General features: G+C 41.4%; 1 protein-coding gene across 21 annotated transcripts; it reads left to right on the top strand.

The window, feature by feature from the left end:
* The first annotated feature begins 773 nt into the window (after window positions 1-773).
* Window positions 774-78,657, top strand: ZNF644 (zinc finger protein 644). 21 transcript variants are annotated; one of them, XM_021526396.3, is made up of 9 exons: window positions 30,219-30,266; window positions 46,723-46,778; window positions 58,606-58,678; window positions 59,927-61,973; window positions 62,403-62,958; window positions 63,120-63,725; window positions 66,243-66,365; window positions 73,656-73,758; window positions 74,251-78,657. In XM_021526396.3, exons 4-9 carry the CDS (start codon window positions 59,958-59,960, stop codon window positions 74,441-74,443), a joined length of 3,597 nt encoding a protein of 1,198 aa, XP_021382071.2. In that variant the 5' UTR covers window positions 30,219-30,266; window positions 46,723-46,778; window positions 58,606-58,678; window positions 59,927-59,957; the 3' UTR covers window positions 74,444-78,657. The 21 variants fall into 21 exon arrangements, with proteins under 21 accessions (XP_085442544.1, XP_085442558.1, XP_085442548.1 ...); XM_085586429.1 differs by having other exon boundaries at window positions 58,606-58,711; XM_085586418.1 differs by lacking the exon at window positions 30,219-30,266 and adding an exon at window positions 774-971 and having other exon boundaries at window positions 59,927-62,958.
* Window positions 78,658-102,508: the final 23,851 nt, after the last annotated feature.

Below are 102,508 nucleotides of genomic sequence, written 5' to 3'. Positions count from 1 at the left end.
TTCACTCATCCTTGAACTGGAAAGTAGCCTTTGTTTCATGTATGTGGCAAGCGAACTACATAACATTAGTGAAACAGAGATCCTAAATCCTGTTTAGAATTGTCATTAGCAGCTACGTATATATTTTCAATTGTATTTTTTATTTGGAGTTTAGTCATAAGTCACCAAGATGTAGTTCTGCTTGTTAGCTATAGAGGTAGTTGACAGGGCTTGGAATAATCCAAGATTTCATCCCAGTTTCATAGCATTCCTCATTGCCTTGAAACTGTACTAGGCTTTGTATCTGTAGTGAAAGAACTAAATAAAGAGCATTAAATTGACGTTTCCACTCCTTCTGCAGATGGAATGGGAAATGAGGAGCTCTTTGTCACCAACTGGAATGGGTAACATAATTCCAAGTACCATTTGTAAACAGCTGTGTCTTTCCTGCAGACCCTGACAAGAGATTTCAGACTGTGTTTCTTTAAAAAGGTCTTTGAGGAATACAACCCCCAGGATGCACCGCACACAAAGTGTTTTGATGTCTTTCACATGGGGCTCACATCGGACATTTCCCCTCCATTACTGCGCTCACAATCGCCGGCCTGAGGCGCGTGGAGGAATTGCCCATCCGCCGTGCAGGAACCGTGCGCGGAACGAGCCCTCGTTCACTGCGCACCGGCACAGCGCGGGGCTCAGTGCGGGGCCGCTGGCGCCGCGCCCGCTCCGCGCAGCCCGCGGGCCGGGCGGGCCGGAGGCCACGGCCCCGCCGGCCGTGCGCAGGGGCGGCCCGGGACGGCCGGGGTGCCGCCCTCGGGGCGCCGCCCTCCGGGGGCTTGAGCGCTGGCACTCGCGTGTCACCGTGCGCTCCCCCTCGGTGCTGGCACCAGGCGCAGGGGGAGACCGAGGTATGGCACAGCTTGTGCTGCAGGCACCCCATGGCGTGTTCCACGGTGCTTGTCCAGAGGGCTCTCGCGTCTCGGCGCTGCTGGGTAGGTGACACACAGACCCGCGGGCAGGGACCAAGGGAGGGACCCGGCCGCCACCGCCGCGCAGCCGCGCCCCGGAGGGACCTGGTGGCCCGGCTGCAGCTGGCCTTGCCTCGGCCAGGTGTTTCCGGACTTAAAGGGAGGCCAAAATACTGAACACCCATGCAAAAATGGAAGTTAAAAGCAAAGGCGCCGACTATACCGTAACACCGGCAAGAACTGTAACTTTAAATGGAGAGAGGCCTACGTAAGATGGCCAGTTCTGTGGGCTTGTACCAGATTGATAAAACGGTTAACAAGGGACTGATGTGCTGCAGAGGGAAGGTGACGTACCATCCTTTCGGGATTTTTCCAGACGAGTTCCCTTCTGACTCTTAATTTGTCCCTCTTGGGTGACAGCTGGGCCAGCTAGGGCGGCCAGCCGAGCTGGGGTACCATTTCCAGCCACTGCTGCCTGGAGCACCTGGGTGTGCAGTTCCTCTGCACCGAGCCCATCCGCGTCTGCCCGCCCCAGGCAGCCCATCACCCTTCCTGTGGGAAAGAAGGGAAACAAAAGAGCCTTTTGTTTCTGCCTTTAATGCAGAAATAGGTTATAGGATAGTTTTTGTCTCAGAATTTATTTTCTCCTGAAAGTGTGTGCCCAAAGCAGCTGTTGTGCTGACCTCCCTGCCCTGTGTGCGAGGTCCCGGTTGCATGCCGGTAGGAGAAGGGAGAGGTGGCAAGATCTGGCTTGGGGTCGTGGCTGCGACCTTGCTGGGTTTGGCTCTGCAAATGGGACCCAAGAGGCCGGCGGTGGCTCTGGGGCTGGGCAAGGCTTGGGTGTGCCTGCGGTCGGAGTGGGGCTGCGCATAGATCCTTCCCTACAGAACAGTTTTGTCAGCACATGGACTGGTACTGGCTTCACATTCCTTCCCAGAGTTCTCGAGATGTTAACTTTCAAAAGGGCGGTCTCCCTTGTGGATTTATGTCAGTGATTTTGGGTTTTAAACTATTCATGCATGAAAAATGACTTAGGAGCTGTATACTCCCATGTATGAATAATGACTACATGGGAACACAGATTACAGCAGTTTTGAACTGAGACTGCTGCAGTTTACATGCTCGCTTTGGGAACATTATGAAGCGTTTTTAAATGCTGGTTCATGTTAATGCATTGATTTCAATCAGTCTCTTTTTGTCCCTTTTGGATTTGTTCAACTTAACAGCTAGCTTGTTTCATGTTTGCTCTAAGATATGCTTAGCAAATTAGGCAAATAAAAAAATGCATGCAAAAATATGGTGCTATGCACATGTATCAGGTTTTTTATTTATTAATAGACTCCAATTTCCATACGATAGTCTGCCTTTTTTTTAAACTTTGGCTCAATGGATAGTTTATGCCAATTACACATAGTTTAACAGCTTTGAAATCTGTTTTTGCTTTTCTAATTCATGAAGACATTGATTCTGTTTCAGGTTTTAATTAAACTCTACACTGACTTTAAATTCTATTGTCCTTTTCATTTAAATAGGATTTTTGTTAGATCTTTAACAAGACCTCAGTGGGGTAATAAATCTAAGCAATTGTCCTTATTAGGAGTAGATTATCCTCAAGAGATGGAAAGTCACAGAAGTAACTAAAACCATTTGCAGAGACTGAAGTAAGGCTTTTTCTTCCTAAACATTAAACAGACTTGAAAATTACTTGCTTGGGCACTCAAATTAAATTAAATGATATTTTGTTTATTTTTCACATTTTTAGTATAGGCTATTTGCATTTACTTAAAATTTGAGTTTCATTGAGTAGAATTCACTCCTGAATAAGGATCCTTACTTTCAGTATACAAGCTGTAACTGAAACTCAGTATATCCTGACATTTCTTTTGTTAACCCTTGCAGTGCTTCTGTCAGGACCTGCTGACACAGTGAGTGTATTCTTAGTTCGTTGTTTTTGCCATAGAGATGAGTCTTGGTTGAAGAATTGGTTTTGTGTTTATCCCACAAAACCTTCTCCAGCAAAGAAGAACTGTGGAGTATGCAGGAGTGTGGAGCTTGAGAAAGATCTCACATGCTGGATTTGAAACACAGGTTCTTGGAGAAAACTTGTCACACACTCAACAGTTCTGTCTAGGTTTGACCTTACCGTATTTACATACTGTTGAGAAGTGGAAGGGGATATAACTCTAATGGTTCTCTTTTTTTCAGTTGTTCATTCGGAGGTATTCTCTGTTCTGCAGGTGCTCCAGGTTTGCTTTGTTCCTGGCTTTAGTCATTGGTTGACTTCTGATGGGACAAGGCCTCCTGGCAAGTCAAATCCTGACTATTTCCCCAATATTTAATTCCCAACTTCATCATACACATTGTGGTGCATTTTCTATAAACATTCCGTTGTATGGAAGCTCCATTTTGGGGGACACTATTTACTAGGACTTCGTTCTACAAACCAACGGGCAAAGGCAGGGATGTTGTTCAGGGACATTGTCCCCGTGAGCCCTGCCGAGCCAGCGCCAACTCCCCCGCTGGCCAAGCCGCTGCCCTCCGCGGGAAGCAGGGCTGAGGGGACACGGCTGAGGGGACATGACACGGCTTGAGGGGACATGACACGGCTGAGGGGACACGGCCGAGGGGACATGTCCGCAGGGCCACGGCTGAGGGGACATGGCCGAGGGGACATGGCCGCAGGAAGCCGGGCTGAGGGGACATGGCTGAGGGGACATAACTGCAGGGCCACGGCCGCAGGAAGCGGGGCTGCGGGGACACGGCTGAGGGGACATGGCTGCGGAGCCACGGCCGCAGGAGGAAGCCGGGCTGCGGGAACACGGCTGAGGGGACACGGCTGAGGGGACACGGCTGAGGGGACATGGCCGCGGGGCCACGGCCGCAGGAGGAAGCCGGGCTGCGGGAACGTGGCTGCGGGGACACGGCTGAGGGGACATGGCTGCGGAGCCAGGGCCGCAGGAGGAAGCCGGGCTGCGGGAACGTGGCTGAGGGGACACGGCTGAGGGGACACGGCTGAGGGGACATGGCCGCGGGGCCAGGGCCGCAGGAGGAAGCCGGGCTGCGGGAACGTGGCTGAGGGGACACGGCTGAGGGGACATGGCCGCGGGGCCACGGCCGCAGGAGGAAGCCGGGCTGCGGGAACGTGGCTGAGGGGACACGGCTGAGGGGACATGGCCGCGGGGCCAGGGCCGCAGGAGGAAGCCGGGCTGCGGGAACACGGCTGAGGGGACACGGCTGAGGGGACACGGCTGAGGGGACATGGCTGCGGAGCCACGGCCGCAGGAGGAAGCCGGGCTGCGGGAACGTGGCTGAGGGGACACGGCTGAGGGGACATGGCCGCGGGGCCAGGGCCGCAGGAGGAAGCCGGGCTGCGGGAACACGGCCGCACGTGACGCGCCCGCGTCCGCCTCCGCCGGGAAGGAGCCCGCGGCTCTGCACGGCCCGTGAGGACCAGCCCCTCTCGGTTGTTGCAGCGCTCCCGGCTCTCAGCCAGCAGGTATTTAATGTCTCGGAGTCCTCCTGTCCGTGGGCTCCTCTGCCCCTGTCGGGCAGGCCGGCGTCTCTGCAGAGCCAGGTCCTGTCAGCCTCCCCACATGGCATTTGCTGTGCTTCTCTACTGAGGGACTTCACCTCAAACCTTCTTGCCTTCTACGTGATACTCTAGTGATACTCTGCGGCAGTACGAATTATGTTAGAGGAACATAGCTAATAAATATTAATTTCTAATTAGACTCTATTTGCTGCATATTCTAGGCAGCATTACAGATTTTGAGCCTTCATCTGCCACTTTCCATATCACTCAAATGGCAGAGATTTTGGTATGGTAAATCACAGAGGAAGGTGGAAAATCTGATGCAAAGTGAGATAATGTAGTTCTTCATTTTTATGGCTCTTCTGTGCCCTGATAGAAAAATTTAAAACATAGGAGGTGCTGACAGCAGGTAAGTCACCTAGATCCTGCTCTGCTTTCAATATAAAGCCCGGGGAAAGTGGAGGAAGGGAATACATACCCTGGTTTTTAGGCTCGGATTGCAACTCACCCCTCCTTCTAAAGCAGTGTACTGGAGGAAGCGTGGCAAAACTAGGCTGAGTTCTGCAACTTATTTAATATGACTCAATGCACAAGATTATGAGTGCTAAGAGTGTTCAGCCTTTGGGACAGAGGCTGGGGAATTAAGAGGTTCTTCATCCTATCTTGCATGGCAATTAGACCTGATTTAGGCAATGCCATACCTTGGACAAATTCCACAGGGCATAGTTTTGCTCTGGATTCTTATCAGGATGTGAGATTTTCCCTCTGTTTTCCCCAGCAGCAGGGCCAAGAGTTTGTGGCACTGCAGGGTGAGATTGAGAGGGCCCAGCTCATTCCCTTACTAAGAGATTTGTCTTATCTCTCCGTCTCCCCTCCACCCGTTTTTGGGGATGTATGCTGTAGTCAGAGGCAAGTGCTGTGACTCTGCCTGCAGTATGAAAGTGATGTGTCCATAAGAAATGCACGGCTAGCTAAATGAATTTCCACTGCTTGCTGATGTGCAGTGAAAAGAATCCCATCTTGCCTTGCACTCTGCAGCAATGTGTGTTGCTTTCCAGTGCCAAGGACATAGCACAGCATCAGATGTGGGGAGCTGCTGTTTGCACGTGTGCCATGCGGTGAGCTAGCGGCATTCCCCCTGTTCCAGCGGCCTCCCTGGAGGGCAGCAGGCTGCTTAAAAGGTCAGCGGGGTACCTGTGCATCACAGGCGAGAAAAGCTGCCCTCTTTAGGCCCTGAGGCAGCAACCTGCTTTCACTTTGTGAAGCCGAGCAGAAAAGCTGGGGTCCGACAGTGGCAGGTATCCTGAGCACAAGACAAGGCAGCATGAGGGTAGACGAAGTTTGGGTGGGAAAGTAATAGGAATACTAAATGTTTACTGCTAACATTTACAAAAATGACAGCAACTCCCGTCTGTATTAATGTTTAGCTTTTGAGACACAGTGGAATTTTACTTTGTTAAAGAAAGTAGGAAGCCCAGAAGTAGCTCTTTAATCTTCATCTGGAAAACACAATTTTTAAATGCCTTCTCGGGAATAATCAAACAGTGATAATGGATGTTAAACCTACTCTGAATGTTATTTAAAGGATTTCTCAGATGGAAACAAAAGTTGATAGGATGGTGTTAAGTTCAAATGGACATCACCTTTACTTACACAGTTGTCCACATGAAGAAGAGGTTGATCAGCATGTTGTCCACATGAAGAGGTTGATCAGCATGTATTGTCTGGTTATGTGATTGTTTAGGAATTACCAAAAGTCATTATGTGATTCTTAAATACATCAATTTGCTCTTTGTTCCAACAAAAGGCTGTTGGAACTGTATCCACGTGTTTTTACAAGCACAACTCTATGCATGAGGTCTTCACCACGAAGGGTATCCAGTGTCCTTCATCTGCAGGAGTCTTCAGCATTGAGGAGAAAAAAACTTAGTCTTTCCCCTCCTAATGGCTCCTCTTGGCGCATTTTTGATCTCCCATGGTTAGTTTGTGCCTGATACCATGTATACAGGTCTTGTTGTTCCCCGTACTGTAATGCTCTTCTGTTTTCCCCAAATGTTACATTTCCTTTCTCCTTCCTCTATTTTTCATTTCTCTTTCCCATTTGTAATGCATCTGCTGTCTCTGTTGTTTTTCACTTCTAATTTAATGCCACCAGTGAATTTGTGTCTCTCTGCAGATCATTAAAAAGGGGCTATGTGGGACTACTTGTAAAAGAAAACACTGCATTCCCAAGATAGGTTACAAACCGGTGTGTGTCAATACTCTGTTTTGGAACTTTTAGCTTTGTTTAGTTCTTTATCAAATGCAGAGTGATCTCTGGATCTCGTTTGCAGCTTCAGTGTGAGAATATGAAGAACAAATTCAAGAGTTGCAGGACTTGAAAGGACCTGAGCAGCCTCAGGAAAAGGGCAGTTTCCTGTGTAAAGCAGAGCAAAAAATCAAATCAACAAAAAAATCAAATTAACAAAAAATCAAATGAACAAAATCCCCATCCCACAAAACGAATCTTCCTTAGCCTATGGGCAGATTATGGGAGTCCTTTCCTCCTTCCTACCCTCTGTACAGGCTGTTTCAACCCACCATTGTGATCAGTGGCTGGTAAGCTGGTGGAAATGGATGTGTGCCTGAAATACAACCATGTAGTGAAGGGCCACACCTGTGGTGACTGGGAAGCCAGGAGTCATGTGGTTGCTTTAATCCAGCACAGATCTCTGTGGCTGATGCAGCCAAAAGGAGCATTTGTTTTCTGTGGTGGGTGGCAGAGTTGGATGAGGGAACAAATCCAACTGTGAGCTACCAGGGTGCCCCATGGGGCCACCCTGAATGCCGGTATTGACACCAAGGAGCGAGTTGTTGGGGGAGGTATGAAGACAAGCAGTGTCACCACATGGTCAGTGGAGAGGGAGGCTCTTGGAGCATGAGTCTCTTCCCAGTGCCTGGTTTTTGGATGTGGCTGGCACTGCTGTGCCTGTGAGGTCTGTATGTGTCAGCTGAGATGTCCAGGGTAAATCTGTGCCCGGGTGTTAAAACAGCATTGGACAGACCTATTCCTTCATTTTGCTTGTGCTCCCTGCTGGAGTGTTCCACTAGGAAAACTCACATTCTCAGCCCTGTTAGGGGGGACAAGATGGGCTCATAGCTGAGCTCTGAGTGGGTTAAAGGATGGCCTCGGGCAGCAGCAGGATTTCTGAAAGCTGCTGTAGGCTGCATCTCCTGGCACAGACTCCCTGCTGCCTTTGATCCTCCTCGGCCCAGTGCAGGAGGCAGCCAGCATTGCCCGGGTGGTAGTTTTAACTCTTTGTTACCTAAAATTCAGACAGTTTCAAAGTAACATAGCAGTAAATAAACCAGTGGCCCCTTTGTACAGAGACATCCCTCATGTTGCCCTTGCCGCAGTGTTAATAACGTTGTGTGTAATTTCCCAAGCTCAGACTGGGGTTGGGGAGTGTGAGGTGTGCCTTAAGGGGCTGGTAGCAGCAGTGAGTGTTTGAGGCTGGACAATACCCACTGGTGTGCATGAACTTGCTGTCAGGAAACTGTTTAGATAGCGCTTAGCATTGGTCAGTGGTAGGACTGTAAACAGAAGCAGATAGCTTGGTCCTGATTACATTTTCTAGAGGGGATGATGCAGAAGAAAATTGTTAAAAATTAGCTTTTAAGTGAGCTGGAAGTTTTTTACCAACCCCCAGGACTTTGAAACATCTGACATTAACAAAATAACCTATTTGAAGCAATAGTAAACTGCCATCTGCTGGTAGAAAAATAATGCACATAATGAACATGCAAACTCAGGAAGTGATAATTCTTTTGTGTTTGACGTGCTTGCAGTCAAATATGTACATGACATGGAAGCTGCATATATTTATTTAATGGGTGGTTTTCGTCTCTATTTGCATTTTCATATAGAATATGCTAAACAGATGCCTATAATATAACTAACTTTAACGACAAGCACAGAAAACAAGACAATAAGAATAAAGAATGAGGTCTAATAAAAGCAGATGAGCGATCACGATGATGACAGGCTCCAAATGTGTCCTATTTACATTGCTAATAATGAATCACAAGCACTTCCTTTTATTGTTTCCCCCCATCTTAGACCCTCCTGTATGACCAGAATTTAGCACTGAGAAACATTTCCTGGCATCTTCATTTTGATTTGTGTTTGTGTGTGTGTGTGTGTGTGATTCCTTGCACAAGCCTGTAAATAGGAACTGGGTCTTTAATTGTTCCTGATTTAAGTAGGTCATCTTCTCAATACACAAATCTCTTGTCTTCTGGTAAGCCAGGTCAGCTGTTGAAAAGGATATAGAAAATACTTAGTACACGAATATGACCAGAGAAAATGATTTCACAAAGGACCACTCCCAAATTATATGGCATTACAGAACCATAAATCACCAGCATGATGAGCACACTGCAGGGGAGAGACTATCAGATTTCATGTTGGTATAGTGTGTACCAAGTGGGTGTGCTGAGCATGGCTGTGTCCCTAAGGTGCTGCTGCACTATAAATAGTGGTGTTAGTGTGAATTACCTCCAGTGCAAACATCAGGCCACTTGCCCTTTTCGTATGCATGTAGTTTTGTTTTATGATTGGGATTATTCCAAACACAGCCTATTGTTTTAGTAAACTGATCTTCTCATAGGAAATATTTTAAGTGGGCAAAGAAAAAATAGGTCAGTTCTTCCTTTGAAATCAGAGAGAAGTGTGTATTTGTAATATTTCCCAGGCTTATTTCCTTGGAACAGGTTTGGCAGGCATGAGAGGAAGTTAAAGATTTATTTTTGGTGCTATGTACCAGATGTCATACCTGCTCTTCTGAGACAGTTGCTTTTATCTCCAGCAGTACCTGCTCTAGTAGCAATGAAAAAGTGACTTGAATCCCATTTAAAGCATGTAGTGTGCACTGTTTTTATGCCACTAAAGCAAAGGGAAGGCTTGTTTGGGAGACTCCAGGCAGAGTCCTTATGCGTCATTATAAAGCAAACATGTTTGCATCCCTCTCAGCAGTGTTTTTGTCTCCTTGAAGATGTGGTGAATTAATATGCCCAACTCCAGGGCTTGTGACCCCAGCGACACTGAAGGGCTACAAAGATATCCAATTTGAAGTGCTGTTATATTTATGAGATCACCACATTTATGGCTCATTTTGTAGCATCCGGGTGGTTCTTTCTAAAGGACCATTTCTGGGGAATTTGTGGTGCTGTGCACACTCCACTCACATTGGCCTTAATCAAATGCTGTTCAGTGTCTCACCTGAAAAGAGCCATGCTTGGTGGCAGAATAACATGAATACTGTAGGGCCAAATCCTCAGTTCAGGAAAACACCACGGCTTTTTTTGACTTGTTATCTGTGGAGGATTTAGCCTTGGTCCATGGTCACAGAGGCAGACACCCTGCTCTGGGTCCTGTTTACTGAAATGCCCCAGTAGCAACACAGCACGATCAGCTGGGAACAGCCAGGGGAATAGTGGTGCCCATGGATACCTGTTAACAGGTGGGAGCTGAAGTACACAGTTACCATCAAAGACATCACTGTCCTCTGCTCTGCTCTGGAGTCTCCCTGCCAGCAGGAGTCTGCCTTCCAGCTGAAGAGTGACTGATGGTTGAAATAACAGTCCCAGTTTATTTCAGGTATGCCACTGACCCACATGACCCATAGGAAGGATAAGGTGAAGGCAATCAAAGCAGCATGTTCCTGTAGCCTCTAAGGGCTATAAAAATGGAAACATGGGAAACAAGCTCATAGATATATTAAATGAGGATAAGGGTTCACTGTTACCTGCTATAGGCTAAATCAGGAGTTCAGTGAGACTGAGATTTGAGCCAGCAAGAGAAAGGAGGTGAGTAAGAAATGATCAAAAGATAAAGCAGAATTTCCTTAATGTTATGCTAAAATCACTCTGTTCAAAAAGGTTCCCAGACCATGGAGAGCTGGGGCAGGCAAGGGTAAAGAGGTGGGTTATGGTGATGGAAGGGTATTGTCATTACATAAATTGGAGCATTTCAAATCTGTTTAACTGTTTGGTGCCATATCCTGTTAGTCTTTTCTGAGCTTATTTTGCAGTGGAATGGGGGAAACTGTGCTGATTGCACAGCTGGTTGTTTGGTTGTTTCTTTTCTCTGTGTTTCCAGCAAATTAAGCACTGTGTCCTGCCTATGCTATGTTCAAGGTTTGGCAAAGGGCTTTTGATAGGTTTACCATCCTTTTGCCCAGCACTTAATCCTGCTTCCTTTGACTAGTATGGCTTCTGTACCAAAATGCAGTGATCAGACTTAGTAACAATAAAGCTGCTAGTGATTTACCAAGGAGCAGGAAAATCCTTAGTCAGGGGGCAGTTTCTAGCAAAGTGTAGTTCTCAAGATAAATTGAGGTCCTTGTCTTTGCAAGGATTACTGCATGGTGGATGCAGAAATGATAACCTAGCAGTTAAGTGCTGTTCAGAAAGCAATAAAACACTCATTTTAAAAATCAAGAAGCATGAAATAGATATTATTTTACTGGGGCAGCATGGGGGGAACACTAGAAGAATCATTAAATGGCTGCATATTGTTAATTTCTGTGGATATAGTGACATTTGGAGACCTCTGGTATATATTTGAAATAAGCAATGAAATAAGGCTCATGTGCTGTATGCTTGTCAAAGCCAGGCACAGGGATCAGCTAATATGCTTATCAGGCAGGCAGTGTACATGGAGATGCTCTGCTTTCACTCTGTCTGCTGATTGGAATTGGGCCCATGAAGAAGCCAGGTGATTAATCTGCAGGGGTTTATTTTTTCTGAACTGTTAATGTCCTCTGTTTCAGAGCAACAGCCCATGGCTCATTAAGCAGGAAAGATTTGATTGCAAGTGTGAAGGGTAGCACACAAAGATTCTCCACACGTCTTGTTTGAGCCTTAGAGGGTAGGAAAATGAAATATTGGAGAACTTTGTCCTGTGCTGGGGCAGAACCAGTGCTTCATGAAAAGCTGTGCTACTGGTAGAAAATATGTATGTGGTGGAGTCAACCAGGATAAAATTTAAAGCCACAATGTTCTTGTAAGGTGGTAGCAGGCACTTGGTACTAGCCCAGAAAAGCACAGCTGCCAATTCAGCTGACCTGCTGTGAGAATCATGCTCTTCTTAAATCTGTTGCTCCATTTCTTTGGTGATGACACCACGCTCTTGCTGTGTTCTTTCCACCCATACTGTTGTGTACTCTGGCATCTAATGCTGAGAAAACAAATGGGGCTGCTGAGTCCAACTGCCTCAACAGAAATGCAACAGGAGAATTGAATACTCAGTCTGAAAGATTTTGCAATATTAGAAGAATCTTAAGGGGATTATTTTGAGATTATTACCCACCATTTATGGTCTGTGTTGTACCTGTTTGTAAAATTAATTTCATCAATTGAAATATTTGATAACATGTTGATTTAGGAAAAATATTTTTCTGACAATACAATGTTATGTGAGCATTGATTTATTAACCCTAGTAACTTTCTTGAGAAATAGGGAAGTATTTCAACATTGTTTCTAGAGACTGGGATATGTAAGGCTCAGATGTATAGATTTAGATCTGTATGTTCTAGTGTCTGCTAACTAGCATTTGGCCCTGCTTACTTTCACTGAAGTCTTTCCTCACCTGAACTCCTGGTCATGGAGCAGCTGTGTGCTGTACAGCTCCTGGCACCTCTCTGGTTGCAGCCTGTGAGCAAGTCCATGCTGGCAGGAAGGTTAGCAGGGAGGATGGGTTATTGTGGAAAAGGGGCAAGGAAGATAAGTGAATTACTGTCTTGCTTCAGGCTTTAAGAATGATGTACCAAGCTCCCATCTTGAACATGGGAACCAGGGAAGGAGAGCGGCTGCATGGGTGGGAGCAGACTGAGGCTCTATGTTTCTATTCTCAGATGTCCAGATCTGACAAGAGAAGACAATGAACCAATATTGGGAATATGGACAAAATCATGGGCCCTTAATAATTTACTGGGTCCAGGAACAGGAGAGTGTTGTAAACTGTAATTATGTCAGAAAACAAGGTCATTTGAAACACGAGTACCCAGGATAACAAAACAAAACAAGCCTCCCAAAAAGACTTCTTAGTCCTATGGTGCAATATTTCCATGCTCAATGGGCTTCTCTAAATGTAACTGTTATATTATTAGATATTTACCAATGATCTGGACTGAAACTGTGCTGTGGAATGCAGTGACAATGGGGAAGGATTGAGAATACTTGTTAGAAGGGGCAGCAAGCAAGTTTCAAGGGTTTGTGGGCTTAACTTTCTCCTGAACCTCTTTTGGTTTTGGTTTGGTTTTTTCCCCCCCCTTTATTTTTCTTATATTTTTTGCATTTGGAGGCTAGGAAAGTAAGAATACATTCTACATCACTGTTTTCCTTTGTTTGTCTTTTTTGTCTTGTTTATCTTTGATCAGCTGCAGATGAAATAACCAGCTAACTGATTTCTCATACAGGGCTGCCACTCTTGCTGATGAAACTGTGCTGACATGGGAGTATGCTCTGTAGCAGTCTAGCAGTATCCATTTCTTATTCGAATACACTGACAGGTCATTCAGAGAGACAAAAGACACTATTGTAAAGTGGAAAAGAAACTGCAATTTCAATTTTGTTTAGATTTGAAATTTTCTAGCTACCTATCAAGACCAAATCCTTGAACTATTTACTTAGAGTAACTGAAATACCACTATTTGAAATAGTGGATATGCAAGATTTAGCCATTAAAGAGTTGGGGTAAAATTAAAATCCCCTTCAATAATAACTAAAGTCAGAGAAAATCTTTCAAGAAAATTAAACACTTGATCAAAAAGAGAGAAGGGTTATTGTCGAGAGCATAAAGATTTAAACAGGAGAGTTGTCTCAGAGAATAACCATCAATGGTAAGTAGCAGGCAGTTAATAATATCCCCTCAGGGATCTTCTTTTACTCATGTAGGTTTTTGGACAAATACAATATTACATTTCTTATAGTTAAAGTGTGAGGGAGCTTCATGTCATTCTAGAGTAGCAATAAAGCTTCAGTGGAATAAGGACAACTGAAGTGGTAGGGAAGGGGTGGAAGGGGTGTCCCAGAAGCTGAAACAACAGGAAATCAGGGACAGCTTTTCCACGTAACTTTCCTTTTTGACCTGCAAATTCAGAGATCTCTTCTCAGTCTCCCTGACATGCCTGTTTTTTCATATCCACAGCACTGTATTAGTGCTGAGATTTTATGTGGTACTGACCCTTAGTATGGAAAAGAAGAAGAGACCAAGTAAATGAAGAGTGTGATTCCATGTTGTAATTAAGAGCTGGTTTAAAGCTTGATCATGCAGATAGTTGAATTGGCAGAATTAAAGGCATGATGATCTGCAGACAGGGGAAGGCACACAGGGTAGAAAGGGTGGGGGCAGATGGGTCTGGAGAACCTCTGAAACCAGCTCTGCAGCTGGAGAAACTGTAATGTGAAACAACTCCCTTGATCTCTCATTTTTCTTCCCTTATTCTCTCCGTCTATGTAATTGCAATAATAAATCTTTTTTGTTCCTTAACCATCTTGTGGCCATTGCAAACATTTAAGAATTAGTGCAGTTCTCACACATGATGCACATGTTCTTCATGTCCCCTTGTGTCCTTCCATTTATTCATTTATCATGTACACACAAAACTCCCATAAAATATTAATCTGAAATACAAATCTCTCTTTGCATCCTGGGAGCATTTGCATATAGTAATGTTAACGAGAGTATTAATTCTGCATGCACAGTCTGTGGACTGCACAGAGGGCCAAATCTCTCTCAGCAACTGTGCTGAAATCAGTGACAAATTAAGAAACATTATTTTCTTATTAAAAATGCTGAGCAGAAAATGGAAGTTTCCTAGAACTGAAATGTTGTCCTTAAAAGTCAAACAATAATATTTGAAGCCTTATTTTCAATTTTTCCTTCTAAGAATTCCTTTATTAAAGGAATTTTATAATGCTCCATGTTTCTACCCAATGGCTCCAGTCTAGAAAAGAAAGGATTTCATTTTTTTAACAGTGCTGTAATTAATGGGGAATCTCAACATTTATTTTGCTTTTCTTCCCTGTTGGGAACATCAGGAGTAGCTACACTTCTTCCAGTTGGGGAAGGACATGCTGTTGCAGATGAAGCAAAAGTAATTCAGTTAGGCTGGAAAGGGGATCATTTGCTCTGGGGTAACAAAGAGAGAAAATTGTCCGAGCAGGCATTTGATGAAACGGAAATAGCAGGAAGATCTGCAGTGGAAGAAATCTTTGCACCTCACTCCTGGCTGTGAGCACAGGTGGGGTTGTCCTGCCTTTGACAGTGGTGAGAGCCCTAGGGCATCTTGGAGGCTCTTGGGAGCCATGGCAATGCGTCTGGGACAAGGACACATTTCATGGCCTGGGTTTTATTCTGGAAAGAGGGAGGGAGGGAGCAAACTTGTCTGATCCTTCACTGTCCAAGGCAGGCTTAAGACAAAATTAGTACCAACAATGAAAGATGGATTCTTGTCTGCACCCACATCCCAATAGACACACAAATAGAGTGGCACTGTTACATACACCCCTTGCTCAGGTTCAGTGCGTCCCTGCAAGTAATTTTTTTCTCAGTGGTGGATTGTTAAAGGGTTTAATTTCCCTCAGTAAAATTCGCATCACTGAAGGTGTACAAAAGATTTTTTAAGGAAAAGGCCCTGCAGCTGAAATTGGACCTTTCTTTCTGCAGGAACAGTCTCTGGTGAGAGGCAGTTGCCAAAGCAGATCAGATCCCTGCTGCCAGGACCTGCACCCCTTAGGGGGAAGGCTGGAGCTCTCAGCATATCCCTGGCTGCTGGTTATGGATCTTGCAATTCTCTCTCTGTGCTGCAAAAAATTAAAGCACTCATGTTTCAGGAACACTGTATTTTGAGTTTGACTTTATTTCTATTCTAATACTCAAATTCTGATGTCTGCAGTTCATGAAAACAGTGTCTTACTGTCTTCAGGAACAATGCCATTGATCCCTCAACTCCTTACTGTAAAGCATTCATTTGACTATACAGCTTTTAAAAGTATTATAAATGAATCATGTGAGACAACCTCCACAGCTGGAGTTAAGCACTTCCATGTGCCTGCTGAGTCAGGGACCAAGTTGTTAAGAAGATCTTTCAGGACTCACTGGAGATCCGTAAGAAGTTGTCTTGACTTAACCAAGCCATGGTATTTCTCTTAATCTTGCACTTCCTTCTTATTCATGCTTAAATGAGACACATCTGTTTCCATTTTTCACATTGTTCTGTTACGTGAGTAACGATATCAAGCTTTTCCCCCTCCCCCCCACACACTGTGAAATAATAAATTAGTGTTAAGTTTTGTGAAGTGCTTTAAAACACTAAAGCAAAACATCTGTTTCAGCTGCAGGTCATTAAGATAAAAAACCCTAGTCTGTGTGCAGTGCAAAACTGCCGAAAAATTTATCAGCTCAAACACATTTCTTTACCTGTCTTTTACTATAACAAGTGAAGATGGTGAAAGGACAGTAAATCTTTGTCAGGGATGGAACAGTTAAAAGTATTCAGTGTAGTAATCCACAGAAGTACTTTGTAGTAGTTAATGTGATCTGGAGATGCCTGGGGATTGCTGCAGTGTTGCAGACTTCAAGCTGAGAGTCTCCTTTACCTCCACATCTTCCAGCCAGGCACAACACTGTGTAGGGTTGCCTTATCTGCTGTACATGTTTGTGTTACTGAACTTCAGCTGTGAATCCTTGCACCCGCCCCCAGTAATTTAATTGTTTCCAGGGCAGGTGGCCAGAGTAAAGCTGAGCTGGCAAATCTGCTTTACAGGTGAACTGTGACACTTTCCATGCCAAAGCTCAAATGTAGATGTCTGCATTCCTTTGTTGGTAATGATCTCCTTTATAAAGCATTTTGAGGTATAGAGATGAAAAACCTGAGAGTTTGACTGTTGATAAATAATCAATATTAATAAAGAGTGCATTCCCTAGATTCTATAGGAAATGCCAAACCTTGCAGGCAGGTCCTGGCAGGCGGGTAATAACTTAGTCCTACAAGAGGCAGTGTCCACCTATGTCTCCCTCTGTCTTTAATTAAAAGATCTAGCACCTTCCTTAGTGTAAAGGAGGTGTTGTGTATCATGAATGTGCTCCAAAACTGGATGTGGCTGTTTTGGCATCTTAAGAGGAAGTACTTATTTGTTCTTCCAATCTGCCAAAGCAGCAGCCAGTGAAGTCTTGAGCAATTCTGCTCCACTATGCTCACTGCTCACACCCTCTCTGGAGCAAATGAATGGGATGTTTGGGATCTTTTGCAGTCCTGTGCACTTTTTTAAAGCAGCACTGTGGCTCCCCTTTCATTTAGGCCCTCAGTTTCTGAGACAGGAGAGTGTATACAGATTGCTGCACTGAATCTGTTCACCTGCAGCTCTCCCCACCCCCAGTTTATGAGCATGATTTCCTTTTATGCACTGCTCTGTCACAGCTTGGCAGGTTTCCCAAGACAATCCATACCAGTAAGAAGAATATGGCTGCTGAGCAGAGTAGACAGGAGAAATGCCTTATGTAACAGATTCATTTAAATACTATGAAATGCTGGGACAGGCGAGACAACTGAAAGCAAAATGCAGCCCTTAATCTCTAGCACCAGTTCTGCTTGCCCTCACCATCATCAGCATCTAATAGTCACTGCCTGTCTCCATTCACATCTCCATCTTTTTCAAGAAACTGCCTGCGGCAGAATGTACAAACAGCTTGGCAAGTGGTTTTAGGAGAAGGGGTTTTATTATATTTTTTTCTCCTAATTCTTCATGAGTCTCATGAGCATTTCCCCACTAATATGCCTGTGGCATCATTAGGTGTTTAATGAGAGTGATGTTGCTTGAATATTATTGTTTTTATAGCTCATTTTGTTTTGACAAGTCTTCAGTTCTGTGGCAGTTTATAGTGTGCAGACTTCCCCTTCCTATATCTTACAGATTTTGCAGAAATATTTCCACAGAGGTGTTGTCATAAAAGCTGATTGTCAATATTCAGTATGTTTGAGTGCAATATGTGTTCAGTGCCACAGCAGTTTAATGACATCAATTAATTATTTTAGTGTATTTTTTTTATAATACTGAAGCACCAGGAATACTCCAATTAACAGCCATGTCTCGGACAGCAGTTCAGTCCAATTCTGCACAAAAAATTCTGTTTGGAATCTCCTTCCCCAAAAGACCAACTTGTACTCCAGTGGATAGTGGATCAGAGTAATGTTCCTTACATCCAGAATCTGGATCATTATAGGTTGTGCTCAGATTCTACCAGCATTTACCTGTAGAAAACAAGTCTGCTGAAATTGTAGGTATTGAATAGACCCCTACAATGTCAGTTTACCCCCTGCATTTTGTCTACATGTTCATGGCACTGCATCCATTTCTTTACTAGTTAAATTAAATGGATACAGGTTTTGCATCAATGCAAGAAAAATGGCTGTATTTTTAACATACTAATTAATACCCATTGAGTTCTCACTGTTATGTTATTTTCCAAGTACTTTTACCTGGTTTAGGCTGCCAGTACTTTCTTGCTACCACAGTGGCAGAGCCTTTAAAACAACTAGCTGCTGTCATGAATTTGTCTTGCTGGCCTTTTACTAAGATGAGGGGAGTTACTGGGGAGAAGGACTTCTTGCTGCTTTCTTGTGCAATGTGTCCTGCCTGACAGTAAAGGGGAAGAAGCTGCACCTCTCTGCAGTCCCTGTTCTCCTCCCACCACTCCACAGTGTGGCTGCACGGATATTTTGCTCTTGGGATTCCTGCTGCAGGTTCCAAAGGTCTGTGCCTGTGTTCCCAGCACAGGCAGTGGATGCTCAGCTCGAGTACATAATGTTAACAAAGCAGTAATTGTATACATAGTTACTGTTTCAAACATTCATATACTGGCTTCCAAGGACCCTACTTTTATGCCTTTGTTTATATTTAATAGCAGTTAAGGTGGTTAACTGACTTTATTTTGGAAACCTTGATGCTTCTCTTGCCAGTACTGGCGCTGTGAGGATCAGAAACAAAGATGTGCCTTTTTACTCTGTGTCTTCTGATAGGTTTTGTCATTTGGCAACTGTTGTTCTGTTAGATTTTGCAGAATTTGGACAGGATTCTGATCTCCTACAAAGTGACAGAAACACTTATTAGAATGCAGGAACAGGTTTGGGGCCTTTTTTCTGATTATACCATGCTGAGTGCCATGCATGAGGAATTAGAGGCTGTCTGTTATTATGCGGCCAAACAGCTGCAGGAACTTCTAGTGAGTGATTTTAAATACTAGTAAAATAAAAATCAAAATAATATTCCCATGAAGCAGAATGTAAAGCACAGGCACTCCTGCAAGTCTCCCAGGCTTTGGAAAGAATTATCAAATCTGGACCAGGCCAGTCTTCTTACACTTAAAGTTCCATTGAAGTAAAATATAAAATAAAAATTTTAGGGTCTTCTACAAGTTCTTTTATGGTAGCTCCATTTTCTAGTCTCTTTTCAAACCCAGCCCAGTGTAAGAAAAAAAAGTCAAAAATTTAATTTCTAAATTAAATGAAACTCAGGGCTTGAGTTCGTGGGGGTTTTTTGGGATCCCATAGCTAGGAGGCATTTTAAATTAAGTTTAAAATGTAGTTGATACATACTACATTTTATATTAGGTTATTTTTCCTTTTAGGTGCACAGATAATCACACACATGACATTTCCAGTGGGGTATTCCCCAAGCCATTTAATTTTCCTGCTTCTGCTGATAAATGGGACCTGTTCAGTCAGCCTCCCCTCCTTGCAAGTAAAATATCCTCATCTTCTCAGAACAAAAGAACTGCCAGATGTAAGCAGGCCAAATAGTTTTGTCCTTCTGTCCAGTAAAAGTGCTCCTGTTACCATTAAGACTGTGTTGCCTGAGCATCATGTGCCCTCTGGGACTCCCTGGGAGTGCTGCAGCTGGGATGCTACAGGAAAATTACTCAGAAACCTTCTCAGTTTCCCCCCAACGTGCATAGAATCTGGATTATCTCCACTAAGTGACTTTCCCTGAAGCACCCCATACCTGTCCAACAGAGCCATGTGGCTTAATTTTTACACTGCAGCTCTGCACCTGTGTCTGTGCCACACCTACCCACACTTGTTCAGCACCAGCTGGCCATGGGCCCTCTGCTTGACAGTGGTGTGTTTTTCATCACCCCTCCACCTGGCCCTGGGCTGCCATCTGCAAACACTTTGGGCTTCTCACAGACTTCTACTTTTGGGAGGCCACACCTACAAGCCAAGCCTTTTCTGCATCTGTCAACCCAGAGGAGGATCAGCTATCTTCCTTCTTGGAAGGAAGAGTGACCCCTGCTCTAAATTGATTGCAAAGCAAAAGGACAGAGCACTCCAGGCATGGACTGAGGGACCACAGAGGTGCTCACCATCCCAGGGAGGGCAGCAACTGGCTACTGCAGCAGGATCAGAAGGCTGGTCATGGATGAGGTTTTTAACATAAAGGTGGGGTGTGTAGGTTGTGGGTTGTACGTGGTATGTGAGTACTGGAAAGGCTTCAAGTGATATCCTGCTGCTATGGGATAGAGGTGCCTATAACCCAGCCCCTGGGCACATGTTGTGGTTGCCCTACCTTGATTCCCAACCTCTCTGCATTTAGGAGCTCCCCAAATTGCTGCTGCCCCAGGCTGTACTTCACAGTGACCCTTTGTGGCCCAAGAAGTACAAAGGAGCCTGAGTTCACATACTCCTGGGGTTAGAATGGTGGCTCTGTGTCCTGAATGCTCACCTTTGTTTCCATCTTGTTAACACCAGGTATCAGCTCCCTGCACTGCTATGAAGCTCTATGATCTCCTGTTTCTGGGTCCTGTGCAGCACAAGCACGATGTGTTCTCACAGGGCGTTTTCAGCCTCTCTGCAGAGCTGTTTGATCAACACAAGCTTTGACAGTGAGGCATCATTAATTTTCCACAACCTACTACTTCAAACTCCTGAAAGGATGGGCTGTCACTGTTCCTTGTAGCCCTTGCTGGCCTGAACTGCCCTCTGCACTGTCCTGCTGCAGCACAGGAGGGCTGTGTGCCTCGAGCCACTCTCTCCTCCCTTGGGCCTGAGATTTAAATCTGTCAGCTCTGTCAGGGAAAAAAAGGAATTCTCAATATAGAATTATTTCTTTTTAAAGGATGAGATAAACTGCATTAATGGTGGAAGTGATCATATACAATTCAGGCTTAGTGAGTTCCCATTGTCTTAAATTAATCCTAATAAGCACTGTTTTCCCCAGCAATGTGCCATTTTAACAGTCACTGTGGAGAGCTCTGCTTCCTAAAACTATCAAATGAGATGACACCCTCCTCTTTTGGAAAGCATAATTGAAGAAATGTGACAAAACATGGTTATTGCTTATTTGTAAATGGGATCTTTTTAAAAGTACTCTCCTACATGGATTGGGTTAAATGACTTGCTGATTAAGACATGTACATGAAATATTAAACTGCCATTATCTGCCTTCTGTTAAAATTAAAAATCAGGATTCTCTTTTGTGCAGATTAAGTAAAAACTTCTATGCTGTTTTAGAGTACAATATAAATGTAGTAAGTAAAAGCTAGAGGTATATTTGAATGACAATTCACACATAATGTCTTAAGAAGAAATTCTAATATACTTGGAATGGAATTAGAGGGACACACATCTGGATGTTTCCTGAGTGTTCAGATACAGCTTCTTCTGCTGAAATTCCCAAAATTGCACTACTCTGCTGACGATTTCTGCTTTTACAGATACCCCATTTTTACTCTATGAATTATCTGCACAATCTACTTAAAAATACACTTCCAAAGCTTTATCCAAGTCCCTTTCCACACCCTTTATTGGAACCCAGAGCCAAGGCCTGTGAAACTGGGACAAATTCTAAAACTGAACATGACTGTTCTTTTAGGTTTCCTCACTCATTCCTTTGTCTGAGAAACTACTACTCAGCATGCATTCCAAGATACTGAAATAACTATTTTACAGTTATTTTAAATACTTTGATTTTTGTTAGTAGGAAAATTAGTGCTAGAATTTCAACCAGAGCCTGGTTGAAAGTTTATTAAAGTCTTTGCAGTAATTTCAATGAGCTTATAATGAGACACTTCATGTTCATATGAGCTTCACACTAAAACCAGTATATTATAAACCCAGTAATTATTAAAACCAGTATGATACCAGTAGTATAGTACAAGATCTGCCTGCAAATCCCAAACCTGAGTGTGTTTCCTGGATGAGATAATGGCACATGAACTGCTGTTCAAAATAATTCACCTGAGAGTTTAAGTGGGATGTGATATGGAAATACTGGATGGACAAGAGAGAAGCAAAAGTTTTAATATAGCTTTTGATCATTTCACTGAAGGTACTTTTTTAGCAGATGAGTGGTAATGGATGTGGGTCAAAGTGAGGAGCTAAGCGATGTTCCTCTTCCTTTGGCATACAAAGGGATTGGCAGGGAGGTTGGAAAGGAAAAAGTCACTGGGTAACAATGCTGACATTAAAATGACCCTAGGCTGTACCTTGGTCTCGTCTTTTTTGTTAAAAACCCATGCCATATACTGATTCTGTACAGCCATAAAATTCAATAAGTAATTTTTCAAAATTGCATATTAACTCTGAGACTGTATAGAACTATCACAATTCTATGTAGTTTTTTTTTTTCCCTCTTCAGGATTCAATTACAAATTGTATTTTATGCCCTGAAGATATATATTTATCTGTACACTACAGTATAGTCTAAAAAAGCTTTTGTAGTTTTTTTAAAGTTTTATCCCTCATGTTAGAAAACTCAGGTATATTCATAATTAATTGTCTTGATCAAAACGAAACTCCTTACAATTAAGAAACAAACAGAAAGTATGGCATATCAAACAGACTTTCTACTGTTGTGATCCTACCTAAACACAAAATAAGATCCACAGTACTTCCACATTAATAGTAGTAAAATGATTTTTTTGCTTTCTTTACTTCTTTAAAAGCGATTGCTGTGTCTTTCCATGCACAAATCTCTGGCACTTTACAATAATAAAGCTTTTTGTAATTGTGTCTGGCATAAGGACAGGAAGGTGTGTATGTCCATGGAGTGGTGAAAGAAATCAAAATTGCTGATGTAGCAATATCATACCAGGAAGAGGAGTAGGAAATTGCAGGGAAAAGAAGGCAGTTTGAAATCCTGCCTGGCAATGATTTTGATGACCGAGAGACACTGTTCATTTTTCAAGTGCTGCTAAAACATATGGAACTTACTTCTTAAGGCAAAGGGTTTTGGTGAAGATGTCTTCACTTGGATCTTTGTCCTGGGTTCCATCTGGCCAGCTGACTTTGAAGTACGGAAGTGGTGGGGGTTGGAGAGCAAAGCCTTTTCTTTTTGGGGAGGGTGTTGAAATAGTCACCTCCCTTTGTCTGAGAGAGGTGGCTTCCCTATGTTGTGCCACCTGTGTCCCTCACTGGACATAGAAAAATCACAGCTTTAGAGATGGAGTGTGCCTGAAAGGATTCTTGTCACTAATTCTCCACATTGACATTGCTCTGGTCTCTAATATGTGCTGCAGTCGCTGGTGTGACCCTGATGCTAGTCACAGAGGTGGATTTGGGAAGTGAGGTGACACACCTTGAAGGAGACAGAAGGTGACACTTTAGTCCTAGTGCAGTTTCCCTCTGGTCACTAGCACTCTGCCAGTGTAGCACAGTTGTGGCAAAGGTCTGGCATGTGGCCCGTAGATGTAGGGGCTGGATTAATTAGTGCTGTGACCTCTGCAGGGGGACGTTAAGGCTACCAGTGTGACACTTGAAACAAGGATCTTAAAATTATTATTTCTCTCTTCTCCCTGTGTATCCTTTTGGCACTAATATGAACTGAATCATCAGTTAAGCAGAGCTATGATAATTTATACCTATAAGATATAGTCCTTTTCCATCATCTATTGAAGGCCAGTTTATTGCCACTGCTTTCACTGCTTTCTTCCTCTCACACTAAATTATAATTAACAGATTCAGGAAGCAACCTGTTATGGTTTCATTGCTCATAGCATATTTTCATATATTAATGCTTCCTGTGTGTGATGCAAATGGCAACTCTCCAAGGCAATGCATAGTTTTTAAGAAGGTCAGTGTTATAATGTATGGTGGTATTTTCCTACACTAATCTGCTTTCTTGTGAATTACTTTCTTTGAATTCTGTGAGACTTGAGCTCAGTAACTCAGATATGAGAAGAGAGATGGCAGATCCTCCTGAAAGGAACACAGATGTAGGCTTAGCTATTGTCTTTTTAATGGAGGATGAATTAGAATACCCCCTGATGAAATAAATGAGCATAAGGGCTAAGGTTAATTAATGACTATTGATAATTAATCCAGGATTTGTAATTGATAATGTTTACCTGTGGAACAGCTAAGAATGGAGCCTGGTGTGCCAGGCAGGCAGTGCTGCCCCAGCAGCTGCTCCCCTGTGATCAGTGGCAGATGACAGGAACACTGCATGGTGGTGAGACTGAGAACAGGAGATGACTGTGGGAAGCTGGGAAGGAGCTGCTGTCCCGACAAAAGCTGGTTTGTAATTGCAGGCACAGGCCTAGCCAAGGGGAGCAGGTCTGAGAACAGACACGGAAATTTTCGTACCATTGCCTGTGGACAGAAGCTGAGCAGTGAGAAAACAGTGGCAGTTGTCTTTATTATGTAATCTGAGCAATCTTCTCGAGATTCCAAACATACACAACAGTAGGACAGTTCTGAAGGCAATCCACAGTGCCAAGCAGTAATGTTTCCCTAGGCACACTGTCTAAACACCCTTCTGCTGCAAAATGCTTTATTTCAGCACTAACCTTATCTTGGGATCATTGTTAAGAGAGACATAGGGTTAATGGTTTTAATTTTACCTGTATGCTCTTTCCGCTCTCTTGTTATTTTACTGGTAATTTTAAAAGTTTAATTCATATTGACAAAAATCACTAGAATATTTTTAATTATGGCAGAGATGAAATTTATAAATAAAATACATTTTTTGTTCTGTCTGAAAAATAAACGAGACTATCCTCTTTCATTAACATTGACAACTGTATCTCAAAAGGGCCTGTGAAACAAGCCAGCAAGACATGAATCAACAGCTCAAGCAGCAAAAAAAATATTAGGAAAAGTCACCTTCCCCCTTTCTCTTTTCACAATGTTGAAATAAATCAAACTGCTCCAAATAATTCTTTTATTAGTTCTTCTAATATTTAAATTGAAATAATATTGATTACTGTTTGTTGAAGCAACCAGTACATTGAGTTCCTAAATTTGTGGATATTAGTGAAATCAGCATCATTTCATTTTAAGAAAGGCAAGAAAAACAAAAGCATCTCTGAAGAGTGTAAAGAAAAACTCTGTGGCGAGTTGAGCAATGAAACACAGACATCTTTCATATCTTGTTTCTGTGTGCTTGTTTTTGTAGTTACAAAGGTCTAAAGGCAAAGACAAGACAAACTTTATACATAAAGATAAGGGATTTTATTAGTACAACCGTCTCACCTTAAAAAAAATCCCATCACTATATCTCAGGTACTCAAAAACTACTTTTTCTGACTGTAGTAGTGTATTTCATAAAAATGTTACTTTTCCTATAGAGACCATTTTTGTCTGAAATTCAGACATCAAGAATAATTTTAATTTTGAAAATATTATGGAAGACAAAATTTTCTACCAAGGGCTAAAGATGAGATTGAAATAGTAAATGGAGAAGGAAAATTAATGGGCTAAATGTGATTTATCCATTACATGATAGCATTTTGTAAACCGTACAGCCTTAAAATGTTCTATAACTCAAAATTATATAGCTTAATATTTTATCTGCTGTTGTTTTGTTTGCTGTACACAGGATAACCAGAATATATGTCAACTGAATATGAAATTTTCAAGGAATGATGCATATAGTGGCTATATTTCCATGGTGAAGCTTTTTGCATAGAGTTAATGAAGTGCTTGGGGTCCTAGGGAATTAAAGGTGCTATATAAATGTAAGAAATTATCATTAAAAAGTTTTTCCCTCCAGGCATTTGGGATTTTGCTATGTGTTACAAGGAGGCATTTGCAGTCTTTTTTCATTCAAAATGCTTCAGCTTAAACATTTTCCAACTCTCCCTCTGCAGCTTCAGCTACAAAAATGTTTATATGAAGAAACAGTTTCTAAATTGGTTCCAGTTAATCATACTTTGCTGCTAACTTGAAAGAACCTGCCTTGGTTTAAGCTTTTTATAGCCACGTTGAAGATCAGGAGGAACTAGGAGCATCAGTCTCTCAAGAGATTTTCAAATGCTGTTTTAACCATTGTTAGGCCTTGTCTGCATTGATGGAGAAATAATACAGGACACAGCCAGCATTCCTGCAAACAGAAAGCCAGCTGTGCAGTATCTGGCTTGATTTTCAAGGATCCTATTGTGTGGCTCTTTACTGGCCATACATGTTCTTTTACTGACATTAGAATGCTTCACTGGTCCTAAAGTTTCTATTTTGTGCAGACATGCAATCCCAATTTTGTGTCATTTTGTGTCTATTTCTCAAATCTTCTTAATCCATCATGCAGCCTTTAAGATAATCTACTGCTTTTCACATACTATAAATGGCAAGAGAAGTGGAATTAAAAATAAATAAAGACTTCTGACACCACTGGACATAATCTTTTACCACAGTGCCATTTGAATGAAATATTGCATTTATGTTCTTTATTCATTCACACCAAATGTGGATTTTTTTGATCCACTGATTATGTGAATCATAAGCATTTTTTAAAATTCGCTAGTGCTAATGGAATTTGGCCTCTTAGTAAAAGAATTAGGTTGAGAGATTAAAAAATTGCTAGATATCTTTAAACTATTAATAAATCGTGGGATTTGGCAGCATTAGAACTGAAGTTCAGGTTTTCTTAAGCTAAGCATTTTATTTGTTCACAAATAGATGTAAAATGTAATAAGATACTGCATTTTCTGTAAGTTAATATTTTTATGGAATTTGATGACTTCCTTCAGTTATTAATTGCAGAATTGAGGCAATAATTGCTGTTCCTTAAATCTTACCTTCTATGGGAAAAAAATATATTTAAATTAAGTGTGATGACCTAAAAATTATTGCGTGCAATAAAATAGATGAGTTTCAGACAGAAGCATAGTAGTATTAATATTTGCTTTTTCAACTTTTATTGTTTGTATTTTGGTTAGCATGGAGCACATATGATACAAGAATCTTAGAAGGAATCTGTGGATTGTACAAGATGATAATGTTTCTTTTGCTTAAGAGCAGTGGAAAAACTGTCCTTACAAGCTCCAAAATAATTAGAACTCGATTTTATAAATGTATATTTTCAGAAAATAAGCTTAATTCTCAGAAGAATAATATTAGCACTCATTAGGGGACTGAATGCTTTGGGGTACTGTTAATGAAATTCATAGCCTTTTGCCTGTGGGCTATCAGTTTGAATTCAGTCTAACTCAGTGGAGATTGAAAATTGGCCTATTTAATGGCCTTTTAGTCATCTCTAATGAGTTGAGTTTGGTGGGTCTCAGTCCCGCAACATAAACCACTCACACTGCCTTCTCCTGACTGGCATGCTCCAGAGAAACCCCTGAATTTAATGGATTTTGGGGAAAATTAGCCTCTGGTACCATGGAGAAAAAGCAAAGAAAGTGATAGATGATGGTTAAATGTGCACTAACACACACATTATTTTTAAATGTGGAATTTATAGTGATATATAAAGTTTATAAATTAGCTGAGCATGTGACATATGTTGCTACACAGCTATACTGATTGTAACATGACGAAGACTCCCAAAGGGGATATCTACACCTGTGCGTAAGATCATGACAACATATTAAATGTTTAAATGCCCCTGGGATTCACTTTTGTCAGAAAAAAATAGCATCAGAACAGATATCTAGATAGCTGGATGGCAACTGCAGCTACAGAAAATGATGCTGAAAACAATTATTAGCTAGTGTGCCTCCATTACTTCACAGCAGTAAAATGCTTCTATACTTCCTTACAGATATTTAACTTAATATTAAAAACCATATTAATACCATTTTCAGGATCCTGTTGAGAATATATGCCAGTTTTATTTATCTGTATCGCATTAGAACTGTTCCTAATGTCTAACTAAAATTTCTCAGTACAATTTAAAGCTGTTATGTTTAGCCTTGTCTGCAGTGGACTCAGTGAACAATGGATTTTTCTTCCTGTGGTCTTTTATTCTCTATACTAAAAAATCTCACACATTCCTATTTTCAATTAGGGTCACATCTTTTAAAATGGTGACTTCCCCCACCCCCCCCCTTCCTTGTACTGTCTTCTACTGGAAGTTTTTGAAAGAAATTTTTCTTCAAATGCAGAGGCCAAATCTGAACACACAGATGAGGCTTCACCAGTATTAAAGATGAGGGATTCTTCCTATGTCCTAGATATGACAGTTCTGTTTATGCATTTCTCTGTACTGCAGCTTTTTTCACAACGGTGTGACATTGTTGATGCATGTTCAGTTTGTGATTTACTCTGATTCCCCGCCCCTTTTCTGTAAACCTGGTGTTTATTCATCTGTTCCCAGTCTTGCAATTGTGCAATTGTTATTTTCCTGCTTAAATGTTGAAGTTGGCACTTGTATTTATTCAATTGCACCATATTTCTGCAATTATTTTTTCAGGAAGGTTTTGAATTCTTTTCTTGTGCTGTAACTTGTTTCCAGCTCTGCCAGTTTGGCATTGTTGGTCAGTCCAATCCATGTAAACTGTATTCTGTCACATATGTAATGAGACTTGGGACCACAGTCATGGCATACCCGCCTCCAGGGAACCATATATGCTGTCCTGCTACTTGTCACAGTGAAATGTTGCTGATGTAATTTTGCACCAGTGCAGTAATTTCATTATGTCTTTTGCTTGCTCAATTAAGACTTCTCTGAGATGGTGTCCAAAACCTGACTTAAGTGAAGCCATAACTGACCGAGCACTACTCACATCCAAGGCCTGTTATTGTCACAGCTTGGGATGAGTTTGGCTCGATGTGATTTGACAAATCTATGCTGGCTGTAACTTATCACTTCATTAGCTATCATGTACTTAAAGATGTATGATTATTTGCTTTTGTACTTTTCTGGGAATAGAGGCTGGAATGATTGACAGTGCTTGGCTCCATCTCTCACCCCTTTTGAATTACTTGTGCCGTGTTTTACCTCTTCCTCTCTCCTGACATCTATTGTGTCCCTGAGCACTCTGACCACCGCTCACACCTCTAACATTGCCTTTATCAGCTTCTCACTCGAGTGTGAAATTCCCTGGGTCAAGCAAGTCTGAGGGGAAAAAACTAACTAATTTAAGCAGTCTCTACACACTTGGCATTCCCCCCCGACTCCGGGAGAATTCCCTCTGTGAGCCGGGGTTCACTTCAGCAGCATTAGTCTGAGGAGAGGATGGCACCGAACGTGTTTGTGTCACCTCGTGGTGTCCGCGCCCCAGGCAGTGCCCGCTGCGCTCAGGTTCCCCGCGCCCCGTCCGCAGCAGCCTGAGCGAGAGCCTGAACCTGAGAGCCTGATCCTGAGCCCGAGAGCCTGAACCTGAGAGCCTGATCCTGAGCCCGAGAGCCTGATCCTGAGAGCCTGATCCTGAGCCCGAGAGCCTGATCCTGAGCCCGAGAGCCCGAGAGCCCGATCCTGAGAGCCTGATCCTGAGCCCGAGAGCCCGATCCTGAGCCCGAGAGCCCGATCCTGAGAGCCTGAACCTGAGCCCGAGAGCCTGATCCTGAGCCTGATCCTGAGCCCGATCCTGAGCTCGAGAGCCTGATCCTGAGCCCGAGAGCCCGATCCTGAGAGCCCGATCCTGAGCCCGAGAGCCTGAACCTGAGCCCGAGAGCCCGATCCTGAGCCCGAGAGCCTGAGCCTGATCCTGAGAGCCCGATCCTGAGAGCCTGATCCTGAGCCCGAGAGCCCGATCCTGAGCCCGAGAGCCTGATCCTGAGAGCCTGATCCTGATCCTGAGAGCCCGATCCTGAGAGCCTGATCCTGAGCCCGAGAGCCTGATCCTGAGAGCCTGATCCTGAGAGCCCGATCCTGAGAGCCTGAACCTGAGCCCGAGAGCCTGATCCTGAGCCTGATCCTGAGCCCGAGAGCCCGATCCTGAGAGCCTGATCCTGAGCCTGAGAGCCTGATCCTGAGAGCCCGATCCTGAGAGCCTGAACCTGAGCCCGAGAGCCCGATCCTGAGCCCGAGAGCCTGATCCTGATCCTGAGAGCCTGATCCTGAGAGCCCGATCCTGAGAGCCCGATCCTGAGCCCGAGAGCCTGATCCTGAGCCCGAGAGCCCGATCCTGAGAGCCCGATCCTGAGCCCGAGAGCCCGATCTTGAGCCCGAGCCTGAGGCGGCCTCTGCGCTCCGCCGCCTCGGGAGCGCCCGGCGCAGATCTGCCGCACCTCAGCCGCCCTCAGGGCCTGTGGGAAGCGCAGCCCGCAGGCCGGGCGGCGGCCGTGCCCACAGCCAGCGCTGAGCGCCCGCCGCGTTGGGGAGCCGCCGGCGGGGACTCTCCCTCCGAGCCCGGGGAGGGGAACACTCCCTCCGAGCGCGCGGGAGCGGGAGGGGCGCGCGCTCCGTGCGGGGGAATGGAGGGGAGGCCGTGCGCGTGCGCCCTTCGCCAGCCGCGGCGCGCGTGTGTGCGTGTGCGTGCAGCTGCGCGCGGAGCGGCGGGGCGGTCGGTAGACTTGCGCGATGACGTCACGGCGGCGCGCGCAGGACGTAACCCCGGCGTGACGCACAGTCCGGAGAGCCCGTGAGTTTCCCGTTACGATTTAGTTTTTTGTATCGCACCCCCGCCGCCCCCGCCCGGCCGCAGGGTGAGGGGGGAGAGCGGGAGGCGCAGGGCCCCGCGGGCCGGGGGGCGCAGGCCGGTGCCGAGCGGAGCCCGCCCAATCGGGCCGGGGCCGGCCGGGCGCCCGCCCTAGCGGCGGCTGGCGGAGCGGGCGGCTCTGCCCCATCCTGCCGCATCGGGAACATGGCGGCCGCCTCCGACCTGGTGCGGCTCCGCGGCTCGGCCGCAGCCACCCGCGCCGCGGTAAGTGGCCGGGGCGGGCCGGGGCGGCGGCTTGGCGGAGGCCGAGCGGCCGCGATAGGCGCTGCCCTCCCGGGCCCTTCCTTCCTCACTCCGCCTTGTCGCGTCTCTCCGTCCCCACAAGCGCCTCTGGCCACCTCCCCGAGCCGACGAGCGGCGTTCCCGGTGCCCCGGCCGGGCGGGACACAAAGGGCTGTGTCGAGGAGGGTTTTGTTCGGTCACATGAAGCGGCGCAGCCAGTGAGCGCGGAGCGGGAGGGGGAGCGGGGCCGCCGCCATTGCCAGGCGCGGAGGAGCCGGGCAGCCCGGGGCCGCCGCTCGGGGCCCGGGGCCGGGCGGGCGGCAGCGGGATCCAGGTAATGCCCGCGGGCGGGTTGGCCGGGCGGGACGATGCCGGCGCGGGCGGGTGGCCGGGATCACCGTGGGGGGCCTGCAGGAGCCCGGGGCCTGTCGCCGCCCGCCCCGGCGGGTCCCGCCAGGCCGCCCGTGCTCCGCCGCGCGTCTCCTGGTGCGGGTCCCGCCCGCGCTGCCCCCCTGTGCTGGCGGCCGGCCCGGGAAAGGCTGTGCTGCCGTCCTGGGACAGGGGGAGCCTGCGCTCCTCACCCTCCCCTTCGCTGCCTTCCTTCCTGGCGTGAGGCAGGCAGGCTCCGAAACGCCTGGTGTCGGTACAAAGGGCTGGCGAGTGCCGCGGCGCTGGCCGGTGTGCCCTCCGGGAGCGGTGGCAGAGCTCCCGGCGCAAAGGTGGTTCACAACAGCGAGGGAAAAGTCACCCGTTCGGGTACCAAAGTCGTGTGTTCGGGCTCCCAACAGCTTCGGGATCTGGTGGTTTCTCTGACAAAGTCTGTGTTATGAGCTTGCAGTGATGGGCATCATCTTGGCAAATGGAACATGTGTGAAATCTAGAAAGTTTTTCTTCTTCTTATAGCTTGTGTGTAACCTTCAGCCTATTGGCAATACCTCTGTCGTGGTAGTGTGGTCTGTAAACTGACAAATCAAGTGGTCATGGAAAACAAGTATGATATATCAAAATAGGTTTCCATCAGTGCTGTACAGCTCTAGCCCTTTAATCAAAACCTCATTTGTGGTGATATTCTGATTCTTGCCTCTCTTTCCAGCTCATAATTTAATTATGAAGATTGTGTCATGGAACTTTCAAACATATATGAAGAATGAATGTGCACCAGATTTTAGAGTGAGAAGTCATTTCATGTTGTATAGAGTAATGAATTAACACATTAATTAATTGCCAGGGTTTTTAATACAAGTTGCAACATAATTTTTGATGCAAGTTGTAAAACAAATTTTAAAGAGAAGATTCTTCACAATGGAGGGCAAAGTGCTTCAGAGTTTTGGTAACTTAATGTGATTCTTCTGTGTAGAATTCTTTCCTACCTGACTTGTGCAATGTTGGTGATTCAAGGACAGAATAAATGGGCTGATTAGACAATGCAGGATAAATCTGGGGAAGCTTTTAGTGGGTCACTTAGGAGCAGAGAAACTGCAGCAATTTTCTTATTGGAGAGGAGTTTGAGCAGGGTGCTTCAAAGAGCAGTGCAGTGTGATAATCCTGTTACACTGACTTAGAGCTGATGTTGCAAACCTGTAAAATGTAACTGCAGAGGGATATGGCGCAGAGTTATACAATAATTACAGTGAGACTTGAAATTAATAATCTTCAGAATATCTTCTTTGAATAGTTTCTTCTGATGTCTAGTATTCATTCCAACAGATTTCATTTTTACTAAAAAGACCTATCCAAGGAAGAGGAATTTTATAGAGGAAAACACCCATAATGCCACCAAAGAGATTTGACATGTCTTTTTATACATTTTTTTCTTTTGTTCAGTCTGCATGATTTTTTTTTTTAATTAAAACAAATCCCTGTGGGGGGAAAAAAAAAACAAAACAAAAACAAACCCAAAAAACCAAACAACCAAGGGTATACTACTCGGACTTTTTTTGAAGTTCCATGATGTCCAGTGTCTGATTTATGCTTAGTAGCACTAGGAGGAATATGCCTAGGAAAGTATGCAAGTTCTTAATGCAGAAAGGTAGTTGAACTCTCAACAGGTGACATGACATGGCTGATAGGAAAAGAAGTCACTGACCACTTGGAGCATCTTTGTGAGGTTATTTAATACAGAAAAGATTGAAATAGGAGTATCAGCGGAATAAACAGGATATTAAACAATAATGGCAATGCCTTTAACTGAATTTCATATGGACATTGAAGTCAAGGGTTGTTAATGGAGTTTCTTGAGCAATAGTTTGTGCTTAAGCAGTTCTGCAGCTGGCTTCTTGCAGTTCTCTCCCACACTGAAGTGAGTTCACTGCCCTCTTTTGCTTCCTTTTTCATAACATACTTAATAACATATTGAAATCACCTGATCTTTTGTGTTCTTGGGCAAAACTTTGAAACTGAGAATCTCTGGCATGTAATGAAAATAACTGCAATGTGTATGTGTTGTGGTGAATATTCTGAAATTACTTTTAAAACAATTTCTCAACTTGTAGAAAGCTGGGAACAAAATAGCAGTTAGAACTCCCTAAACAGGTAGTTATTAACAAAAAAATACTATATTTTGACAGGTTTTTTTCTGGGGTAGAAGGGGGAAGATAAGTTGGGGAGACATGTGATGGTGAATTAACTTAGATAAGCTGAAGTGAAAAAACTTGAAGGGTTTGGAGCAATTACAAAATGGGAGGGAGTAGAACTTGAATGTCTGGAATGCAAGCTGAGCTGAAATGCTGCAGAAACTGAGGTGGAAAGGTTGCTTGTGTTGTTCCATAACCAATACTGTCCATGGTCTTTCCAGATCTTTGTTTTGGGGAAACTGTTGAACAGTTGTTTTATTTAACTTTTTTCCTTACAGAAGTGGTTTAGGGTAGTGATTGTCTTTTTCTGTGTTCTTGTAAAGCCTTGACTGTTGGACAGTAGTGACTCAGGTGATAAAAAGGAGTAGACTTGTTGGTGAGCTGCTTTAGCATGGATTCTTAGAGACCTTTCCTTTTGTTAGTGTTCTGGAGTAAGGTGAGTACATCACTAGTGTTCCATCCATGTCCCCCTAAATGCCCGTCCCTTGTTCCCAGACTTTGGAGGTGGTGAGACTTGCTGAGGATGTTCAGTGTGATTCTCACTGCTGTACATGTGGCTGAAAGAGCTGCTGGATGAGAGAGATTGTTTCTTCCCTGGCATATGTGCGATTTGGAGAGGAAGAACAGCTTGTCCTGAAAAAAATTGTTCTCCAGGTATCTCTCTACCACAGTGGTATTGCTTTTCAATGTTTCACCAGCAGTAATGAGCACTAAAAGGTATAATGTATTTTTGCACAAAGGAGAGAGCAAAAAATAGAAATGATGTTTGGGAGAAACTGTCCAGGTTCCTATATAACTGAAACGTCACAGTATTTCTAAAAATACCATACAGGTATTATGATAATTCATTTTTAGAAATGTCTTTTAGACACTAAAAACAACTTTGGAATTTGCCTTCCATTTTTTAGTCCAGTGAAGTGTTGCCAGAGGTGAGCAGAGATGATGCCTTGTCTAGTAAGGAGTTATGTCAAGAAAAAAGAAACAGTTGTGTTTCTTTATCTTTATATCTTTACAGATATTTATTAACATTTCTATATAGGCAATTAAAAGTTGGAATATTGTGTTTTGTAACATCATACAAAGTTCTAAATGAAGGTAATATTTAGGACAATGTACTTACATTCAGTAAAACTGAAGACATCCAGGTTCTGTAGTCTTTTCAGAAGTTCAGCTATGTCCATTAGAAAATTTGAGAGATGAGTTGATAGTATTGCAAAAGAAATACTGCAGTATCACAGCAGGACTTATTTTGGAGCTGTAATGATGAGTTAGTTTTTGGGTTTTGGTTGTTCTGGGTTTTTTTTCTTGTGGAGCCATTTAGAGAAAAGTAGGTTTGTTTGACTTCTGCAAGGTGATTGCTTTGATCTCTAGGATACTGAGTAGTGTTATAAGTTCTATTTAATAATTTCTAGGAACTTGGCTTTAGGTCCATCTAGTAAGCTGCTCCTGAAGCATGCTGATGCATACTGTTTTCAAAGGATGGAAATATAAAGGAGGGAGGATTAATTAGTGATCACCTGTGTTGTGATCTTTGATCAAAGTTTTCTTCCAACTTAGTGATACTAATACTAGGAGTTAGGGTGCTTTTTGTCCAAAGAAATATATCTGTGATTTCACTTTTGCTGTGACAGATAGTTTTACCTTAATTTTCCTTCCATTTTTTAAAGTAATTTTCCAGAATGCCATTTTCAGCAGGGAAGAGTGCTCTGGTTTTTACTTGCTTGAGGCTGTTCTTTTTCTTCATGTTTTCTGTCACTGTAGATTCATTAGCATTTCTTTCTGTCCTTAAAGGAGATTCAGAAATAAAAACCAAACCTGTATGATGTTAAATCAGCACCTATTTGAAAGAATGCAAAACTGTTAAAGTTACCAGTACTTTTCCACAGGCCAATCCTATTCGTGTAAAAAACCCACCTCGCTTCTCAACCCTCCCCCCCTCCAAAAAAAACCCCTGACCAGAAAACAACAAAAAAATCTCCACCCAAAATCCTCTTGGCTTTTCAAGACCAAAGTACCAATCTTGAGTGGTTTGTGGATGCCTATACCTCATTAAAAAATCAAGGATACAAATATCACTGTTTCCGTCTAAATATCGTAAATTCCAAAGAGTTTTCTGGTTCAAGGAGGAGCTTTGGTTAGGATATTCTGAAGGCTTTATTTTGGAGAAGCTGACCTGTTCTGTGCTGTAACTTCTTTGTTTTTGGTTTTATTTGTTCTTGGAATTTCATTAGTTTTGTGAATCTGAGGATAAAGACAGGTTATTCCTTCAATTTTTAACAATCCCTTATGTATATCTGTACTTTTATCAGAGTTCTGCAGTATCATTCATGGCAGTTGTTTTCTCTGAAGCTGTTTAAAGTAGGTATTAAGTTCTGAACCTTTATATCAGAATTCCTTTAATTTAGTATGCTTCCATATGTTGGCTTTGAACTTGAGGAAAAGTTACTCTTGCTCCTTTTATCCATTTAAACTAGATTTCATATTCATTCATATTCTCTCAACATTTAAGTGTTGGTTATATTTTCTTCAGTGTTCCAGCGGAAAACAAACAAGAGGTCTTGAAATCTAACTTGTATGCTTACAAAATTCCCAGTAATGAGGAAACATCATAGCTCTGGGGCCAATAAGTAGACAAATTGATGGGCCCAAAAGAAGGCACAGAACCTCTGTTGATGTAGAACACCAAGCTTTAGGGACATTAGTCATTCTGAATTGATGAAGCTTTTGAACAAGGTATTCAGAGGTTTTTTATTTTAATTGTGAATGTCCAAGACAAAGTTTCCTTTATCTTTGGTGCTGACTTTGGTTTAAGAAGCTTTGTTACTACTGCAAATAACATAAGCTGTGTACTTGCTAGAAGAAAATATTTTGTCTTTGGGGTTATGTCCTTTTTGGGGTGGGAAACGTACAGGTTTCTTTGCTTCAATTAAAAAACTGTGTATATTCTGAAACAGAGTAATGATGTGAATGACTTGTGCCATTTATACTCTTGAATTTTATGCAGTCTTAGGCCATGCAGATCCAGTTCTTTTGTGCTATCCTAGTTATCCAGTGTAAAGCATATGAAATAGGCATAGAGTAACTGTCTTGTCTGTCCTGTTTCTTAAGCTACTTCTGCAAGTTTGGTTGGGAAACATGCTCTGGTTAGAAAAACTGACAAATCAAGGACAGCCAATGGGCTGGGTATGCACAGGTGAGGATAACTAGTGTGGCATGCTGGAAATACCAAGTTTTTCAATTTGCCTTTGTGTAGTTGGAAGAACTAATTAAAATAGCAAAAGAAGCAAAGATTTTATGTTTTTGTCTGAAATGAAGTGAATCAAGTCCACAATCATTTAAAGGGTTCAATGCTGAAAAGAGAAAGATTCATTAAACCCTGATCTTGAAGTGAAACCTGCATAGAACTGCTGCATCTTCTTGCAGTCTCGCATGGAGACTCCATAGATGTTTATTAAACAGTTCAGAAAGTAGTCCTCAAGGTAGTGCATCACTTGAGTAGAGTCCTTGGGGTAGGTCTTGAAAACACCTGCTTCATAGGAAATTGCTTTTCATGGACTAATTTTGTAGCAAAGACAGTAACTTTAGTAAACTCTGTGAAATTTCACTAAAGGAAACACTCCTGTATGATGACTATGTTAGTAATAAAGCTTGTGGACCCCGTCCAATTGAACACAGGGACCATGAATAGGAGCTTACTAACGAGATGTGGATGCTGTGCCAGACCTGAACTGTGGTTGTGGTGCTGGTGGTGTGTGACTGGCTCAAATGAGTGTTCATGGCAGTAACAAACTATATTTCAAAGAGGGATGTGGAAGCATTTGCTCCAGTTTGCTTGCCAGGTGTGGTAGAATAACCTCAGTTGTAAAATGACTGTTGTTCCTATTCAGAGAACACTAATGCACCTATCTGGCATGAAAATGTAAAATAAAACACAATTGGCTTAATTATGTTACATTGCTACAGCTTATCTAAGGTAGGAAGTAGTTTTTACCTATTTATGTAGGCCATGGACAATGGTGGAAACTTACAGTGTCATCAGACCAAAAGTGAACACTGAGCAGCTCAGCAAGGAATGGATTTTTTCTGTTTTCAAGGTCTATTAAGGTGATCATGTTGACAGCATATTATAACTTTCCTTCTTCACCAAAACCATTCCTCTGTTACCAAAAAGCAGGCTCCAAAGGGAAGTCCTTATGTTACTGGCTAAGTATATGTGGCTCCCCAGAGTGCTCTTTTGTAGACTGTAAAGGTTATAGCTTATATATCAACCCAATTATTAAAGCTTTTTGTAGCTTCACTTCAAATCTGATAAACAGTGGCTGAATCTTATTGTATGAAATATATGTATATTTTATTTGTAAATAGATTTTGCTATAAGAATGGCAGTGTTGGAATTTATGTTTTTAGGTGATTGGTTTGGAGTTAGTGTTTTTTGGGGATTGTTTTACATGGGTATTTTCTTCATCTTGGGACGTTCATTGTAGTCACAGCTTAGTCCTCTGATAAGGAATAAGGCTATTTGAGAGTTAGCAGTGCTGTTTACAGGGAGTAATACTCAGTGTCTACTCTGTCCTTCTGTCATAGGGATATCAGAATAAAATCTCTGTTGCACCAATTCAGAGTTCACTGTAAGCCTTCCTTCATTTTAAGTGTAAGCCCTTAATTATTTCTTAGCACTTAATGAGCAAAGCTTTGCAAATATTTATGAAAATCATGCATGAAATCTCTAGGAAATTTTTGTTAGGTTTATCATTTTCATGGGCACAGAAAATATACTTCCTCTGAGGCTAGGAACAGGAGATTCCCTTTCCTGCTATGGTCAGGAAATGTCAGAAACGCTGTCTAGACAGACAGCAGGCATGAGAGCTCGTGATCCCAGCATAGCTATCCTTTCAACTGGAACAAGCTTGTGAGGAACTGAATTTGGGCTTAGGATCCTGTTTTGTAGGGAGTACTTATGTGCTAATACCAGTTCACTATTTCCTGCCATTGCTCTTACAAATGTTCATGTAATTCACTTTCTGTTATCTACTGGTTTTTTTCAAACTGTCATGATATCAAGAAGGAGAGATTTTTTTTTTATTATTTTTTTTTTAAATAAGAAAAGAAGAAAATAGTCGTTTATCATTAATTTGGAGCCATAGGATTTTAGGCTCAACCTTTTTTTGAAATCTGCATTGCAGTCTTAATTCAAGAAAGTGTTTCAAGTTTTGTCATTTTTAAGACTTTAGAAACACAGAGAAGACTTGGAAGTGCATGTGTACACTAGTCTGCCTTATAATGTAGAAAATGCAGAGATAGTCACAACAAGTCTATTAAGAACTGGTTTTTGGCTGCAGCACTGGCTTGGTGCTGAAGTGTGTGATCTGCGGAGGCTGCCTGCGGCTTGGTGATCTGTGCTGGGCTCTGCGTCCTTAGCTCCTGCAGGTGAAAAGAACCAACTGCAGCTCTCTCCCCTTAAAGTGTCCTTCAGTCGCAAACTGTTCGTTTCCTAAATGTGGGGGTTGGGTCGTTGGGGGTTTTTTAAAAAGGGAACTGCCATGCTGGCATATTTCCATTAATGTGAACTGCAATTGAGTGGAGTGCAGCGCTAGAGAATACTGATAGGTGAGTACATTGGACTGGAGAGGGTCTGGAGGGAGACAGCTGAAGAGTGTAGCCAGAGAAAACTGCAGAGCAGTTGGCTGCCTTTGGGTTTGTACAGAGGTTGCAGGAAACAGTTGCTTTGAAACAGTGTTAAAACTGGAAAGAAAATGGCTACCAGAAATTATTGTTGCTACAGTAAGAACTTGGCATGATTATTAATGTGCTGCTTTAACTACTGTTTGAAATGTTGTGAGATACTGCCTTGAAGTAAGACTGTTATTAAAGGGAACAGATATTTTAATCCATTTAGATATAATGGATATCATCAGGCAGTCTTGTTTTAGAATGCCAGTCTGCTTAGTGGAGAAACTAATTTCTAGTAAATATCTTTTTAAGCCTCATTACTGCCTTCTCTACACTAAAAAAAATGCTTAATGGTTTTAAATTTTAATAATAAACATAATGTCCCTATAAAAAAAACTTGCAGGGAAAAAAACAGTAATGAGATACTATTTCACAAAATATGTTGTATATGGTAACATAATTCTGGCTTTCTAAAATTAAGTCCTGAATGTTTTTTCTTCATGCAGCAAAGCTTTTTTATTAAGATTTTTTTATATTTTGAGTTTGAAATAAATATGCCCAACCTAAATTCTATTTGAAGATTTATAAATAAGGTTTGAGATATATAAATAAGGGTCAGATTTTAGAGTGGAATCTACTTGGGAAACAGTTGTACTTCATTTGATAAGGACATAAGTGTATGCATTGTGTCGTAAACTTCTTGCAGGTTTTTGATTAATAGGTTGCAGTTACATTGAGAATTTTCAGGGTTATTTTATGCATTGCATCAGGTAAGGGATATGTCAAGTTCAGTGAATGTGTGAAGAGTAATTTCTTTCTCTATCAGGATTCCACAGGTGGCAGATTGAGGACAGGTATGGTCTGATAGTAAACTGTGTCTGCTCTTCTTCAAAAGTCCCATATGTGTGATGTGTTTTATACTGTCCCAGTTTAGGGCAAATTTGGGGAAGACCCTCTGGAAGGAGCCCTCAGAAAACAATCCCCCACGGCCCCTCCCCACCCACCTGGTTCGGGAACAAATTTTCTCTGAGAGAAGTGGAAAAGAACCTGTTTATTTAACAAACAAAGCACCCCCCAGCACCAAAAAGAAAATTAACAACACCAGATGACAACAAAACTCTTTCACCACTCTGAAGAGATGAACAGATCCAGAAAGTCTTTCCTGGGGGTGGTTGCCCGGGTCTGGACGCCGGGGATTGCTCTGGGCACTGGGGATGGCTGCTGCAGATCACAGAGCGCAGGATCTCGGTGTTCCTCGGTGCTTCCCAGGTCCCAGTCCGGAGTAGGTTGGAGGGTATCAGAAAAAGGAAAGGAAAAGAAACAGTCCAGGGAAAGAATTGGACTGCTTAGCTAAACTAACTGGGAAGCAAAGGCAAAAGCAGAAGCAAGCAAGCCAAGCAAGCAAAAGCCAGCCAGCCAGCACTGGCCTCTTCTAGACAGCAGACCATGGGGGGAGGTGAACCGGCTGATAACAAGGCAAAACAAACCTTTGCTTACAGAGTCAGTTCTGAAAGCACAGAACATAATATCAAACATAAACAGAACACACGATTGGCATGATCACCCTAGGACATATACCTAGAGAACATCCCATTTTTCTGTACTTTTTTCGTCTTCCGGGGTTTTTTCTCTGTCAGATTTCCTTGACTGGAAAAACACTGGATTCGTTCAGTAAGAGGTGTGGCTGATAAACTGTTTACAGTAATGTGTGCCAAATATGCATAAGATAAAACTTGAAAGTTGTAGAAAAATGAGTAGTATGTGAAGACAGCTCTTTGAACTATTGAATGGTGTTGTTTAATAGTACACTAAAGGGGATGCACTCATTTGATGGACACAATCTTAACTTAAACTTTTTTTATTTTTATGCTTAACTTTAATATAAACTTAATGATTTTATGAAAATTCTGTAGTTCTGGAGAAAGGAGAGGAAAATACTACAAATGTGTAACATCACTGTACAGTTTAGTATTTTAAAAAACCTTGAAATGTAAGAGGTTGCCTCAGATGTTTCTAAAAGCTTGCTTTTTTGGTTTAAGGTACAAAATCCATATTTTTTTACTTAAGGGTGTTAGTTCCTTAGCACTTCAGTGATCAAGCTTTCCTGGTTTGCATTTTCAGTTACTTTTCAGCTGAGAAATGGGAGGTGCAAACTTGGACTAAAAATTTTTAAGGAACCGTAATCAAATTTCTTACAAAGTAGGGAAGATTTTGTGTAAATATTTTCTGGAATGCTTTTTTGCAGTGCTTATAGTCATAGGGTATGCCACTGTATTTTGAGGTGCTCTGTGTAAAGCTTACATGATAATGTATGGCGAAGGAAAAAAATATATATAACTGGGTACAGAGTGATTGTATAACCAGAAGAGTAGAGGCAATTAATGTACAGGTAATGTATTGGGGAAAAAAAAAAAAAAAAAAAAAAGAGATGTGTTCAAAGTCAGGGATGATGCCAGGGATGTGCCATTAGTAGTTTGGAGTGAAATGGAGAGGTTATGTCATTCTGGTCTTTAAGCTTTCCCTATTTAAGAAAAGCTATTATATTTAAGGTATATAAGTGCAGTAAATGAAGAGCTAGTTCATGTGGTCCAAATGAATAGGCTGAAGGGTAACTGAAAATGTATGGATGTTTATTATGTAAGTGGTAGACTCATCTGTAGCTTAAACAACAGAGAAATTGTAAAGACAGTGAATTATTTCCCTGTAGCTTATTGCTTATGGTAAATCTCATTGTGAAGAATGCCATTCAATGTAGTAGGGTATGGATGGACTGTAAACTTTTTAATATCAATGATACTTAGGATGTTGTATCCATCTTAGCTGAGGGGAGAAACTGCATTGATAAGTAACCTTCAGAAACAGTGTGGTAGTATTTTCTCTTAAGGTCTTGAAATTCTAAATGTTTTCAGGACTCCCATCTTCAAACTGATGCTTCACTTTAGTGCTTTTACAGTGCTTTCATTTGTGTGTTAATTGTTACATATTTGCTTACTGGATAATGTATGCTCAAAGTAAATAGTTCTCAAATTGTTTCCCCTTGCTTCTCTTTAGACATCTTCGCATCTTTATTTTGTGTCTGTTGTGTGCATCCTTGAATGTTTGCATATGATTTGTTTACTGATACAGAGGAAAAATAACCTTTTCAAACAATATGTTTTGGTAGTCCAAACTCCTTCCTACCTAGAATACTTTTTGCTGTGATGACTTTTCAGGTTTTTTTTATTTATGGTTTGCACATTTTTTAAATAATTAAATCTCTGGTTTGGCCTAATTGATGATACAAACAGAGGTTCCTTTTTTTTCCATTCAAGCTACTCTATGAGACTACTTTTTTCCCTACTGTGATACTCATATTAATGTTGCATTCAACTTGTAATCTTGATAGGACTGAAAGAGCTTCCCAGTCTGAGGTATGATCAGTTGTGTTCATTTCCTATGCTGTCACACGTTTCCTTGAAGTGCTTCAATGTCCCATATGGAGTGTTGTCAAAAAGCAAAACTTTCTAGGAGTAGAAAAATGAGAGATTTCAACATTTCCACGTGAAAGCCCTACCACAGCTTTGGGAACTGTGTGCATGTGGCTTTTACTGTGATGAACAGACAAAGGAAGAACTGTAACTTCTTTGAACTGTTTTTCACATTACTCAAAATCTAGCAGGAGATTCAAAATGCAAGAGGCAGTTTTCTGTCTTGCAGTCCCTTGCTTGCTTTTGTTCACTCACTGCAGATTCTTTGAAGTCAGGAGTATCTCCAGTAAAGACTTAAATTTTGTCTCTTCATGTTATAAAGTGTTAAGCTTTTGCTTAATTTGACTTCTGGGTAATTCAGACTCCAGTATAGTGCCTGTTCTTAAGCATTGCTCTTCATTAACTATTTTAAGAGTGATCATTATTTTTTCTTTACAAATTTAATTTTGGTAAATTGGATTGTGGCATGTATAATTAAGTTGGTTAAACTAAAGTTGGAATAGCATAGAATGAGAGGTTCTACAAATTCTTGAAAGGGATTAATTTTGTGGTTTTAGAAAACCCCATGTTTAAATTCAAATGATTATTTAATCTACACTGGATGTTAGTTCTAGATATTTGTGGGTACAGAATGTAGATTAAATTGTTTTTATATTTTTAAAACAGAAATCAAAGACAATAAAATCTCCTTCTGCAAATAGAAACCAGGAAACTATGTTTTGTACAGACAAGGTCATTGCTGGCGACTTGTTTGGAAAATGGCAGTATAAGTTTGTACTTAAAGAGCTTTTCAGCTGTATCACTTGATGTAGGACTCCCGGCAGCTAAGTTTTTGCCTTTTCAGTTGTCTTCTGAAATTACTTTTTCTGTGATACTGCGTGTAAAATTTTGGCAGGAACTTTGGGCTTCCTTTATAGCCTTTTCTTAATAATCTCTGCTTTCTGCTGGGTATTCTTTCCTGCACTGATATTTAGGATTCTTAGATTTTTGTAAGATTATAGATTTTTTTCTAGAGCTGCAACAGATACTAGAATGAAGTTTATTCCACATCCTGCATTTGACTTTAATGCTGAGATGGTCATACCCTAATAAATGTAGCTGCCACTTCTGACTAACTAATCAAATTTTCTAAGCCATGAAGTCAAGTCTACAGTTGCAGGCCTTTTTGATACGTTATGTCAAGCTGGTGGATTTGACTGTTTAGCCACAGTTGTTATCAACAAAAGTAATTTATATAGTATAGTTATTTTAGTCTTTGTTACTTCTTCTTTATTTCTTCCCACACAGACATAATCAGCTATAGGGGCAAAACTGGTTTTGTGTTAAACAACAACACACGGTAAAACAGAACTCGAACAAACCACCTAAAAAGCTTCTGTATGAGTTACATTCCTAGCTGCAGTCATTCCAGGAGAATGTGGAGTTAAAGGTGATGGTGTCTTTTCCCAGATGGATGTGGAAATGTCAGTTACAATACAGATCTGTTGTGAAATAAGGGCTGCATAGTAAATAAATGGGTCAAAACTCTTGTGATTACAACAAACTTTACTTAGTCATTGTACACCTTTGCCTTCTACTGCTTCTTAAACTTTTGCCTCAGAGAGGAAGGGGATGTGCTGTTAGGAGATACTTCATTATAGCAAGTGTTTTCAGTCCATCTTTTCTTTTTTTTTTTTTTGTGTCATTGGGGGTGCATTTGTGGTCTCTTTCATCTCTACCATTTCAGTTTTCTTCCATTTCCTGTTCACTGGCCATATCAGAACAGGAAGCTGCTAATCAGAAACCTGACCATTTTACAGCAGTCATTTTCCCCTGCTGCGGTCCCCCTTCTTACTCTTTGAATATCAAGGCCTTCAGGTGAATGCCGTGTAACTACATTTCTTACTCAGTTCTGTCTCCCTTTTCATGCCCTTTTTTATTACCTGGTATGGGAGAATATCTTTCATTCCCACGTCTTTTCCTGATAATGAGAATTAAGACAGGCAAATTGAAGCAAAAGCATTTATGATGTTGAAATCTTTGCCTTTCCCTAAGGAAATTTTTGGAGAGATACCTTTCTCAATCTGCTGGTAAAGAATGTCAGGTTATTTCAAATGTCATCACCCTTGAAATTAATAGTAGGTGTTAGAGTTTGATTGTAGTGGAGTAAGAGAAATCTTACTTGACAGCAAAAAGACCTTTAAGAGGAGATGTGAGTGTTAGTTAAGCACTGTAAGTGGGTGGCTTTAAACAGTCTCAAGTCTATCAATAGTTTGGGGTAAGATCTGGTGTCCACAATCTGGTGGATTGTGTTTGCCTTCATGAAGATGTTTGCATGACACTGCAACTATCATCTCACATTGGATGGAGCTTTGTACATCAGAGGGTTTGAAATCCCAAAAAGGGGGAGTTAATTCTGTAGGGCCCTTTGAAGTTTTTGATGCAGGGCTACAGTGACCAGCCATTTGGTTGTTCATCAGTTTACTTGCTGGTGATCTCTTTGTGAAACTTATCTCCTCTCCTTCAGCTGGACAATATCTAAATTATGATGTCCCATGTTCTCTTTTTCCTTCTCTTTCCCTCTGTGCCAGATGTAGAATAACCCCAGATTAATCCCCAGCATGGTTTGTGAGCTCCCTGTGATCCAAAGAATACTGAAATGCAAGAGTACTTTCATTAAAAGTTTTCTGCAAAGTGTACTTTCAATGAGTATGAGAGTTTCCTCTCGATACATTCTTCACATGAAGTGGGAAGTTTTACCCTATAATAAGTCGATTGATCCAAAGTGTTCTATTGAAGGGCTGTTACAGAGAGTAGTGTGTGGTGTGACCCTGTACTGCTGTATCACCCCAGTGATCTGCAGTGGTCTGGGCTCAATCCTTTGGCAGAAAGATTCTGTCTGCACTTGAGTCACAAGCCATGAAATCTTTGTTTAGAACAGTTACTGCTAATGTTTAGTTCATTGCAAAGCTTAGAAGATGTAGGTGTTGAGGCCATTTTGCACAGGGGCAGTCATTGTAATTCTGAATTAAAGAAGTGTTAGACTGGGGTTGTCACTTCCCAGCCAAAGTGCACAGGCTTACTGAGATGTCTGGCTCATCATAATGTTTGATCATGTAAAGCCATGACCATTGACTTTTTTTTTCTCATTTTTTGAAAGGTGTTTTGGCTCTTTGTATATGGAGGCTGTTATTTTTGTGGGCATATAACTGTAGCTTTACATTTACTTTCTGTAACATACAGTAGAGCTCCACTGCTGTTTTAAAGTACCACTTCTATTTCTCTAGGTGAATTAATGTTACTTTAAAATCTGACCAAAGAATTGTATTTTTTTGTGTAACAAATCTTACTTGAGAAATGAGTATGTATATTGAGTAACATTCATGGATAAAGCTACAGTTTAATATGATACTTGGGACACAATCCTGGAGCAAGGAAGAGGAGCTCAAATACTTATCTTCTGTTGCTTTATATTACCCAGTCAGACTTTTTTTGAAAGGTCTGTCTTCCCTTACTATCTGTCTTTGTAATTTAGGCAAGGGGCTTTAAGACAGTTGCAGATTGATTAGGAAACTGAATCAAAAAGTGTGTGAATAAAACGAGAGAAGGATAGTGCATGATGATAGTTACTTCATTCAGAGTCAATTCTGATGATGGCTAAACATTCAGTCTAGATAAGAACAACCTACCCTTTCTGTAAAGCTCTGTACTAGTAGTTTTCTCTTGTTTCTTAGACCCAGTTCTGTAGAGATACCATACCCAAATCCATTCTTGATTTTGTGCAGCTTCAGTTGCTTTTGGAGTCTTTTCCAAATTTCCAAATAGGAAGTAAAAAATGACCTTGTATAGTTAGTTCTAAAGATACATGAGCAAAACAAGATTTATCTGACATTGATCAGCTTTCATGCAGACAAATAAATTATAATTTTTAAGTGGGCCAGCTAACCTTAGAATCATAAATGCAACTTTGCCTTAGAAAAGATGAGAAATGAGAATAGCCCAGGCTTCAAGTCCTCCAACACATAATCTCAGATACGTCGATAATTTTTGCTAAAAATATTTTTTAACGTGTTCATTTGTAACAATTTCCTTTCTGTGCATCATTCCCTGTTCAGGGACCTTGAGATAGCTGACTTTGGAGGCACTAGCAACAAAAGCAGAAACTTTTCTTGCCGTGCAACTTCTTTTCCCCTGTTCTTCCCACTTAATTTAATAACGTGTATATTTGATAGAACTTCTTGGTAGATTTTTAAAATTAAAATGCCAATAGCTATGTTATTTGGAAATTACATGTGTTTGAGAGATGACCACTGGAATGTTGATACTTTTACCCCGAGATCAAAAAGATAGAATATTTTTTTGGCTGGGGATTTCTTACCTCTCTGCTTTGCCTGTCTTGTGTGATAGTCTAGGATACAACCAGAAAACAATGACAGCTGTACAGTAAGTTCTTTTTTTATTTTGCAGGTTTTTTTTAATGTGGAAGTGGATCTTACAGCATAATGTAAATCAAACAAGCAGAGGTGAGTAGGAGTTTTGTGTTGGTGGAGGTTTTTTCCCAAAAAATGTCATTTGCATATACTTCTAAACCTGCAGAAAAGTGGTTGGTGAAAATTCTCTTGAAATTTGTATCCTGATGACTGTAATGTACACAGTCTATGTACTCTAATGGTGCAGCGTTACTTCTACAAAACCAAAAGAGGAACAAAATATATTTCCCCCATTATTTAATTTTATGATGATAATAATGTTTTTCTTCCATAAATCGTTATAGTTTAAAAGCTATAATGTTCTGCTAGCTGTTGAGAGACAAAATTATGAGCATTTTAAATAATTTTGTTCTCTGCACATTATCCACCTGGTTTCAAAGTACTGAAAGTGTACTTTGCATGGTAAAAGCAGCATGTTAAACTTGCACTTAATGTATTAATAAATAACTTCGTAGGAAATTTAATCAACTATCAAAATAGCATTTCAAGTTTTAAACAACGAAATTCTGTTGGAATTTTCTCCTCTCTTCCTGTCTTTAGGTACCCATTTGCAAGCTATTTGAAAGACAAAGTTTATGGAGATTTACTGCTGGTAGAACTTAAGTGTCCATTTGCAATTGCAAAGTGCCCATCTAGGAAGAATTTTCTGTAACTGGCATTTTCCTCCTTCACCCCAACCCCCTTCTCTGTTACTTTGAGAAAAAGAATTAGGAAGCTTATCTTTTTCTCTTCCATTTACTTGCTACTCCAGGAATAATTTGACCTATAAAATTAATCTTGTCTCCATATAATTGTGTGAAACATAACAGTGAGCTTTAATCCATTTTAACTTGAGTCTTTCAAGAGAATCTTTAGGTAAGGCCCCACAGTTGAGTAAATTCTCTACTTTGGAGACATGGGATGAAGGACTCCACTACAGAGACCTCTGTAACAAACGGAAGATGTCTCCTCGAGTTTCCTGCTTGCTTTTTGACTTACGTGCCATCTCAGAACGTAGCTGCTTGCAGTGACTTGATATTTTGAAGAGATGAGAGGGAGATCCCATTTGCTTAGAAGAGTTTGTTCCTCAATTCAAAGCTGCAATTAATATGTAGGCTTAATATTGCCTTGAAATTGTAGTATGTACATATTAAAATAGACATGAACTGCTTTGTTCATATCTTCTGTTCCACTAAGACTTCTTCAGAGCTGTTGCTGTCAACTTTAAAATACTGATTATAGAAGAGTGCTTTGTGGGGAATTTAAAATAACTTTTCTATTGAGTGTTGATATTTTGTATAATGTGTAACTGATTCAGGACTTTGATTATTAATTGTCTTCTGAACTATGAACAATTAAAAATAAGCTCTACCACTGTGTTACGCATATACGTATGTGTAGAAGATGTTTCCTGCCTTAGCCTGACTTTGCTGGTTTCTGAAACACGTTGCTTTGAGAAAACAACTGAACATAACTCTGCAAAAGGAAATACTTCATTTAAGGATGAGTGTAAAGCAAGAATTATGACTAGAAAAGGGAGTTGAATTGACAGTAAAATTCAAACTGTGCCTTGTGACTTCTAATGGTTTAAGTACTTAAAGTTTGCCATTTATGCTGTGTTTCTTTTTAATTTATGTGGTTATCTAATTACTCATTTAAATACAGAAAATTAGTTGAAAAGTCTGATGTATAAATAACTGAGTGTGTATTTTAAGTATGAAGTCATCTGAATGAAACTCTGAAGACCTGTGTTTAATATGAAAAAGCTGGTCTCTGAGAAGAATGCCTGTAGGATTGCATTCACAGCAAGAGGACAGAAAAATGTGTAAAAGAATAAGTGGAAACAGTGTAATGATGTTTGATCAATATTGCTATTGCTTGGAGGAGATCTTGAGGTTCCCAGAGTTCAGTAAAAGTAGAGTTTGCAGAGTTCAGTAAATCAGTGAAGTTACTGTGCTTTATTAGGAAACAAAACAAAACCCAGATCCAGTTCTACAAATTTGTAGCGTACTGTAGCTGTATTGCATTGCAACATGTATTGCTTTATTAGTTAGGTCACTGAAAAACAACATGGAAAAGCTGAAGAAGGTTCAGAGAGGAGCAGCAAGGATGACTGAGAGTTTCTTTTCAAGAACAACATGCATTTCCTAGCTGCCTCTGTTTTCAGTCTCCTCTAATGAGTGTAGTAGCTGCAGCATTTCAGAGGCTTCTAAACAGTAATTTTCACTCTCACAGCTCAGTGCAGATTTGCACTTTTTTAAAGTGTAAGTTTGTCTTTTAAAGCAATAGCTGAAAATGTGATTTAGTTATTTGCTGAGACATTTTTCTTATTCACTTGACCATAATGCATTTCCTGATGACTCTGCTAGTGTGCTTTCCATGTAGGGTTTGTTGGTTTGGTTTTTTTGTAAAGGGTTTGGAGTTTTGTTCTTGCTGTTTCAAATCATTCATGTTCCTAAGGCAAATATAAAATATATCATATCCTGACTTTTGTAAATAAATAAAGAAATCTGTTGCTACTTAAAAACACACAGGTATAAGACACTGTTTTCAAAAAGTGAATGTACTTTATTAGGGTGACCTTAGAATTTGTTCTTAAAATGTCTGATTTACAGACTGCATTTCTAAACTCCACGGGAGAATCTGTCTTGTTTTAAGTACAGGGGAAAGTTACGAAAAAATAAACTTGGCCTCAGTGTGTTAAAATGCAACGGGCCACACTTCTGTGTAGCAGGATAGGTTGCAGAAGTTACATTCTTGTGCTGAATTTCCCTGTAATAAAGTGTGTACATTGAAGTGAGGTCATATTTTAAGCATTTTACATAACAGGTAAAACAAACTTGCTTCCAGAAACTGCCTTGAATTTATTTAGTATTGCTTTACCTGAAAGTAGAAGGATGTAATTAATGAATAGTACCATGAATACTGAAGAATGATAGGTTATATACAGAATTCTGCACAATCTAAATTTTAGCATGTGGAATTTTTGTTTCTTTGGGTCAGAGAGGATGTAGTATAATTTTATCTTGTTCATATTATCCTGGTAACATGAAGTTGAGTTTTCTGCTGCTAATCACTTTTGGTGATGACTTTTTTGTTTTAAACTAAAAAAATAAAGAAAAACTTCAAGTATTAGTAGGCTGACTTGAGCTTTTCTCCTCCGAGTCAACATATTTTTTTTATTCTTAATCTGAAAAGGTACAAAATAGCTTTTTTTGCCTTACCTGATACTGATACTTGGAATCTTACTAGCTTTTTAATCCTTGATAACTGAAAGAATGTAGGGTGAGAGCCAGTTTGCTGATAAGTGAATACCACTAATGTGTTTCGTTACTCTAAGGTTCTGAATTAAATTAGTAAAAGCAGAGTGTTTGTTTCAGATAATGTTTTTATAATTGGGAAAGATACCATGCTTTAAAAGTTAAAATATCTGTTTACATTAGCAGGAGATACAGTCTGAAATGTGATTACATTTGTACGGCTAATGGTTATCAGCCAAAAAAGCAAGAATCATGAGAAACTGCTAGATGTGTTTCAGGTCATGCTGGATAAAAAGAATGACAACTTTTATTTAATATAACAGTAAATAAGGTCAGAGTTGTTCTGAAGTTGGAAGAGGTGTTGTGTTAATTGGGTTAAAGTGTTCTTAATATCATGTTTAAGAAAAGCACTCTGTAAATCCATTATGCAGCAGCATCATGTCATTCAAGTTGTCATGTGTGATCTGTTGGATTGACACTTCAGTACTAGTTCATGTGGGTAACCAACAATATTGTTTAATTAACTTGGGAAATATTCCTATAAAAACAGTCAAATATATCTGATTTCTAAAAATCCCTCTCAGTCTGATTGTGATCTTTACGTACTAATGAATGTAAATTGAGTGGGTGGCTTATCCAGAAAACAAGCTGGATATTTATACCTTAAGAGGTGTTTTATTTCAGTTACAGAATTTTCTTTTTCCTAAAATCATGAAAATAAGACCTCTGTGGTAATATAGTTGTAAGCATTGGGAATTTTCATAAAGTTATATAAAACACCTAATTGTTTTATTGGTATATATTGGATTTGTATTGGGGAAAAGGGGTTTTTACCCAACTGCTTACAAGCAGTGTCTGAACAAAAGGACCGAATTGTTGGAAAAACCTTTGTTTTACATTGAAGATCAGTTTTAGATTTGGATATCTGGACTCTCCTTTGATGAATTTTTAAATGTCTTGTGTTAGCAGAGCAGTGCTCATATTTGGCAGCTGCAGGAATGTTTTTCAGTTCTGTATGCTGTATGCGTGGAGAATAACTGGATTTGCAAATCCGAATTTCATCACCACTTGGTGGCAGTACCTGGCTTCAAAAGGACTTGTCTCTGAGCAGATAAGGTGGCTGATCCTATAAAACTATAGGTTAAGGAGGAGTAGATTAGTTTTTAAATTTCTGAAAGTTAGTTATGTGTTTTAGAAACGAAAATACTTTTTATTTAACTCACCAGAAGGGTTTGCATTTGTATGTCTCTATGGAAAATCTAGCTATCATGTCTAATACGCAGTTTAAGAGTATTGCTTGTGTTAATAGTATTCTCAGAAGATGTATTTAATGTTCCCCAGTTGAATTATTTTAGCATTTACTTCTAGCATTTTGCTTCAGTTGAGTAGTTTAGTTCAAGTAATTTTAGAACATAAAATTTGCTTCATGGTAGAATTCTTTATAGTGCTGCATTCTTCAGTTTAATAGAGGACTGTCAAAGCTTCTTTTTTGCTTTATGAAATGTTTTCTACATTTTTACTTTTTTATTTATTCATGTGGATTTTAGGAAAAGATTCCCCAGTGGATTTTTCTGTCAATAAAGCTAGTAAAGTTTGTGCCCCTACCCGTAGTTGTCGCCTCTTGACTGTGCCAATTCAGTGGTGTTTGGGTCCAAGCCTTTAAACTGGATCATGAAATGGTTGATAAAGTGTGAAAGGAGGAACTTCAGAGAGTGGAAGAAGGCAGCAATTATTTAAACTGGCTTTGCTTCAAAGAAAAGCATAATTCCAATGAATAGCACAGTAATTTGACAGTACATGATGCCATGTTGAAAATACTTCCTCTTCTCGGCAATCCAAAATCTTCTGTAATGGTCAGCAGGTTATTTTAATTAATTTTAGTGTAATGCCACATGTAAGGACTGCAGTGGTGAATTTAAGGTCTGGAAGAGTGCAGATGCTTTCCTAAACATGGTCTTTTTGTGAAATGTCTCACTTAGTGTGACTGGATGGAACATTGCTGGTGGCAGTGGGTTCTGTAGGGGGGAAGTACTTTTACCTTGTTGCCTGTAGAACTGACACTGAGATGTCTCTCTTGAGATGTGATACATCAGGGAGGTGTTTAAGTATATGATGGTGAAGAAGAGGGATTCATCCTGTGTAAAATCTAAAACTGTAGAAATACAACTAGAAAATGAGGTGGGACTTGGGAAATGCATGTTTATAAATTTGAGTGTGGTAATAGTACTCTACTTACTGATAATGTTATTTAGTGAGAGAACTCTGGAAAACAGGATCCCTAGAAAAGAGGTAGAAAGGAGAAGAGCATTAAATGATAGTTTTGCTGTCAATATATTCTGCATAACTTGGGAGAGGGAGAACATGCTTTTACCGTATGCCTAATAATTTTTGTGTAATTTTCTTCAGCTGTCAGAATGATAAATTCAGAGTTGGTTGTTGGAAGCCATTTTAAAAATACTTTTGTACTTATATTGTTATATTGAAATTGAAAAATTGTGGATAGTCTGAGCTATTGCGGAGCACTCTAAAGAGGACTGAAGTAAGCAAGAACTGAGATACTCTGTGGCAAAGTGTACTAAAACAGAATCACAGCATAGTTGAGCTTGGGAGGAACCTGTAGCCATCTTGTCGAATCCCATTGTCCGTGCTGTTGAGGTCCCTTTCAATGGCATCACAGCCTGTTGGTGTATCAGTCTTGCATGGTCAGCAGCCTTGCCAAGTGTACCTTCTGCCCCAGCATCCATGTGGTTAATGCAGGTGTTGAAAGTTGAACAGCGTGGGAGCTGGTACCAGCCCCAGGGTACAGATTTAGTTCATGGCCATGCACACTTCATACCACTGATCACAACCCTTAATTTTTTGGCAGTGTGATAAAGATAGCTTACAGCAAGGATAGGAGCAGGACTTCTATTTGTAGACTGTAATGAAGAAAAGCTTTCTGTTTTTAATAATGGTGCTGGTTAATAAAATTATTTACTGTGTTATGTCTAGACAAAAACAAATTTTTGTACCATACTGGTAGCTTTTCACTGAAAATTGCAGGTAATGGTGCAAAAGAGACTAACAGTTTCTTTAGACAGAAAGTGTGTGGGCATGTGAGATGGCATAAAGGAAGAGAATTTACGCATGTAAAAGTAAGGGAACAGTTTAAAAGATAAATAGTGTGTATTTTCACAGAGCATTAATTTTGTATTTTTAATACTTCTGTGTCTTTATTTAATACCATGTATGTCTGCATGTAGGACAATTCAATACTTGATTGTAGTTCTCATCTCTAGTAGAGCTAATGACAGTACAATTCAAACTACATTGCACTACTAAAAATCCAAACTAGAGAGCTGCAGGAACATGAAGACAAGTACCTGCCTGTACTGTGTGAACGGGGCTGTGGAATTCTGGGCAGGAATTACAAAACCTGTGGAGTTGCCAGACAGTGTGTGACTGTTCTTAAGTTATCAGAGTCAACACATTGGTTTTGTGTTCTGGCTAGTCATCTTTTGGAAATACCTAGTTCACTTTGAAAAGCACCTGCCAATGAAATTGTCTTAAACTGCTGCAGTTTAAACCAGAGGAGTATTTTTTATAGTGATACATGTGGTTCTTGTCACACTTAAATTGTACTGTCATTTATTATTATTGATTTCAGTATTGAATTTTAGCATGAAGCCCCCCATTGTGACAAACTGGTTATTTCCCCAAGCAAATCAATACTAGAGGAATAAGATTAAGAATGGTTGGTGGCAATAATGGAATTCTCTTTTCTGATTTCTAATTGTTGTATTATGGTTATTCTTAAGTTTTGTTCCTTTTCCTTTCACATGAAGTGTTAACATAACATTCTTAGATGTTATAGACCAGAAACTGATTTTCTAAAATTTTGGTGGTTTTAAGCAATTTTTTATTTCCTTACTGTTCCTGACTGAGAGCTTTTGAAGACATTTTTGCATTAGGAACTAAGTTTAAGGAAAATAACTTTCTGAAAAAATGTGCTTTGAGTTTGATCTTCCCAATTATAATCTTACTGAAAAGATGAGCTTCTTTTGTCATGGCTGCTCTGTAGGGGAGAATTTCTCTATGATCACCTTTTTCTGCAGATATTTGACAACTTGGTGAACTTTTTAACAGTATTTTAAAAAGTTATATTCTGGCAGTAACTTTGTATTTATTTAGGTATAATACAAATCCTGTATTGTTAATATTTCATACTGCTTTAAGAAAGTTTAATATGGCAGTCTAGTTAGCTGTGAGAATTTTGCAGTGTTGGTATTGTTATGTGAACAGCTGTGGATTTGAATTGAAGATAACTAGTTTTGAATTGAACTCTTCATGTTTTATTTAGATTAATAACTGTGGACTGTGTGTAAAGTAGTTGTGGGGGGGCAGTAGTCATGGTGTTAGGCATGTTAAACAAGCTGTCTCTTCAACTACAGAAGTCTGAAAAAATGCAGAAGTGTTCATTTGTAGAATTCAAAGCTAAGTAAGGGTCTACAAATAGTGTTTTTCTGCTGTGCAGAAGGAATGTATTTTCAACAGCTTAATTTGAAAACAGAAATAGAAGCTGAGGGAAGGCAAGGTGAGTCACTGACTCACCTCTAGTTGTCAGGCTTTATGGTTTTATTTCCATCTGAAGAATGGGGTGGGATAGCTTTTTTAAAAATGCTAAACTGGCAAACAAGTAATAGGTATTCTTCTAATGATCAAAGTATTGTGAGTTTATTGATTTGGGCCATTAATATTGCTAGATAACACCCAAATCTCCAGAGGCATAAACTCTGTGTGTTACGATATGGAGGAGGCAAAAATATTGCACAGCTGTATTCTGAGGTTGTTTTTTTTTCTCAAGATGTGGCTTATACACTACCAGTTCCTCTGTCAAAACCTTCATTTTCCACAGGTTCTTAAACCTTTCTATTTTGGCAGAAGTTCTGTGCTTGATGTTTGCCATGATTAAGGTTTTAAAGCATAGACTGGGCATAGACGGGGCAAATGGAAGGAGATGCTTTTTTAGTCCTGTACTTAAACTCTCTCTGGTCTTCTCTTTGTTGCTTAAAAATATGTGACTTTGGTTCCATCACCTTTAATACAATCTGTCACTTAAGAAAGCTTTATTACAGGAACACTTGTGGAAAAATGGTAGGTTTTGTTCGTTTTCTCTATTTACATAAGGAAGTCTCGAAGAAAAATCTAAATGGGAGCAGTGCAAACCTGAAAGCACCTTTCCTATGTCTTGAATATTTGAACAATCCCTTGAGTGTCCTGCTTATTCACATACCTGCTTGAAGAACTTGACTTACGAGGAGTTATTTAGCACAGGACTAGTACGTTTTTGCCTTTGTTACAGCACTGCTGAAAGACACTGTATTTCTTCAGTTTCTTTAACAAGGCTGATTAAATTCAAGCCATTTAGAAGATGGCTTCTAAGTTTTTGTGCTGCTTAATAGTTGCTCTGTGCTTTTACTCATTGGCTCATATTTAGGAATTTAGTGAGAAACTTGATATCAGAACACATAAAGGCACTTCGTGCTTTTCACAAACTCAGCCAAATTCTCCTGTCTTAATTTTTCAGTTCTAATGTGCTTTTAGATTTATTGTAAATCCCTATTAAATGACACTGGGCTTGCAACAGAGGCTGACAGAAAACTTGTCTGCAACTACTAGTAGGCAACAGCATGGTATGCTTGCTACTGAGGTGTAAGCTTTACTGAACTAGCATTCCATGAAGGCAGTGCTCCTGATTTGGTGTGTGACGCTACTGCACAGTAAAAGTTGTCATTATGAAATAAGAACTTGGAACCATCATAAACCTACTGGTAATAAATGCAATTAATAATGTACATAGAACAATGGATTTAAGTACATTCCTAACAAAAAGAATTATTAATGAACAGAAAGTGGACAGCATAGATCTGATGACAGGAAGGTTGCATCTAATCTGAATTACTGAGTGACCTAGGAAGCTTGCTTGGAGGGATTACGAAATAATTATGTTAATATGCAATTATCACCTCATTTCTTCTGTAGTAACCTCAAGATGTAGTGTAGTAAGGGTGTTATAGCAAGTGCTGATAGTTTGCAAAAATACTTACGTTCAAGATTTTTTAAGACAGTAAGATTAGCTTAAGGCATTTAAATTATGATCTGTCAGCTTGAAGATAGATCTGACCTTACACTTTTTTAATGCTGAGACTGCCTGGCCACAGGCAATCCTATCTGCAGAACACATTATGATTTTTAAAACTGATAGTTTATTAATAAAAACAGTACTTAAAATTGGGTAGATTTTAAATCAATTAATAGAGAGTGGAGTGTGGCTTAGCTGAATAAATAATTGGTTTCTTTCTACTTTTGAATATGAAACAATTTCTGTATAGTAAATAGCATGGGATGTAAACCAAGAATAACACTTTTAAGTGCATTGCAGTTATTCTAGGCTTAACTGAAATAATGGAAATTGACCTAGCCTTTAAATAAAGTGTGTTTAAAAGGTAGGAGCTGGGATTGTATATGCTTGTGTAGGCTTTTCCAGACACTTTCCATCACCACTTTTACCTGTATATATCTCCTAGGTATATTGCACTAGATGCTTAAATAAAAATTATCTGGTATAGTCCTGGTAGTGGATATGATAAGAAATGCTTTCAAAAAATTGGAAGTTTTGTCTCAATTTTTAAAATATGCCAAGTTTTAAATGCTACATATTTTGACAGAATTAATAATTTTGTATTCCTCATATGGTATAGAGAAGATAATTTTAAAACTCTGATGAAAACATCTGAAGAATATTACCTAGCCTTGGTTACATCTTAGTTATAATGATTTTTTCTTTTTTTCCCAAGAGACAAGTTAGATGGTAACATTTCCTCAAAAAATATGGCATTGTGTCTTTAGTTGTACCTGTCATTGTTACTGCACAAATTCTGACACGTGGAGTAGATAATGTAACTGAACTATTGCATCTTGGTTCGGTATTATCACAAGACTAAATTATTGTATTTTAAAAATACATTTTCTGTTTTCTTTAATGCCACACTGTTAAAACTATTAACCTTTTTGTTGTTGTCCTGCACAAAAAGTAGTGAATTGTACCACCTTGATAGCTTTAAACATACTAATATATGATGATAAGAATAAAAGTGATAATTAGCTGAAAATTATTAAAATGTAGTAGTGATATTATTGATACAGTAAGCATTTCAGGCTTGATTCAAAGACTGAAATCTTTAGGAATACTTGTCTTACCATAGAAGACTTCTAATCATACCCGTATGGAATAGTTGACAATCTCCATAAATACACAGTACAGAGAGGAGTCTCTTACAAGATTGCATAGGGTAATGCTTTAGATGTCTTTCATAACTCTGAAGAGTGTGACCACAGGGTGTCCTAGCCACTTTCTTAACTTCAGCTTTAATACTAATGTTCATTAGCAGTATGATTTTGTATGTAGAGCAACATAATTTTGTCTTCATCTTGTAAGCCTGTGAGAAGTTATGAGGAGCCATTCTGATAATGAGGATTGCAATCTCCAAGCAGCACAATATTCTCACTCTGCCTCCCCGCTGTTCAGGGGTACCAGTGAAGTTGCTTTAAATGGGAAGCGTCTGTTCTTCCTCTGAACCCCTCACACCAGAACAGATGGGTGGGATGGAAGGTTTTACCTCCGAGGTGGTAACAGTGAAGCCACTCATTAACACTGAATTTACCACTTCGTTAGCAACATTGCTTCCTGTTGAGATAAGCTAATACCGGCTCTCAGATTGACTGAGCACGCTTTTGTCTGCTTCTGCAGCAATAAACTTAGGAAAATGCACATCTTCCAGGCAAAATTGTCTTACTCAATTTCTTACTAATGTTTTGTGAACAGTTTTATACTTTGTTGTCTGATACTATATGAAGTCTACATTATTGAGTTGTAAAATTCCTGGTGCTGTTGTGCATCATTGTAGGCTTCGCTTTTAATTGACTTTTGCATTGCTGATTCTTAGCGCGTGTTTGCACTGCCCATTTCTAACTTCTGTAGGTGATGTAAAGACTCCTGCTGGGTGGTGCATTATCACCGTTTTAGGGTGATAGCTTTGGATGTGATCTTATTGGAAGTCGTTATTATAGTGGAAAATGACCCATCTCAAAACAGCAAAGGAAAGCAAAAATCTAAGAAATGGCAAAATGAGGAACTGGGTGTCTAGTAGAACATTTACGTAAAGGTATGTAATAGACAATAATACAATAAAATATTTCACACGCAGTAAACATTTATTATGGCTCTGATGTGAGCATTGCTATATTTCTAAATCGACTCGTTCAGTAATGGAGTAGCAAAGGAAATACGTTTTTAATGACTTAATTTTTCATTGTATTTCTACTCCAAATAGAATTACTTTTATCTGCAAAAGTAAGTTATCTTACATTAGGGTTTGTTTTATACAAACTCAGAAGAGGTTAAATAATTGTTTTGTCCTTTTGCAAGTGCAACAAAAGACAATTTCCGTGAAGCTGTAGTTAGCTTTGAGTTGTGTGGATAGCTGTCATTCTGTTGAGTTTAAAATACTGGACATATTTTTAAATGTTATGTTATGAAGTTGAGACTGGTGTTGTTTAACTAGATTGTTTTCTCTCCTTAGGAGAAAAGGATGTCCAAAGTGGTCTTCCTGGATTTCGATAAAGGACCATTGCAGGAAGCCATGGATATTAGTTGTGAGTTATAACATCTTAATTCAAAGAGTCTAGGTAATAACTTATTTTAACTGAGTTCCATTCAAAATGTTAATTAGTAACTGAAGCTATGTGATTGTAGGAATCAAATCCCACAAAAGATCAAAGTGAGTAGTCTATAAGGGTAAAATACATGATTTCTGTATAATACAGATGTCCTGACTCCTAGATGAATGTTTTAATGCCTTATACTCACTGTGTTCAGAGGACACGTATAAAAAGTGAATGCCAGAGTGGACTAAGTTTACATTTCTGTTGGTCGCACTTTGATTTTCATGTGTAGGCAGCTCCTTTGTGCTCCCTAAGCACTGAATAGATGATTTGATATATGAGTAAGAGTCACTTGTAGAAAGACAAGGCCACCCACAGGGAATTAATATGCAGTAGTTTTCTGTACTGGAAGATATTTTTAGTGTCATGCTCTGGATTCAACACAGTGACTTCAACTGGTAGGTAAATCCTAATGAAGTGTTTTGTTCTTACAGTATTTTTTCCCCACCACGTTTCATAAGATGTTGTTTAATTTGCTTATCATTTAAAATAGCCTTATAAGCAAATGGGATTTATTTGTTTTAAAGCAAGGAGGGTTATTTTGTAAGAAGGGAATAAAAAGACATCTCGTCTCCTCAGTGAGTTTGATCATTCGCTGTGTCTCTGTCACTAATCAGATGCTCAAAATTAGCTTCATTGTGTTTTTCCCTTCTGCAGGCTTCCATGTAGCATTAGGTCAGTTGTATGGAAGTATTTTGAAAAAAGTGCTGCCTTGAGAAATATAAAGACTGTTTAAGTTTCCTTAAGAAAGTACGTTTAAAAAAAAACCAGAATTGCTAGTAGATGTCTGGGTTGCCTTTACTCGTTACTTTTACTTCAGGAGAACAACTGAAGATAACCTGTATTTATGTACATATAGAATGTATTTGCTTTTGTTTTGACAATCTAATTTTCCCCATCTTGCTCGTGTGTAGGTCTCGGGTTTCTTTGAGCTGGGATATTTGGCAGTGACTAGTTTGATGTATGGTTATTAATACTGCATACCAAAAAATAGTATTTTTTATTGCTTCAGTGATTTGCTATAAATGTCTTGGATATCCTAAATGATAAGTAGATTTTGACAAGTTCAAAACATCTTTTTAGATTAGAGTGTGAAGTGATCCTGAAGAAAAGCTGTAAATTAAAGTTGTCATTATTTATTTCTGCAATTGCCTGATTTTTTTCTTGTTTGTTTTTTAGTATAAAAGTACTTAATGGACAGACCAGCAATATGGATGATTTAGAGACAAATACTGGAGTCACTGGTGCTAAAGAAGAAGAAATCCTATGTGATGATAATTTTATATCTGAGGAAGAAGGTGGCATTCCCAAACCAGAAGAGAGTGACACGTCATTTCAGAAGAACAACACATTGACTCTTAATGAGGAGCTATCAAGGGACAGATCTGAAATAGCCTTAAGTGGAGGCCAGGCTTCTCTGTTTATACACACTGGTGCTCCTACTGTTTCTAGTGAAAACTTTATGTTGTCTAGAGGAACTGCTGTTAATGGACCAGTTTCACACTCCACCTCAACAAAGACTTCCATCATGAATACAGGCAGCGTTTCATTAACCGCTGGACAACCTGGAGGTCATCCTGCAGATTCCTGCTCAACTTTGACAGTGGTTCAAGATCTTCAGCTGCCTGTGAAGAGTACAACACAGAAATCCAATCAGCACCAAGTTTTATTTTTGTTACCTGATGTAGCACATGCTAAGAACCTGACTCATTCCATTAAAAATCTACCTACCTCTGCTTCAGTTGGTGGTGATTCACAGAAAACAGTAGGAAATAGTGTAGATAGCACTTTAGTAGACCAAGTAGAAGTTTGTGAGGATGATAAAAATTTGCTATTAAAAGATGATTGTGTCGATACTTTAACAAGCATTTCCTCAGGTACAGGTGACTTCAGATCAGGATGTGATCCCAGCTGGGATCCACAGAAAGAGTTTATACAGTTTCTTATGACTAATGAAGAAACAATAGAGAAGTCTCCCATTCACTGTAAGGTAGGGATAGAAAAGAAACGAAAAAGGAAAATGGATGTTAGTAAAATAACACGCTATACTGAAGACTGTTTTGATGATACCAGTTGTATTCCTAGTAAATCAAAACTATTAAATGTTGAATTCTTAGAGCAGAATGAGGAGCTACAAATAGTAGAACCACAGAAATATTCATTGAGTAAAGTAAAGCCTGAATCTACAGATGAAGAGCTGGAAGCTGTTGATGGTATCCAGCAGCTGATTTATAGTCCTACTAGTAACTGTGCAGAAGATACTTCTCCTGTTCACACTAGCACTTTTCTATCCAATACTTTAAAAAACAAATGTGAAGAGAATGATTCTGAACCACCATCTACTTTCAGTACTGATGAACCATCATTTTATCCCTGTACAAAGTGCAATGTGAATTTTAGAGAGAAGAAACATCTGCATAGGCATATGATGTACCATTTAGATGGGAACAGTCATTTCCGGCATCTCAATGTCCCCAGGCCCTATGCATGTAGGGAATGTGGAAGGACATTTCGAGATCGTAATTCACTTCTTAAACATATGATAATTCACCAGGAAAGAAGGCAGAAACTGATGGAAGAAATCCGTGAGCTGAAAGAACTTCAGGATGAGGGTAGGAGTGCACGGTTACAGTGCCCACAGTGTGTATTTGGTACCAATTGCCCCAAAACATTTGTGCAGCATGCAAAGACCCATGAAAAAGATAAAAGATACTACTGTTGTGAGGAATGCAATTTCATGGCTGTGACAGAAAATGAACTGGAATGCCATCGAGGGATCGCTCATGGAGCAGTAGTCAAATGTTCAATTATTGGTAGTGACTTGTCCCATAGAAAATCTCAGAAAAAGGCATCCTTGAAAGATCCTTATTTAGGATCCTCAAGAAAGTCATCGACATATATGTGTAAGCTGTGTCCGTTTGCTACTTCAGCTAGAAGCATTTTAAAAAAACATATGGCATATTTGCATTCAGCATCATGCCTTGATCCCTTTGGTAGCCATCTTAGACTAGAGAAAAGAAAAGGCAGTATAATAGAAGAATCTTTAGATTTTCGTAGCAGGACAAAACAGTTGATCAAACATTCTTCTACTTTTCCAAAGAATTCTGCTTTAAAACAGGATGTAAAAAGATCATTTGGCTCTACTTCACAATCCAGTAACTTCGCAAAACTTCACAAGAGACCCTACAGGATACAGAAGGCTCGGAAAAGCGTTTCACAGTCATCTGTAAGTGTGTGCAATCTAAATTCTACAAACAAGAACTTTTTTATTAGAAATAGCATTGACCAAAAACGTAAATGTTTTCATCAAGCAGCAAAGCAGAAAGCTAGTACCAGAAAGAGTAATTATTTATATAGACACAAATATGAAAACTACAGGATTATTAAAAAATCTAGTGACTCTTACCCTTTGCATTTAAAAAAGGAAGAGTCCAAATCTGTCAGTGCTTTGCATTTATTTTCTTCATCAAGTAATAATTGTTTTGTCATGGATTCAAATAGCCTTGATTGCAAAAGGGCAGAAGGCTGTAAAGATCATAGGCATGTAGCTGTAAAAAGAGTGGTTAAAGAATCCAAGAGGGAAGGCTCTGTTACAGGAGATGATTTGGATTGCTGTCCAGATTTTCTGCATAAAATGACTGTTGTTGTTTTACAGAAACTAAACTCTGCTGAAAAAAAAGACAGCTATGAAACGGAGGATGAAAGTTCATGGGATAATGTTGAACTATGTGATTACACTACACAGTCTGTGGAGGATGAATCTTACAGTGATATTAATCAGGAGCATGTAAACCTATTCCCCATATTCAAAGGTAAAATGGAAGATAATGAAGCTGGTGATAAATCTTCACTTGGTTACGAGCAGAATGATGGCTTTTATTTTGAGTATTATGAAGATGCTGAGGGTAGTAACTTCTTGCATGACTTGCATGATCCTCAGAATTTAGAAAATGTAGGATCAGCATTGCCAAAGCATAATTCAGTTTTCCACTGGACTGATTTGTCGCTTGAAAAAAAATCGTGCCCATACTGTCCAGCAACCTTTGAAACAGGTGTTGGCTTGTCCAATCATGTCAGAGGACATCTTCACAGAGCTGGACTAAGCTATGAAGCCCGTCATGTTGTTTCACCAGAACAGATAGCAACAAGTGACAAAATGCAGCATTTTAAAAGAGCTGGAACAGGGACTCCAGTTAAACGTGTCAGAAAAGGTAAGATTTGGTTTTTTATTTGGGTACAAAGTTGGGTGGACAAAGGGATTTATTGAGCACTGAGCAGTAGTTTCTTGTAAAGCCTCTCTTCTTGTGATTTGCAGTTGTCATGTTTAACTGTATATAATTGTCAAAAAACATTATAATTATTTTCTTTGTAGCAATTGAGAAATCTGAAACTTCCTCTGAGCATACATGTCAGCTCTGTGGTGGCTGGTTCGATACTAAAATTGGATTGTCTAATCATGTGCGAGGACACCTGAAGAGGCTTGGCAAAACCAAGTGGGATGCACACAAGTCTCCCATCTGTGTTCTGAATGAGATGATGCAAAATGAAGAGAAGTATGAAAAAATCTTAAAGGCTTTGAACAGTCGCCGTATTATTCCCAGACCATTTGTTGCTCAGAAATTTGCATCAAATGATGACTTTTTATCTCAGAACGTTATACCTCTTGAAGCATACCATAATGGCTTAAAGACTGAAGATATATCTGTGTCTGCATCGGAGGAAGAAGGGCTGAGTTTCCTAAATGAATGTGATGAAACAAAAGCAGTACTACATGATGAAAAAAGAAATCAGTCACTTACACTGATAGAACTCCTAAAAAACAAGAGGTTAGGAGAAGAAAGGAATCCTGATATTTCCCCTCAAAAGATTCATAATCAAACTGCAAGAAAGAGGTTTGTTCAGAAATGTGTTCTTCCATTAAATGAAGACAGTCCATTGATGTATCAGCCACAAAAAATGGACTTGACTATGCAGTCAGGTAAGAAGGTGTTTCTTGACAACATTTCCAAAGAATCATATAATTCATAGAAAATGTTCAAGTGCAGAGTATTTTACTTGGGATTCTGTTCATTTAATTCTTGTTTCATTTCCAGAGGACACTTGACTGCGAGAGGTAGCACAGCAAATTTTTCTGACACGTTTTTCCTAAAGTGAAAAAACCCTTCAGTAGCACTGAAGGGTTTTTGCATGGAGTATAGTTCCTGTTCTGCATATGACTGGGCATGCAAATTGAAAGTGGACACAAAGTGAGCCTCAGTAAGGAAGAAGACACATCCTGCAGTAAACAAGTTGAAGTGTCTATGCGTATTTGGTAGACTAACAGTTCTGAAATGTTTGGGCTTGCAACCCAGTTTTCGGGCATTAAAACAGCTGGTTTAGGAATACTGCATTTAAGTCTCCAAGGTTTGTGCAAGGCAGCATTTGCTCAAACTAACAGAACTGTTGATACCATTATAAATGCGTAATACTGCAAATTGGTGAATCACTGTCAACTAATTTTGATGGTTTTAGGCAAACATACTCTTACAACATAGATTAATTCTTGTTTGTTGCAAGTTGTGGCTACCGTGAGAAACTCATGCTTGCTTAGGGCCTGTCTGTCCTGAGTGACAACCTGTGCTGGTTCAAGCTTTGTTGGCATACAGTTGTAGCCAGCAGGTTTCTAATGCATGGCCTCTGTCTGACCAATAAAGACCTAGATTGTCCCTCCACTGAGAATTGTGCTAATGAAACAATTCTACATTCAACTTCCTAGCTACTCTGTATACTAATAGAGCAGGCTTTTAGGGTGATGTTTTTAACTTACTTGTCATATGAGAATTATTTCTAGTCTTGGGGAACTCTTACAACATCCTTTTTAATGTGTATGTAGAGCTTGCATTTGCCGGTTTCTTGGTTGGACACCACCAATGCTGCAGGATTCTCTAGACTGAAGAGCAGGATCTTATTTTTATTCCCCTGACTTTTTTTTGTGCTGTTTCTTTTCTTGTTATTAACCAGGTTAGTAAAACTGGCAGTGCCTAGTACTTTTTCACTTGTATTCTTTTCTTTCTTTAAACAAAAAACCCCAACAATCTGATGTGCTCAGAAGTTCTTTTAGGGGCTATAAAAGTGTGGCAATAAATCTCTTAAGAAAGGTGGCTTTCTAAAATGGCATAGTAGAAGTGGAAGAGAATTGCATTTTATGTCTTCTGTATGTCTGTGGTTGTCTCTTAAGACAGGAGATTGCTTAATAAAGGAAGTGTATCTTTGACAGGTTTAATGATTTGAAAAACAATGCTCAAGGAATAGCTTGCCAAACCTGACACTGTGTTTTGCTTTCTGTGTAATATTTACTGCTCAACACAAGGTAGAACTTGTCTAGTTTTGATGAACAACCAAGTAAAAATAAACATACGCTCGCATAGTACTAACAGTTCTGAATGGGGCCCAATAATTTTCTGTGGCTGAGGTAACAGAATTTGATAACTAACGCACTGTGCCAGTTGAGTTAATAAGAAAATATTTAACATCAAGTTGAAAATCTTATTTTTTTCCTGAAAAAGGCAAATATTCCTAATTTTGGATTTACTTTTATTAAGGCTTTTACCAACCAGGTGTTCTTCTGTAACTTGCCTGAAAAAACAGCATGTCTTCTGTGGGCTGCTGGAGAATAGCATTCTTTCTTTCCTGCAGAGACTTTTTGGCTGTGTAGTTTTTTCATTTATTCTTCTAATAATTTATTAGTAGAGAACCCTCACCAAAACAATGTATCTTTGGTAAAATGCAGGGAGAAATATGGCGAAGTTGAGCAGGAGATAAGTTATAATGGTTTCTTTGTCTGTAAGTGAGGAGTTCAGTATTGTTTCATTGTTTTGGTGTGATAAATAGCATGTTGCTTTGTTGATATTTATTTAGCTCAAAGATTTTAGTAAAAAACTTCAAATAATTTACTTTCATTATCAATTGTGCATCTATAGTAATGAATAGAAAATGCACTGAACAAAATGTTTTGTCTAATAGCTGTTCAATGGTGTGTGTTTTACCACGTTTTTCTCTGAGCCTAATTTTAGTATTGAGTGCTGTAGTCTTATGGGTAAAACACTTTTAATTACCACTTTGTGAATTTGACTTTTCAAATTCTCTTTATCGGAAATTCTGAAAGCTCTGAAATTTCTCAACAGAACTGTGCTATTCAAATTGAGGATTGTATTTTGGAATTAGAGCTTCATTATGTGGAGATCTGTAGGAGCTTGGTAGTAGGTATTAAATGCAGAGTAGTCTACTGGGCTCAAGATGCCTCCTTTCTGTTCTTTTTCAAATAATATGGTTTGGCTTAAAGCACTAGGTGGAAAACTAATAACGGTTAACTTGGATCCTTCTAATATACTAAACAATTGCGTCAATGCAGTGAATATATTTTAAACCATCTTTATTGCAGAAAACTTTTTACAACGCTTTGAGAATTTCATTTTTTGAAGAGAGAACTGGATTATAGTTTTCTTTTGAATGATAGGTATGCCTGTGAAGCTTAGAACGTGTGTGCATTGCAATACGACGTTTACAAGTGCTGTTAGCCTGTCCAACCACTTACGCGCTTATGCACGAAAGAAGAGTGCTGGACTTTTGACTGGGACAGGTATGTTTTGTTACAGATGTAAAAGCAAGTCTGTCTATGATGCATTTCCTTCATCAGACTGGACAAAAGCATATGTTAATTCAAAATAATTTTGAAGCTTCTGCTGGTAAACAATTTATTTGCCATAAAACTTCAGCAACTTGTAAGAAAACCTATGTTGCTGTTGTCCACTCTCATGTCTGATTTTCATTCTTAGTCTTTGATTTCGGATCCAACACTTAAGGTATGTAAGCAAAACTAAAGAGATGGTTGCTTAAATTCATTCTCCTATGATATCACAACTTCCCAGCCAGATAGTTGGCCTTCTAATGAAGTGTTTTAAAGCATCTCGGAAATGAGAGCGGTGGGAGGAAAAAAAGGCAACGATACAACCAGTAATTTTTACTGTCTAGTACATACAGTTACAAAGAATACTCCAGTAAAATAGGAAGAGCAGGTCATATTACACTCTGTGTATTTCTAACAACATATGTTGATTTCATATCTTGTTTGGCTCACAACCCAAAAACTACCTGCTCTGACATTGAGTGAGGGTAGTACAACATTTGGCACCGCTATTAATGTTTTTAATTAAAACACACTTAATTTTGAAATTCTTCTAACATGACATATTTTGACTTGTTCTCAGAGACCTGCAACTTGCTTGGCTGTAGGCAGTTTCTGAGTTTACTTGGATTATTGCTGAGATTAGTGGGACTTCACATGATCAACAGCAAATTGAGGAGTAGAGATACAATATAATGAGGAAAATTTGGAGATAGGAAGCCTGAAATATTCAGTAATTAAGAAGGGCAACCATCAGTTTTCTGTGTCAACAAACACAGGCTTTTACATAATGCTCTTAGAAAATGCATAATCCTTTTTTCATCCGCAAATGTAATTCATTATGCTAAGAATGACAAACTGAGTAGCAGGCTTTCTCTGTAGAAGGCTGAAAGTAATATTTTTATAATATGGGCCTGTGGCTGCTAGGTCTTAGGTTGCTTTACATTAGTGCTGTAACAAAGCAGATTTGGAAGGAAGTCAGCAGATGCAATAATACCTAACATGTAGAAGAATATGCCATTAGTCAGTGATTCTGAAAAATTTAATATTTATTCAGTAGAAGGGTGATGGTAGTGAACTTCATTTACCACTGCTGTCACTTGATATTAGCCCTGTGGTAAATTCCTTTTCATATATACCTACTGAGGAAATATTTTTCAATAGCTATATATTTAAATTGCACATGTATAACTTAACAGTAATTCAGTGAAGGAGACACTGACAAATAGCATAGTACAGAGCTTGAATCCTGGACAAGCACTTTGTACCTAATTTCCCTTTTGCTAAATGGGAAAAGTGAAGGAAGCTTATTTAGGTACTTCCAGGGAGTTTTGTTTGTTTTCTCTAAGAAATGTATTTTGCTAGTGAAGTAGTTTCATAGTCATCAGAACAGGTACCTCTTTTCTTAAAAGAATGGAAAGAAAGCTCAAGAGTCATGTATCATGGGACCTAGAAGTTGGTTTTGAATTAGGTTGGAAACAAAATGGGGTTAGAAACAAACTTTAAATAAAAGGTTAGAAACAAACGTTTGGAAAAAAAAATCTTCTGCTCTCAGAAGCTGGAGCGAAGCCAGATAAATAACTTACAGCATGGATAAAGGCCTGTTGCTGAAACCATTGCCTTAAGGAGTCAGTGTTGAGTTCTAGCTATAAGATCTTGCAACCTATTTATATTTGTAGCAACTTAGTCATTACCCCGCTGCAACTCTGTGAAGGTTATAAACTTTGCTCATTGATTTCTCATTCAACCAGCTTAATGCGAGGCTTGTAGACCAAAAAACATGCTTTTAAACAGTTATTCAGTTTGATATTCCACTTTATAATAAAAGTTTTGTGAAGAGAATTATTTTAATGGAAGATTTCACTAGCACACACTAGTTTTAAAGTACACTCTTCTTATGAGTGTTACTCTTGAGTAGATCTTGAGTTTTCTTATTAAAAGATGGGTGCAGTTGAGAGCGATTTTGAGATGTCTTCAGTTGGGCCTCAGCCATAGCTAAACCTTCAGTGGTCTTCAACCATTATATGGAGACATGTTTATACCTTTTATTATATGAGAACATATATTTATACATATATTATATGAGAACATGTTTATACATGTTGCTTCTCATTAAGCTTTTCTTATGTCTTCTAAAGCAAACATAACTACCAAAATAAATCACATCAGATAATTATTCAATTATCTCAATTTCTTGCTGTAATAAAATCATGGTATATAAACATGAATGCTGTTATTCTTTTATCTGGCAGTTGTTACGGGACCTCTCTAGGCACTACTATTTATTAGGAGAAGTAACATGAGAAATACATGATCTCCGCATGCCACCAAAGTGAGACCTTTCCAAGCATTACATTAGCTTATGTACTAGTCTCAGATTTTCCATTTGTCTGCACGTGTTTTTGATAGTGACTGTTACCATATTGCTCTTCTAGCAGGTGTCCTGCTTCTTCAGTCAGTGATGTCATCATATTTAGTTTAATCTTAGCCTATTTTTCTTTTCAAATGCAACTTGACAGTTTTAGCAGTATAGTAGACATAGTTAAGCATAATGGTAGCTTTGGAGAATGGACTCAAGAAAAATATCCTAGAAATGAAAGTTCCTAGGCTATTGGCTGTTTGAGGTTAATCTTTATTAAACTTTATTTGTGCCTATACCAATGCATTATAGATCCACTATAGAGCAAATACCTGTGTCCTCAGATGTCTGGCTGGAATTTTTTGTTGTTGTTGTTATTCAGTCCAATTTTTAACAATGTAATCACTCCTCTTGAGTAGATATTAATCTCCTTTTATACCTGTTTTGATGTATAGCAACACATTGGTGTTTCTCAGAGCAGGTGGTCGACTTGCTTCTTTCTTCTGAGTATCTTTAGAGCATTGGACAAACCTACACAAAATCTTCAAAATGCATCTCACTCTTCTTCATTATAGTTGTATATTCAGCTTCAGTTCTTTTTTTCTCTCTGGGCTTCTCTTGCCTCCCTTCTGCCCTGGCTCTCCCCCAAGTCTCTTGATTATTTCTTGCACCCTGGCTTTTTACATCTTCTCTTTGTTGACCCTTTTCACATACTCAGTCTGTTCTTACTGGCTTTCATCTTCTGGGAATCACCACTTTCTTCTTTGGTCTCTACTTCTGTAGGTGGAGTTTGCTTTGTCAGAAGTTTGGGAGGGAACAATAAAGTACAGATCAAGAAGTCTGGCCTTCAAGCCAACAGTGTGACTGAGGTAGTGGTTCATGAGGGCTACTGTGTGTTCAAATAATTTCAAATGTAGTTTTGTCAAACTTGTAGCTTTGGGATGTTTGTGGTGGAAGCATATCAGGTGTGCAGAAATCTGAGATCCGCTGGCTTTGTGTGTCATTGTTCTCTGCTGTTACAGCCATAACAAATCAACTGGCATGATGAGCTCATTTTCAGCATCCTTTAAAATCCTACAGAGAGCAAATGGTAGGGGTTTATTTAATGTACTTCGCTGTGCAGTAGTCATAAAGATAGATAGCAAGTGATTTAATTTGAAAAATTAGTGACTAAATGTACACGAAAGATCATTATTTTTTACTTGGCAGTCCTTTCAGATGGTTAATTAGTTCCTTTTTGTGTGTCCAATTACTCAATTTTTTTAGCTTATGTACACTTTGACAAAAGTAATGAAGTCCGAATAAAAGACACAGCTTCAGTTTTCCTGAAATAAGGAGCACTTTATGTTGGGGGACATCAGGAAGCAGAACATTTAAATTTGGAACTGCAGACCAAATGTCATGGCATGAAAGGGGATCTAATTATGACCTGTATAATTTACTTAGGCATGCTCATTGAAACCTCCTATGTCCATCTGCTTGTAGTCTTTCTTGAGAAGTCATCACAGAGGCTTTTGTATGCAGTGTTTTTACCTAGCATATATTTTTCAAAGTAGTGTGCTCTGAAATTGTACATAAGTACCTCAAGTAGAATCCAATAAAGTTTGATAGTCTTTTGTTTTAAATGGGTTGTTTCTCCATCATGTTGTATCATCAGTTTGAGCATGGGATGTGACTGGTTTTTTACTGAAAAGTTTTTCAGTTATCAACTAGGAAACACCAGATGGCCAAACTTGAAAGAAAGAGAGTTCTTCCAAAAGAAGTAGGCCTTTATGAAGAATGAGGAATGATATTTTGGAAGCTGTTACAACTACAAAGAAGCTGTTAATGAGAGGTAATTCCTACCTCTCTCTAACAATTTGCTGCAGTTTCTGTGCAGCTTACTAGAGCTAAAATATCCTTGGTCTCTTCCCAGACATGATAAAAGACTTTCTGAGGAGGTCATGTTTTGTTATAGTAAAGGCATAGAAAAAGCAGGAACTGAGTTTTGTTCAGAACATGGCTACTTTATTGGGGAGGCAATGGCTGAGGCAATTGTGTGATTTAGTTGATGTAACGCTTGTAAGCATTGTATCAACAAAGTACTCAAGTGTGTGCATGTGACTTTATTTAAACTTATTGCTCTCTGGATAGACAAATTGAAATTTATGTGATGTTTACTGGTACACATGCCTCATAACTGCTGTTTGAATTGTAGTTTTCAATGAGCTTTACTCAGCTATTCCTCCTTCACTCACTTTCCATCTTCACTGGAGTAACTTCAAAACATACTGGTGCTGCTTTGAGCTCCCTAGTATGTGAAAGAATATGTTCACTATCTCAAAAGACAAAGGGAACAAAAAAATGACCCTTGCAGAACACGGGATTTGTGTTCTTATTGTTTTCTGTCTTTTATAACAGCTTCTTGCTTGGGCAAATCTACTTTCAAATTTAGCTAAGTTGCTCTGAGAATTTGTAGTGTAATCTGAATCCTTTTTTATGGTCTTTTACTGCTTTATAATTTCTTTACATATATATATATATATGTAGAGCCTCCATCATAAATGGCTCAGAGAACATGCCCTTTCTTTTGTTTTCTCACTGTTTGTGGGAAAGTACCTTTCAAGGAAGTAGAAAGTACCTCTCCTAGTTCATGATGGCAATTTCTGTCAGTGTTGCTGTTGTTTGATTGCATAGTAGTTCAGAGGTGTTTTTTTCTTAGAAGATTATACACACACACACTCACAAACCCATTAGTTGTCTGGAATCTGTTGCAGAAGACCAACCTAAGTCTTAGAGGAAAGGGAGAGCTCTCTGAAATGCTCCAGATGCATGTGAGTAGAATCAAATTTCTTGATGGGAATTAATGTCTTCATCAACGTCAAGGAAATCAGCCAGTTCTTGTTCCAAATTCAGGTTGACCTCTCTAGGAGGAGTCTGTTGTCACTACTGCTTCTTTTTTTTTCCACTCATATAAACTGACATCAACTAACTTGTCATCAGATGCAACTCATGGACATGTTTGCATTCGGGTAATACCAACTTCTGTTTCCCTTCTTCCCATGATGTTCCACCAAATGGCAAATTTTTTGCTGTAATAACTGCTGCAGATAAAGTTGCGCCTCATACAACCAGTTCTCTTCAAAGCATGGGTGTCTGGGTTCCAGTATTTTATCTGCTTACTTTGCTGATGGTGTTACTGAACTTGTGGTATGTAAAACACATATGTGGTAGTTCCTACCTGATATGATAGCTAGCTTTTTTCTTCCTAATTAAATGAAGAATATGTTTCTCGTGAGAGAATGAAATATTAAGAACCCCCTTGATGCTCTTCCAGAAGCATCTTGGCCATTTCTCTCTCTCTCTCCCCACTGCCACCTTAGGTTACTGCCTTTTTATCCAAACTGGTTTTGTTGTTGCTGTCAGAAAAAAATGCTGTTAAGCCTCATTTTCCTAATGTTGATCTGAAGAAGTCTGTCTAGGTTGGTGTCTGCTTTCCACTGATTTTATTGGTTTTCTGATTCCTTCAAACCTGAGAAATTAATTTTAAATTTTAGATAGGTAGGAATATTTAAGTCTGGGGATAGAACTGGTATGTCTACCAAGTTTAAAGTCGGGCTACAAGGTAAAAGCTTGAGAGATGCCCATTTGGAGGGCATGAGAAAAATTAAGGATACAATCAAGACTGTGTGTTCTCTAAATCAACATGTTTTACCTCACCAGACAATGTCTTATGCTTCAGAATGCTAAGAGGTTAATTCTTCTGTTTTATATTCTAGGAGTCAAAACTTTAGCCAAGTGTAACAATTTTTTTTCCCATTTTACTGTTAAGACGCTTCAGTAGCATAGCATTATGCCTTCTTGGTATCACGAATACCACCTGGTACTGTCTTTCTGGTTTCTGTGGAGTTTTTGTTGAAGTGGTGTAAACTGGTTGTTTGCAAAAGTGTTTGTGTTGGAGTTATATTGTTGGTGTCTTGTGTTTTGGAATAGAGTGTAGCTAGATACACTTCTCACTTCAAGCAGTCACAAACTTCTTGAGCTTTATCAGCCGTTTGTATCATATAACAATTCCGTTTAATCCACTCATCCCCCACTTTGGCTGCTTCTTAGAATCTCCAGGTTTTGTTTCAGATTCCCATTACATTTATTTATGGGAGATACAGACCTCAGAGCGGCCTGAACTCGTGTTTGTCGTGTGTTTGCCGTTCACACACATTACTTTCATACACAGTTTCAAATGCTTAGACTGAATTTAAAAAGTGACTTTGCCATCCCTCTTGATTGTCCTAATACCAGCTCCCACTGCCAAGGACTAATACATACTTTTTGTAAGCTTCATTAGAATTCAGACAGGAGTGAAAGGGAAGCTTCATTTTAAATTCTTAGAACAAAAGGACAAATTTTTGCTTTGAGTTGAAAACAAATGGCAGGTGTTTTCAAACTAGAAATTCCTGATTGTACTAGCTGAAAGCTACAACTTCATAAAGTTGTAACTTGGTTGAACATGAGTGGTCTTCTGATGGTACTTGAATTACAAACAAGTTTTGAGATTCTGACAGTGTTTTAGGCATGAAAGGGAATTTCCAGTGGTGCTTTGCTTCTGTATAATTCTGCAGTACGTTTGTAGGTGCTTGCTGATACTAAACAGTTTAATGCTGTATGCCAATTATCTAGTTCTTCAAAGAGCAAGCACAATGCTAAGCTAAAAAAAAAAGATTCGTGTGTTCTACCTGGTATATTTCTTAGAATACACTGTAATTGTTTTGGATTTGTATTATAATTAAATATAGAAAAACAAGGAGGCAGATGTCTTTTCATTATTGCTATAGGGAATACTTACTGAATATCGTTTGACTAACACTCATTGAAGTATTACTTTCACATATGAAAATTTCTCTTCTTAGCTTTAGACTGTAAGCAAAAGAAGTCAAGGTCAAGATCTGGAAGCAAGAAGAAAATGCTGCCGTTACCTCATAGTGCTGATGAAGTTTACATACTCAGATGCAGGTACATAGTGTTACTTTAATTGGAAAAATACCTTTTTAAGAGCTTACTAATGTTAGTCATAAAGATATCCATTGTTGTATCCATAAATGTTTGTGATTACATTGAATAATGGAGGAGGAAAAGGAATTGCCTGTTTTCATTAATTTGAGCAAGATGAATTGATTCAGTCACACTTCGGTGTTAGATTGCCAGTTGTTTCTCTAGCTAAAAATCTTACTGGTCATGTCTGAGTAATATTCTGTCCTTCAAAAAAAATTTATATATGAACAACAGATTGTTATTAATGGCACTGAAAGTGTGAGAATGTGAGTTGTATAAGCTGCAGTTTTGTGCTCACAGTTACTACTGATGAACTCAATTACTAAGTTTTTCAGCTAAAACATGTAGAAACAAACCTAAAGAAAATTAAGTCTTTCCTCTTACTGTCTTTATTTTATAGTTTTTCAGTAGAGATAGATGTATCTTGATGGATTAATTTTAATATTTGCATAGGTTTTGTGGTCTGGTCTTTCGAGGACCTTTGTCTGTTCAAGAAGACTGGATAAAGCACTTGCAGCGACACATTGTCAACGCAAATCTTCCACGGACTGGAGCTGGCATGGTTGAAGTCACATCACTACTTAAAAAGCCTGCTTCAATTACTGAAACTTCATTTTCTTTACTGATGGCAGAAGCAGCATCATAGAACACAGAAACATTTTAAATTTTAATTAGATGTAAATTTGAAATACTTCATCATTTTTTAAAATAAATGGCTACACTAAATTATGTTTATAAATGCTAAAGACAGAAAATAGAGGAAGTGGATTACAGTAACATCAAAATGAATACTTAACAGTTACAGTAAGTAGTCTTTATATTTTATATAGGGTGGAAGATGTGTTTTTAAGGTTTATTATGTTTTTGTCAGTTACTGTGTTCACTATTAATACAAGACCATTATATGTATGGCAGCCATTTTTAAATTGTTGCACATGGGTACTTAAAGGACAGATTTTAATAAAACAAAGAAACCACGTTCTCTTCAGTGTTACCCAAATCAAGGTTCTGTTTATTCCAAAAATAATTACATAGTGAAATAAGATACTATTATATTTTGTTTGTATGTATGTAGTGTTTTGTATTATACCAAGAACTGCTAATACAATTTACTCAACTTAGGGCATTAAATACCACGTACTTCATAGTTCAAGAGACTGTTTCGTTCAAATAGGGCAATTAGTACTATTCTATCTAGGTGTGTAAGTGTTTTTTTTAAATCACATGAGGCTTTTTGTACTAAAAAGTGGAGGGAAACTTGTTTAAACAAATTTCTAAGAGAAATATGTACATAATACTGGAAATTTATGGTAAGGAAATATTCTTTACTTCAGTTGCATTTCTCACTGACAATAAAGTGGTGCATCCATGCTACCTCCTACTTGTCAACAAAGATGGTATTTACCCTTATGTTTTTGTATCATAGTAGATTCAATCCAACTTTCTTTATTACAAAGCATCTTTTTGTTAACAAGTTTGTTACTTTTATGACAATTTACTTAAAGTCTGACTTGCTTACAGAAGTTTGCCTCTACTATTTTATTTAACACTGTAGAAATGTACTAATAAGCATTGCTCACTACACGGTTAGAGTAGGCTTTTCATTTATAATTCTGTTTAAAAGATTGATCATTTTAGAAAATTCAAACACAGATTGAAATGTTTCCACATATGAAGAGAATGTTTACAACTTAAATTTTAGAGCTTGTTTTGGATGTGATTATATGTATGAAAACTGTAACACTATGCTCATGCTAAGGACCTACTTACAGAGTTATTGAAATAAATGTGCTGTGAGGATGGAAATATGGTGCAGGTGTCTTGGTCATGATGACTTGTGTTTGTTCATTTAAACTGTCTTCAGAACATGATTTTTGTTTAAATCAAATTAGATTCCTCTACAAATCAATTTTGTATGCAAGTAACATTTCATTTTACTCATATAGGGTAACAGATACTGTAGTTAAGCCAAGGATATGCATTGATATTTTCTTTATATGTAAATAAAGTTAAAAGCAGTTAAAGCAAGAGGAGTATTTTGGTAGAGTATATACATACCTCACTGCCAGTGAAATTGCTTTCCTATGGTATATCTCCTTACCAGAAAAATCTCTAAATAAAAAGGTTTAAAGAAAATCTAAATGTCTATAATGTGAAGCATTTATTTGCATTGTGTGAATTAAGTTTGTGGAATTGATTTGTCTTGCTCGAGATTAGAATCTTCTCATGATCTTAAGTACATTTACTTGCAATAAACTGAATTGTTCGCAGATGCATTACATTTGATTGGTGGAAAGTATGAATAAATGTCTGTCTTCCTGGATGCACAGAGTTCAGAGTTAACACATGAGGCTTGTTAATGTTCTGATAGAATAGATGGGCTAAAAATGCATAGCTGTGCAAGACAGAGGCCTCAGACAAGGCCATCCTAGCACTGTCAAGGCTGTCATTAAATTAGTGGTGTCAGGTGTTTAACTGTACAAATTGCTACAGTTAAGTTTAGCTTTCTTGTTGAAATTTATTCTCTTGTAAGTGGAAAATCTACATCCTTACATTTAAAGGCTGGAGGAATAAATACTTCAGAGATTTTAGAAAAGATAACTAGGATGTTGAAGTGTATTGCAGACAAATTGTGTATGCAGACTAACAAATTTCTGAATTTGTGGATACTTGTGGAACTTTTTTATAAGATGTGAAAACTGAAGATTTAAAGCAGTGTGTTGAAACAGAATAGAGGGAAGTGATCACATCACCTTGAATGTTTATAATGCTTTAATAGAGTGCTTGTTTACCCTTCTCACCAAAAAAGGTGCTTGTGAGAGCACCGTATTTTATGGCTGTTTAGCAAATGAAAAAAATCAATTAAGTGCAAATGATATTTATCTAGTGTTGTTAAGAATGCTTGTAAGGTGAAGCCATACCGTGCAGAATTTTGCGTTAGCAAAAGACTCTTACTAGATTGATAAAAATAGTTTTTAAAACCCTAGTTAATTATATTTAATTAAGCCCCAATTGTGAGCTACTTTATGTAATACTAGAATTAAAATGCAAAGTTGTGTCTGAAGAGCAGTGAGCTCTAGGGCTGATCATTTTCCAAAATGAGATTCTGTTGATGAAGGGCAGTTTTCAGTGACGGGCTGTGTGCCCTGCTGGCATCAGATCCTTGTAGTATAGTTAAAAAAAATATGTAGGAGTCCTACAACTCTTACGATTATTAAATTAATTGTATATGTGGTTGATACAGGCTGAATAATCTTTAAAAAAATAGTAGAGTACTATTAGCTGTCCTTAGCCTCTAGTCCTCAACGGGGCTATTTGTTTACTTGGTTTCTGTTGTGTATAAAAAATACACAACAGATAAAAAATATAGATATTTTTTATCATTATCTACAAGGAAATATAAATCCCCGTCTCTGGAGTTACCAAAATTCTAAATTATGTGGTAGAAGAGGGCAAGTTAAATCGGTCCCTTTGTGATGCCAGTCTGATGTTATGTGGTTTGAGGGGCTCTGTGTCAGTCTGTGCCGAAGGGCTGGACTCCAGAGCTGCTCACCTAAACACGAGTGTTAGTCTGTTCAGGTTGGCTTAGGCTGCTTTGGGGTAAAGGCTGCAGTGGCACAGTGATTTCTGTTTGGTTGATTTTGGTTCTGTATCACAGTCCTTCTTGTTTCTGAAGTTATCCTAGTTTCTGGTAAAAGTCTCTTTAGTAGTAGCCTCAGGAAAATTGTAGAAGACCACTCCTATACACTTTTCGTAAGATGATGGCCTATATTCCCTAATCCCAGTGATATTTCCAAATCCTCTTCAAAAAGTAAAACTCTGCTTGCATTCTTTGAAAAGATGTTTCTGCAGAACCTTGGGTAGGTGATTCCAGTGCCCATGGTAGCTGCTCAAGGGGTAGTGTGTCCAGGCATGGAAAACGGAGGTGAGCAGGCAGCACATGTTGGGCATTTACTGTGCTTTGGCCAGTCCTGCTTCGCGTGGTTTGGGGGAACTGTATGAGGTGGGCTGAGGGGGTCCAGCTCTGCCTGCAGATCCAGCTTAGTCCTTAGGGCTCAGGAGATGAGCTGCTGGCTCCTCCCGTGGGAGAGGAAGGACAAGGACAGGCCTGGGTGTCCCAGCTGCTGGGAGGGGAGCGAGCGCGGCACTCCCGGGCCAGGCGGGCTGCGTTTGAGCTGTGTGCCTGCGCCAATTCCTACTGTCTCAGCCATGCTCAGGGAAATCACCAAGCTTTTTGAGGTAAGTGATCACAGGAGAAACGTGAGTTGTGAACTGGGGCTCAAGAGAAGAGCATCCAGAGTTTCTAAAGGTCAGTGTCACAGGACTGAGATCAAAAGATGCAGTGCTGTTTTTACTGTGATGCTTTTCCTGGTCTAGTTAATGGTTCTAGGTTTCCTGCAATGCTTTAAAGAGGGGTTTTGCATTAAATCCACCTGGTTCTGAAAACCTACAGAAGATAAATTGGGCTGAACAAATGTGGAAATACTAGCAGTGAGTAGCAAGTACTTGCTTTTAACTAAATGGTTATTGGCTGTGAACAGACCCTGTTTAGTTCAGCACTATGGTTAACAGACTTTTCCATTTTTTATAACAGTAGTTAGTGGCCTGGATATTTAAACACCAGTCTCATATTTTTAAAAATTGATTTATATAGTTTTGAGTTTGTCTAAAGAAAACCCCAAACTTTTTAGGGTGGTACTTTAAAAAGCTGACTGCATTATGATTTGATATTTCAATCCACCGTGCTTTGTAGGTGCTGTTGCCTGATACATGGGTAGCAATTGTGATGTAATGGAAACATTTGGCCATAGTGCCAGGTTTGTAATCTCTTGCAATAAAATGTTCCTTTTTAACACTGCAGGCTTCTTGGTGTTCTTCCCATTGCTCGGAGGTGAGCTGCACTGCATGTGTCATTTAGCCAGGGAATTCCCCACCAGCCAGAGCAATTGTGTGTTGATGGGCAGATTTGGCTGTAGCCACCTGAAAATTCAGAGGGGTGAGGCAAGAAGGGGGCTATTTACATTCCAGTATTGTAGACTGAGGATGAAAATGGGTGGTGGTGGGAACGCCACCAGAGCCAGGGGCTCAAATCTGAAGCTGAATCACAAGGGCTCTCATTTGTGCCCATCTGTCCACTTTTCACTCTGTACAGTCTAGCCTCACTACTGCCTTCTCTTCCAGTTCAGAGCAGTTTTTCCTTGCAGCTTTGGCTGTGCAGTGTCTACCACATGTACCTGGACAGAGCACACTGAAAAACCCAGTCTGCCTGGTGCTCTGCAAGTCCTGCTCTCCTCCTGCAGCATGAGAGGATTCATTGCCACACCACAACCATTCACACACACTGTAAGAAAGAAATGCAGAGGTTGATCAAATATAGCATAAAATACTGTTGAGGGATTTGTTTGAAATAAGTGGGGATCCTTCCTATGTTTTGCTGAGGCTGAACTCTGGCGTTGCTAATTTTCTAGTTGTGCTATAGGCTAATAAACTTGTGTTTTAGAAAGTAATTAAGTCTCTTACCTTTAGTGCCCTATCCCCTTATTAAGATTTGAGCACAAGTCAGCTAACATCCTTTTTATAGAACTGCTTGGTAATACTGAAGTCCATCCAGTAGGAGAACCTTGTGGTCTGGTAGCTGGTGTCTGGCTGCAGTGCTTACCCCTCAGGGAAGTGGTCCTGGCTGCCTTAGCTCATGTGCAGGTGGCTCCAGTGTGCCAGAATGGCAGTGGAGGGATCTGGGCACCCTTGCTGACTATGAGGGTGGTTTGCACACGTTGCCTGAACACAGACATGGAGTTATTTTGGCTAAAAATAAAACTGGAATAAAGGCATTCCTGTAGGAATGTTCATCTCTAAGTAAAGGCAAACTTTTTTACAAAAGCCCTAAAAGATCTTTCTCATGCAGACTCCCATGCTCTTTTCACTGCTATTAAAACCCAAGCAAATAGCATTCTCACTGAGCCCAGAGGTTCAAAAATTCCAGCTCTTACTATGCAGTTAGGGAACAAAGGAAGCCTTGGAGCCTTTTCAGAGCTTCCAAGGTGCTTGTACTCCTTATGTTTTATAAATCACAACATTTTTGGGCTTTCTCTCCTGTATTTTCACTCAAAAGTACACTTAAAACTTGTAAGGTCTGAGGCTTGTGTACCAAGTGATGATAACACTTCTGCTTTTGTATTAGAGACCTGCAACATGAAACATGCTTACTTGATACTCATGGTAAGTGTTCCTCAATATAATCTACCTCTTTTTAAAAATCTGTTTATCGGAGACTGAAAACTTCACATGTAAACCTTTGATTATGTATCTTTAAGTCAGCAGCAGCTGTGAATCATGTTTGTATGTCTGTGTGAAATTTGGCCAAATCCATCCTCACTGCTGTAGCAACAAATGCTGAAGCTCTGTGTCACCCTTGCTTTGAATCCCATTGTGCTCTTTGAAACAGCTTTAGAAAATAATAGACTGCTAAAGGAGAATACAATCTAACACCATTAGTCTGTGTTTTAACCAAATAAGGAATTGTGTGTCACCCAGGTACAAGTCTTGCTGACAAGAAGTAATTCTTTCATCTGTCTTTTCTCTGCAAAAACTTAATTGTGTGAAAGTAGGAGAAAGAAAACTGCCTTATTTGGATAAAAAAGCCGGAGGAAAAATCTTTAAAAACAAACAAAAAACCCCATAGGTTGAAAGAGAAGCTGCAAAGAGGAGAAGACAGTATAAGCCTGGGGTTGACACCTGTTTTGTAGTCCCTGAAATGTAGCTGATGGCTGCCTTGGCTGTGCTTCCAAATCTTCAGGGATGCACTTGGATTCCTGGCACAGAGGAGGGTAGGGCAAATATCCTTAGAGGGGCAGCCAAGGAAGGAGTTTTCACCCAAACCTGTTAAAAAGATAGGCAGTGATGGGAAAGAGGCTTTAAATCCGATTTCTTGTGTTGGAAGTCAACTGTAGCCATTCCCTTTGCCATCTGTAGTACATTTACTGAAGCTTTTTAAGTGCTGCATATAAATCTATAGACACTTAGTCCAGTCATGAAAGAACATTAACTGCTCTTCCCATCTGTGGCCTCAGTTACAAATTTGCTACTGAAATCTGATTTTTCAGGTTCTGTTTATGACACATTGCCATTAATTGCCTCCAAAAATTTTCTCCTTTCCTATTTGCCATCCATCATTTTGCAGTGTTCTTTTCTCACTGAAATAAGCTCCACTGCTAAATCCAGTGTTCTCTGACTGCAGCTGACCACAAGAGCTAATAAGTGACTGAAGACCCTGACCCAGAATGTGAGTGTTCTTGCAGGATCCCAAACTCATTTCTTTGCCCTGAGGCCCAGGTTCCCATCTGGTTACAGCACTAAGCTGCATCTCACTGGGCTGCTGACCTGACCATTTTCATTATCTTCACTCCTAGCTTGGTTTGTTTTCCTGTTCCTCAGTTTTTGGTTATATCCACATTTGGATTTTTGTCTTCCATTTTTCATCTCTCTTTAGGACTTTTATTTTACCACTGGCTTGCAGTGAAAAAGCTTTTTGGAAAAGTCCTATATTACTGTGAAAACAGAGTACTGTTTAGTATTCTTAAAAGCATAGCTATTGGCCTGATTTATGGTTTATTTTATATAGAGACAGTAGCTCTCTGTACTTAAATGGAGGAGGAAATGTTTAGATTTTAGAATGATTTTGGGTTACACAAACCAAAAATCCCAAGTTACACAGTACCAACCCTTGATACTAAACTCATAAGTTCCCTTTCTGTTTTGTCTGCACAGGGCTGAATTTACTGTCTTGTTTCTTTCTTCTTTTTTTCTAGCAACCTTTCTGAAATCACAGAAGTATTCAGAAAATGGGACACTTGGTTGAATGATTTTTCATTTTTCAACATGGCTGCTTAGGTTCTTCAAGCAAAGCAAAACAGGGAGGGGTATCTATTAAAAACTGTTTAAAATATTGGAGATAAGAATCTCAGCCCATTTACTTATACAAGATAAATGTGATAGATGGTATGAAATGCTTAGGAAGTTACGCTATGATTTCAGATTTAGGTGGAGGCTGTGCAGGAAGTATGTGAGCAGCCCTCTCCACTACCAGCAGCAAAATCAGCACCCTGCAAGTTTCTGTAATTTCTTGTATTATGGAGCAGTTGGCACTCAGTTCATAAAGGGTGGAGAGGAAGGAGGTCAGCCCTGCTTTCCAGCTGCTCCTGCTGCACTGTATGTTGTGCACTGGGCTGTTGAAGTTGTATGATGGCCCAGACTTTTCTTCTTGCTGCATTAGAATTTGAAAGCAGTGTGTATGTTCCAGGAGAGTGTCTACAATCTGGATGTGTATGATACTTACTGCTGTAGTACCCAGATTTACAGTGGGCATTTTTTTTTCCTTTTCTGAAGTGGAAAGTGCTTATCTTGCTGTGTCTTGGAGCTTTCAGACTTCCCTCCTACCTTAAGAGATTAAGAATGTCAATCCTGGCTGTCTGATGCTAGGCACTGAGCTAGAGTCCTGGTCTGAGAGAGATGCCTGAATGGCCTGTGAGAATTCCCCATACTCAAGCAGTCAAGGCTGCATTTGAATTTAGGTGCTGTGTTGGGTTTGTATGAGAAGCTTTTGATAGCAGGAGGGGCCGTGGGTTGGTTCCTGTGAGAAGGCACTAGAAGTGTCCCTTATGTCCAGTAGAGCCAGTACTGGATGGACTCACTGGTGGCCAAGGCGAGCCCACCAGTGACAGTGGTAGTGACCCTGGGATAATGTAATCAAGGGTATCAAACTACCAACTTCAGCCAGAGAGAGGAGAGAGAAATTGTGAGAGCCACAGCTCTGCCCACATCCAGGTCAGTGCAGAAGGAGGGGCAGGAGGTGCTCCAGGTGCCAGAGCAGATTCCCTGCAGCCCGGGGTGAAGCCCGTGGGGAGGCAGCTGTGCCCCTGAAGCCCGGGGAGGCCCAGGGTGGAGCAGCACTCCACCTGCAGCCTCTGGAGGACCCCACACTGGATCCAGGGCATGCCTGAAGGAGGCTGTGACCCCATAAAGGACCTATGCTGGAGCAGTTCATTAAGAACTACAGCCTGTGGGAAGGACTCATGATGAAGAATTTCATGGAAAACTGTCTCCCAGGGGAGGGACTCCACTCTGGAGCAGGTAAGAGTGTGAGGAGTTCTGCCTCTGCAGAGGGAGAAAAGGCAGAGACAACCTGTGATGAACTGACTGCTGTCCTCAAGGGAAAAAGTTAAGCTCAGGAAAAATAGCGGGTGGGGGAGAAGGTGTTTTAAGATTTATTTTTTCATTTCTCGTGAGCCTCCTCTGATTTTCCCTGAGTTAAGTCTCTTTTGCCCATTGGTGGGTGATTTCTCCCTATATTTATTCTGACCTATAAGCCTCTTGTTACATTTCTCTCCCATGTCCAGCTGAGATGTGACAGAGCAGGTTTTGTTGGCACCAGTTATCCAGGTAGGGTCAGCCCACCACAGGTGCTTTATTTCAGCTTTTTGTCTCTGAGAATTTGACCAAAGCTGAGAATCTGTTCTACTGTTGCTGTTATCACTGTTGCACAGAGAGAAAGCCTGACAGGTTTGGAATCACAATAAAAATTGAGCTGTTACAGAAAATTGAACCAGATGCATTCAGAGTTTCAACTGCTTCATGTTTCTGCTGCCAGGAAACAGCAGCACGTGCTGCCTGCAGCCAGAGCTGCTGTTTGCTGCTGTCACAGGGAGCTTGCTTATTATCAGAGCAAACCTGAGCACTTTCCCAATTTTTTAACTTTCCTTGCATGTACTTTCTCTTTCAGTTCCTTTCCCCTGCCCTCAGGAAAATGCTAGTTGTGTTGTTTTTAAGTGGAAAGGTTCTTGTTAAAATTCTGTCTTAATTCCAGAAGACTCACAAAGGTGAGATTTTTACCCCTCTTCACTCTGCAGATCTGAACTGCTGCCCTACCCGAAGGTGGTCTCTGCATGCAGGTTAATGAGACCCATCTCCAGACCTGTACCCAGGAACTATGGATCTATATCTGGAACTGTGGTAAATCAAATGAAATAGCAAGGATAATTGTAGCCTTTCACCATATGGGTACTTTGCCTTGATTAACAGTCAAAATTGTTTTGATCTTACTCAAGAGAAAGGCAGTGTAAAAACTTTGTGTTGTTTAGGTATGGTTAGTGCTGTAATTGGAAAATGGGGGATGGCAGAGCCATGGACAAGGATGTAGTTGCAGTTATAAACACATCAAATGAAACTACATCCTAGTTCTTAAGCTTTCCTGAATATTATTAAGTTCTCCATTAAAATTCACATGATCTCTGACCTGATTAGTGCTGGGAGCTAATTGAAGAGGAGAGGATTTGTGCCTCCTGCTAAAAAGATTGCAGTAGTAAGGAAAAAAACTGTAAGTCCTGAGAAGTTAGTGATATACATCTCCTTTAAAATACTCTATTTGAGAAGTTAATAGGTGAGGTATAAAAAGCAAAATGTTAAAAAAAAAATTTGCAAAATCTTCAAAAAACTGGTGCAGCTAGCATCTGATATGGAAAAATGTATTGATACTTCAAGATCAGGTATTGTGTAAGAGAATAGTAAGTGATTAAACTACTTTGGGGAGCCTTAACAGATGTATCTGCTATTTCTAAAAATGCATGAAACCCTGAATATTTGTGGTCTCTCCTCCACAGAAAACATTTTACACTTAAGAGTGGGAACTGTAAGATGAAATGAGAGAGTTGTCTCACTGCAATATTTTCATTAGGATTGTGCAAAATAAGCCATTTGCCATAAAACCGGAGGAGGAGCGAGCAGTGGAACCCACGTGTGCTGCAGCAGGCTGGTAATTAGAATGTAGCCAGGCCAAATCACAAGGGGATATGTAATAAAAGGAAGCTTTAATGCGATTTAAATACCGTGACGGAGTTGCATTCAGTGACAGCCTGGTCCCCGCGTACAGTGGCACCGCGTCCCCGCAGAGCCTGGCTCCTGTGCCACGGGGACACAGGGCACGGCCCTGCTGAACTCCTGGGCCATCTCCTGTGTGCACCCAGGTCTGCTCTGGGTGCTTGTGGCTGTCCTTTAAAGCATCACGGATTGATGTCACTGCTCCTGAACTCCTGGGCCATCTCCTGTGTGTGCCCAGGTCTGCTCTGGGTGCTTGTGGCTGTCCTTTAAAGCATCACGGATTGATGTCACTGCTCCTGAACTCCTGGGCCATCTCCTGTGTGTGCCCAGGTCTGCTCTGGGTGCTTGTGGCTGTCCTTTAAAGCATCACGGATTGATGTCACTGCTCCTCAGAGACTGTCACTAACAGAAGGCAGGGCAGCTCCCACTTCTCAGGTCCCAGCCCAAGCTGCTCTGCATTCCTCTTTTGAGGAACTTTTTTGAGACTCAATCTCAGTCACTTCTCCCTCTGCCTTTCTTGTCACTTCTTGTCTTGGCTCTGAAGGGAATTGTCTCCTTACATCTCTCTCCTTCTGATTGCACTACGTAAAAAAATTGGCATTTTTTCCTTGCATGTCACAAATAGGCATAATGTTTGCCTTATTTGTAGGACTCTACTTGAACCACACAGTTTTGTTAGTTGAAATTATTCTATAAAGTAAACATGTAACTGGATGTTTAGTAGAAATAACTATTTCATAAACAGTTTCTGTAAGTTACATATCTTTAATTTGAATTTTTAAATTAAGTTGGTCTGTTATTCCTGAACAGTCACTCATCAGGTTGGATGTTACCGCTGCTGTTGTTGAAGCAATCTGGGAGAGAACGGCTTTTCAGAAGACTTCTTTACACTCTAAGAGGATGGAGGCAGGTAATGATACGAGTATCAAATGTGAAAACAAAAAAGGATAATCTGGAAAATTGTCAGTGATGGATAATTAGTCTCCAGGGCATTGTATTTCTAATTGTCCCAGGCTGTGTTTAAACATGTCATCAGGATTAGGGGGAAAACATCTGTTTTCTATAATATTCTAATAAAATAACTTACAGACCTCAGGGTCATTTCCAGCAGCTGTATATAACCAGGATAGATGACTAATTAAGAGATTATGCAGGTACAGTAATTTGGATACTGGATCTAAGAGTTTCACTGGGACAGAGATTGTATCAAGCAGGCTGATGCAGGTATGGGCTTTACCTGCAGCCTGCTGAGCAACAAATGCAGCAAAAATGGAAAGCAGCAGCTGAAGCTGGCTGCCTATAACTCATTTACTGCACTCTGCAATAAGCCTTAAAAAAAAATTTATGGAGCAGATGGGCAAGAAATGTTCATAGCCTTATGTGCCTTCAACTTTTGGTAAACAGATACAAGTGAATCTATCTTAGGAGTTCCTCACTGAGACTCTTGGGTCATGTAAAAACATAAAATGGGTCTGCTGGGAAAGGATTCTTGAGCTTTGAAACAAAACCATCGTGGATGTAGTTAAGAATAGTACTTGTCACTGTTACAGATGTGGCATTTGTTAATCTCAAACTCCTTATAGAAGACCAGGATGATGTAATTAGAGCATCTGGTGCTCCAAGTGAGACTAAATTGAAAGTGCCCCATACCACTTAGGAATAGGGGTGCTCCTGGCAGGGATTGTCAGTAGCCAATGAAGGTGTTATCACTTCACACTTCTCTGCAAAGCAGGATGGCAGTAGGATCACATTGCCATCATTGCCCATCATTCTGTGGATGGACTCCTGGGCCATGATCCTGAATCACTCCAAAACTGTATTTGAGCTAATAAGAGAGCAGCATGAGAGGGGCTTTCCTTCCTTTTTCAATCTGTTTGCTAGGGAAGCTTGCAATGGAGCACCAGCACTGCTGCAGGAGCCATGCCCAGCATTCCTGGGCAAGGGTGGGCACAGGCAGCAGGACGCCTCTACATGTTTGCCTTGACTCCTCAGTGTCCTTGCTTCTCCCTACTGGAGAGGACTCAGGAGAGCCAGACCTCTGTTTGGGGCAGGTTCAGTGTTGCAGACCAGAGAAGGCAGGGGCTGAAGGCTTTGTGCTGACAATTGGGTGCTGCACCCTCCTTGATCTGGGCTTTGGGTGTCTGCAGACCAGGTACATTTCTGGGCACCTGAGCTCAGTGACTTCCTTTAGTGTTTACAGCCTCTCTGAACCTTCATTGCAAAAAAAAACACCTTCTCTTTATGATCCAAAATAGCATGAGACTTTGGGTTTTTCCTCTCTTGTACAAGCTCAGATTAAAATTATCATGAGAATAAATACTGTTATTTTTCTGTAACATTCAATATATTTTTGATTGATATAAAATTTGAAAGAAACAATGAGCATATATATATATACACACACCTATTCACACATGCACATCAGACGCAGATAATTTTCAACAGCGATTTCCACCAACAAAAGTGGTTATAAAAATCCCAGATGTTTCTTGCTTTTGAGATGAAAGTCTGAGTTTACCTTGATGGATTGTGATTCATGCTTTTCCCCAGAACAAGCCATTCATTCACTATTTTCATTTCTAACTCTAGTAACTCCACAGTTTTTTATAATTTCTAAAATCAGTGCAAAGGAGGGAAAACATTAATTCTGGGAGCAGTGGTTTCCCTTTATTTGTGCACACAGTTGGCTCTGATGACTGTACTTGAAAACGCCCTGCTCCTTCCTCCCACCTCCTGTCTCTTTAGAGCATTGGCTCTTTGATAGGGGAAGCATCTTAGCTTTGTATCTGTATAGCTTTTGATACTGGGGATTTCATTTGAAGTTTCTTTTTCATAGCATGAATAAATAGCAATCTTATAATGGTTTGTTCTAGGCAACAATAAATGAGTCACGCAAGCAGGCGTGCCATGGTAGGACTGGGGGGAGGGGACAGAAGTTGTCACAGGGATATTCTCAGCCAATTTTGTGCCCTGATTTAATTCTTGTGTGAGAACAGCAGCAGAAGATTTATTTCATTTTGTGTATTTGAGACTATTCACCATGAGAAGCGAGATGCAGTGTAAAAAACCTATGCAGTGTACAGAGCATGTAAGTGTGATATGAGAATCCTGTTACTGATGTATGAGAAGAAAAGGCCTGAAGCTCTGCTTTATTATTCTGTAAATATGCTGTGCTAGAGGCTCTTACAGCAAGATGAAAGTAGAGGGGGTTTTTTAATGTTCATTACAAAGGAGTCCTTCTCACACTTGGATGGGTGAATCCCCTTCTCTAACTGTGACTTTGTGTGGGCACTTGTCTGGAGAGTCCCCAGAGGTCAGCCCCAATAAAAGGTTATCAAATACCAAGAAATTATAGGCTTCTCAGTAATCAAAGTCTGCTCCTAAGAAGTGCTAGATAATTTATTTGTCTTCTGAAACAATAGAGCAAAAACCAAATAAAGGAGGACAATCTTTTCAATAGAAATACGTAGTAGAAAATATTTTTAAATACCATTATTAAAATTGTTTTAATTTAAAAATTGGCAAAATAGTAACATTGAGGTGCCGAATTTTCCTAATTAAAGAAAGAATTTCAGCTGATCTCACTGGTGTCATGAAAATGATGCATGTGAACTACTATGTGCAAAGCTTCCCTGCAAAGATGTGCATAAGCCTGAATGTTTCATGTGTTCAGTTCTGTACTCAATACTGTACAACTAATTTCTGGGTGAGTATAAGCTGCTTATGAAGCTAATTATGGTTAAAAGGTACAAGAAAAGATGGCAAGAAAGTAGTAAGTTCACATTACTGAAGTCTTCTTAAGGTCAGTCCTTCCTAGTATCATAGGCAATTTACAATAATAGAAAAAAATCATTAGGGCAGTAATTTAAATAGTAGCAAAGTACGACTAGAAATGCGGGAAGAGATTTAGGCTTAGAGGAATATGATATTTATGTAAACTATATATTTTTAACTTTTTGAATACTAGCTTATTATTTCTTATTTACTGGGGGAAGGCCCTGGTATTATGGTATGGAGCAAGGAAGGACTCACATTCTGCCTTACAGCACTGATGCCCAGACCTCGGATCACCTCGGTGGTTGGTTACGGATGCACCTTAAACACTTTGGTGGGGTGCAGCTGAGAGGGCTGTGACCCACTGGAACAGCCCCACCTGGCCCAGAGCGTCTCTGTGAGATGCAGGGCAGGGGCAGGGGGAGGCAGGCTGGGAGCTGGGCTGCAGCCAGCTGAGAGGGGCACCAAGCTGCACTCGGGTCCTGCCATGCTGAGCACCTGTGCAGGAGGGACAAGCTGAAAGGAGCCAGTGGGGAAGGGTCCCCCCAGCACTGTGACTCCAAAACTCTCCTTGGAGACAGAGAGATGGAGGTTCAAATCCCTCCAGGCAGAAAAGGGATTGAACATGGATCTCCCACATCCTGGGTCAGTGCCCTAATTACTGGGTTAGGGGATAAGAAGGGAATGACAGCAGCTGTGGTGAATCCAACCTCTTATATCTTCGAGGATTTTTTTCTTTCTGCTGCAAGTGCCTGAAATAAAACATCTTGGATGAAACAAAGCACTTTCCTCACTGCAAAATGTATGGGATTTTTTTTTTAGTTTCAGCAAAGAAAACCAGAAGAATATTATTTCCAATTGATCTGATTGTGGGGTTTTTTTTCTCCCTTAAGTTTCATTCCATTGCTTGAAAGAATAATAAATTATTTGCACAAACCAATTCGTAAATGTTAAAAAACCCAGTTTGGGCTTTGCTGGAGGACATCTGCCTACAAAATCTCAGCCTATACTGGCAGACTGTGACCCTAGTGATAGCAACTTCCAGCAGAGCAGAGCCCACTGAGGTGGTACAATAGGCATGAGCCTGTGACTAGGTGGGTATGTGTACACACTGCTGGAATACTGAACACTGTAAATATAATTTACACTGTAAATACATATTGACATTGATTTAGAAACTTTAGTAAATGAGAGACACTATATTCCCTTGATGTCTTTAATTGAAAACAAGTGACAGCTGGTCACATAGTGATTCTCTTCAGGTAGTGCAGTTGGGTCCACATTGGAGTGGCCTTTTTTGGGGAAAGATAATGTCTGGTACAATCCTTCCTGTGGCCCATTTTGGATGACTGTTTGGGTGCTTGTTTGATGGCTAGAAAAGACAGTAGGTCATAGGAGTTCTGACTTAGTATAAGTCACTGAAAGGAGGTGAGGTGTGCTGTGAGGACAGAGCAAGGTCTGTGTCTTCAGGCAGAGAAAAGCTGAGCATTATGAAGCTTCCACTAAGTGAAAAAGAAGTATGGACAACTTTGCCATACTTTTTAAATATTCAGAATTGTGTTTCATTTTTACTACTCATCTGCTGGTTGGGAGTCACCACAGCCAGCATAGTTGTAGGAAGAAAATGTACATGCTTACTCTACTTCTGATATTCCCTTCTTTGGACCATTGTGGATTCCACTATGTCTGTTAATTGTATTTTATAAATGACATAAATGTACATGGAACATTACAACAGGGACAATATGACAACAGTAATACTACAGAGCACAATCCCTGCCTCAGGAGCTTCTTATCCAAAGGCCTGAACATATTTGTGATACTTAGGGACAGAGTAGTGTGGAGATGTTATCCACGCTTGGCCTAACATGAGATTTGGGGTTCTGAGAAATGGGCAGGAAGAGGAGCTGAGAAGAGACCTGAGCCTCTCCAGGGACAAGACATCTAGGTCTGAGCATCACCCATGAGGTTCTGGTGCTCTGAAAAACTCTTCTGCAAGGTGATAAAGAGGGATTTGGGCTCCTCATTCTAGCTAATGGGAAAAGCCTGGGAGTTGTTTTGGATAAACAAAACTAAGATATGAAAAAAACTACATTTAATTTAATTCAAAATGATCACTGAAAAAGCAAACCCCAAAGTATACTTGGCAATTCACACAGCCTTGTTTAACACTTCTCAGGTGCAGCACAGTTACTCTCACAGGATCAGGCCCTGAGGGGATGCCAAGAAGAGAAATGCTTGAAAGCAACATATGGAAATTGAACACGAAGGAAAAGCTCAAGTGGAGATAGGTGGGTTCAGGAGCTGTCTTCAGGAGAAGGAGCCAAGGCTACGCAGTGGGAAGTGTGCAGAAAATGGAAGTATGTAGAAACTGAAAGGTATTCAGCAGCAGTCATGTCAGCATAATCCATGCAGTCATTTCCCCTTGACGAGTGTATGCAGCACATCACCGAGCTGGGCCTGTTGTCAGGAGAAGGCAAAGGCACTGCATACATGTGTGCATGGCATGGACAGCAAGGATGCGAGGGGATGAGGCACGTGTGGGGAGAAGCCACTGAGCAGAAGGCTACAAAAGATGAAAGTGCATTCAAGAAGGGCTGGTATTTTTGTGATAAAACTGACCAGTTGTTCATAATTAAAAATATGTATCCCCAAGGTCACTTGAATTTTTTTGCCAGGATCACAAAGCTGTTCTCATCTCCACTGGTGTTCAAGCTTGAATTAAATGTCTGCTGACATCTGCCAGGGTAAGTATCTTTGTTGCCTCCTCCCACCCCTTACAGGAAGCTTGCTTCATCTGGAAGAATTTAAGTTCTAGAAGGCCCCAATTCCCAGAGGAAGAGATTTGGGGCACAGTAAAACTCCTGCAAGATCTTGGTATCCCATAGAAAGCCAGTATCTGTCTGATCCAACTTTCCATAGACCTTGTGCTGGTAAATGTCCCACTGTCTTCCTGATGTGCCAGTGCGTCAGTGAGGTTTGAGTTCTGTCAGGGACACAGAAGTGACAGCTGCTTTATCTGTGTGCAATGAGCTACTCAGGAAGGACAGACCACACTTTAGCTCTCTCAGACCAAAAAATGCTTTGTGTTTTTGAATCTTTGAGATATTGATTTCCCCCACCATGTTAGACCTTTTCCAAGAAGTCTTCCATACTCATATCTCTTCCCCTTTAAAATTATACATGGTGTTGCTTATGGCAAACAGTCCACCCAATTCTGCAAATCTTTAAACACTGATCTCCCCCCTCCCAAAGTTTCAATTGGAACTGTAGTACCTTTTTATCCCAAATCACCTCAACTCTATGAGGGCTGCTTTACAAATTTAAAATTTCACCTTGCCTTACTAGATTTTATTAGCCATAATTTATTGTTACTGCCTGACATCCTACTCAGCCAGAGCATTTGTTGTGACACCGGAGGGTGTATGATTAACTTAAGCATCATGGACTTGTTCAAGCCTTTTTGCTTTCCTGCAGGTGGGAGTATATTGTGGTCCCCGTTGGGTTACATCTCCTGGCAGCCTTTGTGCCTGTTGTGTTACTTCTCTCTGGAGGCTGGTGGATGGCTGTGGAGTGTGATGTCACTCACCTGCATGCCTCTTCTTCAGTGGCAAGGGTTAAAACCTGGAGAGGCTGTCACAGGTCTCCTTGGTTAAAGGGACAGCTGGAGTCACCACCACATCTGGGCTGCGGTTTTGTGACATTTTCCTGGACACCGATTCCTTGTTGCTTACTGGGAGAGGGGGAAGACTCAGAGAGACCACTTCACTGTTTGTATCCAGTATGATTTTTGTGAGCAAATTGTCAGGATAGGCAATTGTCTCTTTATCCAAGTCCAAGGGATAGCTGAGTCCAAGACAGCTGATGACATTATATTGGGCATTCATTTTAGAACTGCTGAGCCCACAGAAATCAATAGTTTTCCATTATCAGGTCTGGCTGGGTCACTAGTCTGTCAATGAGCTGTTACAATTGCTGTACAAGGGTGAACCTGACCAGTCAATTGCTGCTGACAAAAGGAAAACACGCTGACAGCCACTGGAACAAGCCAGAACACAGATTTGCACTTCAGTTTACCATCTGAGAAGGCTGGGAGCGGGGCCTTTTCCAAGATGTAGGGCACGCACTGTGGGAAAAGAGGCCCCTTTCCTCCTCCCTGCCACACGTCAGACAGGCCTTCCCTGCCCAGGGAATTAAGGTTTGTTTCTGTAGTCCCAAACACCAGAGAACTCACTACATGAAGATGAAGGTACCACCTTCCCCAGCGCTGTATTTTTCCAACCAGAAAGGGATGTGCTATAAGGGACTGCTCTGCCAGCAAGGCCAGAGGAGCAGCCTTTAGCCTGCAGTGACCACTGCTGAGGGATGTGGGCTCAGGGCTTCTTGTCCATGGCAGGTGCCTGGGCTACAGTGGGCAGGAATGCAGATGATAGGGTTAACTCCATTTCCTCTCTATGTTTTACCACTGACTTCCTATCAAATTTGAGAGCAGAGCAAAAATAAATATTTGGAAATTATCCCAATATTATGATTTTTAATTTTCAACTTTATTAACTTCTTTCAAGTGTTAAATCCTGACCGTTTTATTTATGCCTCCGGTCGTCTGTTTGATTCTCACAGAAGTCAATATTCACTTGTGCTCCATCATCAAACAAAAAACTGGTAATCAACTTTATCACTGGAAGCCAACTAGCTGGGTTTTAAAAAATACACTACCCAAAAGAAAGATCATTTGCTTTAAATGAGAGGAGAGGGAAGTCTTTTTAACAGAGAAGAGCAAACCTTCCTTTACTGGTAATTAGAAGCACCAGTCTTATATGACTTGCAGCATTTGGTAGCTCAAGCCGCGTCAGATCTCTTACAGCATTAATTAAAAAGAATTTATGTTTTTTTAATAAAATGCTTCATGTTTTAGCCCCTTCTCGTCCTCCTTCCAAATGTGATTACGGGGGCTGAAGGGAATTCAGGTTAATGTGTTGACACACTTAACAATGCGGGGTCATGTAGCACAATCCGCTCGGCTGGTTCGGCGCGGCGCGGCCCCTGACAGGTCCCATCAGCCGCTGCCCTAAAGGCAGAGGCGAGGGGAGGATTTTAATTACTGCGCTGAGCGCGAGTTTGCCAGCATTAAATTGAGACATAATTAGGCCCCCGAATTTTAATAATTGTCCTAGCTAATTGGGCAGACAAGTACGCTCTGCAGCGTGGCGTGATTAGATAATTAGTGTTTCCAAATGACAAAATTGAGCTCTTGATTGCGGATTCCAGATGCGGGCGGGGGAGCGGACGGCTCCGTGCGCGGGCAGAGCCGAGCCGAGCGGGCCGGGGGAGCGGGGCCGCGGCCGGGCGAGGATCCCGGCGGGGAGCCGGGAGCGGGGACAGCAGCGGGGCCGCGGGCGCGGTGTTGGGGCTCCTCCCGGGCGCCCGATGCGCGTGTACCCGCACCACGCGGCGTAAGGCGAGCGACCTGGCGGCGCCACCTGACCGCCAGAGCCCGAGGGCAGGCGGCAGGAGCGGCGGCCCCGGGAAGGGCGGCGGGACGGACCCGGGGCGGCGGGACGGACCCGGGGCGGCGGGACGGACCCGGGGCGGCGGGCACCGCGCCGGCAGCGGCGGGGCCGCCAGGGGGCGCCGCTCCCGCGCGGCGGCGGCTCCGCGCCCGCTGCTGCCCGCGCGGCGCGGCCCGGCACCGCGACCACCGCGGCGACCACCGCAACGACCACCGCAACAACCACCGCAACAGCCACCGCAACGACCACCGCAACAGCCACCGCAACAACCACCGCAACAGCCACCGCAGCTACCGTAAGTACCGTGACCAAGCACCGCTCCCGCCGCCGCGCCCGGCCCGGCCCTGCCCTGGCTGTGCCCGCCCCGCATCCCGGCGCTGAGGCGGGCATCGCCGCCCCGCCAGCCTCCCTGGCCCCTCACAACCTGCTGGGGAGCCTCGCTAACGAGAGGGGTCGATAGATTCATTGTCCCTGACAAATGTATATAAATCTGTATGTCCGCTGAGCTAGAGCGGGGACTCGGGGGCTGCAGACGCTGCCCCGGCAGCGAGGTAGCGCCGGCGGTGCTCGCAGGTGTCACCCTGCCGCTACCGATACCTGCGGCTCCCGCGTGGAAATAAAAAAATAATTCCCATTTTAAAAAATCATTTTAATGATACAACCGCGCGCGTAAGTATTTTTATTTATTAGGAAGAAAAAGAAAAAAGGCTGTCCGCGCAGAGGGCGCTGGGGTAAATCCGCAGCTGAGCGGCGATCCGGGGCCCGGCCCCGTCCCGCCCCGGCCGCGCAGGTGAGCGGCACCGCGGGGCTCGCTTCGTGCCGCGGGCAGCCCCCGCGCAGGCCGCGGACCCTGCCGGCTGGGGACTTGCTCTTGTTTGTTATTATTCTCTTTATTTCCTCTGCGAAGAAGCAGGCGTTTTCATGCGGCAATATAAAGCTGGATCGCTAATAATCGAAAGTTAAAATGCAAACGCTTCACTAGGAAGCATTTCACGCAGCTGGTGCAAAATCGCAAGGTTTTTCACTCTTATTGGTTATCTACAGGAAAGGAAAAACAGTTTTATGATTTTTTTTTCCTGTGTGTGTTAGTATTGTCATCAAAATAAAAACGCTTTTCCTACATCAATGGTTTTTTCCATACATCCTAAGAGCTTCTTGGCTTTAAAGGTCTAGTTATTTTTGCTAATATATCAAGATTTTAACTCTTGACTATTTAATAAATCAACTCCAGATGTATTGTACTGTATTTATATACTTATTTTCAGAGATACATTCTGGCTCATTAGATTGCTGTCTAACCATTTCAGTGCTTCAAAGCGACAGTGCTGGGAATTGTCAGCTCTGAAGACAAGGTTAGCTCACAGAAGCAGGATGTGTTGTGTAAAACGCTGATTTATAAAAGTGTGACAATCTATATATCTTGCAGGTCGAATTGCATGTATTATATGATCAGAAATACATAAAGGATTAATCTGCCAGTGCTTATTTTAAAGCATCATGTTGTCTCTAAAGGTGCCAGAGAGATAGCGGAGCAGAAGCCGGAAGGTGCATCTTCGCACCCACCCCAGCCTGGAGAAGCTGTGGCAAAGCAATCCTGCCCTGCTAACAAACCCCCAAGACCTAACCCTCACTGCAGCCTTGCTGGGAGCGGTAAGCATCCTGCCCTGCCCATGGTGAAGAACACTTCCTGCGAGCCAAATAGATGCCTGCTCATTTTAAAAAATCTTTTCTGACTTTGACGGGCTCTGGACCAGCAGGTGACACATCCTCGGGCCTATGAGCCTCCGAGGGTGTTGCTTTCCCATAAGTGGTTGCTTTCTGAGAAGCTTCAGTAGCCTCTGTGCCAAGGGGGCTCTGGGGGCTGGGGGGTGTGCTCCTGCAGGCTCCGTTTGCCTCCCTCCCACCAGCCTGCAGGTACGCTTTCCTATTCATAGGTAGGCTTGTGGTACTCGTATGAAGGTCACATCCACCTCCAAGTTTGTGGGTAATCAAGCCTACTTGATGAACAATTTAATCAGTGCCTGATGCAGCCTTGGTTATAGCTGTGGTATATAAAATTGTCTTCAAATCTAAAGCAGTCGTCGCAGGCTAGATGGGGGAACTAACAACGCAGTGGTAGTTCCTGCCCTGATCCTGGGAGAAATGCTGTGCAGCTGCATCCCAGTGCAGCTGTAGGAGCGCAGCAGCCTGTACTGGCGCGTGGCCATTTCAAGGCCAAGGTGGGGCTCCTATTCCCAGAACGCTCTCGTACAGGTTACTAACCAGGTTACAGCTTGGGCATGCATCCCTTGGCAGCCCTTGCCAGGGACGCTTTCTGTCTGCTTGGTGAGAGGGCTGGGACTCTTCCTTCAAGGACACTATCAGGCAACTGTGCTGCCGCTTGTGCGCATGGTTTTTGTGATAGAGTGGCAGGACGGTGGGAGCTGAAGGCCGCTCAAATGTGGCACTGAATGGCACTCGGTGAGTTTGTCCTGTTTCTTGAAGGAAACATGCTCCACCCATGCTTTACGCCCTGCCCAGCCTGCTGGTTCATCTACAGGTGTAGAAGGAGGGTGGGGTTTTATGGTTAAGATGTTACTGTCTTGGGACCTTTATTTTATAACGTTTCAATCCAGTTCCAAGTTAATACAACGAGTCTGACGAGTTGTAAGTACAGAAAATGGTATCCCCGTCCTGCCTGATGGCTTTTTGGTCAAGCCTGGGCTGTGTTTATTGCTTCTCAAATGGTAGCTGGGTTTGTCAGGTTTTAAGATCTTCCCTGGGGTGACAGTGCTGACAGCCCACGTTGGAATTGGCAAGTAGAGTTGAAGTTACTTGCTTTGTGAGTAATATGGTAATTTGTTTTCTGAGTAACAGTTCGATGAAACAGCTTTGTGTTTTGTTTCTTTTTTTAACGAGTTTAATGGTGCTTAAAACATAAAAAGTAAAATTGGACTTAAAATAGGGTATTTCTTTTAGTAGTTTAATTGAAGTGGCTCCAGTTGTTAGTGTTTAGTATAATCTCCTTATGGGGCAGGCAGCTGTAAAAGTAGGAAAGCATTTTAAACTAGTAAAAGGGTTTTCACAGTCGCTTCCTCAACGAGGCGCCGTCTTGCTTTTCCTGTGGTGTTACCCATGACTGCAGCCCTGCTCCGGCCGGGGTGTCCTACGCTCCTGCTCGGTGAAGCGCGCCCGCCCGGCCGGCAGCTCCAGGCCTTGCCGGGGCACGTCTGCGTTCCTGCCCAGGGCTTTCGGCTCTCCCCGGCGTGGGGAGCCCCCGGGACCGGCCAAACCCATTCTCGAGCCCCCTGCACACCCCGGCGCGGAAGCGAGGACTTCAAAGGAGCCCTCGGTGGCGAGAAGGGGCGGACAAAGCCAGCGCCGGGCTACCGAACGCGGCGCTCCGCCGGCGACTTTTTAGGCGCTTTAAAGGAGAAGTGACAGGGCAATCATCTCCTCGGCTCGGCTGCGGATGGGAGGGTGGAATCTTGCTAACAGCTCGTGTATCTGTATATTTAATTGCGACCTGGCTGCGTGTTCCTGTTGGAGAAGGATGCAGATCACAAGCGAATCTATAAAAACGCGGTTGACAAGCCCGGGAAAGGGATAACTGACAGATGAAACGAGAGTCAGCGCGGAGCTAACTGGCAAACGCATCGGTACCAAGTCAGATTCCTTCTGAGAGGAGGAGTAGTTTGTTTTATTCCGGTGCTCCAGAGTTTAGTCTCCTATCGGTGTGATGGCGTAGAGAGGAGCTAAGGTGCCCTGTTTAGGATACAAACATGCAGATTAGATCAGACTTCAGACACCGTGTTTCATTCGAGATTTAGGACAGTCAGAGGAATAAACCAGGCTTCTCCCACCGACGAAAATACGGAATTTTCTTTTAATGACTTAAGGAGATTAAAACTTGTTGAAACACAACTCTTGTGCATACGGATTTAGTGAGCTTTCGGGATTTGACAGAGTCGGGAGCTGGGGTCCAGAGCTCAACGCCACCGTTGTGCGAGGCTGGGGCGCTGGTAGTGTATCAGCCCGGCTCCCGTTTTCTTCACTTTTGTGTTACTTTAAGTTTTCAATGAGGCTAGTGTAATTACGAGGCGTTTAACTTTTTGCCAGGCTCTTTCATTATGGCTTTTCATTTGCACCTCGCTTTTAAGGGAAGTAATAACATTCACAGTCAGGGGCAAATCCTGTTAATGAACAAATTAAAGTTCAAACAGTTATTCAAGTTCACAGCCCCGCTCGCTGCTCCTTTTAATAAGAGTTATACATGTTACTTTCTCTCGGGATCACTCCCCCTTTTATTACTTTTTAAGCTTTTCATAAGCACTAGCTGGCTATGCGAGCAGCTCCCAGCCTCTGAAGAGCCCACAAATCCTGAATGGAGCCCTAATCCGACCTTAATTTGGCAACTTTTGTAAAAAACATAAAAGCTCGGGTGCCACCCGTGTGCGCTCAGATTATAATGTCGCAAGGAACAAGCCGGTGGAAGGCCCCCTCTATCCGGCACCCACCTATGTGAGTTGGTTCTCTAGCCTCAGGAGCTGTGCAAAAAGCCTCTGAGTGCCTCATGGGTACCGGGAGAGAAATTAAGATCGTTACCCCTGGGAATTCCCACCCCCTCCCACGATAGCTCTCCCCGGCTCTGCTGGGCGTGGGCTGCCGGGGCAGTCGGTGCCGCAGCCCGTCCCGCAGCGCTGCCCCTGGGCCGGCTGCCTGCCTCAAGTGCCAGCAACGTGCAGTTAAAAAAAAAAAGAAAAAAAAAAAAAATTCTTGCGCTCTTCCGTTCTTCCCGCCCCCTGGCCCCTCTTCTCTTTTTTCAGACCTTCCGCGATTAGAGTGTCTGCACTCACCTCGGCATTTGCATAACATGAAACAGAATTCCCCTTGTCAAGGGCTGCCCCGGCCCAGGGCAGCCGCGAGTGCCGGTGGGACCGGGCGGGGAGCGGGGCGGCTCCTCCCGCGGGGCCGGCGGGCAGGGTCCAACAAAGCCCGGGGAGTTTGACACAGGTTCAAGGCAGCGCCGGTGCAAACGCGCTGTCTATGTACAAATAGAGGAGATCACACTCCCCATTATCTACCTCCTGGCGAGTGTTTGATTTGTGACATCAAAAGCTTATCAAGGCAAGCTCACAAAAAAAAAGAAAAGGGGGAAAAAAAGGTACCTCTTCATGGAGGGAGATCCCTGCGGTTTGGGTGATGCAGGGGAGGGAGGAAGGGGCCGGCGTTGTCAAAACGCCGCCGGTGCCAGGGAGGCGATTCTGCCCCGCCCGTGTCCCGCGGGCCGAGCGGCGGGGCTGGTGCGGGGCCGGCCGCGGGCGCGGGGCGCTGCCGCGGGCGCGCAGAGCGGCGGGCGGGCGGGCTGGCCCCGGCGGACGGCTGGAGGGAGGCCCTGATTCCTCGCAGCCATCCACACAGAAGTGGTTTGATATAATCACCATGACAACTGCCGCCTATAAGCATACAAATAATAGAGATGAAATGGACAAAAGATTAGCATGCCATGAAAAGTACAATAAGTTTCTTATTTAGCATTTAGATAACTGTCTTTCCTTCGAAGCAGGCTTCAAAGTTGAACCCAGTTTAGACCAAGAGGATTAATTCTTTCTCCCGCATGCTTCATTGAATCTCTCATTACCAAACTTTGTGTGTATTGATGTAAGATTTGATTGAAGATTAGAGCATTTAGCAAATCTTGCTTTTCTGCATGTATCAGGCCTTTTCAAGCGCAGACCGCGCTGCCCAGTGGTCAATACCCTTACTTTTATCCAGTGTCTGCTTCATTTAAACTTAATCAACTCCCTCAATGAACTGGAACAGGGAAACGTCCCTGAGGTAAGAATGTTGTGCTTTTCTTAGATAATTCTTTGCTCCCTCTCCCAATCCGCTGGCGTTAAACCTAAAATTGCTCTCTGATGAACTTAATCAATATGATAATGACAATTGGAGCTGAATGGCTCGGCCTGTGCTCAGCACGGACAACGTAGACGGCTGTGCCCGTTACCCAAAAGCAACTTCTCCTTTCTCGCCTCTCCTTTTGTGTTCACTTCTCCCACCTTTCTTTCTCTCTCTCCCCCTCTTCCCACCCCCTCCCCCCCGTGACACCGACCGCTGTTCACGCTGGAGAATGATGCTTCTTTGTGCGGCAGGAGGACTCGTATGTCACCGCCCGGAGGAGCGGAGCGGAGCGATTGGCCGGGTGAATTATCTGCCTTGTTGCAGTGAATTATTTGCGCTGTTTCCTTTCCCAGTCAACAAGTTTCTGAGGTATGGCGCAGATCAATCAAAGCTGACAGAGCGCATGTGAAGCTTTTACTGTGTAAATCTGGACCTCTTGTCCCGGCTTCGTTGGCACTGGCATCTGTATATCATTTTTATACTGCTACCAGTAGAGCAATTTCAAAAGTATTTGCAAGGAAAATGGATGTCCCCATCTGTTCCTGGAATCATAAATGTGCCACTTTCGGAGGGTTTTCACTGGTAATCATATCTTTAATGATGAACAAACTTGTGATATATACCTTTCCATAAAATGGGGTTTTCTTCACTTTATTGTGATTGGCTGGGATAAATAGCTTTTCCATATGTTAGGAAGATAAAACATAAGATTACCAGACCTCGTTTCTTTGATCATAAACAAAAGAAACAATTCGCTTTAAACAGAAACAACTGCAGAATTAAATTGTATTAATAAGCTATCGATGGGCCAGGAGGTAAAAAACAGTCTCCACAGAAAACACAGCTGGTTTAAAATACGAATAGTCAAGTCAGTCCTCGCTATTCGGATGACCTTAATGCAGACGTGGAATTTAAATACTCGATGCTAATTTAAATTTTGATTTTCTTAAATTTGTCTTGTCTTTATATATATATTTTTTTCCTCTAGCTTGACTTTGAATTTCCTTAAGTGCCAGAGCGAGGATACGGTGCTGGATAGTGCATTGCCATGCACTATATTTAGCAAACAGCTGGAAGAGAAAATGTCCTCAGGAATCCGGACTGTTTTGTTGTAAATGTCCCTCCAGTCCTGGCACTGCAAACGTAAACGCTTCTTTCTACAGACGTGTAGAACGCTACCTGGGAGCGCTGGGTAAGGGTGGGCTCGGGGAGCCACTGCTCACCCCACGGCACTCCTCAGCAGCTTTACAAGTGGCCAGGGCGACGAGAGGTGCCGTGGCCAGGGCTGCCCGGCGGCGGGGCTGCTCTCCGCCCGGGGGAACCGGCGGGCCGCCCCCGTTTCGGTGGGACAACCCCCCCCGCCCGGGGCCGCGCAGTCCGCGCCCGTGGGGACCGGTGCACAGCGGCGGCTCGGGTGGCACCGACAGTGCACTCCCCTCCCGGGAGAGACAACAGCATCCTCAGACCCACTGCCCGCTCTCCGCAAGGAGGGACGGTGGATGCTAAACGAGGTCTCGTCCGCTGGGGTTGGGCCCTCCGGGGATGGGGACAGGGTTCCCCGGGCAGGCCATGCCGAAGGGACATCCCCGCCTGGCTGTCGTGCAGGGTGGGAGCCCCAGCGACACCGAACAGCGCCGGGATCGCTCCGCTCCGCGCCTTGGGGACCCCGCGCCCGGCCCCGGGTCCCGACGGCTGCATCCCGAACCCCTCGTGTGCTCCGCGGCCGGGCAGCTCTGCCCGCTCCCCAGACGGCAAAGGGGGCAGCGGCCGCGACACCGCCATGCAAGGAGACGCCTCCGAGCCCCTTCCTCCCGGCCCTGTCCTCGGTGGGCGCAGAGAGGGCGGGTCCCAGAGAGAGCAGGGCCGGCGGCAGCCTCCAAGGGCGGGGCTTCCAGCCACCCTCCCACCCAGCCTTGCCCGCACCGCGCCGCGTTCCCGCGGCCGAGGGCGGGAGTCGGTGTCGGCGGGCGGGAAAGCGAAGAAGTTAACGTCTCCTAAGGCCGGAGTAGACCATTAAATCATCTGCCTGACCTTCCACATTACAGGGCCGTATTATTCCATCCAGTCCTAAGGCATTAAGCAACTAATTTGTGTTCGAGTAAAATTTGCCCACAACAGTCTCTTGAGGGTTTCGAGAGACGGAGATTTTGCTCTTGTCCCGAAGAGTTTGTTGTGGCAGTTAACCCTCGGTTAAGGGATGAGCCTCGTTCCCATGACACGATGCCCTTGTTTAAATCACTCCCAAATGCCAGGCTTTTATTTTGGAACCTACTAGTCCCGTTGTTGCAACTGTGGCCACCTCGGCTTTCCCCTTCCTTTGACACACGTGTCGTGCCTGGTGTTAGCACAGATGAGAGCCTGGCCCCTCCTCGGGCTGCCTGGGGTCTCCTGAAGCATCAGGAGCTTGCCTGGTGACTGCCACAAGGAAGAGTCCCAGCACTTCCAGCTGGGTAGGCCAATGGGACATACCATTTAAAGGCACTGCGCCTAATCCTCTCTTACTGCGAAATCACGGGCCAGCACACCCTTCTGACCAAGCCAACACACAACGGGAGAAGGACGAGGTGCCTTCTTGAGAAGCTCTGCTCCCTCCGCCGGCCAGGCAAAGCCTGAAGGTGCCTGCCTGGATGTGGGTGGTTGTAGTGCTCTGGGCTTGGAGTATTCGTGGAAGAGGA

The sequence above is a fragment of the Lonchura striata genome, chromosome 8, assembly GCF_050655825.1.
Source record: "Lonchura striata isolate lonStrDom1 chromosome 8, ASM5065582v1, whole genome shotgun sequence".
Classification (NCBI taxonomy): domain Eukaryota; kingdom Metazoa; phylum Chordata; class Aves; order Passeriformes; family Estrildidae; genus Lonchura; species Lonchura striata.
The sequence above is the reverse complement of the archived record's forward strand: the minus strand, read 5'-3'. Positions and strand labels throughout refer to the sequence as shown.

Excerpts from the sequence above, each read along its gene's own strand:
- ZNF644 (XM_085586418.1), top strand. The coding sequence starts at position 59,958 with ATGGATGATTTAGAGACAAATACTGGAGTCACTGGTGCTAAAGAAGAA. Across the intron at positions 66,366-73,655 it reads TGGACTTTTGACTGGGACAG|CTTTAGACTGTAAGCAAAAG; the intron begins GTATGTTTTGTT and ends TTCTCTTCTTAG. Across the intron at positions 73,759-74,250 it reads GTTTACATACTCAGATGCAG|GTTTTGTGGTCTGGTCTTTC; the intron begins GTACATAGTGTT and ends ATATTTGCATAG.